This window comes from Embiotoca jacksoni, unplaced genomic scaffold, assembly GCF_022577435.1.
Source record: "Embiotoca jacksoni isolate LCO1_2020_lvr unplaced genomic scaffold, fEmbJac1.0.p SCAF_27, whole genome shotgun sequence".
In the NCBI taxonomy this organism is placed as follows: Eukaryota; Metazoa; Chordata; class Actinopteri; family Embiotocidae; genus Embiotoca; species Embiotoca jacksoni.
The window spans coordinates 4,832,693-4,976,176 of NW_027185378.1; the positions used below are offsets into that span (position 1 = coordinate 4,832,693).

At 41.3% G+C, this 143,484-nt stretch overlaps 7 protein-coding genes across 13 annotated transcripts; 3 read left to right on the forward strand and 4 right to left on the reverse strand.

Moving 5' to 3' along the window:
* Positions 1-9,918: 9,918 nt before the first annotated feature.
* On the reverse strand, positions 9,919-13,698 carry ccr6b (chemokine (C-C motif) receptor 6b). The gene is made up of 2 exons (XM_069160474.1): positions 13,631-13,698; positions 9,919-11,267 (listed from the first exon to the last, which is right to left on the reverse strand). The coding sequence occupies exon 2, from the start codon at positions 11,256-11,258 to the stop codon at positions 10,170-10,172; it is 1,089 nt and encodes a 362-aa protein (XP_069016575.1). The 5' UTR covers positions 11,259-11,267; positions 13,631-13,698; the 3' UTR covers positions 9,919-10,169.
* Positions 13,699-15,938: 2,240 nt separating this feature from the next.
* crybg1a (crystallin beta-gamma domain containing 1a) lies at positions 15,939-60,167 on the forward strand. The gene is made up of 23 exons (XM_069160456.1): positions 15,939-16,276; positions 32,901-33,042; positions 38,354-39,801; positions 40,977-42,100; positions 42,571-49,904; positions 50,986-51,024; positions 51,127-51,245; positions 51,643-51,820; positions 52,095-52,234; positions 52,691-52,817; positions 52,909-52,944; positions 53,557-53,708; positions 53,968-54,094; positions 54,233-54,378; positions 55,240-55,366; positions 55,483-55,512; positions 55,616-55,728; positions 56,029-56,161; positions 56,326-56,465; positions 57,656-57,779; positions 58,425-58,583; positions 59,260-59,422; positions 59,804-60,167. Exons 1-23 carry the CDS (start codon positions 15,939-15,941, stop codon positions 59,890-59,892), a joined length of 12,528 nt encoding a protein of 4,175 aa, XP_069016557.1. The 3' UTR covers positions 59,893-60,167.
* A 566-nt stretch (positions 60,168-60,733) lies between these two features.
* Positions 60,734-71,979, reverse strand: rtn4ip1 (reticulon 4 interacting protein 1). Of its 2 annotated transcripts, none has more exons than XM_069160900.1 (9): positions 71,475-71,979; positions 70,300-70,451; positions 69,335-69,403; positions 68,987-69,111; positions 68,577-68,625; positions 68,019-68,155; positions 67,554-67,737; positions 62,275-62,367; positions 60,734-61,828 (listed from the first exon to the last, which is right to left on the reverse strand). In XM_069160900.1, exons 1-9 carry the CDS (start codon positions 71,755-71,757, stop codon positions 61,703-61,705), a joined length of 1,218 nt encoding a protein of 405 aa, XP_069017001.1. In that variant the 5' UTR covers positions 71,758-71,979; the 3' UTR covers positions 60,734-61,702. The 2 variants fall into 2 exon arrangements, with proteins under 2 accessions (XP_069017001.1, XP_069017002.1); XM_069160901.1 differs by having other exon boundaries at positions 71,903-71,978.
* Positions 71,980-72,061: 82 nt separating this feature from the next.
* Positions 72,062-76,740, forward strand: qrsl1 (glutaminyl-tRNA amidotransferase subunit QRSL1). Its single transcript, XM_069160899.1, has 11 exons — positions 72,062-72,166; positions 73,004-73,163; positions 73,244-73,342; positions 73,435-73,531; positions 73,713-73,874; positions 73,987-74,162; positions 74,556-74,668; positions 74,984-75,176; positions 75,322-75,439; positions 75,650-75,855; positions 76,353-76,740. Exons 1-11 carry the CDS (start codon positions 72,143-72,145, stop codon positions 76,568-76,570), a joined length of 1,566 nt encoding a protein of 521 aa, XP_069017000.1. The 5' UTR covers positions 72,062-72,142; the 3' UTR covers positions 76,571-76,740.
* Positions 76,741-86,161: 9,421 nt separating this feature from the next.
* iars2 (isoleucyl-tRNA synthetase 2, mitochondrial) lies at positions 86,162-98,849 on the forward strand. Of its 2 annotated transcripts, XM_069160908.1 has the most exons (24): positions 86,162-86,546; positions 86,971-87,093; positions 87,296-87,449; positions 87,529-87,677; positions 87,885-87,934; positions 88,027-88,136; positions 88,252-88,339; positions 89,787-89,902; positions 90,042-90,211; positions 91,193-91,283; positions 91,445-91,596; positions 91,814-91,974; positions 92,470-92,572; positions 93,382-93,475; positions 94,323-94,403; positions 95,154-95,262; positions 95,360-95,462; positions 95,829-95,951; positions 96,099-96,230; positions 96,321-96,427; positions 96,525-96,670; positions 96,783-96,973; positions 97,540-97,684; positions 98,038-98,849. In XM_069160908.1, exons 1-24 carry the CDS (start codon positions 86,313-86,315, stop codon positions 98,181-98,183), a joined length of 3,078 nt encoding a protein of 1,025 aa, XP_069017009.1. In that variant the 5' UTR covers positions 86,162-86,312; the 3' UTR covers positions 98,184-98,849. The 2 variants fall into 2 exon arrangements, with proteins under 2 accessions (XP_069017009.1, XP_069017010.1); XM_069160909.1 differs by lacking the exon at positions 94,323-94,403.
* On the reverse strand, positions 98,556-115,698 carry rab3gap2 (RAB3 GTPase activating protein subunit 2 (non-catalytic)). 5 transcript variants are annotated; one of them, XM_069160903.1, is made up of 35 exons: positions 115,316-115,698; positions 114,159-114,247; positions 113,825-113,942; positions 113,650-113,731; positions 112,873-112,920; positions 112,700-112,775; positions 112,306-112,407; positions 111,861-111,960; positions 111,317-111,415; positions 110,851-110,999; positions 110,551-110,630; positions 109,980-110,072; positions 109,734-109,873; positions 108,830-109,025; positions 108,499-108,642; positions 107,531-107,613; positions 107,368-107,432; positions 106,840-106,930; positions 106,509-106,630; positions 106,146-106,356; positions 105,637-105,734; positions 105,265-105,373; positions 104,966-105,126; positions 104,273-104,447; positions 103,771-103,947; positions 103,476-103,582; positions 102,531-102,597; positions 102,222-102,292; positions 101,886-101,921; positions 101,651-101,779; positions 100,776-100,991; positions 100,508-100,597; positions 100,153-100,377; positions 99,795-99,959; positions 98,556-99,696 (listed from the first exon to the last, which is right to left on the reverse strand). In XM_069160903.1, exons 1-35 carry the CDS (start codon positions 115,422-115,424, stop codon positions 99,544-99,546), a joined length of 4,176 nt encoding a protein of 1,391 aa, XP_069017004.1. In that variant the 5' UTR covers positions 115,425-115,698; the 3' UTR covers positions 98,556-99,543. The 5 variants fall into 5 exon arrangements, with proteins under 5 accessions (XP_069017004.1, XP_069017006.1, XP_069017005.1 ...); XM_069160905.1 differs by having other exon boundaries at positions 101,705-101,779; positions 106,146-106,359; XM_069160904.1 differs by having other exon boundaries at positions 101,690-101,779; positions 106,146-106,359.
* A 6,188-nt stretch (positions 115,699-121,886) lies between these two features.
* On the reverse strand, positions 121,887-132,995 carry kcnk5a (potassium channel, subfamily K, member 5a). The gene is given in 6 exon segments (XM_069160968.1): positions 121,887-124,522; positions 124,524-124,954; positions 125,103-125,271; positions 125,359-125,525; positions 125,791-125,902; positions 132,461-132,995. Coding segments are annotated over 6 exon segments (1,599 nt in total). The 5' UTR covers positions 132,647-132,995; the 3' UTR covers positions 121,887-123,988.
* Positions 132,996-143,484: the final 10,489 nt, after the last annotated feature.

The window sequence follows — 143,484 nt, forward strand, 5'->3', positions numbered from 1 at the left end:
AGCATGTCGTCTAAAATATGATCAAAAAGTCATACTATAGCATGTCGTCTAAAATATGACAAAAAAAGTCATACTAAAGCATGTCGTCTAAAATATGACAAAAAAAGTCATACTATAGCATGTCGTCTAAAATATGATCAAAAAGTCATACTATAGCATGTCGTCTAAAATCTGATCAAAAAGTCATACTAAAGCATGTCGTCTAAAATATGACAAAAAAAGTCATACTATAGCATGTCGTCCGAAATATGACAAAAAAAGTCATACTATAGCATGTCGTCTGAAATATGATCAAAAAGTCATACTATAGCATGTCGTCTAAAATATGATCAAAAAGTCATACTATAGCATGTCGTTCTAAAATATGATCAAAAAGTCATACTATAGCATGTCGTCTAAAATATGACAAAAAAGTCATACTATAGCATGTCGTCTAAAATATGACAAAAAAAGTCATACTATAACATGTCGTCTGAAATATGATCAAAAAGTCATACTATAGCATGTCGTCTAAAATATGACAAAAAAAGTCATACTATAGCATGTCGTCTAAAATATGATCAAAAAAGTCATACTATAGTATGTCGTCTAAAATATGACCAAAAAGTCATACTATAGCATGTCGTTCTAAAATATGATCAAAAAAGTCATACTATAGTATGTCGTCTAAAATATGACCAAAAAGTCATACTATAGCATGTCGTCTAAAATCTGATCAAAAAGTCATACTAAAGCATGTCGTCTAAAATATGACAAAAAAAGTCATACTATAGCATGTCGTCTAAAATATGATCAAAAAGTCATACTATAGCATGTCGTCTGAAATATGATCAAAAAGTCATACTATAGCATGTCGTCTAAAACATGATCAAAAAGTCATACTATAGCATGTCGTCTAAAACAAGATCAAAAAGTCATACTATAGCATGTCGTCTAAAACATGACCAAAAAGTCATACTATTGCATGTCGTCTAAAATATGACCAAAAAGTCATACTATAGCATGTCGTCTAAAACATGATCAAAAAGTCATACTATAGCATGTCGTCTAAAACATGACCAAAAAGTCATACTATTGCATGTCGTCTAAAATATGACCAAAAAGTCATACTATAGCATGTCGTCTAAAACATGATCAAAAAGTCATACTATAGCATGTCGTCTAAAACATGATCAAAAAGTCATACTATAGCATGTCGTCTAAAACATGACCAAAAAGTCATACTATAGCATGTCGTCTAAAATATGACCAAAAAGTCATACTATAGCATGTCGTCTAAAATATGATCAAAAAGTCATACTATAGCATGTCGTCTAAAATATGATCAAAAAGTCATACTATAGAATGTCGTCTAAAATATGATCAAAAAGTCATACTATAGCATGTCGTCTGAAATATGACCAAAAAGTCATACTATAGCATGTCGTCTAAAATATGACCAAAAAGTCATACTATAGCATGTCGTCTGAAATATGACCAAAAAGTCATACTATAGCATGTCGTCTAAAATATGACCAAAAAGTCATACTATAGCATGTCGTCTAAAATATGATCAAAAAGTCATACTATAGCATGTCGTCTAAAATATGATCAAAAAGTCATACTATAGCATGTCGTCTAAAATATGATCAAAAAGTCATACTATAGCATTTCGTCTAAAATATGATCAAAAAGTCATACTATAGTATGTCGTCTAAAATATGACCAAAAAGTCATACTATAGCATGTCGTCTAAAATATGATCAAAAAGTCATACTATAGCATGTCGTCTAAAATATGATCAAAAAGTCATACTATAGCATGTCGTCTAAAATATGATCAAAAAGTCATACTATAGCATTTCGTCTAAAATATGATCAAAAAGTCATACTATAGCATGTCGTCTAAAATATGATCAAAAAGTCATACTATAGAATGTCGTCTAAAATATGATCAAAAAGTCATACTATAGCATGTCGTCTGAAATATGACCAAAAAGTCATACTATAGCATGTCGTCTAAAATATGACCAAAAAGTCATACTATAGCATGTCGTCTAAAATATGATCAAAAAGTCATGCTATAGAATGTCGTCTAAAATATGATCAAAAAGTCATACTATAGCATGTCGTCTGAAATATGACCAAAAAGTCATACTATAGCATGTCGTCTAAAATATGACCAAAAAGTCATACTATAGCATGTCGTCTGAAATATGATCAAAAAGTCATACTATAGCATGTCGTCTAAAACATGATCAAAAAGTCATACTATAGCATGTCGTCTAAAACATGATCAAAAAGTCATACTATAGCATGTCGTCTAAAACATGACCAAAAAGTCATACTATAGCATGTCGTCTAAAACATGACCAAAAAGTCATACTATAGCATGTCGTCTAAAATATGACCAAAAAGTCATACTATAGCATGTCGTCTAAAACATGACCAAAAAGTCATACTATAGCATGTCGTCTAAAATATGACCAAAAAGTCATACTATAGCATGTCGTCTAAAACATGATCAAAAAGTCATACTATAGCATGTCGTCTAAAACATGATCAAAAAGTCATACTATAGCATGTCGTCTAAAACATGATCAAAAAGTCATACTATAGCATGTCGTCTAAAACATGACCAAAAAGTCATACTATAGCATGTCGTCTGAAACATGACCAAAAAGTCATACTATAGCATGTCGTCTGAAATATGATCAAAAAGTCATACTATAGCATGTCGTCTAAAATATGATCAAAAAGTCATACTATAGCATGTCGTCTAAAATATGATCAAAAAGTCATACTATAGCATGTCGTCTAAAATATGATCAAAAAAGTCATACTGTAGCATGTCGTCTAAAATATGATCAAAAAGTCATACTGTAGCATGTCGTCTAAAATATGACCAAAATGTCATACTGTGGCATGTCGTCTAAAATGTGATCAAAAAGTCATACTATAGCATGTCGTCTGAAATATGAACAAAAAGTTACAACAGAACTCACTAATGAAAAAGGAACACCAATTAACCACATTTACGTAAAAACAAAAAAATATGAAGTCAAGACAATAGTTGTGCCCACTTACTTTAGTTATCACGAGGGTATAATATGCTCTTTTAAATATAGAAATTTAAACAATGACATGGCTGAATAACTTGTGAACAGCTGTAGTTTGAACTGTGTTGCTGTATTTCGTAAGAGGTGAATGGAGGGTTCACCGCATTGAGATGGAAGTCACAATGACGTGGCAGTTAGAAGTTAATAGAAGGCTTTTTAAAAGTAGCAATTTGAAGGAGAAGGGCAGGTCATTGAGTTGAGGTTGGTGTTCGAGGGTTCTTTGTGTAATTAAAATCAGCACAATTAACGGTGTTGAATTAAGGGATGAATGCTGCAGCAGGTGATGAGGGAGATGTTGGAAGCAGTGCAGAGTTGTATTCATTAGAAGTGGCAGCGAAGGAATGATAGTAGTTTGTATAGCTGTATGAGCAGTTTTAGCACAGCAAGGTTTGAATGGGGGAGGCTAATGGTAGCTGGTAGTAATATAAAATCAGAGCTTTGCAGTGTTCTTCCACCGTTATATTGTATACTTTTATTATTGTGTACTTTATATCTGTTTTCTGTAAGATTTTTCAGTATTTTGTGAGTATGTCTCTTCATATAGTTCCCCTTGCTGGTTTAATGTCTGTGCTTTCTTTTCCAGTTATCTCAGACCCTTGAACTGCATGCCTTTGGTTTACAGTTACTCTTCCTACTAACATTGTATTTTCTTGGATTTCTATGCTGTTTTGTTCTGTTTTATCTCTGCTCTCCCTTCACCCCTCTGGTCGAGGTTTCCTCCTGTTAAAGGGAAGTTATTCCTCCCCACTTTAGGATTTTTTTTTTCTTCCTGTTAAAGGAGTTTTTTTCCTTCCACTGATGGAGGTTTTCTTCCTGTTAAAAGGGAGTTTTTTTTCCTTCCACTGATGGAGGTTTTCTTCCTGTCAAAGGAGAGTTTTTTTCCTTCCACTGATGGAGGTTTTCTTCCTGTTAAAAGGGAGTTTTTTTCCTTCCACTGATGGAGGTTTTCTTCCTGTTGAAGGAGTTTTTTTCCTTCCACTGATGGAGGTTTTCTTCCTGTTAAAAGGGAGTTTTTTTTCCTTCCACTGATGGAGGTTTTCTTCCTATTAAAGGAGAGTTTTTTTCCTTCCACTGATGGAGGTTTTCTTCCTATTAAAGGAGAGTTTTTTTCCTTCCACTGATAGAGGTTTTCTTCCTATCAAAAGAGAGTTTTTTCCTTCCACTGATAGAGGTTTTCTTCCTGTTAAAGGGGAGTTGTTTTTCCTTCCACTGATGGAGGTTTTCTTCCTGTCAAAGGAGAGTTTTTTTCCCTCCCGTTTGCAAACATGGGAATCAAAGAATTGTCCGTATTCACTGCATGTTGTACTAATACAAATTTTAACTGTTCACTCAAATTGAGTCTCTCATGATTTAAAGTGCATATTATTGATCAATTGATTGCAATAGAAATTTCACCTATACGACTGTTCAAAGATTAAAAAATTATAAAATTGGTGTTAATGAAAGCATGTACTAATGTAATCCTATCTTTATAATCATCAAACACAAAAACGAAGACAAAGCTTTGCCACAAACACACTGCTGGTCCTTGATGGTTTGCTTGTCAACTGCATTTTAATGTTTTCTTAAATCCCAGAATAAAGTAGATGGAAGCAAGACATTTTGCTGCCGGGGCATCTCTTTAGGGGGCGCTCTCGAGCCGTTTGGCCGCGCCCACTCGCGACTCCACTAAAATACAAAATATTTCGCCGGGAGACATATGTGTATCCACTTTCATGAGTTTTTGAATATGATAAAGCCTCCAAAAAGGCAAATCACTTTACATAAGGATAAGAACGACCAAGAAGAACATTTTTACAAAATACAATAGGGCTTTCGGACCGATGCTCGGTGCTCGGGCCCTAAAAAGAGACCCTCATGAAAAGGCACCATAGATCTGCTTTGAGTAAATCTATCCTCAAAGGTGGACCCCTCTTAGTCAGTACAGCGCCAAAGATGGCGCACACCGCTACCTTGTTATAGCATTTCCGTAACATGCAAAACTGAAAGAGGGTTATCTAGAATGAGCCTGAGGCTAATAGGGTCTCTAAATCATCACAGTAGAATGTTCCTTTACAAGTTGTCATTTCTATGGAGATAAATGGCTGCTCGTATATCATCTCATGCCATAATTCCTGAGCAGAAGTGACTGGTTCAAATCAGCAGAGACAGCTAGTAGTATTGGATGAAATAAATGGATGAATAATATTCCCATTATCCCTCCAAAGGAATCACCAAAGTGATCCTGAGAAATTCCATCAACATTTTTATAATGCTCTCATTTCTGAAAGGTGTTAAGCATTCTTTTACTGTAGAATTATTATCAGGGATAATTTAAAGTTGCCTCAATCCATATATATATATATATATATTAACTATATGGATCATGTCACTGTCTAATCTGAAAGTTGTCACACATAGTAACAATCCCCCATTACCTCTAAAGAGCAGTTTAACGTCTTTCAGCTCATTGTTTTCTTTTATTGCAAACAACCCGCTTGCAGTGTTTTAGTTTAAGTTTCACCGCTCCCGCCAGCAAAGCTTCTAAACTGTAGCAAGCAGCCAATAAACCCGCCATGCACCACCTGCCCGGCACTAAACATCAGACAGATGAAGCTAGAAACAAGCTGGTAAACATGATGGAGAATTCAACAGCTCGCAGTCAGCAGATAACACAACTTGACTAAATGGAGACTGATGGTCACAAATGGTTGGACAGAGCGTCAGAATTATGCCTGTGCTTTTCCTGTTATGTGAACTCAAGAAGTCTGTCATGTTTGTTTATTTTCGAGATGTTTTTTTTGTTTTTGTTTTTTTTTTGTTACTGTTATGTGCAATATTTTATTTCATTTTGACCGCTGTCAAACACAGTCTAGTTGTTCCTGGGTTTCCACCAGACCCTATTACCTGCTCAAGGCTGCTCCTCCTCAGCCATTAGCCACATTCGCCCTCACTGCAAACTTATCGTTGCTTTTGCCGCAGAAGGTGCAAACCGTCTCTGCTACCATTTCATCTAACGCTGATCCAACATGACAGCCCGGTTAAGCTTATATACCCATTTACCATATCTCTGTGAACAGCGTCTGCATTTGGGTCGAGTCATCGGTTACCCGAGACATTTTTAACGCTGACATTTTTGGAGAGTGCTTTTCTTTTTGTTAAAGCCAAAACCATAAATTTCAAATACACCATCTAATATTATCAACAGCAAAAATAAATCCTGGTGAAAAATAAAAACTCGATTTAAAACTGAGGTACATATTTTTTTTTGTGCTGCTCAATTGATAATTGACCCTTCTCACGACAACATTTTGCGAATGAAACACAAGTAATCAGCTGTGGTTGCATTCCATTTATGCAGCTATTAGTATTATGCTTGGGTATTTTGCATACTGAGGAGATCCACCAGTATAACTTAATAGAATACTTGATCTTTCTATGTCAAGTCCAAGAAAAAGTCTGACAGCCTTTAACCACATATTTAGAGAGGCTGGTTTTCATTTGTCTATATCCATTTACTCACAGGACCTGGCCGGTGGTGTTTAGAGGAAGTTGACTCTTTGGGGACACTTAGTGGGCAGGTGTTTCAACAAAAGACCTGAGACACAATGAGAAAATTAGAGGGGGAGAAGAAAAGAAGCAGAAGACAGTGTGGGTGTTTGCATAACAACTTGTTTGGTCTTGTTTCTTGGTCAATACAGAAATAAAAAGCATTATATTTTACCAAATGATAGTGGAAATTAAGACAAACAAAATCCCATTTGAACCAACCTTATCACACCAGACAGGTCCTGTTCAGGCCTAGTGTCTTATGTCCAGATGTACCCAGACTGAGATGAACTACAGTTCATATCTGGCATTCAAATGTGTCTGAAAAGTGAAATATCAATTCTGCATGATTTAAATTGCATAATGTCAGCCCTGTAATAGCTAACTTGTGCGTGACCAGCTGGTTCAAGTTTAGCAATGCAACAGGAGGTCCAATGCACAAGGAACTACCAGACCAGAAAATCACGGGGTATGTGAAAGGTATACACTATAGTGTATGACATAAGGGTAGATTTTCTACCTGAGGGAGCAAAGATATGCAGGTTTGAGCAAACTACAAGGCAAACCCAGCAGAACAAGAAGGTAGAGTTATTACTTTGTGAACAAAACAGTCATGCATACCAGCCAGCTACTGGGGAAGTCATTTTAACATACAGTATGATAAATTATACGGAACATTGAGAGCCAATGGGAAAATATTTCCTCCATCAACCAAAACTCAACACGGCTTACTGAGGACATCCAGTGGATAAAAAACGTGGATGATTCTGTTCAACTACTTCCTGTTATGTAAAAGGGTGCAGTCGTTTTTCTTTTTCTTTCTCTTCTCGGGATCTGATGGCATAGGCTGTCATTTATTTATGCTGTCACAGGTTCCTTTGTTTAACAGTACTAAGGTTAGTTTTGAAAGAGCGGGCTGCATTTCGTCCGGTATGGTAGCACAAAGCTTCTCGTAGGCCCTTCTGTTGTGGTTTACCACATTGTTTGTGTCGTGCATGTGCATGGTTGTGTTTATGAAGAATAGTGAGAAAAACGTAATGGTCGCAACATTTCTATATTGTACTCCATGCAAAGCTGAAGATTTCACATTTAGGTGGATCATTAAATAGCATGTTCAAACTTCCAGTTGCTAGTATATGGCTTGTATTAAGCAAAAGGAGGTGAGTTTTGTTTATATATAGTACATTGTTTTTTTGTTTTTGTTTTTGTCATGGAAAAATACACAACATAATCCCAACCATCCTGTCTTTTGGAAAGAATTTCTATAAATTCTGCATACAAACATTTTTCTGACCAGTATCATCCATAAGAGCAGTTGGCTCAGCTCATAGTACAAAAGAGCCTCGACAGCCATGCAGCTCTGTGAGGCTGTGCTGACAACACCCGTGCTTTGAGATAAGTCAGTATGTTAGGATGTTCATGTTAGCAGGCACGAGGTTAACAGTTGTCACCATCTTTGTTTAGTGTGTTTGCGTGCTAATATTTGCTAATTTGCAAGTGTTGAAGTACAGCTGAGCCTCATGAGAGTGCCTTTAATTCTGTATGTATTTGCCATGAAAGCAAGTACTGTAGAAATCATAATTTTGACCTGATGATAATGGGATGGAAAGTGAAAGGATCAGTCATTTCAGTTTTTATTTTCATTCATCGTCAGGGCACCAAGAATATCTGTCACAAGTTTCGTGGCACCCCAAATTGTGGTTGTCAAGATTTTCATTCTTGACCGACAAAATGAATCGACAGACACACGTTTACAGAAGCTTGCGTCTCGTACCGCTGAGTAAATGAGGTCAACCTGCATTCAGGGTTTCTCTGTGACAGAACCACAGGAGCACAAAGCTGTACTAAACAGAGAGTGATTGATTATTTTATCCTCCGGCACTATTTTTGGGCAGCACTGTTAGTCTCTCACCATCTCAACAGCGTCACAATGTGCTGCCACACTTCTCTTTTTTCTGTTATCTGATCTAAAGTGTCTGAAATTCAACCTGCATGCTGATAAAGATATAAACGGGAAGTTATTATCATTAAGTTAGTTGTCTTGTTGAAACTGTTTAGTACAGGATTTAATAATTAAAAGGTCTTCTCAATATTGTAAATACAAAAAAATACAAAATATTAAAACTTTGTAAAAAAAAAAAAAATCAACAGGATATGTATGTGGTTCTTGAAAATTAGTAGAGATTAAAGTCTGGCATAGTTTGAAGTATAATTAATTTTAGATTCTTGTTTTTGCAGTTGTATTTCTATGACTCAGCATCAAGAGGCTGTTATTATTGGGATATGAGAATAAGAAGAAAGTAAGCAACTGTCTTGCAATCATACTGCAGTCTCTCAGTTATATTTTGTACAAAAACAACACAAGAGATTTATGCCATAGACCCTGTTTTGTTTTAAAGTATCATACCTCATTGACAAATATAATTGTATGAGATGATTTCTTCAAAATCAAAAAGGGAATTCAGTTTTAATTGGAGTTGGGAAATTGTGAAATTTGGGTAAGTATTTAATCTTCTATGGATTATGCTGCTAAAGTCATGTAGGGATTTCTGAATTGAATCATTGTGCCTGAGCCCCAGCTTGCCATCTCCATTGTAATAACAAAGAATAATGTGATAATAATGTCCTAGGTATGGAAATGATCTTTAACATTTGGAATCTACAACCCATTCACATACTTTATGAGATAAACATCCAACCCTCAGGTTTCTCTGTGAAAAAAAAAAAAAGATTGCTGTGGCGATGGCATGTTTTTATAAATGCCAGCTATTTACAATGTAAATCAGGATACATATAATGTAACTGAATCATAACAAGATTTTTGCCTTTAAAATGGCAGATATTCTTGTAGTGTTAAAATGTGATTTCAATTCCATCACAAGACATGTTGAATTTTGATTAAAAAAAAAAGCACTGGAGTAATTAATCAGTCAATTATGGATCTTTTCCATGTAGTTTTTCTGGTTCTATGTTTTACTGCGACTAGTTGACACATACATTTTTATTTAATTCAGCCAATAATAGCAGTTGCATACGTTTGGCCTTGTCTCTGAGACACATCTCTTGTCTTGAGACACATTCTAAATAGAATAATGGAGCGAGTGTTTGCCAGGCATGATGTATCTTACAAAAAGGTGCCACCGGCTGCATTATGGGAAATGTTGGATCCAGCATATTTGTTCTCACAGGTGTTTCATGTCATTTATTCTCAGGGATGTTTCCCATACTTTATGGAGGTGCAATATGTAATCACTAGAGTACCCATGTAATTAAAATTTTTATTTTCCTTTAAATTGTACAATGTGTTGATGCTCAGTTTTACATCATACAAATTGCATTCAGTTACAAAGTTACTGTCTACATTGCAAATAAGCTACATTTTACTTGTATTTACTATAATTTTTTTGCACAGATGCTTTCACCTCTACTCATGTATATCTACAGCAAAGAAACAGCTTTGGGTAGATGAGAGGCTGCTTAATCATTGGCATTGCGACAAACAGCAGGCTATGTCCTTTAGAAGGGTTTGCGCAGCATTGAAGTGTCATGCAGTGAACGAAGACATGTTGTTAGAGCCATCTGTGGACCTCAAGCCGGAGATGCAGATGTCAGATGTCCCACGGGATGAGCGAGCAGAGTAGATGTACTTTTTGCTGTAGCACCATAGGTCCAATATTATTTGCTGAAAGTGGCTCCTGAACTTCACGCCGACGAAGGCGTAGAGGATGGGATTGAGACAACAGTGGAGGTAGGCCACACTCCTGGAAACGGCCAGAACTCTGAGTTTAAACTTTTCAACCTCACAGCTCCTCTGCTTAAAGAGAGACATGGTGTGGTCCAGCAGAGCCACATTGTACGGAAGATGGCACACAATGAAAATCAGAACAACTGCCAAAACCACGCGGATGGCCTTGTGCCTCTGGCTGCTCTGTGCTCTCAGCAAGGTTCTCATGACGCTGGAGTAGCATAGCACCATGACAAACAAAGGCAACAGGAAGCCAATGGACATTTGAAGGCTGGGTACCAGCACTTTCATCAGCATTGCTGTTTCATTCTTGCTGAAAGACAGCTGACACGTCACGGTGACGGTCTCAGCCACCAGATCGGGCTCTTCAAAGCGCTCAGTGTAGATGAGCGTGGGCAGAGTCAGAGCTACTGCAAACACCCAGACAGCTGAGCAGATAAGACGGCTGTAGATCAAAGTGCTCGAGCGGGCCCCGAAGGTGCGTCTAGCCTGGACTATAGCAACATAGCGATCGCCACTTATGCACGCAAGCAGGAGCATCCCACTGTACAGGTTGACACTGTAGGCTGACCGTAGCATCTTGCAAGCCGCAGGACCCATCAACCAGGAGTTCTGCTCATTGTATATGATAAATGGCAGAGCCACTACAAAAATCAGGTCTGCCACAGCCACATTGAAGAGATAGACGTCTGTCATGGTCTTGGTTCTCTTGTAGAAGATGTAGGTGACTATTACGAGAGTGTTTCCAATCAGGCCGAAGACACAGATGATGGTGTGGATCCAAGTTTGGGTGATGACCTCCACTGGGCTCAGGTTGAGGCTGCAGAGGTCGTCATCTGGGTAATTTTCATCTGTACTGAAATCATAGTCTGAAGTCACAAACGCCATGTTTTGAATCTAGAGGGGAAAAGAAAAAAAAAAAAAAACAGCCATTAACACCGAACAGAAGATGTTGTCATTGAAGAAGTGGGAAATAACACTGTCTAACATTCCCAAAAGGGCCAGTAACAAATAAATAAAACTGGTGCCCAATTAAGAAGCATTACATTAGAAAGGACAGAGGTGAAAAGTCTTACGTTAGAATGTTCAATTTACACTCCTTCATACAACTCAGAATGTGGTATGTGGCACGCGTCTTACTACCACGGGTGGGTTCTCACAGCACAAACGACAATAGTCAGCTGAAGTCTGGTCTCCAAGGTGTTTTATTACACCACCAACATACAATATATACATCCCCAATTTTCTGTGTCCTTCCCTGTCTCATAGCCAACTTGCTACTCCGTGTCCTCTCTCTCGTCTGGTGTCCTGCCACTCCCTTTTATCAAGCCAGAGAGGGACAAGCAGGGATCAATTTCAGCTGCGGCCAATTAAGCCTCTCCCAGGCACCGGTCCCTGAGCCACTCCCCCAATCAGCCCCTCCTGCAGCTGACCCAAACCACGCCCCGCCACCACATGGTACTTATGTGCTTTTTGTCTGCCATTGCTCTTGACATACTAAGATTTTACACATAGAAGCAGCTTATAAAATATGATATAATATAGTGCCAGTGTGTTACTATCAAACTCTTATTAAACTACCAAGTAGTGTCTGAAGTACCTAAAAAATGTCTACACATTAGAAAATGAATGTGTTAAATAATAATATTCAATAATACAATACATTTAAAGGAATATAATACTCTGAAAATATCATTTCCGCATAGTAAGTATTTTTTTTTACATTTGATACTTTAAATGCATTTTGTTGACAACGTTTTACATATTTGATTATGCACTTTTACTTGTACAGGACATATTTTAGACAATAGAAATTCTACTTTTACTTAAGTACAAGATTTGAATACTTGTTCTGATAAAGGGTTTGAATATTTTAATTCAAAGTTTTCATTTTACATCGAACTGAACTGTTGAAATCCTTTTTTTTTATTAAGTATTCAGATCTTTCAAAGCTCAGATGGTGGAGCGGGTTGCCCATTAATCAGAAGGTTGGCGGTGCAATCCCTGGCTCCTCCTGTCCTCATGCCTAAGTGTCCTTGGGCAAGACACTGGACCCCAAGTTGCTCCCGATAGCGTACAGTTGGTGTGTGAATGTACTATTGGTGGTGAGCATTTTGTATTGCAGCTCAGCCTCATTAGTGTGTGAATGAGGGAAATTGTTCCCAATAAAGTTTGTGAATCCTGTACAGTAAACAAAGTGAGGAAAAAAAAAATAGAATAGAATTTTTACACCAGAGGAATAGCTATAGTGTCGATTGTGCAAAAGTTTCATCACAGCTTTGTGTTCGCTGTACAGAATAAAAGGTGGCGTTCTGGTACAGCGCTTCTGTGGTTGTCAATGACCCAGTTTCAGCCCCATTAGACATGCTGTACTATGTTAATGCATGCAAAGGTTAGGCTGCAGGTGGCTGCACTCCTCGCTTTGTCTGATCATAGAAACTGATATGATCCTAATCAGCAAGGATCTTCGATGTAGCACTGAGACTCAGTGCATGTATATGGTCAGTAAACATAACACATTTATTGAAGATATGAAAATCATTGAAAAAATGATCAAATGTGACTACTTCATATATCTGTCTTTGACACTGGAACATTGCACTGCTGTAATTTTTCTATTTTAACTAAATTAATATGTATATTAGTAATTAATGGGAAATTACACCGTCAACATTCACATAACACGTATAAATACATGATTTCTTGGTCTTGAAAATAACTGTGTTTCAACTTCTATAAAAACATAAGGAACAAACGTGATAAAGTAATCTCTTGTTTCAACACTTTCACTTCTCTCAAATATCTATAATGAGATAAAGTTTTGGTGTAGGACATGTCAATGAGGAAGGTAGGTTTGCACATATCTGTTGGGGAAGATAGTACAATGGGAAAGGGATATGCCTTCTCTAAAAAAATAACAACACTGAGAGCTTAAATTTGTATATTTTTTCCATATTCAAATTTTTGTAAACATTTTCCGTGTGTGTAATTTCATACAGAATTACATGTGAAACTCGACACATTAAAAATCTTTAAATATAATTAATCATTTTTGAAGTTTTGAGACTGATCATTTCATTTCAACTTTAAAATCGATCAATAAAATAATGTGTGGCTTTTATTACTGCACAACACATCCGCACCACAGAAATATTGAAATATTGCATACAGACACATCAAAATCAGTACGCAGACACAAAACTGGGGAAGAAAAACAGAAGAAGTTTAGGGTTTATATTTTCTGTTTTGAAAATACATACCTTGCAGAATGATGATTCTCACTCAGGTAAGGCTTTTGTCCTTGACGTCTTCTCCTGGGTACCAGAACTTCACCGGAGCAGCGGCTGCTTGTGACGAAGGTGTTCAGCTGTGTGAGGGTTTTGTGTGACAAATACTGTGCACATAAAAAAAAAAAAAAAAGTCAAAAGAAGAAGCTAAACCCAAAACCACATACTAACTGCAAATGTGAGTTAATTGCACCACTGATCTTCCGGCTTTTGATGTCAAACTCATCTGTCACTGCTCTCCATACATAGATCCTCCTTATCTGATGGTTCTACTAACAACAACAACACTTTGTAGCATTTGGTACGTGGGGACATTCCCACTTCATACTCGATTTGAATGTTTTTTCTAACCTTTGAAGTAATGCTTTATTTCCTGTGGTTGTCTACATTCTCGCCAGCTGCCTCTTCAGAGGTCATGTTTAAACAGAAAAGATTCATTTTGTGAGCAACTGAGTTCACAATTTGTGATAATTTTAAGAAAACTCTCATGTGACGGCCCAGAACATATTTTTCGCATCCTCAATTCAATTTGAAATGCCATTTTAGAAAGGACTGAACAAAAGTTTGCTTTCCTCACCCTCTTTTGCTTTTTGTCTTTGAACCCACACAGATCCCACACACAGAAATTGCATTTTTTTTTTTTTCTCTCATGACCTCAAGCCTATTTGTCTATATTATCATCACTTTTGATGTTTTCTGCATCTACTTGTTTTGTGTCAAGCTGGTTTGACTTTCAGGGAAAAGAATGGACAAAATTGTTACTCATTTAACAAACCAAACTACTCTTGCTTTTCTTCAACATGATAGAGCTGTTATTTTGCTGGATAATTGTTGTACTGGAATTGCTTATGATTATATAGACAGAATGCTTGATCTGCTGTTATTTTCAAGTCATCATTTGCAGGAATATAGTGGAGGGCAAAACCATCTCAACGGTTTTTATTTTGGGAAGCAAGCCGCATTTTAACCCCATACTGTATATGAATTTTTTTTTTTTTTAAATCCTATTTTCAAACTTAAGTTACGTGAATATTGGTCTTAAAAGAAAAAAACATTTATGTTCAAAGGTAAATACGTTTATTTAATTATTACAAAGATGCTTGAAGAGGATGTAGGAAACCTGAGCAGGAACCTTGATTATCATCATTTTCAACGTAGCTGCCATTTTTGAATGCCATATAGGAGAACTTCTACTGCTAAGTTCTAATTCATTCAGAGAAAAACACATATCACACCAATTAGCATGATGATTAAAGTGCCCCTGCCAGGTTTGTTGCAGTTTGTTTCGGCTGTGTTTTGTTTCGGGCTACTTCAACAAAACATTTGGTTCACTTGCTGCAATAGGTAGGTAGGTAGGTAGGTAGGTAGATAGTTACTTTATTAATCCCCAAGGGGAATTTTTTTTTTTGCTACAGCAGCATTTATAGATACAGGAAAGCAATAAAATAACAGTAAAAAAAATATTAAATATAAAAATGCACAGTATATACAGTATATACAGTACAGTATATATATTATATTTAAACAAACAACACAGACAACAGTGTTATTGTTGTGTGATGGAGTTTGCCAGAGGTGAGTTATTGTACAGTCTTACTGCAGTGGGCAGGAATGATCTCCTGTATCTGTCCTTGTGACAGCGGAGCTGGAGGAGTCTATTGGAGAACGTGCTCTGCTGTCCCTGCAGCAGGTGGTGGAGAGGGTGGTCAGGATTATCCTAATATGGATAATAGTAATACTAGACAATAACTAGTCTGTGTAGCCTTATCAGTAATTCTCCAAAATCCAACTGAAGATTTGTGCAAAGTAGCCTTTCCCGGCGTGCAAGTCCTCAGATGGAGTTCACAGTCGTCACCTCCATTTCCATTTTGTCCACTATCTTCTTGTTGACATGTTGCCCAACTCCTGTTATTGTGGTTGGGGTCATGACCTCAAACCAAGTCACTCCGTCAGGTTACACTGTTAAAAGAATATACAGGCTATATTAAATTTGATTTTGATTTTTGACGTTTACAGTCGGAAGTGTAGTTATTTCTTCTTATTTGCCGCACCTTTCTTGATAGCGCGTGTGGGCCTGTCCAAACCCTTGCAGCAACCCGCTCTGCAGGTTCGCCCGGTGAATCCCTCCTCCCCCTCCTCTTCCTCCTCCTCCTCCAGCAGCAGCAGCAGCCTGAAGTGGGAAAGCTCTCGTGTTTTTTTTTTTTTTTTTTTTTTTTTTTTTATTTTATTTTTTATTTCACTGCTCGCACTGCGTGAGCACGGACTTCCTTCACAGACCACTATGAGTAAGTCCAGCACGCTGCGAATGAAGGGCTTATTTAAGTCAAAGTCACTCGAAAAAGAAAACAAGGACTTAAAGTGGTCGGGGTCCCACGGAGATGCAGCAGCGAGCAGCCCTCGACGCAATTCGGGTTCTCCGCCTACGAGTCCCGGGTCTTTCAGACCGGGAGACAACGCTGCGTTGCCCAGTGATGTTTTACCCGTTTCCCCGAAAGAAAAGAAGGGAAAGCGGTTTCTGTCGTTCAAGCTGAAACGGAAGAAATCCAAGCGCAACAAAGAAGGAGGAGGAGAGGAGTTCTTCCCTGAGACTGATGAACTGGACAGCTTCAACAGTCGGCTGTAAGCAAGAAGTCTATTCATTATTATTTGTTTGTGTTTTAAAGTTTTAAAGTCTTGCATATTAAATATGATAAGCTTTCAGACTGAAGTATTTTATAACTACAATGCCAAAGTTAAAAAAAAAAAATTAAAAAAAGCAAACCAACACAAACTAGACCAATTCCCCAGTTAAGTGAAAGTAGTGGCCCTATTTAATAATATCAGTGTTTTATAGTGGTCTCTGTTTAACTGGATGCTGTGAGACACCAGCGTAAACAGTCTTTCTCTAATGTGAGTGAAATGATAGAGGAGCTAATGACCCCTGGAAACTCTCTTTGGGGAGGAGGTGTGTGTGTGTGGGGGGGGGGGGGTGTACTTGGTGTGACCAGACCCAAACTAACTGAAGCTAATCAGGAGGCAGGCGAAGCCCTAATAGTCCCCAGACCCTCACTTTGGAAGTTAGTGCACCAGTTTTCACCAGCTGACAGAAATGAGGTAACAACCTCAAACACTTCAAAGAGTGACTGTTTCCCCCCGCTGGCACTTTGTGATGTCTAAATGCTGTGGCTTTCACCTGAGCTAGGTTAGTCATTCTTTTGTGGGTGTAAAGATTGGGAAATGTGAAGAGAGATAAACAGGAGGCTGCAGGTGTACTGTTGCAATACAGAACCAAACATGCCGTTGTTTGTCTTCACATTATGCAGTTCACATTTCACATGACACGTTAGGCTTTCACTGTGTGGGAAGACAATGAAAGTAAATGGGGAAACGGAGGCTAATTCTTATTCTTGTTTGAAAGATAATTGGCCACAATTTACGTGGATGTCTTAAATGAAGTAAACTGAAGTAACAAATTCTCTTTGTTTTGGGGAAGCAGTTCTCGGCGGCCGTCAGTGAATGTGTACAGTGACGTAGTTGGTGGCTGGGAAAACTATAGGCTAACTCAGCTGCGTGAGTCACCAGCAAAACAGCAAAACTGTCAACAAAAAAATAGTGCAGGTGATATTTTTTATTTATTTATTTTTTTACAGTGTTTTGGCTCACTCAATTATTCAGCCTTATTTAATTGAGTCCACAAATGATGCAGAGCGCAGAGAAGAAAAGGCCAGCAGGGACCATGCATGAACTGAGCTGCCGAGAGCAAACAGCGACTGGTGGTGCCTGTACTCAAAATTACTCCCCCACCCCCCCACCCCCCCACCACACCCCCCCACCCCCAATGCCAACAGAAACGGACAAATTTTGCCGCAATGAATTTCAGATTGGGCAGTTTTTGGATGGACGCTTTCGCTGACGCTGACCTGACTGTCAGCAGACTACACTTACCATCAACACAGAACGGACAGCCATGTAGAAAATGGCAAAATTGTCCTTTTAAGTGCTGTTGGGCAAGGCACAAGCCACCTCTTCTGTCGTTCTCAGGGACCAACCATGCACGACTTTGCTTGCATCGAGCAGCTCTTTAATGGTAATGGTGGGAAAAGTGTGACACTGTAGCCATAAATATCCACATTGAATCACTGTTCCCTGGTTAAATTAAAGATTCTGAAAGAAAGTGGTTAACCTCATTTGGTCCCAGTCACGACAGTAAGATCTCCAGCTTGTTTTTTGTTTTTTTTTATCCCAGATACTTCCGCGTTCTCTTTTTATTCTCCTTTAAGCATGTTCTCTGTATTGTTCCATCCAGACTTGTTAATAGGTTGAGCGCTAATCCTCTGACTCAGTCATTATTGTCACACATTGTCAGGTTAACCTGCACTGATACACGCTTTTGTGAGGCAGTAATTGCAAAACAATTCATGCTAAAATAATAAAAAAAACAACAACCTTGCTGTGCAGGTTATGACACATTTCCCCGTTTAATCCAATTACATATACGTGTCTCCATCAAAATGATATTGTGTCAGAAATAGTATGAGTAATGAGGAATAAAGATGACACAGTGGGGACAAAACTGACAACACATGCACATGTGATACTGCACATTTGTGAGACAGATGCATGGCATTCGCATTTGTTTATTGACGAGTAAAAACATCACCTTTTAATGTTGGAATGCACAACCAACTATATGACAGACAGCTTTATCGGATGGATTGTTGTTGCCTTCTGTTGTGAGTCCCTCGGCGCATACATTTTTTTTTTATTTTTTTTTATCTCCGTTCACAGATAAAAAGGTCTTTGCTTCCCAAATATCTGCAGGGAAAATACATTTCATTACACTGGGAACTGTCTACTGCAGTATGATGTGTGTTTATATAAAACTTGCTGTGATGGATAAGGCTACGTGCAAAGGAACTCCAAAACAAGCTGACAGGCACCACACCTCTGTATAAAGTTGTCATGGCTGAAGGGCCAGGTTATTTTAGTAAGGAGGTGATTTGCAATATTGCGTTGTCCTGTCATGTACTCTATCAATGTTGTTTAAACACAGGGATAACCATGATATTTTCAGATAGTCTGTCTTGGCAGACATTTCTGTTGCACTGGATTGTAAATCTGAAAAGTACCACGAATAGTTCTGTAACAACAGATGAAAAAAAAAAGAGAGAGAAGTCTGCACGTACCCAGAGTATCGTCTCCCCTTCGCAAAGTCAGTCACCGAATGAGACTGTAAATATCGGCAGGTCAGATATGGACCCCTCTAATCTGATATCAGAAGGCTGTAGGGTGAGGGGGTTTCTGAAACTATCCAACCATTTGACATATAGTTTGGACAGAATCCATACCACCCAATTATTGTTTTATATTATTACGTGTCTGTGTAGCCGGTGGGTCAGCAGTATGATATTATACTATTCAGTCCCTCCAGGAAATCTAAAATATTCTAGTTAAATGCTTTTTATCAATGGAAGTGAACAATTTACTTTATGCTAAAATAATTTTATGCACACGTCAAGTTGTAAGAGATTTCACTTTGTTTTTTTGTGCAAATCTAGGCCTTTGTGTTGAATTGATATTAATTTAACAGCATCTTGATGTAGTCGTATTCTATATTACAGTCACAGGCTGTTCTGTAATGCTGCGTCACTATTTTTATTTTTTTTATTATTTTTTTTTTTACTTTTATCTAAATAAATAAATAAAATAAATTAGAACTAAAATATTTCTGAGATGTGTAGCGCGCTTATTATCAAAGGAAGCGATTACATACGTATTCCTTCCATTCCATTATTCTTTCTGGACTTGCAATTTTACTGATGAAAAACTCATTTAAAACTCTTGCAAATTAGATTGCAATTTTAGAGAATGTTTGACGCAAAATGAAGCTTTTCTGATCACAACAATCGCAAAAAAAACAACTCCCCAAAATTCCTGAGGGACTAACTATCGGGCAATATAAGTTTGGTCGATTTTTGACGTGCCATGTTTACTGTGAAAGCTCCCTATCTCTCTCTGAATGTGTTTGGCCATTGGAGGCAACGTTGCTAATCAAAGAGAAGGATTGGCTTTAGGGTTATATTGGATTTCTTGATGTTTTTTTGCATCACTGCAGTCCAGTGCCTCGATCTCGGGTATATATATCTAGTTATAATGTGTGTAAACAGTTGTGCTCTGAACTTGTTGGAACTTATATTATATCATGAGACGTTTAACTATCATAGTATAAAATTAAGTATACAAAAGCAGAGCATTTTATTTAGCCACTCCTCGTGTAGCCAAAACCAGGTACACATCACTTGTACTTCTCTTCTATAGGAGATCCTTTTAACCTGTTTAACCTTAATAAAAGTAGTAGAGAACAAAGCCACTGTTTGTTCTGAAGCAACTCTACTTCAAGAGTTAAGAGCTGACTAAGCACCACCCAACCAAACTAGGGGACTCGTAGCAGGGGGGATATTTTGCAGTCTCACAATTCAATTCGGAATCAATTCAAAAAAAGTTTTGATTCAGTAAAATCGGGGCACTTTATGTTGGTGTTTAGTCCAATTGACTCTTTGACACTATCGACAATTAACGGGTGGATAATCTCCTAATAGAAGGGGGAAAACACTGTTTTGCCTTGTTGAACCTTTATTTGAAACTTTTCAAACCAGTTTGTCCACACAAGAGTTGCGTGCACTGCAGTAGGCATAATGGGAACATCTGTGTAATTGCAGACACAGAACATACCCCCCCCCCTCAACCCCATTGAAAACGTAAAGACATCCATATCGAAAAATGAATGAATGAAATGAATTTAGGCTGTTGGAATACAAAATGTGTGTGTCGAGTATCAATTTGTTATTGTTCACATGCTTGGTTGGAGCTCAGCTCTGTGAACAAATGTTACTATACTTTAATTTTGTCAGTGTAGCTCTCGGAGCCAAAACGTTTGGAGACCCCCGGCTTGCAGTCATCAAGATGGGAGCCCGACGTCGTGATGAGACGTTTTTGTGAGCTGACTTGACAGTTTTTGCCACCGCAGTGTTTTAGCTGTAGTTCAGGCTTGACTGTAAACCCGCCGACGCAGCGCAGTGAATGAGTGGGTGAGCGAGAGAGCGTCGGTGTGGCTGACCCGTGTGCTGATCTGTGCGGAGCTGGGTGCAAAGTATAAACTGTACATGTGCAGGACATTATGAAACACATTTTGGTGTGATGTCGGTGTTTGCCGACTGCTTGAATGCTAAGGCGTGAAAAGCATGAAGTAAGTCGGCCTTTTCTTCGGAATCTCCCTGTAACAACATTCAAAAGGTCATTAGGAGCTGGAAAAATGACATTCATTTCACTGAAATATTCTCACCAAATTATTTAAAAACACAGCAGATGAAAGTTTACATCTCAACGAGCAGACTAGGTGCGCCTGTCACACCATTTACAGAGAATGTGGATTTGTGTCGTCACAATTTCTCCTCCGTCCCGAAGGTGAGGGTGTGGAGGTTGAACGCCAAAATGATCAAGTCAGCAACTTTTTCCACAACACCTGTGGTCTTACAGCAGTTCAGGAACGAACAAGTCAATCACCCTTCATGCAATTACTCATACCTCATTTGTTTTTTAGAATTGAGTATGAATTATAATGATGGTAACTAATGGGTGTTTGTAATGGTGCGGGTACATTGCGACACATTAATGTCTGCCTGACAATGTCTGCACTAAACATGAGAGCGTAATCTCATTAATATTGAACAGCTTTGTGATGATGAAGGCGTTGTTACCATATGATGATCGAGGAAAACAATGGACTGACAAAAGGATCCAGCGCTGGGCTGTCGAGCGGGTTTGAGAGCAAATCTGCAAACATCACGTCACGAAGGTCCCGAGACAGGTGAAGTCGGATTTAGAGGTTCAGACTGTCTTTAAAGGTGAAAGCGTTTGTATTCGTACACATAGACCGAGATGCTTTTGGCTGTTGGACCTGAGCTGTAGCTCACTGCTCTTTATGCACACCTGTTCACACTTGCTTATTAATATGCAAACATGGACGTGACAGGTCTCCATATGAGGCGACACTGCGTCGCCGACAGTCCCACAGGTAAACCATTAACGTCCTACAGTAAATATCCTTGACATTAAAACTGTGTTTACTACAATACTCAGGGGGAACAAAATAAGCTTAACCCAGAAAAAGAATGCAGTTCTCCCGCAATACCTTACATAGTTTCATATCCGCTACAGCCATTACATGATCTGGTGTTGAGGTAGATAGTATTAGCGACCTAATGCATCGAAACTTAATTGTAACTCTCCTCTTCATGTGCTGCTGTCCAGTATGTTTTAGTATTTAACACCGAATACTTTTTAAGAATTTTGTCGTGCATATTAATAATTGCACGCTCACTGTAATGACGAAAGAGCACGATTAACAAGATAGATAATTACACTGAACAGGTCTTTATATCATGTGTTGTTCCAACAAGCGGCACAAAGACACACTTCTTCCTGCATCAGCGTAGTCACTTCTTCACGTCTCAACAACTACCTCTCCTTTGGTTGAGCTCCAGTTCATCCCCTTCCTGTTTCCTTGCTGTTTTTTTTTTTTGTCTTGAGTCTCTCTGCAGGAATCCACTTAGCCTGCAGAGCTTTCGACTTGGAGCACTTTCTCACCTATCCGATGTTAAGTAATGATTGCCTGCTGATTGATTTTGCTGCTGTTGCAGTTTACAGTTGCTATTTGAATACTGACCAACCAGCAAATGCCTTAAAAACCGATTACGTCACATTCCTTAAAAAGGACTAATGGCTTTTTAAACCGGAGATTTCTCGTCATGCGTTCAACCAGCCAGCCAGAGTTACAGATTTTTATGTTCGTGATGAAGATAATTGAGTTGAAAGTATTGAATGATGCTCTCTGCTGACTGTTTTAGTTCTTCTCGAGACAGATATTGCGGAGTGATTTGGAGAAAGGGGGTGTTAATGTAAAAAAAAAAAAAAGACATGAGTGGGAAGAGCAAGACAGAAAACAAATGAATGAATTTATATGTAAAGGATGTCGCACCACGAAGCTGGTTGTGAAATATGGTGTCTTACGTTTTGAGAGAGATTTTTTTCCTGAAGCTTGAAACAGGTTTGTTGGTTGAGAGAATTGTTTTCCTTGTACAGACTCTATAAAAAAAACCCAACCTTCCCTGTTTGTCATATATTTGCATCTATGGTGTTCATTCAGTCTTGTGTAAATTAGCTGTAATACCTGATTTGTTGTGGCACATGGTTACTTGCCCATGGATCAGCCAAAAATGGAGGTCACAACCTTTGTTCTGACTCAGTAAACCAAATGTTTGTGAGGAATGTTGTTTGTGCTGCTGACACCCTCTGTTGTGATTGATGAATTCAGTTACATAAGATGCACGGATGCGATCATAGTTGACAGCTCTATCATCAGTCACATGAAAAGATTCATTCAGGCATTCAAACCAGATCTGTCATTGAATTTGTAACGTAACAAGGCCTTGGACTTGTTTCGACTTGCTTTGTGAGTGAGTGAGTGCTCTTTTTTAGTCATGCTGTGTTGTGGCCTGACATGTTGATAGTTGATCGGTAAACCCACCACTTAAGTTCAGGCTCAGCTTCTTGACTAACTTTTGGACACCTATCCGAGGGCCTCCCTGATTATTTGATTAAATTGCTATAGAATTATTTGTAGCAATTCATTATCCCCAGAGGATGAATACTAGTGATATTTTCTGATTTCATTTTCATTTTTTTTCATCGTCATCTAATCCTTGATGGATTAGTACAAACAGTGGAACAGCTATTCATGATCCTTAGGGGATGGATTCTTCTGACTGGTGCTCCCTTTACTTTAACTATATATCCCTAGCAGGTTAAAAAAATTTTTTTGGTTAAAGATCTGTGAGGAAGAAATCCACACTCGAACACTTTGAAAATCAGTCACAAAATCAGCAGGCGGACAAAGCATTTTTGGCCTCTTTTGTGGCGACGTAGGAGTTGCAGCATTGAGCACTGACGAACCCGTTCTGTGTTTGAGCAATCCAAATCAAAAATGACAAAATATGGACTAAATGCTTCTCCAAAGAGTAGCTTCTCGTAAAACATTTCAGGGAAGACTTTGCTGTCAAAGAAATCCGGTCAGGAGAACAGATTGCAAAACAGCAAAGACATTTTCAGCCAAAGGCCTTTTCTTTTTTCTTTTCTTTTTTCAGCTGAAAGTAGTTCTAGCTCTTTTGTTTGTAGTTTTGCCAGTGTGATTGCTCATGCCTTATACATGTTGAACCCACAACTGAACGCTGCACTAGAAATTGCAGCCTTTTCCTTCTGGTTAACGTCTGTGGCTTACAGTCCTTTTGGTAAATGTAGTAAAAATCCATGGTTCGTTTCTGAAGTTCGTTGCGTATATACAACTTTTAAAAGGATATTTTTTTTAATACAGGAGAGCCAGTTTTGTGAAGTACACGAAGCTTTGTCTTGCGTGAGTCTTCATGGTATGAGTACAGTTGTTGTATCAGGTGATCATAACAGGTATGGTTATAAATAAAACCACATCACCTCACCTCACCTACCTACATTGGTGTCAGTCACTACGACATCAAAGCAAATGCTCCCTTCTTACTTTGAACAACATTTAAATACTGCTGTGCTGCAAATATGAAAATGAAAATACTGTACTTAATACCTCTTCTTTTTCTGAAACTGTGCCATCTTCTCACCGGCTTATTAAATATGTCTTTTTAGGGTGTCGACGAAGAGCTTTTTTCCTGATATTTCTCAAGACTTGATGTTGCCTGTGGGTTCATGATGTTATGATCGCTACATAGACTAAAGTGATTTACGGTCTTAAAATCTGCGCACAACACCGTGCAGTGGGAAGTTATAATCATCGCGAGTGAGGATTTCAAAATTGTATTGCTGGATCAAAATCAGCACCTGAGTTGCATACGTTCTTTTGTGACGTTTGGTCTGGGGGCATTAGCAATTTCTCCATGGACATTAGTCGAGGGCACACATACAATTTGACCCTCACTGTCCGAGCCTGAAGATAGCGCGTCAGGTTCAGATAGCAACCGGATGGATTTTCTTTCATCCCACGGGGTCGGGGGTCAAGACTGTCAACGCCGAGTTCGACTGTGCCGTTCTGAGGCGTCCGGAGGACGGGGGCTTGAACTGTGATGCGATGACACTTCCCCAACGTGACAACGCGCTCACACAAAGCGCGTTGAAAATGGGCGAGTGTCTTCCCCTCAGTGTTGGGTGTTAGGGCCCTTTTGTGTATCCGTAAGGACTTCAAACACAGCCGTTCAAAACAAGGTGAGGCAGCAGCAAAAAGGCCGGTTTAACTAAAGTAAACTTGACCTGGATTTGGGCCCAAAACACATATTTGATATTGAACTTTATGCGCCTATTCATTTGACGACTTTTAAACAAAAAAGCTAATATGCAACAGCATGCAAAGGCGAACATCATTTTACATTTCACACCTCCAAGACTGTAAAACAGTAGCTTTTGGCAAGCTCAAGTTTTTCCATGGTAAAGAAAGTTCTTATTTTTGGGGATAGTGAAGTCCATCATCGTTATTATAACACGTTGAGCACAGAAGAAGAAAGAAATAAGACACAAGAAATCTCGTTGCTGCCGGGAGATCTGAAATAGAAATCTGAATTATAAGAATTACTAGGATCGAAACACAATTCAGTGTCTCAGCAGTTTAAATAACTTGTATTTTCCTGACAGAAATTGGCTTCCATACCTTTAAGAATAAGTAGAAGCCTGTATAAGACAGAACGTGAGAGAGAGAAAATGGGAGACGTCACTGTGTGATATGGGTTTCTGTCACCATGATGAGCTGCCATGTACTCGTTTAACTACACATCTTCCTCAAGGTAATCGTAACAATGAAATGCTGTCGGCATTTTTATTACTTCCACTGCACTTTCTGATCGGACAAAACGCGCAGTCGTCTCTGTGCTGCAAGTACGACAGAAGATTGGTTGCACTTTCTTCGGCAGATCCATCGTGTCGGCAGGTAAAAACTTGCCTCTAAAATGCTTTAAAAGTATTCACAAACATTTCAGTTTGGTTTCCATTGCGCACCATCGTTGCGGTTATTGTTCCAAATGGAAGTGTAGTGGCTGCAGCCTACTGGTTGTTACAGACCCGCCCTGTATCTGGCAAACACTCAGCCCTGCAGAAGTTGTTCCAGGCACTCCTTAAAGCTCACTCCTTCTTACAAACAGCAGCCGTTTTGGATTCACAGTGCAAAGCTACACTACAGCCTATTTATATATATATATATATATATATATATATATATATATATATAATTTTTTTTTATCATGAACACTGTGTTAATCTGTTGGTTTGTTTAAAATAAATAAATAAATAAATAAGTACATTACTCTGACTTTGGCATAACTCTGTGAAAAGTGGAATAAACCAGAACCACTGCAGAGTGTGAGCCTCTAGTTTTGGCAATACTTTTAGTTTAGTGACCAGATCCAAGTTTCTTATTGGGCAATGGGACCTTGGACCAGGCCCCTTACATCAGGCAGCAGTCCACACAGGCTCAATCTGTATTACGCCATCTGTTGTGAAAAGCAGTTAAATCCACTGCCTTTCTTCAGTGTTGATTTTTTATTAGATTCTTTTCTTTTTTTTTTTATATTAATATTTCTCAAATCAACAGCTTCCAGGGACTCATTAAACCCCTCATATACCAAACAGAGGGTGAGTCAGCAGTTGACTCCTTTCCATCCCTTGTTTGAGTTTATTCAGTAGCTGCTGCTGGTTTGACGAACTAACTGAAAGCAGTTTATTTTATTTTTTTGTGCCTATTTTTTCCTGAACAATGAAAGATGTCATGTTGATAGTCTTTTCTTGGCGCCCGCCTGTTGTATCAATGTGGTATTAAGTTTGTGCATGCCTGTGTAATTCATTCTTAGTTAGTAGGTAATGCAGCTTTTTTTTTACATGTATGTGACATAGATTGGGGTCTCACTTTTTTTCCGGAGAAATATCTATTGAATAAGGTCCAGTCCAGTGACGGTAATAAAGAAAAAAAGAAAAAGAAAAAAAGAAGCAGACTGTCCAGTTCATGCAACATAAAAGATTATGAACAAAACACACCAAGGGAAAAACACAAGCTGTTAACTTCAACTGACTACTATTTATTCAATTGAAAGCCAACGATAAGAGTTGTTGGAGAAGTTCCAACTCAAAACTGTTTTTAATTAGTTTGTTACCTTTGCTGGCCTCCTCCTCTCTTTTTTTTTCGGGTTGGGAGGTTGGCGGTTTGTGCATATAATGATACGGATATGTACGGATCCACATGACAGCTCCAGCTGAAGACAGCACCGCCACCGCCACCGCTCCCAGTCCTTACCGAGTACGCTCCGGTTGCGCCAGATGTCGCCGGCACAAGACGGCGGCACACAGTCCGGCGATGTTTTGGCTTCACTTCTGCGCACCAGGAGGAAGCTGCGGTGGAAACACAGTTTTTTTTTACATTTTTGACTTTTTTTTTCGCTTTCCTGCCGAGAATTAGATGAGAAGATCCAACACCGCTTAAGATGTTCTCTGATTTTTTTTTTTTTAGGTAGCTTCTTGTTGCTAACCCCATCCACAGGAGTACATATCTTAGCTTGCTGGTACAGCTGCCAGCTCTGCAGTATCCCAAACTACCTTGGGTTAATACACTGGCTACGGATGAAGTCATTTGCACAACAGAATTTCAACCAAAAAAAAGGCAAACTGTCCCTGTAATGTTTGCAGTGTAACATCATAGATACACTCCTGGGGGGGGTTTTGGTTTTTGAGCATGCGTACTTGCAACATTTCAACAGTAACGGTACCTTTACCCAGAGTGCACCATTCTTGGCCTCACAGTGACCGTGTTAACTGGCTGTTTTGAAAGGGATAAGCAAAGTTCAGCAAGCATCCAACCAATGCAGCTTTTATAGATCGAATTATTTTTTGTTACAAGTTCCACTTATATATATATATATATATTTTTTTTTTAAATCTCTTCATCCTCAGTGAAATCACATCTTTAAAAATCAAATATTTTCCCTTGGGAAATTGTTCAGTAATGACATCAGTTGCCATGGTTTTTCAAAGACATAACGGCAAACATTCCTCATTAAAATTGTGCGCTTAAAACAGTAGAGCTTTGTCTGAGGTGCAACAAAGAGAAGATTCAGGCAAGTTGGAGCCGGTCTGCGCCTGTACGTGGACAGAGTGTGAGGGAGGCAGGCTTTCCCTGGGTGATTTTGCAACTTCTCTTTAACAAGGTGAGGGGTTATTCCAAGAGTTGTTGTTGTTGTTGTTTTTTTTTAGGTAAGGATACGTCGGTTACGTTCTCTTCTCCCAATGAGTTTTCCTTGTTTTTCAGATGACGCTCGGCCTTCAGCTTCATCTCCTCGCAGATTTTTTTTTTTTTTTTTTTTTTTTGAATACACCCCAAAGGTCGTGTTAAGCTGCGTTCAGACCAAATGCGAAGCGAATTACTCCCGCCGAGCGATTGCGCACACAAAGTCAATGCGTAGACACGAAGGGCAACGAAGTTAGCGGCGGGTGACGCGAAAGGACGCGAGTACTCATCCGCGCAAGTCGTAAATATTTAAGTTGAGTGCACTCTAAAAAGAAAATGGTTGGACCTACTTAATAAAATGACTTCAATTGGTAACACACAATTGAATTAAGTTTGTTCAACTTAATTTATCAAGTTATATTAACACAATTGATTTAAGTCAGAACTACTTAAAAACTGGATTCATTTCAAATCAGCAGTTTACATTCGTGCAACTTAAATTTAAAGCGAGTCAACTTAAAATTGAAAGTTTTTCCAGCTCAAATATTTGCCTTATCCTAAAGTAAAATACAGTTCTTCAACAACCTAATAGTATACGTTCAGCTACAGTAGTTTTTGTACTACCTTTAGTGTGTTATTTTACTTTGTTCAATGTCATTAAAATACTTCTCAAACAATTATAATTTTAAGTTGGCTAGAGACAAAAAAATAGACTTGAATTTGTTAATATTAAGACTTTATTAACTTTATGGTCACAAACAAAGCAAGGCAAACAAATATGCAAATAATGCACAACACTCTATAACGTTTTGGCCCAAAAAAGTGTGGAACAAAATTTGGCCATGAGGCAAAAACTTTCCAATGGAAATCAACATATGTAACATCCATGCCATGATCAGTAATGTTAACTAGTTTTGTTGTAAAACTGATATGTAGTAAACAGACCTAACACGTAAAACCCTAATCTTAACACCACACGGTATTCTTCTTGTGAGCTTGTACCACAAACACAGCCTGTACTACAGATACTGCGTGCTATGTAATCGTTTTTTCGAACACATCAAAAGTTAAATGAAACCTTTTCCCACGAAGAGAACGAACCATGTTCTGAGGAAATAATAGCGAGTTCATTATACAAAAAAAGTTTTGCAAAATCAGTGAAAAAGCATATAACATTGTGCTTTCAGGAATATTTGTTGTGTTAATAATGTCTCTTGGATCAAACAAACGCCTGACATTTGAAAAAGGCTCAATTGTTCCATGCTTCATGAACACTACTGTGCTCCTGTAACATGGTAGTAGGCCAGTTTGTGGCCCAGAGGAGCAATGAATCAGAGTGTACCCTTACTGTGAGCTTTGAAGTCTGCCATATAGATTTTGGATTTTGGGGGACAGCTTGTGCTGCTCAAGCTGCATGGAGATTTTCTGGAGAGCCTCAAAAGTGAAACGAAGGGGTTTGGGATAAGCTAGGTTGAGTACATATATCAAACCTAGAAGCAGGGCACAAGCTGAGGCAACTGAGGTCAGTCCATTCAACACCTCCACACCCTCCATGACAATGCCAATGTCTTCAGGTGGTGGCTCTTGTATTCTTTCCCCCTCTTTCTGAATGACAAACACTCCCACGGTGAGCCGCTCAGTAAATCCAGCTCCAGAGTCCAACAGAATGACACGAACACAAAACATCCCTGGCATCACTTTGCGCTGTATATGGTAACTTTGCACTAAAAATGGCACTGGGCCTGAGTCCTCCTCTGTGATAACTCACTATTTATTCCCATTCCTCGGCTTGATCAAAACAATAAAACTATATTGCGCCACAGTGTATGAAAGGTTTTTGCTCGAGGGAGGGATGGAGGGATGGAGGGATGGATGGTTTATTAATCCCCAAGGGGAAATGTTTTCGCTACAGCAGCATTTATAGATACAGGAAAGAAATAAAATAACAGTAAAAAATATGAAATATAAAAATGCACAGTATACACAATAAAATAGAATAATTAAATTAAAACTAACTAAACAATAGTGTAACGTTTTGTTGTTGTTGTTGTTTTTTATGTAAACAACCAATAAAAACAGACAACAGTGTTATTGTTGTGTGATGGATTTTGCCAGAGGTGAGTTATCATTTTATATCTAACATAATAGATTTGGCTCACAACATATAATTTTGTTGTGTGAAAGACCTGCCTTCTTGAGAGGAACCCGACTGTTGAAAAAAAATGGCGGCTGAACTCGTGGTGGAAAATATGGGAAAAGGTGTGGACGTCATGACGTCTGTCGTACAATACGAAGAAAAACTTAACTGACGTGCTTTTACTGAAATAAGAATAGCAAGTTAAGAGTGCAGAGTGTAATACTAAGTTGATATAGTCCGCAAATGTAGACTACCATCACTAAAGCAGAAAACTGAACGACACTCATTCAAAACATTACGTTACTTCAACTACTGCTCAAATTCTCTTTTTTAGACTTTATTTAAGTAACACTACACAAATATCTGATCTTGAAAAACTGATATTTAAATACATGACACTGTAGTTTTATTGTAGGGTGTCCCTCTGATGTTCCTGTAAAGGCATGGCATTCAATTTATCTCAAACCAAACTATTGGAGGCCCCCATGGCAGGAATATGACACTTGATGCAGCAATTTTAATATTGATATGGAGTGACTTTAGAGGATGCTGTTGTCTCTTTCTCCCTCCACCTACATGTATTAGCATGATCAGACTCTGGTGTAACTCCATTCCCCGTGTTGGCCACGTTTGATTAAAAGCAAACAAGTCAATGCTCGTTTTCTTAGAAGCCTTCAGTCTTCAGTAGCATGTAATCCAACAGTCACTCGTCCCAGGAACTCTTCCTAACATCTGTTTGCTTCATTTAATTTATTAGTAAGACTTATTCAACTTGTATCCCTTTTTATTAATTATATTACCTGTTTTGTTTCATGTTATTTCACCCAAAAGAAATTGTGGTATATTAAAAAAGAAAACAATAATTTCAGGAATGACGTGTAAATAAACATAGAAATATTAGTGTGTCCATGAACAAGTCTATGATGCACTTTATATATATATGTATATATATATTCATTAGATCTTGTAAATAACATAATGGAGTGTTAATCACTCCACCAAAGAGCACTATCAAATGATCAGCCTGTTTTTATTCTCTGCATCAACAGCTCTACTACTCTGTCCATTCAAAGTGTGCAAGCATGAAGTATGCCAATGTCCACAACTTGACAATTTATTTTAACAGTATAGGATACAACACATTTCTTTGTCTTTACACCAAGCAACTAATGTGAGAAAGATGTGTGTTCATCTCCAGATTAGCATTTTCACCAGTCAGCCATTAAATCTGACAGCAAAGTCTTGGCATATTCCACAGAAATAAAGTGAATGCCATGTCACGAGGACAGATACAGGAGATCATTCCTGCCGACCGCAATAAGACTTTACAATAACTCACCTCTGGCAAAATACATCACATAACAATAACACTGTTGACTGTGTTTCTTGGTTGTTTGTACATAACATATATAGATATATACTGTACTGTATATACTGTGCATTTTATATTTTATATTTATATTTTTTACTGTTATTTTACTGCTATTTTATTGCTTTTCTATTGTTCTATTATTATCTTATTGCTTCTGTATGCAGCTGTAGCGAAAAAAATTTCCCCTCGGGGATTAATAAAGTAACTACCTAACCTCACCTAACCTAATAGCAATTCATGTCACGTGACTTGCTGCAAGTATTCTTTGAAAAATAATCACACTCTGCCCCCTTGTGGACAAATACAACATTGCATGTCCTGCTGATTGCTGGGGACAAGGTGCCTGCCTCTACAGTAAAAGGAGCAAATATCAACAATAGGCTTTTATAGTGCAATTATATATTCCCAAACAATATACTGCAACAGGCTAAAGTCTTTGTTAAATGTCCTATTCCTGGTGTAACATGCGTGCAATAGTGCTGCAAAAGGAAGTACTGACGCAAGGATATTGTACAATGCAGTTTGGGTCAATTAATGACATCACACCCAGAAGTTGTTGACTTCCTGCACTTATTATACCTGTTGGTGAGCCCTTAATAATAGTGATACGACAGTAGGAGAGCAGTGCAGAGCAAGCCTCTCTATTGTTAAAATGAACTGGAATGATGGGTGTCGCTCTAAGGCAACTGACAAATTTAAGCGGCAGAAAAAACAACAAAAAAACAACAGCTCCTTGAAATAGATGCGCCTTCCTCATGCCTCACACGTGTTCCAGAATCCTCTCTGGCACTCTAATTGCTCAGCGTATGTGGTTTGCCGCCTGGGAGTGAATGTTGTCTGTCAAGTGTCATATTTCCAGTCTCTACTTGTATGTTTTGCCAACGCAACGCCACGGTGGATTTGAAAACATTACTGCAGTTTAAGAACAATTAGTGGTGTCAGCGCCCACGTAGCAACACTAACAATGTCCCACACCATACGAGGGGGTGGGGGGGGTAAAGGTTTGAGCTATTGTTTGTGCATCACTCATGAGGAACATTGTATGTATGTGTATTGTATGTATGTATTCGCTGACTGAAGACAGCCTGTGATCTTACATGTAACTTTTTGAACAAAACCAACACTGAGCAATTTCTGTTGAAAATGGTGTGTTTCTGAACTCATTAGCATATAAATGACAACAAAAAAACAACAAAAAAACATAATTATTAAAGCTTTACCTTTAATGTGTTATTGAAAGTTAGGACACATTCAGAGAACTATTCACCTAAACTGTAGTCAAGTGAAATCAAGTTTCATGACAAGGAGTCTGATGAATATATGATACTGTAAAAACATCTGCTCTGCACGATGAGAGGAGAAACAAAGGCCAGTGACATAACATCCCCCCCACCCCCTCTTCCACCCCTCCACCCCCCCCTTTCTCTCTCCGTTTCCTGCCTCTCTCGACCAGGAGCTACGACCAGATGAGTGTTTCCACAGAGTGCAGTTTCCGGACCGAAACGGACTGGGACCCTCACTGTGAGTCCACCTCCATGATCAGCTTCGACATGGCTCAGCCACACAGCCCCACTTCACCCTCCAAAGTTTTTAAGGTGGGTTTCACTTTAATTCTTACTGTTTAGTTAACAACTTGTGCAGCACACAATCAACAGCCAATATTTCCTCCTGGTGTATAAAGTCAGATGTTAACTTAAGATGCAACAACAGTAGTTAAGTGTTTTTGCTGGTAAACGGGTATACTGACATCAGCTGATCAACATCAGCCGCCTCGTAAAATTGGCTTATTCATGCGTTTTGTTTTGGCAGACTTACAGATTTACACAAGTGTCATAGTCAGCATTTACAAAAATGTCAGGACTGACTGCCGTGCAACTCGCTCAGCAGTCAGTACTGGCATTAAAGCTTTTCTATTATCTTGCCAAGCTCACGTTCGTGTATATGTCATGCTGTGATCTAAATGTTTGGGATATTTATTAAGAGCTTCCTCAAACAGCAGAGAATTTTGTCTTGAATTATACAGTAAGGTCCAAAAGTCTGAGGCCACATTGGAAATCTGCCAAAAAAAAAAAATCAGTTTCGAACACAAGTTCTGACATGTAAGATGAAGAAATATTTCAGATTCTGCTTTATTTCTTGGTTATCAGTCAATTTAAGGCATATTAGTGGCATTGATCTTACGTTCAAAAGGGCAGATTTCCTTGAGATGTTGCCTTCCGTTGAAGCAGCGGTCAAAGGAATCTCAGGTGGATTTGATCAACTCGTCAGAAACGTGTTTCCTGTTTCCAGCAGAACATTGCTCACTAAGTAGCCTTGCGATCGTAGAAAACAGAGCTTCAGAACCAAGTGAAGGTGTCTGAAGTCAGGTTGTTATTCGAAGCAGATAGGGGCTTTCTCACCATCAAATCATGACGAGACTGACGGGTTCTGCATCCGTTGTATCCAAATCACGATCAGGCAAAGCAAAAAGTGATCACACCATCAGAAGATCAATGCATCAAACTTTGTCTGCTGAGAGATTGAAAACAAAATTCACTACAAATACAGAATTTGACAAACAGAGGACTCCAGTCAGCAAAAGTCCTGTCAAAGGATGGCTGTCTAGTTGTGTCTCAGCATCTCTAAAGCCCTTCTCAAACAAGGACAAACACTTGGAGTGAGATAAAAAAAAAATTAAAAAAAATACCAGCATTTCACAGTGACATTTTTTTTTATATTTTTCACTGATGAATGCCAGTTTAAGAGTTGTGGCTGTAACAGAATGGCGTATGTGAGGAAACAAAAGAGGAACCATGTCTCTTTGTGGAGAAGGATTAATCCTGCAACATGGACTCTTCCTCCACAGTCACCTGACCTGAAACCCAACTGAACATTTGTAGACCACTTAAAGACTTAGAAAGCCAAACATCCCTGACATCGCAAGAGGCTCTTTAGAACAATGTCATATCATGCGGGGATATAATGGGTTGTCAGGTTTCAACAAACTTGTGGAGTCCATGTAGATCGAGTGCTGTTGTCATTAAATAAAAAGAGGGCCAAAAAAAAAAATACAAAATATGATAAGAAAAACAAGATATTCTGAAATTCATTGACATCTTTTGCAGATTAAAAGTATTACTCAAATATTAAGATGATATACAGCATATACTGTATATATTACATTATTTGATACAAAATAGTTAAATATAAGAATCTTCACTCATGGTCTCAGACTTTTGAACTCCACTGTATATTGTGATTTAACATTCTTTCTATTTATAACAACTGTTATTTTTTTCAGAGATGGAATGTGACCTTGTGAATTTACTCTGAGTTACTTGTACAGAAAACTTCTACTCCACCACATGTTAGAGTAATATTGTACTTTTTAGTCCACTACGTGTGGTGAATATGGTCACTTCAGTCCGTAGTTATTGATAATAAGTGTAAGATTTTATATCAAACATATTATATCATATTATTATATCAAAAATGTATGATGACCTTATTATTGCTATAGATTAAACAATACATTTAAAAAAAAGTTGTAATCATGTCCCCCTTGACCAACAGTAAAATGCTATTTACACACTAAACCAACATTTTTACTGGAACAGACTAAAAGGTTGACACATTTTGTTTGTTGGACATAATGAATCAACAAGATTGTGCTCGTTTGAATTGTGAGGCTTTGTGCTTTCAAGCACTGTATAATTTGGCAAATTTATTAACAATGGGCCAGTGCCATCTAAAATACAGCAGAAAGCCGAATTTTTTTTTCTCAACCTGTAATTTGGTCAGTGAGTGAAAAGGGGGGGAACACATTGGCAATGAAGTAATAATGAAGAAATAAATATAAATATGAGTATGTTTATATATGATATTTGAGGTATATTTAGTTTATTTTACTTCAGTACTTTTGCTCAAGTGAAATTTTCAAAGCAGGATTTCATACATGGTGTGGCAGCATAATAATATGTGATGAAGTTGATTATTTTTATGAAGCTGATTTGGACTTTTCTAAACACATTTTCGCGGAGGTTCCATGTTTATCATCAAGGTTTTGCTAGAGTATATATGACAATGCTTTGCTTTCTTTTCCAGTTTATTCTCCAAACAGCCGCACTTCTTCGTGACAATTTCAGCCTGTTTCCTCTCTTTTCTGCCTGTAGGGGACAGTGGTAAATGTTCAGTGAAAGACCAGCTGTTAAAGTGCGCTTCTCCTTTAAGATAAGATACACATAATCCTATGGGAACTCTTTGTCCCTAGTCTACTTTCCACAAACTCAAACCTGTCAAACCTGTTCTCTGTGTTATTTGTGCCACTGGGAGCACTTGGAAAGATAAACTGGAGTTGATGTGTTTTGTATTGAGGATTTTCTTGGATTCTAGCTTGTGGGACTTAGTGTGTTTATCTATAGGAGAGATTTTTACTTGCATTAACTTTAAAAAAAAAAAAAAGGATATAAACTCATTAACTTATTGTTTACTGTTGACATGCAGTCTAAAAAAAAAATCCAGTGCCCTGTGCTATTTCACAGTAATGAAGATCAACATCATTGTTTCTGTGTGCCTTTATTATTGTCTGCGGCTGAAATCAGGAAAAAACCTGACAGATAAGGAAGTGGGTCACAACGCACACAGATATGCTGCTTTATCTCCACCTCCCTGACATTTTTCATTGCTTTGACTAAATACAAGGGTAATGCTTGGTGGAGAACTAATACAAAAGGAGCGGCTTTCCAAAGAGGGACAACCAGTAGTCATTCAAGGCTTAAACATACACTGGACACAGGATGCTTCATGGTGGATTTATGAATGAGTCATAACGACCTGGAGGTACGGTATCACAGCTTGGACAACATATTAAAGCAAGACTAAAACTAGATTGTGGGCTAGTCAGTTGGGTTTCTGTGATTCATTCTATTTAGATACGGACAGGAAAAGCCAGCCACAGACTGTCTTTACCGGCTGTTTGCTCAGTGAAAATATGTAAATGTTTGACAACACTGGTGAGTATGTTGAAAAAGGTTTTTAATTTACAGAAAAGTATCTGCTCAGAAACTACTCTGGAAATGTATTATCGTCAGCTGTCAGAACCTTTTGGATTAAAAAAAAAAATTGGACTGTATAATAGTTCACTTACTCTTACAGCTTTAAATCGTGGCACCTTTGAAGCATTTCGCTGCACAGTTCCTATCTAAAAGAGAGTTTAACCGACATAAGCTAAGCGTTCTCGAATTTATTCATAGCAGATAACAGATGTCCTATTGATAGACACAGCTTTAGAATGAGGAAGGGTTGGGTTGCCTTCACCAGGCCTGTCTACACCCTTTCAATTCGACTGGATCGGGAATTCTTTTTGCTTGTTTGCCATGTGAACCATCTTTCACAATATGCTTTTTCACACTGGAGCTGTGATGCAAATGGCCATGCCCTCAAGTCAGATTCTTTGTTCAGAGCTGGGAGCCTTAAATGTAGACACACACAAGTAGATGCAGACAGTTCTGCTGGTTTGCGCATATGAGAGGACCGAAACCTATTTTGCGTGTTGTCCACTTAAGAATTAGGCTCGTTGGATGTAGTACACTGGCTTTATTATTTAACTTTCCAAACTACCTCGGTAAAGCGTCATTATGTCTCACAGAAGCCAGAAATATTAATTAATTCCATCGGCTATTTAAAAAAGAACTCCGGAGGAATTCAACACTTTAGACTCCAGGAAGTCAAAATGGTATGCAAGTATTTTTCTTATGTTGTGGTCTGTAAATGTTATTTTTCTACTGTGGTTCTAGTTCTTGTCCTAACATGTGCTCTTTCTTTTGGGAGAAATATTTAGCCAGGGGTTACAAGGTGTGTAACATGGCAGCATGGTGTTTTTTCTTTCCTTTGTCAGGTTGTTGGCTGTGATGTTAATTTGTTAACTAGTTTTATACACTCCTGAAAATGGGGTTCATATTTGACTATGCAAGTCACTGCTGTTGTTTCTGTATCTTAATTTACTTTCAGCAGAGACTCATAGTCTCTTGAATATAAATGTTTGTGTTCATGTTCACTCTTTTACTCTTCATGTTCTTTTAATAGCTGTGATGAGTGACCCTTGAGCCGAGCAACAAAAAAATATCTGTCTAGTTAGGCTGGATTGTTTTATTATTCTGAGTATTTAGCTCGTCTGGCTTGGCTGATTTCTTTTTTCTTTTTTCTTTTTTAACAAACCTTATAATAGGCTGTAGAAATAGTAAATTAATCTAAATAAACAGTAATTTGTTGATTTTTAAAAACATTTTATACTTGACCTTTTTACGTGTGTATAAGTCAGCAAATAACTTAAAAGGATAAAGATGACCTGTTATGAAAACAGAAATATTATGAAAAGAAAGAGAAGTTCTCAGAAGAAAGCCATAATTTAGATTAAAATCTTGGTGATCCTGAGACCCAATTCATTTCATTTATTGAGACGTGATCATCTTTCCATCAGGCACATATGCTTGTTTTTCATTATTAACTGTGAACAATTGTTTTGGTATTCTACCAAGTAGTGTTCTCGATCCAAAATAAGAGGCTTTCCTCTATTTTTCTCATTTTTTTCACAATTCTTGTTTTCCAGAATGTCTTTATAATTTGTCAAAGCTAAAACAAATTTTACTAAATGAACCATGGTTTCTGAACTTTTTTTTTTTATCTCACTAGAAAGTTAAATTATATCTAGATATTTGAAAAGGTATGATGACAGCACATTTTAACAGCAGTTGCAACTCAAAGGAACTCATTTCAATGTATCTAACCTGTTGAAGAATATACCTTTCAGTTTTCATTTTCTGTTTTCTTTCTAGCAAAAACCAAAGACAAAAAAAAAAAAAAGTATGACTGTTCCATCCTCGTTGCAATATTCATGTTTTTGTTTGCTTCTCGGCTGACCTCTTTCAGAATTCGTCAGGCAAGAAGGGAGCGTTTGACCGCTTCACCAGCTTTTTCAGCTCCAAGAGAAGGAAAAGCAGCAGCAGGCTGCATTCAGATGCTTCCACCGACACGAGTTCCCCACCATCCCCCTTGTCTCCCCGTTCGTCCCGATTTCAAGAAGAAGATGGGCCAAAGACTCCGACACCTTCTCGAGAAGACAGTGAGCTGACCGGGCCACGTTTTGCGGAGGCAAAGTTCAGACCAGGGGCAGAGCTTGGTGAGACGCACAGCCAGAGCGCCTCAAGCATGGCTTCTGGGACGGCAGATGAAGCAGACCTCCCGTTTGCAGACAGTTCCAGCAGCGGCGGAGGCAGTGTGAGAGAGGTGCACGTGTGCCGGGTCAGCAAAGCCACTGGTGATGGGAATTCTGGGAACATGACTCCCAACACTGTGGGCCTTCCGTCCGCCGCTCATCCAAGCGCTGATCCGAGTTCAGAATTTGGCTTTACAGAATCAGTGATGGGGGAAGTAAGCAAGAGGCTGCAAGACAAATTAGAAGAAAACATCCCGAAGCAAACAGAGCGTTCCAGTGAGTTAAATAGAGTTAAACCAACCACCCCGATGCCACTTAAAATCACCCTTTCCAAGACAGCTGAGGCCCCAAAGTCTCTTAACTTAACCTCTATAAGTTTAGCATCAAAGACAACCCGGGTGAAAGTTGGAGACCGGGTACACAGCACTGCACTAAAAGGAATAACTTTAGGCTCCAAGTCATCAACCGCTAACATCATCACGACTCAACAGGATGGGAACTCTCCAGCTGTAGGGAAGGACAACTTCAAAGCCAGAACTGCCAGCAGCCTCTCCGGGGAAATGGCAGCAGCCGCTGCACGGAGCCCTTCGCCTGAGAGAGGGCGAGCACCGAGAGGCGAATCTCCCGTTCAATTCCACAAAGCCATATGGGTGGAAACATACCTGGGAGAAGACGTGGAAGTGGAAGGGGAGAGGGAGGGGGAGAAAGAAAGTGATGTCGTTAAACAAGGGGAGGAGGGTTTTAGAGCAGACTCCCCTCCCGTGCTCGCTATACCTGTCACGGTAATTCCGGAGGACAACTCGGCGACCCAGGGCGCCGCGCAGAGCTCTCCTTCCCCGTCAGAGATTTTGCCGTCCCGCGGCAACTTGCCAGAATCGGCCATCTCCTTGGCACCGGCTGCAGGGGAGTTCCAAACAGCCTCACCGCGGCCCAAGAAGCTCGACGCTGGCACAGACTCGAAGCAAAGTTCACTTCAGGAGAAACGCGGAACGGAAGAGTGTGGTGTGACGCGCAGGGCCGTGGCCGTGCCTTCGACGCACACGTTTTTTGCCCATAAGGTGTACATTAGCCCGGAGCCAAGTTTGGAGGGGGGTGAACTGCTGGGAGAGGAACGCAGCGGAGATTCAACTTCAAAGACCTCAAACAAAACAGAGGGGGAACCGTGAGTATCTTGTCTATTTAGATTTTCTGTGGTTGTTGTTTAGCAGTCCCTTTGATCCTGGGGAGAACCAGTGAGCAGCGGAGCTAAAAGAGAGCTAAGCTTGCATGCAACCGGAGCTCTTTTGAGTTCCCGTGTTTCATTGTACCAGAGGAGCACAATGGGCTGAAAACCTGCAGGGAGGCACTGAAATATTTATATACAGCGCATCTAATCATTCAAAAACAGCGAGCGTTTTCTATAAAGTTCTGTAAAGTTAACACATTTTATTCTTACATAAACCATGTGTTCTGCTTTTTGTTGAGTAACAATTGAAATGAAGGTCCTCTGTTCTGTGTTTGCCTTTGATGTGTCTTGAAGACCTGAATAAGTTAGTTATTAAAGAACGTAACAGGAAAGAAGCAACTGTTGCTTGCACGTTTTGTTTGACTTCAGGGTTTACGAGAATACATTTTGGAAAAGGTTTGGCATACAGTCGTTAAAGATACTGCTTTTTTTTTTTTTTTTTTTGGCGAGGTAAAGTCAAATTTACAAGGTTATACCTTTTTAAATTCTTGAGCACTCCAGGCAGAAGGGGGTCATGTCTGAAAAAATGCACAGGGACTGATTTATATTTTGAGGTGTACCACAAGGGGATTCTTTTGCCTATTTGACCGGACTGTATTTTCAAAGTTCTCCTCTGGTTCAACTTGAAGCTTTCACTTAAGACAACATCTTCTCAAGGTGATTATAGATTCAGTTTAAGGACTACTTCGACATTTTGGGAAATACTTCTACTTGTTTTCTTACTGAGAGTCAGATGGGACGACAACAAGAGTCTTACCTCTGTATGGTAAATATGTTAGTGGAGCAGCAGCTCTGGTTTCACTCAGCCCAAAGACTGGAAACAGGTGAAAACTGTTATTAAAATGTTTTTTTTTTTTTTTTTTTTTTATATAAATCAGCATCTCAAAAGCTCACTCATTAACATGTTATATCTTTGTTTAATGCCTACAGGACCAAAGTGTAAAAACAAAAATATATATTTTTGTCTAACAATGGTGTGGCACGTAGCTTGGAGTTGTATTTACACTATACACAATATATATGTATTATTCCTCATGTGGTTTCATAACTATAATTGATCCACAGGTATTAAAAGCATTTTTTTTTTGCTTCCCTCTCTCTCTTTCTGACAGACTGCCAAGCCTCCAAAACAACGATAATGCAGAATTCAAGGATACGAGCCTTGAACTATCAAAAAAAACAGATGAGACTACACACTCTGACTCAAGTACTCCTGAACCCATAGTTAAGGAAAATACAGACTCTGAGGCCTCTGATTTTGATGATACCTGTGCAGCTTCAGACATGTACAATACAAAGTCACAAGCTGCCCATTACGGGGTAAGAGGCCAAGGAAGTGACCAGCCTGCTCCCTCTAAACAAGGGGTTAAAGGTACAGCGGAGAGTAGGCATACCACAGCAAGTGGAACAAAGACCCGACCCTCTGCAGCTGGAAGCAAGGCCAAGAATGTCACAACAAAGGCAAGGGGCTCCACAGAGGCCAGAAAAATGGAAACTTCCACTGATAATCCACTACAAAGGGAACACGGCAAAGATAAAACAGTTTCTGTGTTGCCAACATTAAAAGACCAAAGCATCAGCAGTCCTTCAAGTGTAACAGGATTAAAGTCTAAAATCCCCAAACGATCAACATCAGATACTGATGTGAAATCACCAGTGACACCAGATAAAACATCAGTGTCTGACGCCGTAGGCTTAACAGATGTTTCCAAACTGCAAAAACAACCCAGAACCAAAGAATCATTGAAATCTCCAACCACTACTACCAAAACTGTCAGGAAAGGTTTTGAGGAAGCCAAAGCAGGGAAATCTGTGCCAGGAAACATTTCTCCCACAAAATCCAATTATAAAACAGGGACCAAGCTTATTAAAGAAAAGTCAGATGAGGCTGTTGACTCTGTAAAGCTGGTAAATGGTGTGGAGAAAGAGCATGAAGAGAGAAGTGTTAAAGCAGGACTCTCACCCGACAGCGAAAGCCTGGATGTCAAAAAACAGCAGCAGAACCATGCTTCCCTGGCATCAAAGAGTCAGTTGCCCATTTCATATCCAACAAGAAAGAAAAACAATGATATTACTCAAACAAGTGGGACCAAGTCTAAAAATGTTTCGTCTGGCCAGACATACTCAGACAGCCCTAAAACAGCTCAGGAGCAGAGTTCAGAGCAGCAAGAAGTATTTCCTGACGAAAGACTTGGTAGTGAGACGCCACCACCGCTCTCTGAAAGTCCCAAGAAAGGTAAGAAAGTGCGATCACAGCATGCTGTATGGGACAGTGATCAGTTAGCTGCTTCACTGTTTACACTATAATTATAACAAAATCATTTTTTGTGAAATATCAACTTTATAGACAAAGTTCAATTTGAGGTTTAAAAATAGTTTGTTTTTAAGTGATAATTTGAAATGCTGGAAACGTTTATTTTCGTCTCTTGCTGAGAGATGATGATATTGATACCACTTTCATGACTGTATGCTTAACATCACTCACAACAAATAAAGGGAAACAGCTGCTCTGGCTTGCAACAAACATAGCAGAACCCACCTACCAGCAACTCTTACCAATCATCACATTATATTTTGCACGTTTAATTGTGTAAAAATTAAAATATTCGGGCATGTAACCCCCTAAAAAAATCAAAAGGTGTAGTTATAAATCTGTACATATTAAAAAAGATAAGCTATAACATTGTGTGTATTTGATGCCAACAGGAAGCATGCCATCAACGAAAGACACCAAACACCTTTCTAAAAGAAGCATTAGCCATGAAGACAGTGACACTGGGGTCTCTCCACCTCCCACCAAGCAAGAGGGAACGGTCTCATCGAGGCTCGCCAAACAGAATGACAATGTCAAACAACACAATAAATGGCCTGCAAAGGATTCAGCTGGGGCCTCATCGTCTGTGAGCAAGCTTCCTACAAGAGGTCAGAGGAGCTTCAACACAGTAAAATCCGGGAAATCTCAACATTCCCCAAATGGAAATTCTGAGGACTCGATTCACAGCACGTTTACAGAGAAAGCTGTCCAAGCGTCTGAGAGTCCCCTAGCAGATCTAGTGAAGGGCAGTGCCAGTGATAACAGGTTTACATTCAAGTCTGAGTCTGCAGAGGAAGAGAAGCACATTTTGGAACTCACAGATAAACAGAGCAGTACTTGTGCAATCAAACTGAAAGAAAAGGGGATCAAGGAACGACAGGAGGACATAACCAGAACTCCACCTGAAGAGATGTCAAAAATGCAGCCGTTACCAAACAGTGATGTGATTATTACAGAAACCACTCAAGTCAAATTTAAAACAGTTACAGACCCTGTAGTTGGGGTATCGACTAGCAGTGAGGTTGACAGAGCAGTTCCATCTCAGTCAAAAGTCACTGATGTAAATAATACTGAGACTGATGGAGGACAACATAAGGCCAAACAAACAAAAGTTGAGGTTAAACCTGAAAATGTGTCTCACATTCAAAGTGATAACACCACACAGAAACAGAGGAAACTGTTTTCACCAGAAGTAAAAGACAAAGGCGATTTTGTGACAACCAAGCTAACAAGTAATATGAAGCTGGATTTAATCCAGGAAAAACAGATAAATTCTGCAGCTCTAGCGATGCAAGCAATACCAGCTCATGAGAATGTAATGGATATGTCAGCCAAACCTGTTGTAGGTGACAGCATTGACTGTGACACAATGACCCATTCTGATCAGGAAGGTGTTGTGCCTGAAAGTGTTTCTCCTGGAGTAATAAATATGGTAACTTGTAAAGAAGAGATTACCAATAACAGTCTTCCTGCTAAATCGGCCTCAAAAGACCAAGACGTGATTGATGGCGTTCTCACCGCTAACCTGGCCAGTACAGAGCAGCAAAAGGAGTTAAATATGGATCCAACATCCAGTGAAAATGATATATTATGCCACTCATTAAGCATGAATTTAGTGAAAGATTTTGGGGTAGAGGAGAAAAGTAAAGAGGATGTTGGCAGGAAACCAGCTGAGGCTTTGGACATTCAGAAAGAGACTGGGACTGTTTGTGGATTGCCCAAGAATGTTGAAAATCAGCTGGACAAAGAGGCTCTTTTACTGGGCGGAGAATCTGAAAGAAAGGAGAAAGACTCAAAACCAATTGAAAAGCATAATGACACAGCTGTGGAAAGCACTGATTCACAAAGCAGTTGGAAAAGGGAGCTTAAGGGCATAGCCACTGAGGATAAAGCAGAGAATGAGATCACAAGTACACTTCCTGAAACTACAGCTAGTGTGGATGATACAAAACAGCAATGTGAGATCCTTTTGAAAGAAAATGCAGAGAGTGGTAGTAAGAAAACTGAGGGAGCAGAGCAGCAAATGCAGGCATCAACAGTAAAAAGTAAACAGGAGTCCAAACTACCTCCAACCAAAGATAAGGAGGACAAAGATGACGACACAAATCTAGACCGCAAACATGCTGACGATGTAAAGGAAACACAAACTCCTGAAAAAAACGCCATAAACACAACAATTGTGGGTGTCAACAGAGATAAAGAAAAAAAGAATGTTCATATTTCAAATGAGACAACTGAATCGGAAGTTGGCAAACAAGAGGACAGGAAGGCCTTTATTGGTGGTGACTTCAGGAAGGACAATAAAACTACACAGGAACATGATTATAAATCAGCAGAGCCCAAATGTCCAAATGCTAGCCTAGATAAGGAACCTGAAACAGTAAAAGCCCCAGGGAGGATATCCCAGGTGGACACAAATCAAGAACACAAAGCTCAGAGTGCTGAAGGTACTAAAGAAGACACTCGAACAAATGATTCATCTACAAAGAGTGTGGTGAATGCTAATAGTGCAGTTGTCGTCCAGCAAGACCAGAAGTCCATAATTGTTGGAGACCAAAGTTATGATATAATAAATCCAGACAAACATTCAAATGATAAATCAGAACAGGAATCAAAGACAGGAAGAACGGAAGTTCAACAGGAAACGGCAGAGATCCATAAAATGAATACATCTGTAGAAATGACCTCTGTAAGCACAAACACCGAAGCTACCAAAGAAAAGACTGAAGCCAAGAATGCTAGTAGGGAAGTCAGCCACCAAACGTCCGCAGTCGTAGACCAAGATGAGAACATAACAAAACCAGGCCAAGACAAAACAACAAAATCGAAAAGTCCAAATCTTAATTTTAAACAGGAACCAAAAACAGTGACTGATAATCAAAAGAAGTCAACAGAGATGAAAAAAATCGATACAATTCAAGAACCTAACTCTGTAAGCACTACTACTGAGGGTACCAAAGAAAAGACTGAAATAAAGGATTCATCATTAGAAAGTTCAGTGAATAAGAAAGTCACTGCAAATGCTGGTACCAAAGTAAGCAACCAACAAGTCCAGCAGAAGTCCACAACAGTTGTAGACCAAGATCAGAACATTACAAAACCAGAGAAAACAAAATCAACAAAGTCCAAATGCCCAAAATCTGACCTAAAACAGAGACCAGAGACAGTAAGAATGGAAGCTTCAGAGGAGGCAACAGAGAGCCAAACTCAAGAAATAAAAGGTACAAGCACCAGAACTCAGAGTCCTGAGGGAGCTAAAGAGAATACTGGAACCAAAGATTCACCAGCAGAAAGTCTGGTGACAGAGACAGAAACTGCAAATGCTCATACTGAAGTCAGCAACCAACAGGTCCAGAAGTCCATAACTGTTTGCGACCAAGATGGGAACATTTCAAAACCAGAGAAAAACAAATCAGCAGAATCAAAATCTGACCTGAAACAGAGACCAGAGACAGTAAGAACAGGAGCTCCAGATGAGGCAACTGAAAGCCAAACTCAAGAACTTAAAGTTAGAAGCACCAAAACTCAGACTCCAAAGGGAACTAAGGAGAAGACTGGAACTAATGATTCATCAGTAGAGAGTCCAGTGAATGAGAAAGCAACTGTAAATGCTAATATTGAAGTTGGAATCCAGCAAGACCAGAAGTCCATCACTGTTGAGGTCCAAGATGGAGTTATCAATGAAAAGACTGAAATCAAGGATTCATCATTAAAGAGTTCAGTGAATGAGAAAGCACCAGCAAATCTTAATACTGAAGTTAGCAACCAACAGGTCCTGAAGTCCATAACAGTTGTAAACCAAGATCAGAACATTACAAAACCAGAGAAAACAAAATCAACAAAATCCAAATGTTCAAAATCTGACCTAAAACAGAGACCAGAGACAGTAAGAACAGGAGCTCCAGATGAGGCAACTGAAAGCCAAACTCAAGAACTTAAAGTTAGAAGCACCAAAACTCAGATTCCTAAAGGAGCTAAGGAGAAGACTGGAACTAATGTTTCATCAGTAGAGAGTCCAGTGAATGAGAAAGCACCAGCAAATCTTAATACTGAAGTCAGCAACCAACAGGTCCTGAAGTCCTTAACGGTTGTAAACCAAGATCAGAACATTACAAAACCAGAGAAAACAAAATCCAAATGTTCAAAATCTGACCTGAAACATAGACCGGAGACAGTAAGAATGGAAACTTCAGAGGAGGCAACAGAGAGGCAAACTCAAGAAATAAATGGTACAAGCATCAGAACTCAGAGTCCTGAGGGAGCTAAAGAGAAGACTGGAACCAAAGATTCACCAGTAAAAAGTCTGGTGACGGAGACAGCAACTGCAAATTCTAATACTGAAGTCAGCAACCAACAGGTCCAGAAGTCCATAACTGTTTGCGACCAAGATGGGAACATTTCAAAACCAGAGAAAAACAAATCAGCAGAATCAAAATCTGACCTAAAACAGAGACCAGAGACAGTAAGAACAGGAGCTCCAGATGAGGCAACTGAAAGCCAAACTCAAGAACTTAAAGTTAGAAGCACCAAAACTCAGATTCCTAAGGGAACTAAGGAGAAGACTGGAACTAATGATTCATCAGTAGAGAGTCCAGTGAATGAGAAAGCAACTGTAAATGCTAATATTGAAGTTGGAATCCAGCAAGACCAGAAGTCCATCACTGTTGAGGTCCAAGATGGAGTTATCAATGAAAAGACTGAAATCAAGGATTCATCATTAAAGAGTTCGGTGAATGAGAAAGCACCAGCAAATCTTAATACTGAAGTTAGCAACCAACAGGTCCTGAAGTCCATAACGGTGGTAAACCAAGATCAGAACATTACAAAACCAGAGAAAACAAAATCAACAAAATCCAAATGTCCAAAATCTGACCTGAAACATAGACCGGAGACAGTAAGAATGGAAACTTCAGAGGAGGCAACAGAGAGCCAAACTCAAGAAATAAAAGGTACAAGCATCAGAACTCAGAGTCCTGAGGGAGCTAAAGAGAATACTGGAACCAAAGATTCACCAGTAGAAAGTCTGGTGACAGAGACGGCAACTGCAAATTCTAATACTGAAGTCAGCAACCAACAGGTCCAGAAGTCCATAACTGTTTGCGACCAAGATGGGAACATTTCAAAACCAGAGAAAAACAAATCAGCAGAATCAAAATCTGACCTGAAACAGAGACCAGAGACAGTAAGAACAGGAGCTCCAGATGAGGCAACTGAAAGCCAAACTCAAGAACTTAAAGTTAGAAGCACCAAAACTCAGACTCCAAAGGGAACTAAGGAGAAGACTGGAACTAATGATTCATCAGTAGAGAGTCCAGTGAATGAGAAAGCAACTGTAAATGCTAATATTGAAGTTGGAATCCAGCAAGACCAGAAGTCCATCACTGTTGAGGTCCAAGATGGAGTTATCAATGAAAAGACTGAAATCAAGGATTCATCATTAAAGAGTTCAGTGAATGAGAAAGCACCAGCAAATCTTAATACTGAAGTTAGCAACCAACAGGTCCTGAAGTCCATAATGGTGGTAAACCAAGATCAGAACATTACAAAACCAGAGAAAACAAAATCAACAAAATCCAAATGTCCAAAATCTGACCTGAAACAGAGACCAGAGACAGTAAGAATGGAAACTTCAGAGGAGGCAACAGAGAGCCAAACTCAAGAAATAAAAGGTACAAGCATCAGAACTCAGAGTCCTGAGGGAGCTAAAGAGAATACTGGAACCAAAGATTCACCAGTAGAAAGTCTGGTGACAGAGACGGCAACTGCAAATTCTAATACTGAAGTCAGCAACCAACAGGTCCAGAAGTCCATAACTGTTTGCGACCAAGATGGGAACATTTCAAAACCAGAGAAAAACAAATCAGCAGAATCAAAATCTGACCTAAAACAGAGACCAGAGACAGTAAGAACAGGATCTCCAGAGAAGGAAACAGAAAGCCAAAATCAGGAACTGAAAGTTAAAAGCACCAAAACTAAGTGTTCAGAGGAAGCTAAAGAGAAGACCGGAACCAAAGATCCATCAGTAGAGAGTCTGGTGAATGAGATTGTAATTAAGAAAGCCAACTCTGAAATTAGAACCCAAAAGGACCTGAAGACATCAACTGTCAAAGATGAACTTGTGGAGAGCAAGAAACCAGAGAAAAACACTGATCAATCTCTCGTTTCCAAAGCTCCAGATGGTAACCATCCAAAGACTGTAGCAACAAAGGTTTTAGAAAAGACAACCAAAAATAAAAAATTGGCTGAAAAATCTATTGTTTCAACAGATGCAAAAGCAGTTACTGATGTGAAACAGAAACAGAAAAACCTCATTAAAGAGGTTGCTGAAGATAAATTGACAAAGGAAGTTGATCCAATGCTGAAGGCATCAAAGATCAATGCCAGGAAGGAGTCAGAACCCATGTTGGTAAAAGATGACATGAGCAAAAAAGGCAGTGCAGAGCAAAAAGAAAGGCCCACTGTTATTTTGGATAAAACACCCGTTAGAAATGATGTTCAGCAGAATGAAGACGGTAGAGAAAAAACAAAAACAGATGTGTCGGCTACAGTGGCTTCTATTAGAGGAAGTGGTTTAAAACAGGAACTACAGACCTCAAGAGAAGAAAAAAGGCCGCCAAAGCCCACATTTGATGGCAGTATGTCTCTTTCTGCTGGAGTGAAATCACCTGAAATACGCCAGATAATGACAGAATCTCCATCCAGCTGGTTAGATGTTGAACATCAACATAAACAAAGGAAGGAGCACAAAAGAAGAAAACATATGTCAGCTAGTGTGGAAGACTCTCTGGAACCAGATGACTATGATAATTTTATCAGGAGCATTAAGGAGGGTGTAATCCCCTTCTCAGTACCTCTGAAGAAGCACGTTCGTAAAAAGTACGCATCTCCACCTTTTGCCATGCCAGCCATCAAGGAGGACCATTTTGAGAGAACATTTGATCCTGAGGAATTCCAGTTCGGTTTAGGAAAAAATGGCAGAAGTTTCACGGATCTTCCACCTGCTCTGATGATTAAACAAATAGCGCTCAATAAGGAAGGTCAGACCGTGGCAAAATCTTCACAAGACAATGTCCCACCCACTCCTAGACACCAAATGAAAACCCTTGATGAGGTAGAAAGACAAGATGGAGTCAAAGAGGGGACTAAAGCTGATGCAGGAAAAGGAGGCCAAAACAATGGAGAAGAGCCTGGGAAGCGGACATCAAGACTTGAAAGGATGTCCATCCTCTCCAGCTTGCTAAGTTCCCCTCGGCACTCCAGGAAGGCCAAAGAAAGAAAGAAAGAGCTACCTCTACTTTCATCTAACCAACAACAGGACCTGCCCTCACTTGGAAAGCTTGGAGCTGTTGATTCACCTCTGCCTGGCGTCATGGCTGAGAGTGAGGGTGTTAAAAGTATGGGCCAAGACCCGTTTATGGGAGGTGGTATTGGTACAGTTAGTGAGTCAGCACTTAGCCCCACCTCTACTCCTCCCTTGCTCACGTTCTCAGAGATGCAGCTTCCTGATCATTTGGAGAAAAACTTTAAAAAGAACAAAAGGGCACCAGAGGCCTCCCTGGGCTCTACACAGATGACTACAATGACTTCTAACGGAAGTACTGCAATGGACCAGGCCTCGGTATCAGATGTACCTAACTTGGATGAAGACCTGAAGGGCTTTGCAGGACTGCATTTAACCACCAACCACAGCCAGCAGATCTCTCGAGTTTCTACTACGAAGAAAAAGGTAGGCTTTAATATTTTATATGAATGAGTTCATTTTTGTTACGGTAGATATTTACTAAAAGTCTGTAGAAGTGAGTCTAAGAGGCTGAATGGGTTTTGACTAGCGAAACATATTTGCAAAGTACTGATGGTTTCATGGTGGCATGTGCCCCAGTTTCACATCCTGTTCTTTTGTAATGTAATTTTGTTGCAACCAAGTCATGACTCACTCGCAAGTAAGGACAGGAGAACCTGCCCTCATTCTGCACAGGGAATATTTTCCAAGATAAACTCATCATGACAAGATATTTGCATCAGCAGGAAAATGAAGCAGGGCTATGCAAAAAACATGTTTAGATGCACACTACCCATCACACCTGCAGCACAAGACGTGATCATTTCACTCTCAAGGACTATGGGTAGGACAACAAAAAACAAATTGATTAAAAAGAAATCATTTGAATAAAATACAGTATATTCACTGGGTTGATGTTCAGGCAAAATGAGCAGGGAGTTCAAAATAGACAAAAGGCATGGATGGATAGTTAAAATATCTAGCAAAAGTTAATATAACAAATACATGGTTAAAATTGTTTGCTAAGTGTAATAGATACATTCGTAGGTAGGTCAAATTGAAAGACAGATGACTGAGGAACTTTTGGAATAGCTAAAAATGCTGGATAAAAAGTTGCAACATTTAAATAATGGACAAACAGTTGAAATAGTCAGCGAAAAGTAATAAATAAATGTTTGAAAGAGTTAATAAACAGTAAAGTTAACTGACAGTGGAAAAATGCACATTTTGCCACACTTTTCTAACCATTGTATGAAAAAAATTAAGGTGGCAATATGCATTTTTCTACAAAGTAATGGTGATACCATCTGTGTTTATGCCTCTGCACCAGTGACAGCCAAGGATGGAGGCATTCATTTTCGGGTTGTCCGTCCAAAGCATCATGTTCTGCATTATGAAAGTTTTAATCTCGGTGCATATCGGCCAACATAGACGCCGACATACTGACATATCTACGATAGGCCAATATACAGTATATAATAATATATTGGCGGGCTCTAATCAGAATGTCTCTCACATTTTCTCACAGATACCTGCAGTAAGAGGGTTCCACAAAAGGCCCGGAATGGTATGATTAAATGCTTGTTAAACACATTTTAATAGCATTGGGAATAGAAGTGACAATTGATGCCTTCACAGATTGCAATGACATTTCCATTTCTTGATCTAGATTGTCGTACACGAACATGCTCAGTTTGGAGGAGAGGCCTTCGAACTCCACGGTGATCTAGAAGATGCCACCGCAATGAAGCTGTCCCCTGTCATATCAGTTAAAGTCGTCCGAGGATGGTACGGGACTTCTCACTGGTCTGAGATCTCTGTAGCTGGAACATGAATACTAGTGTTTACAAGTGTCATTGTGTGGATAGATAGGGGCTGTGGAAATTACTTTTCCTTCTTCAGTTTTGTAATGTAGCTGATCATTTAAACAAATCAGGTGGCGAGATAGCTCTTCGCAGTGTCCTCTGTCAGTCTGCCTGCAATAGATTTGTTTCATTCTCATCTTCCAAAATAATTTACACCTGTCTTCTGAAAATTTGTATTCTGTCCTTCTAACTTGGAGAACATCCTCTTCCTTCTATGGAAGTGCAGCTGTGTAATTTTCCCTCTGTCTATCCATCAACTCACATTAATGAGACAACTTTTTACATTTTTGATGATGTAATGTTATTTGGTGTCACTTTAGCTGGCTCCTCTATGAAAAACCTGGATTCCAAGGGCGTATCATTGCCCTTGAGGAAGGTCCTACAGACCACATAGTGAATATGTGGGCAGAGGAGGGAATTCCAACAACAGTAGACGAGATGGGTCAGCCTGTTCCAACAGCACCTATGGTCATCGGTTCTATTCGACTGGCAGTAAGGGTAAGTTCGTTTTTATTTGATCTCATTTGTCAGTCTGCCATCCTGGATCCTGTTTATCAGTTTTAGAACATGTTCTATGTCAGTGGAGATCCTATATTTAAGTTGAACATAATAACTGTTTTGATAAGTATATCAGAAATTTCATTTCAAGCTTAGAAAAACGGAAATTCGTATATATTGGTACTGAGTATCTCAAAAGCCCAGTTATTTAATTTTAATTTAAAAATATAAAAAATCTCATACAATTGATTTTTTTTGTGTGTGTGTTTTGTAGGACTATAGCATACCCCAAGTCGACCTGTTTACAGAAGTAAACGGCTTGGGGAGGATGTCATCATACTGCGGCGACACTGTGGAGATTAGCTCCTATGGGATCCCGCAGTCCACTGGCTCCATTAAGGTCCACTCTGGAGTGTAAGTTTGGCTGACACTCAACGAATGTGCTGTATATAAATTGGGTTGTTGTATTATGGCAAGCTGTCAGTTTTTGTTGTTTTGTGCTCTGTCAGTTTTGCTGCTACTAACTAACTAGTCGTCTAAAAGCTCACAAAGATGAACAATTTCTGGAAACTTCCATGGTCTCTGGTGCAACATGTGTTTTCTTTCTGTGAAAGAATGCAAGCTGCAGGCCACAGCTTGTGGTTGTCATAGTTTTACTTGCTGCAGATTATTGCTGGTTAGCCCTAACATTTTTAGCTGGCTCTTGGTGTAGAGCGTGAAGGGGTCCTCATTAATTCCCTGCATTATGTAATATGATGTCATAGGTTATCTTTTCCAAAGTACTGTAAAGAAAAAGAAAAAAAAATCACATGTTGAAGTCAGTCACCCTGCTCACCTTTCCTTTCCCATGCTGTGTCCGTGTATCTTCAGCTGGCTGGTGTACACTGATCCAGGGTTTGAAGGATTGGTAGGAGTGCTGGAGTCGGGCGAGTATCCCTGCCCAGAGACCTGGGGCTTCCCTGAGCCCTTCATTGGCTCTCTCAGACCCCTGCGAATGGTACAGTGTATATATACTATATACAGTATGTTTATACTGTACTCCCAATTTGTCAGTTGCCTAAGTCTGACAACGTCTGTCTTTTTTTCAGGGAGCAATAAGGGTGGAGCATCCGAACGAAGTCAAGGTTTGTTCGGCATTGCATTACATCTGTTGCATATATCCGTATGAAAGTATCGCCACAGTCAAATCTCATAAATTGTTGTAAATAGGCCTCAGAGAATCTTGAGGCAAAGGATGTTTGAGAAGGGAAAGTTTGCTGTGGCTTGTGAGTGAGTTATAAGAATCATTCAAGTTTAGCCCAGGCATGTTTGTCTGAAATGATTCATTGTGTCGGTGGCTTGGCTCTAATTCACATGGGGTTGGGAAACATTGAAATTTGTCATGCATGTGTAATCCTAATGAGAACGGAAACAATGTTGGGTAAAGGTACAGTTACAGGTACAGGTCAAAGAAGGTACTTTGACCTGTACCTGTACCTCCACTAAGATGACAGTTCCTAGCCTACAGCCAGCACCTATAGCCTGTGTACCTTCTGGATAGACAGGTCTGATATACACCATGTTATGACATAGTCCACGTTGCTCTGTAATCTATGGAATGAATGGCATCCTGCCTCCGGGCAGGAGCGGACCGAAAACCACACATAGGAGCACATCATCACACACACGTTACACGCATGCTGAAGGACTGCGTTCACGACATGGATTTGAATCTTCTGTCTATTTCTCTCATGTAGGCCTTAGTGTTCGAGAAGCCCAACTTTGATGGAGAGTTTATGGAAGTGGACAGTGATGTCTACAACCTGCAAGAAGAAGAAGAAACGGACAAACCTGACGTGAACAAGAAGACATTGTCTTCAGTGGGGTCTATAAAGATACTTGGTGGTCTGTAAGTATTTGGGTGAATAGAGTTAAGGGGGTTATTATCATCATCTGAAACCAGCCATTTCTTGGTCATCTTTGGTTCTGAGGCAGCCATTAGGATTCTTAAACTGAAATAAGGTGAAAGTAAAAGTTTAAAATTAAATCCGCCATTATGTGTGGCAATCAAACGTATTATCAGATTTCAGGAGACTTGATTTATTCGATGGTTATGGCTTAAAAAAATTCTAACCCTAAATGTAATATTTCTTCTTTTGTCCATATAGCTGGGTAGGGTATCAGGAGGCCGACTTTGAAGGCCAGCAGTACATCCTAGAAGAGGGGGAATATCCTCAATGCAGCGACTGGGGAGGATCAGAGGATGGGCTCTCGTCCCTTCGGCCTCTGGTCACTGTAAGCATCACCCGAGACGTTAACTTGCAAGATCCCCGTTTGGACCTAATTGCATTGTTGGTACTGAGCACTTGAATGCTGTGGTGTATCTGCATTTATCAGTTTTAAATGATCATGCCGCGTTGTTATCTTCCCAAGGATTTCCTGTCCCCTCACCTCAAACTGTTCAGCGAGCAGAGCTTCAGCGAGCGGGGGAACAACGTGGACTTGCTGGGCCCTGTACTCAACATGGAGGACGTCGGCCACGGGGTCAAAACCCAGTCTGTCCACGTCACCGGTGGAGTGTAAGTCAAAGTGGTTCTGTTTAAAATAGAAACCAACAAAAGCAAAAAAAAACACCCAACGAAGTTCCAAATTCATAAGCAGGGAGACATTTTGACTCTGTGTTGTGCACGCCCTTACAGCTCATGGGCGTGTGCTTCTCACCTCACGTACTTGACTAAATGTTCCGTCATTGTGCACACAAACACACACACCCAGACACACAAGTGCTCACACATAACAGCCCCAGAGGGTGAATTACGAAACGGATCCATTTCTGTAACTGATACGTCAGGTTTCACAAAAGATAACACAAAAAGTTTGTCTTTAAGGCAAGAAATTACACTGATAGTATAAATAGTAGTGAATATTAAGTTACTATTAGAGACCTACTGTACATTGGATGCTTCTCTTTGATGTTTCAGCAAATGACAGCCTTGATCCAACTCTAGTACACATACAGTATTGCTTGTGAAATTATAGTAAAGTATGGAATTGTATTAAAAAAAAATTTAAAAGAACGTTCTCAATGGTTGAATTGCATGTCTTTAATCAGGGATTTACAGCAAATATTTGTTTTTAGCCAATTTCAGGTATGTGAACTTGTTTGATCTTTACACAACTCTGTTTGCTTTGCATCTGCCTTGCCGGTCATTTTACAACCTCTTAGACCTCCTCTTTTTACAATGTTGGCTTTGCACTTCAAGTCAGAGATTTAATCAGAGAACCGATCAGATCGGGTAATCTGATATGATGTGATTGGTTGACATGATATTATTTAATGTATTTGTCACACAAAAAAAAAAAAAAAAAAAAAAAGTTCTGATGACTACTGTGACTGTGTTGTTTTGGATCTCAGGATGTTGGTTTGGTGTACATTGCAGGTGGGTGGCGTTTGAACAGCCTGGATTTAGTGGAGAGCTCTACATCCTGGAGAAAGGCATGTATGCGAACCCAGAGGACTGGGGAGCACAGAACTACATGATCTCATCCATACAACCCGTCTTCCACGTAAGGAACTATTAGGATCAGTTAAACACAGATTTCCCATATGGGCTGTTCAGAAAAAAGCAGAATCGGCAATGTTCGGGCTCATGATCCTAACTGCTCCTGTCTTTGTTTTGTAGGACATGCTGATGGGAACAACCAAATTCAAGGTATCGCCTCTTCATTCAAGGCTCTATATTAAAAGGAAGTGATGGGGATATTCTGGTGTGTTCTGGCTGGGTAATTTAAGGCTGCTTGTGTGTGTGTTTGCAGGTCCAGCTGTACTCTGAACCAGACTTCCAGGGAAGGCTAGTGTCTCTGGAAGACAGCGTAGCAGCTCTGGATGAGGACTTTAGGCCTAGATCCTGTAAGGTGCTGGCTGGCAGGTAGGTGCAATTGAACAACCACCAAGCACTGCATGGAAAAGCCAACGTGGGATTAAGAGATCAGAAATTTACTAAATGGAAATATCATTGTAATGTTTTCACATTTTAGAAACTTACTGAATCACTTCAACAACATTTTGGGCTTCAAAGTTTCTCTTGACAACAAAGAACCACATTATGAATTTATATTGACTGTATTTGAATGTGAGAAAACTTAATTACAAACATTGAAGAACAATTTGAAATCAATAACGTGTGTGTGTGTGTGTGTGTGTGTGTGTGTGTGTGTGTGTGTGTCAGCTGGGTTGCGTATGAGGGAGACCAGTTTACAGAGAACATGTTTGTCCTGGAGAAAGGAGAATACCCCAACACAGAGGCCATGGGCTTCCTGTCCTCAGACTCCAACATTCGATCCATACAGACTGCAGGACATGTGAGTTATCTGTGTGTGTGTGTGTGTGTGTGTGTGTGTGTGTGTGTGTGTGTATAAATATCTTCAACACTTTGTGATATTCCCCGTGCCTTGTTCGTGATAAATGAGTAAATTTAATTCATTTTCAGTGAACATGAATCCACTTCTCTCTTCTTGTGCTTTAGGAGCTCTCTCTGCCCTCCATCATCTTGTTCACTAAAGCCAGCTGTAAAGGTCGCAGGCTGGTGTTGACAAATGAAACTGTAAACCTGCTGCAGAAAGGCATGGACGCACGCATACGCTCCCTGGTGGTGGAGGGAGGAATGTATGTAACCATCATAACACTTCAAATATTGTTTTTTTTGGTATCTTTGAAAGCTAAGTCTGTTATCCAGATATAAAAACATCAGTAGCTGCATAACTAACAACAAAGACAGTTAAAACCTGCTAATTATCCAAAGTTGTTTTACATTTCCCATACAGTAAACAATGAAAAATATAAACGAGATGTAATGCTCGTTTTAATTATATTAAGATATTTCAAATTGTGATCAACTCATTAGTACAACTAAACTTTTGGTTTTATCTAACCTCAACTCAAACTTGTGAATTATGTAAATTATTATAACATGAATTTATTTAGAGAAAATGTTATAGGTGGGATCTTTACATCTTTACTAAGATCTCAAATACAGATTTCAATAGAAAAATGTCTATTTAGCAAATATTTTAGCGAAGCACCTCCCTGTTTAACCAAACTTCTAGCCACGGTGGTCGGGTTCTATATTCCCTTAAATGATGATAGTTTTTAGAACTATACATGTTCTCACTAACCCCTTCTACCCTGAAAATCCCTGTACCGGGACCAGGCCACATCTCCTTTGGAAATGCAACACAACTGTTTTTAGCTTATGAATGCTTTGCATTCAATGAAGAGCTTGACTGCTCATTGAATGAAGAGTGATACTCTGACTAAAATGATTGTAGCATTGTTGTGCTTTATTTCTGTTGTAGCAAATTTGGTAGAGTAACAGCGGAGAATCTATAGAACAAGTTCAAACCCCTCATAATGTCACTGGCTCTTTGTTGTAGGTCTGTTATTCGCTCTTTGTTTTTAAGTTTTGATCAAGCAGAGGTTTTTGAGAAGTCACTCTGACCTTTTGATAAGGATAAGGAGACCTATTGTATTCCACAAGTGTCTCTGATCCAAACAACCTAAGGCTGCTCCTATAGGCCTTCCGGCTTTGCAGCTGTTTGTTGCCGACTAAATTTGGGATGGTTCACTTAGGTGGGATTTAAAAAAAAAAAAAAATAGCTCAAGGCTGAAGGGGTTAAGAGCAGTAAAAAAATGTCCAAGATGTGACCAGGTCAGTCAAATATGTCAAAGCAGATGAATTTTATCTTTGGAATATGATGATGTATACTGTTCAGTTTTGTTTCTGTGAAATGTGTTGCCACATTTTTAATGCAAAATTTGAACTGAATAAGAGACGAGGCTTACTATCTTCCGTCCAGGTGGGTGTTGTATGAAGGCAGTAACTACAGAGGTCAACAGCTGTTTCTCCAGCCAAGCGAAGTGGGGGATTTGTGCAAGTGTAACAGCTGGCAGCGAATCGGATCCCTCCGCCCATTACTCCAGGTATGGAAGGAGAGAATCACAAATTAGAATCCTTTAATAAAAAATAACACACACACACACACACACACACACACACACACACACACACACAACGTACCCACGCTGCGCTTTTACCTGTGTTTTTTATGTTACTCTCTCACATGGAAAAGAATAACAGAAAATAGGAACATACAGTAAGCCTTAAGTGTATTGGGACACTTGAACTTACTCACAGGTGTGTGAATGTCATTCCATTTGATAATAAAATATTGAAGCAAATGCTATTCAAAGTAGACGTATCAAGTCAGTGACCCTTTTGTAACTTCACAAAGAGTAGTTCACCACATTAGTGACGTACCCGTTCCACCTAAATTTGATATTCATTACTTCTCCAAATGCTTCATTGTTGTCATTTAAAGCTGTATGTTCAGTCTTGTTCAAGTGACAGCTTGATTTATTTATTTGAGTAGAAAACATGTTTAGTTTTAAATGTGGTTTTTTTTTTTTTTATATATATAGATCACACACTAGTTTATCGAACATTTTACAAACCTCACATTAATACATACCATCAACTTACACGAATAACTCTCATGATTTCTTGTAACATGGACATGTTCATGAAAGAAATCTAACCATGTTATTTTGCATGTTTGCCTCCAACAGAAACCGATGTATTTCCGTCTGCGGAACAGGGAGACGGGATGTGTGATGTCTCTCACAGGAGCGCTGGATGACATCAAGCTGATGAGGGTTCAGGCCGTGGAGGACACAGGAGGAGTGGAGCAGGTGTGGCTCTATCGGGACGGACAGCTCACCTGCAAGGTACAAAAAACAAAGCTCAGGGTAACCTTAAAGCAGTCTGCTCACCTACTAGCACTCATGTCTGTGAAAGGTTGCAGTTAAGTATTAGAACTTTTTTTTTTAACAAAGAAAAAAAGAGTCATAATTGGAAAACAAAGCAGCTATATACCTGAAAACAAGGGTTTGATTAAGACGATATGGAAAACAGGAAACAACATGCATTCTTTCCAACAGACTTATTTCATTCCTGTGGACATCCCCACCACAGAGTTTGTCGTTGGTTGTCTGCCAGAGCAGGATATCGTAAATGAACTTGCAATCAGATTGCAGTGCATGGTTATGGAAAGATAAGCAACGGGCCAAGAAACAAAAGAAACAAGTGATTTTTCTATTTATATCAAGTCCTTTTTTTTTTTTGTATGTATTTGTGTATTTTGCTGCAGATATGAATGAAAATTTTCTGTTACAAAATACATTAAGGGAATGGTGACAGCTTAGGCAGAGGCACAGCAAAATTAAAAACTGACTCTTGAGAACTAATTTCATAATGTTTCTTTGTAGATTATAGAACAAAATATATTTAAATATATATAAAATAAATATATATATACAATAAATTGTATTTTGTGCTGCAAAGAAAACGAATCATTACCTACATTTAGTAGAATCTCATCCACTGTGTCCCTCTTGTCCCCAGCTGGTGGAGGACTGTTGCCTGGAGACAGCAGGCAGCATGGTGATGGCGGGGAGCCGGCTTTGTGTTTCCCCAGAACGAGGCAAAGACAACCAGCTGTGGAACATCACCCCTGACGGCCTGGTGCGCTGCCAACTCAAGCCTGATCTGATACTGGAGGTCAAAGGTCAGACAGCTTTGTCTTATGAAATGCATTTGAAATTTGAAACTGCCATGTGAAGTACGTCTCCGGTTCTGGATTGAGATTCTGTCCTAATCCAACAGCTCCATCTCCTGATGTATTAAGGAATTGCAGTAGTGAAAAAGGCTTTTTGCAAAGTATATTTTACTTTAACCACAGTTTGTGCTGACAGTCTCACTGTTTGGGTTTATTAACTGCCACCATCAGAAAATAACACTTTTTTTTTATTCCATCTGCCTTCTCTATATGCACAACATTAGCTGATCTGTGCTGCTTATGGGAAAACAAATCACTTTAACAGCTAATATAAACAGTTAAACCATATTTAAATAGTAATTTGTGTGTTTTCTTGCATCTGTCTGCTAGGTGGTCATCAGTATGACAAGAACCAGGTGATCCTCAACACATCTGATGGAAGAAAACTGAGCCAGAGGTGGACCTTGGAGATTCTGTGATCTGATGAGCCTCTGCTGTGGTCCCCACAGCCCCCTGCTGCAGCTCTGTCAGGAGACTGAACCCTGACATGCAGCTCCAAGGTGGGCCCCCAACCGCAGACATGTAAACTGTAGTGTATTTTGTACTCTTTTGTTGTAGTTTGACTCTTGTTCACTCTTGTTGAGGAGGGTAACCATTGACTGGATCTGTATTAACCATTACACAAACGTTGAGTCTACGTGCACACAGCTTTGGATGAAATATGGTCATTTTTGTATTCTTTTTTTTTTTTTTTTCAGAACAAATGAGTAACGTGAAATGTGTATTTTTAGTGATTTGGATTTCAATCAGTTCATACTAAAGACTCTGTTCTTTATCGTGTTTTCATTGCCTGTAGTGAGAACTCAGCCCTGTTTCAATGCTGCACACCTTTTTTTCTTATGGTACTTTTCTCACACGGTTTCACAAACTTTTTCCTTATCTTCATGTTGGCAGATACGAATGTATAGATTGTATTGACAGCTGCAATATGAAGTTTGATGTGCCTACACGCCAAAAGATGTATGCAGATTAAGACTTTTTTTTCTTTTTGTAATTACTTTAGATTAAATTCATCTATTGTAAAGTGTTGATATCTTTTTAGGACTATAGGTTTTTACACTTCTACTGCATTGGGTTGTACATAAGCATCAAGTGTACAGATAGTTTTCATTTTGAAAACAGAACCGCAATAACAATGCTGCCCTCCGTTGATTGTAAATATAAGAAAACTGTTATACATCAACATTAAAAATGTAAAAAAAAAAAAAATGATTTAGTCTTTTTTACAAAATAAAGCAAATACAATTATTTACAAATAAAACAATTTCCTCCCATGTTTAATCTTCATCTTTCATCACATAAATTCTGCAGACTTGAACATTCATATTACAAATCTCCCGCTCTACCATGTCCCAAAAGTGTTCAACTCGATTCAGATGTGGTGACTGGGGAGCCAGTCTGAACTGAACTCAACATTTGCTTTTTGACGTGCTGTATGCTGGAGGAAGAAGCTATTAGCAGACGGTAAACTGTAGCCATAACAGTACTCAGGTAGAATGTGGCATTCACACACGTCAGTTATTGTTGCCTCCATGAATTCATGTATTCAGCCTTTGACCTTATTTCCTCGACAAAATATTTCCATCCACAGAACTGTGGCTCATTCAAATTTTCACCATGAAGAGTAAATTCGAAAGAATGTTGTGAAAATCCAGGAGATCAACAGTTTTCGTTCTACTGAAACTAGTCTGTCCGACACCAACAATCATACCACAGCCAAATTCACTGACACTGCATTTTTTTTTTTTCTTCGTTCCGATGTTTGTTGTGAACATCAACTGAAGCCTCCGAAACCTAAAGTTTATGCTGGAATGCAGCCACATGATTGGCTGGTTTGGATACGTTCATGAATAAGCAGGTCTACAGGTGTCCCTAATAAAGTGCTCAGTGAGTGTAGAAGGTAGTGGAAGTAATTAATAATGATCTGTGACCGTGTCAAACATATATGACATGAAACATATGATCACAAATTACTATAATTATCTATGATTGCTCTTTAAACAAACTGACTGGAGTTTCCTTTCAGTAGCTTATTCATGTTTCATTGATATAATATAAAATGTCAAACATTTTGAAGCCAATGACAGTGGTGCTTATGTGAACATTTTCAGAAGCCAAACAACTAATACAAGTACAAAAGCCCCACACTGGAGAATCAAAAACAGTAGCAACCTTGTTTAATGTACCTTATTTGTGCAGAAAAATCCACAGACTCTTCAAAAGTCAGTGCTATAATTCATCCCCCGCTTTGCTGATCTGGACTACAATCTTTCCTCGGGCGTGGCCTTTCTCCAACTTCTCAAAAGCTTGCGGAACCTGCGAAAAGTTGAAAGTCTCCTCCACCACGGGCCGGATCTGACAGAGAACAGATGGAGGAAAAATAAGCAGAGGTCACACAAAATGCTTCTTCCCAACTTTTTGCTCCATATTTTATTTTATTTTATTTATTTTATTTTAAACCATGTTTTTGCGTCAGCATGCTGGAGTGAGGAACACAAGATAGATGGAAGGAGAAACCCCTCAGATTAATTAAATAAAGCTACATACATTGTAATCTATCTCACTGAACCACCCATTTTTGTTCCATTGAGATATCAAATGAAATCAGTGAATAATAGCATATGTGACTCACAGTTAAAGTACTTTTGTGACATGCATTTCAGTATTTTTTTGATGTACATTTTGTATTCGAATGAACACGATAATGCAGCCAGTAATAAAACGTAATGAGAAACAGAAGTCAGTTTTTCCTTCACTCACAGTCACCGGACAGTTTAGAGGGGATTAATCTGGCTTCATACCTGTCCTGCATCCACCATGTCCCTTATTTCATCCAGCGCAGGACCACTCGGTGCAAAGAATCCCCAGCGGTAGTGAACTCCCTTCACCAGGTGCTGTGGAAGAAAACAGAAGGACAGAAAAGATTAGCAAAAGTACCGAGAGGTCTGACGAGGTATCTTAAGCTTTAAGAAAGCTGAAGGACAAAAACAAATTGATGAACAAGTAAAATGCTGTAATCTCAAGACTCAATCTCAATATTTTTAAGTGCATAACAGTGGGACTTTTGATTATGGTTAAATGGTTTAGTGTGTCTTCATGTTAAAAAAAAAAAAAAAAAAAAAAAAAAAAGGAAGTGTGCCTGGGTTCAAAGCATGACGTCTTTCCCTTAACTTTTCATTATAAACATACAATGCAGAAATACTCATTCTGTAATCTCTTTAAATCTTTACATATACAAAACTCCATTAATCGACGTAAGTCTATGTACTCCGAGATTCTCATGTGTCGTGTGACTTGTTGGAGAAGCAGTCATTTTCCCTGAAGGCTTCAACCGCTGTAAAGGATTCCCGGCAACTAATGATAAAAGAAGTATTGTTCAGTCTTTTGTTATGTTTGGGCCTTTGTGTGTCTGTGTCTATAGGGTCCATAGGGATTTTCAATAAAAAAAAAAAAAAAAGGAGTTATTTAACATGTTTCCTTGAGGCCTATTTAGAAATTAGGGAAGTTTGTCAACCAAGCAAGTAGTCTGCACTCTAGTTTTCCTTTTACTGACACTTTACACATTGTAAAGAAAACAAGAGGCTACGAGACCTGGAGGTGTACAGTAGCTTTCACTTCTTGTCTATACACCCACAAAGCACATCACCCTCCCTTTTCTTCTTACTTAGAGGTGTCGTCATGGTGCTATAAATGTGTCTTTCAGTTAACTGCGGCCATCTGGGATGTATGAGAAAACATTCATTACGTGACAACCCGTGTCACCTCCGACAACTCTTCGACACTAAAACAGCGACACGCACTTCTACAGCGTCAGTCTGAACAATCGCTCCCAGGTTGTAGGTTTGATTACAGAGACAGTGCGATGATGATGAGAGACAATGTTCTTGTGAATTAGAACGTCAGGAGTACACGTCTACCAGGCTTTCTTACACTACACTTTCTGAATCACAAGGTGAGACCATGGCAAAAAACATAAAATATAGTCAAATCAGTGTGGTGGCGGGGTGTGGTCAGCTCAGCTGCTGGGGGGAAGAGAGTGATGGAGTGGTTCGGGGAACGGTGCCGGGAGAAGGATAATTGGCGCAGCTGAACTGAATCAGGGGATTGCTTCTCTCCTTGATAAGCGAGCAGGACCTGGTGAGGAGGAGAGGAAGGCCGCGACTGGACGGACGCTCGGAGGCAGGGCAGCAGAGCGCCGGAATCGAGAGCAGCAAAGTGTGTGTGTGTGTGTGTGTGTGTGAAGAAATAAAAGCAAACGTAAAATAAACTTTGTGGCTCAGCGGGTCGTTTGTGTCTCCGAGGAACCACATTGAATTTTTGATCCAGTAGACAAAAGATCATTTAATGTTGTGAGTAATAACGCTGCACTGTTTTTTTTTTTTCTTTTGGTGGTACTACTAAATACTTGTTTCAAACAAGCCCAGACGTGCTACAATCAGTGAATCTGCTGAGAGAGTTCAGGTTGAGCGATGTAACAGGGCTCTTGAAAATGACACGATTACACTTGAGAAGACAGGGTACGAAGTAAAAGATGGTAGACGAGAGAGAGAGCACCCTGGAACCTTTCTTCATACGCTGGAAAGGAAGTGAATAAACTGAGTGCCTCGTCAACACACACATGCACGCACGCACTTCCGTGGGGCTGTCCCAGCCCGTTCTAATCCTACTGACAAACAAACTACTTTACTCTTGTCACTTGAAAGTAATGATGAAGTCAGAATTAAAACTTTTCCCCCAGCTGAGGTCATTGGTCATATTTGTTTCAAAAATAAGTTTGGTGATATTCAAGATTTTCTTAATTTTCATCTAAATCCCTGAAAATATTAAAACCTTGCATCATAAACATTTGGAAAGATGTATGTCTTCAGTGGGGATGGGTGGTGCCACAGATATGGTAGTGACGTTGGAAAGTGTTGAGAGATGGACGAATGCACTGTTTGGTCTTTTTACAGGATTGATTGACAATAAAAAAAATATATATATATTTAAGAACGGCAACCTTCTTTACAGAAAAAAAAAAAAAAAATTCCAACACCTGTGGCACTGTGGCTCTATTTCCTTTCATCACTACAGAATATGAGCCTTTGAAACTTTGAACATTTCAAAGTCACCCACAATACTTCCACTTCACATCTTGCTTCAAGTAGAGCTTATAAAGTAGTGTTATATTAAAAATTCAAATTTAAATATGGCTTTAACACACACGTGTGAGAAAGCTCACACAGTGGGTTGTGTTGTCATAAACTGAGTGGAAGATGCAATGATATGATACCCAAAAGCACATCATGCAAACTTGCTCTGCACGATGTTAACCACAGTGACCACATGGACAGGATGCTACTTCCTTGTGTATAACTGTGTCTGTGTATTCGTGTGTCTGTGCGTGTGTTTGTGGTGAATAGTGTATTAGTTTTTATGTGTCCTGATCTGCACCTTGATGAATTTTCAGGAAACATTTTTTTTTTTTTTAATCCCAGTTACACTGGCATCTGTGTTCACACTACAAACACTGTAACCATAGTGACTGGAGAGATATCACCACATCTGTGGGATTAGTAATAACGGTCTTCCTCCTTTTCATGAACGAAAATGACTCAGGCATTTTCACAGAGTTCATCTCACCGAGTTTGTGAACTGACATTTAACTGACGGTTATATTTAACCGAGTTCTCTGGCTGAGCTTTTCATCTCTGCATGTTTTTCCACCTGTTGGTTCATAAGACAAGTAGATCTTCAGGTATGAAGCCAGGTTACAGTGGAAAAATATGCACCGGGCATGGGAACTCAAGCGGGATTTCACATGATTGAGAGATTACTTCACAGGAAAGACATAAAACTGTCTAATTCACTGTGGCGTAAATTAGTTCTGTCAACATCATTGGTGCAATACTGGCCTATAACGTGACCAAAGGCGAGTTGAAAATATATATTGCATGTGCAACTGGTTTTGTTTTTTCCCAATTAATTTCCCCTGGTATTTCATCAAACTAATTGTCTTTAACTGGTGTCAAAATGTCAAATCACATAAAAAGCATTTGTATAATGTTATCTAAAAAGTGTATAGGGTCACTGGCAACTAGGTTTTTTGACCTCATGTTGGCAGACATAATGCTAAATTAAAACTGCAAGCAGTGATGTACGGGCCCTCGCACTGCGGCACACCGCCTCCCCGAAGCCGCCTCCCCGACGTGCAGTGCGCGAGGGACCGCGTATAACCGCTTAAAGTTGCTATTTTTGTCGCATTTCCTGTCTCCAACAGGGGGCGCTCTCGAGCCGTTGGGCCGCGCCCATTCGCGACTCCACTAGAATACCAAATTTTTCGCCGGGAGACATATGTGTATCCACTTTCATGAGTTTTTGAATATGATAAAGCCTCCAAAAAGGCAAATCACTTCACGTAAGAAGAAGAACAACGACGACGACGTAGAACACCTTTACGAAATACAATAGGGCTTTTGCACCGATGCTCGGGCCCTAATAAGTGTGTCTGTGGCTTATTGTCTCAGTAACATGACGATGCTGCAGCTGGTTACATGTTTACTACAGAACCATATATTCTTTTATATTTGAGGGGTTTTATTAGAACAGCTCTGCAGATGTACCCGAGGTTAGTTTTTATGCCATTAATGAATCAGATCATTTGAAAGAACTACAGCGTGGAAACTGCTGACATAGTGATTGGGAAGAATCGGAAAACGCATGGACAAAAGTCAACATATTATAGAAGGTATCTCATATAATTACTTCAACTGTCTGGACCCCTGCTCCTATTAACACAAAAGTGATTTTATAGGCCAAATTGCCAACATTAGAACCCAGAGGAACTCAGAAACGTGAACTCCTCTGGAAAATGACTAGAAAAAAGGCAGTAGGTGCCAAGACTGCTAGAACCTGCTCAAGTCTCTAAAGGTTTGTCAAAAATCAGAACTGCTTCAGCTGAAGAACTCTGAAGACCCTCATCTCTCATTATGACATACACTCACCGGCCACTTTATTAGGTACACCTGTTCCACTGCTCGTTAACACAAATATCTAATCAGCCAATCACATGGCAGCAACTCGATGCATTTTGACATGGTCAAGACGACCTGCTGAAGTTCAAACCGAGCGTTAGAATGGGGACGAAAGGTGATTTAAGTGACTTTGAACGTGGCATGGCGATTGGTGCCAGACGGGCTGGTCTGAGTATTTCAGAAACTGCTGATCTGCTGGGATTTTCACGCAAAACCATCTCTATGGTTTACAGAGAATGGTCAGAAAAAGAGAAAATATCCAGTAAAAAAAACATGAAAGCATGGATCCATCCTGCCTTGTATCAATGGTTCAGTCTGGTGGTGGTGGTGTAAAGGTGTGGGGGATATTTTCTTGGCACACTTTGGGCCCCTTAGTACCAATTGAGCGTCGTTTAAATGCCACACCCTACCTGAGTATTGTTGCTGACCGTGTCCATCCCTTTATGACCACAGTGTACCCATCTTTTGATGGCTACTTCCAACAGGATAACCCGCCATGTCACAAAGCTCAAATCATCTCAAACTGGTTTCTTGAACATGACAATGAGTTCACCGGACTCCAATCGCCTCCACAGTCACCAGATTTCAATCCAATAGAAGCTTAGGGATGTGGTGAAACGGGAGATTTGCGTCATGGATGTGCAGTCGACAAATCTGAGGCAACTGCGTGATGCCATCATGTCAATATGGAACAAAATCTCAGATTCAACAAGGTGCTGGAAACATTCCTCTATGCTACGAAGAATTAAGGCAGTCCTGAAGGCAAAAGGGGGTCAAACCCGGTACTAGCAAGGTGTACCTAATAAAGTGGTCGGTGAGTGTATATAAACTTAGGATTTGTTGTACCTCAATAGACTTTACAGGCGTACCTAATATGATAGTACTCTTACTGCATGTCCACTACAATACTAATAGGAGCAAAATAGCATACAACAGCGTTTATGCAAAATTCCCAATGTGATCACAACATGTTGCATTTCGATCAGTTCACATAAGAGGGCACAACTAGTGCAGTAAAGACATTTGTATTCAGTCGCACCGTATCCATGTCATTCTACCGGGAGTACCTTGAGGGCTTTGGTTGCCACTGTAGCAGCAGTCTGCATCATGCCGTCGGCTATACCCAGCATGTCAGTGTTCCGGAGGAAGGGCGTCACAAGGGTGACATACTTGGCGCCACTCCAAGGTTTCAGCAGATTCAGTGCCCATCGCTCCGTGTCGCCCCCGACATTATCCAGGATCAGGTTGAATCTTGAGCGTACAAGAGACACAAGCGGAGACATTTAGGTGTGGGGTGATTGGACATGAAAAATGAAAATGAGAACTTGTAGGTGTGAGAAAAAAAAAAAAAAAAAAAAAAAAAAAAAAAAAAAAAGGGTGACTGGGCAGATAACAAATTGAGAGAGAGATTAAGTCAGAGTGTGATTAAGCTCGTTAAAAAATTCACAGGCTCAGTTTCCCCACACTGACGAGCTGACTGGAGCTCCAGGGACTGGCCTGTGAGGCTTGTGAGCGTGGGATCCTCCTCTTACTTCTCCAGCGCACTGAGCGGCTCCTCGACGGGTCCTGCAGTGTAGTTCACCACATGGTCCACCCCGAGCCCCCTTACAAACCGCTCGGCATTCTGGGAGCAGGTGACGGTCACATGGGCTCCCCACGCCTTCAGCAACTGCACATAAATCAACAGTTGTTGGTTACGTCTTAAAAGTAGAAGCACTTCTTTTCAAGCGGAAGTGTCAAAAGTAACTTGTGTTGTAATCTTAGTTTCCTATGTCGTAAACAACAGATCAAAATTTTTGGGTTATCGTAAGCTGCTTAATCTTACCCAATGTTCGTGAGACGCGGAGGATGTAAATTTAAAAAGAGATCAAATGTTACGTATGTGTAATGTGAGCTGCAGTATTCAGGTCAACAAGCAAGGTGTCTGACACCCGACAGGGTTTCAGACCGCCAGACTGTTAATAACACACAGGGTTTTTTTTTCCCATCACAGTTGTTTTTTTTTTTTTTTTTTTTATACATTTAAACAATGTCACATAATATATAAAATAATGCAGCTTGACCATCATCATCCACCTTTTCCTGTATACCTGTATAGCAAATGTTCCCACTCCTCCAGATCCTCCCAGGATTAAAATCCTGTGGGGCAGATGGAAAAACACAAATGCGTAATGAATGTATCAACGATTGCGTTTTGTACACTATTTTTGCACAGAGTCTGCCTCATTAGGATTGACGTCAAAGCCACTCCGGGCTTTAGTGCGTCAAGTTCACTGCAGTGTAAAGAAGCATCGGGGCTGCTGTCAGAGAACCACAGCCCATCACCCGGAGGCTCATTAAGGAGCGGCCTAACGGGGGGCTCAAAAGGAGCCGCGAGTGGAATAATTGTCATGATCAAAGACAGGGAGGTTCTTTGGGATGGACAGGGATTAACAACAAGTGGAAATTGTGCGCGAGTGCGTTTATGTGTGCACGGCGGTATTTGTCCACGTTCCCTTACCGTTTGTTGGCACAGTTGTCCTTGCTGAGTCCGCCGGTATTAACCAGCGCTGACCAGGCAGTGGTTGCCACGTAGGGAATGGCTGCCGCCTCCGTGTGGCTCAGTGACTTTGGTTTGTGGGATACCTGAGCACGACACACATTAAAAGGTGCGGTCAGAAGTGCATCACTAAAAAACAAACCGCAACCACTAAAAAGGAAACTGATTATCCAGAACTGACGCTGATGAAAATATTACACTTCACGCGGACAAAAGAAACCGAAATACTAAGTTGAGAAATTGACACTAACAATAGTAGTTTAAAAAAAACAGCAACAGTAATACAGGTGTCCATCAGCTGGGCCATACCTCGTTGCCACTCACTACGACAAATTCAGCCAAGCTGCCCTGCTTCCATGGTGGGATAGCTGCCCACACCTGAGGGACAAAGACAGCAACACAACAGTCATTAATCCAGAAGATTACAATTTGTAAACTAATGTGTGCTGAATAAGAGCAGAATATAACTTAATGATGTGTTAAGACAGCTATTTCCATTTCTTGTCCCAGTTTGCCTTCTCTCTCTCTCTCTCTCTCTCTCTCACACACACACACACACACACACACACACACACACACACACACACACACACACACACACAGGTCACTCAGGGGTTCTTCCACAGTTGTGGGTCTGATACAGTTGAGGTAAACTAAAAAAAAAAAAAAAAAAGTTTTTTAAATCATTTGATTATATGTTTGATAACGTCTTTTATATTTATTAATGGTTCAAATCTGAGAAATCATACAGAAGGCTCAAACAGAAACCCACAGCTTGCTACAAGAACTTATTTCACCTCATTTCAGAAGACGTCAAGAGACGACATGTCGTTTTCCAAGCCAGGCTGAGATGACAGTGCATAATCCCGGGAGAAGGATCATTGTGACAAAGCATAACACTGGAGATGGGTGAGCGAGGTCATCCACAGTGCTCGGATACACTGTGTGTAACTAGGCTCAGATGGCATTACACAGTTTATTGTTAGCCGAGAAAACCTCTTTGCGCCAATGAAACTGCTACCACTGCTCCTCACCAACACCGATTAGCATCAGAAATCTGGATTTATCCGCATAGAGCAGTTGTGTTTTTAACATTGACTGATGTGTCTGACAGATTTTTGTCTAATCCGTTTTAAATTGTTTTCACTCCGCTGCCGATGCCAGATGTTGTTTACGCACCTCTGACTTTATATTGTAACACTCGTACCATGTTCATACACGACTCTGCGCTCCCGTGCACGCGCCGCTACCAGTCTGTTATTTACTTTCCGTACCTCATCTCCTTCTCTGAAGTACTTCACATCCAGGCCGCACTCCATGATGATGCCCGACACATCCCGTCCCAGAATGAGAGGGAACTCGCTGCCTGACTGTTTGATGCTCAGAGGGTCTCTCTTCATAGACAAAGTAGCTGCACCGTAGCCTCCTGACAGGGAGAGAGTTTTGGATTACAGACTTTTAAAACTACAGTAGGCTTCAGTCAAAGATGAAGAAAGAAGAGTTTCTTCCACATACTAAACTGCATGGTTGGATTAGCGGCCGCGCGGTGACTGACCGGGGGTCCCAGATCTGCATAAACTCCAGATTCACTGCATATAAATTCGTTTTTTTGGTCATTTAATTGCTCAAAATAAGGTGATTAAGTGCCTTCTCATTCAAAAATATAATTAAATATTAGAAAGGATCATTTTAACAATGGGACTTTAATCACGATTTATGTCGTGGAACATGTCTCAAGGTTATTTGATCAAAAATAACCTTTTAGTCATCCCTTTATTCCAACAAACGGACTTTAAAGGTCCTCCTCCTCATACAAAGCTCTCAATGGGCTCGGACAGAGTCACATCTCTCACTCTCCGGTTAACTGCTGCTGGTTTATTGGAGGTTCCCAGCAAACAGCTGAAAGAAAATTGGGGATTCAGCTTTTGTCAAGTTACGCTCCGAAGCTGTGGAACAAACTACCCGTCAGATATCAGGGAAGTTAGCTCAGTTAATACATTTAAAAAAAAAAAAAAAGAAAGCTCAAAACCTATCTCTTTTACATCAGCCTTTCACCAGCTACTCAAAAAGTACAATCAGTGTAGGGAAAACTAACACTTCTTCTCAGCTGCCCCTCCCACCAACAGGTAATCCACCACATCCTTTGACATCACAAATTGGTGTTAAAAAAAAAAAAAAAAAAAAAAAAAACCTCAGGGTTGTCTGGGAGGGGGATGATGCTTTGTGTGATTCACCTTTCACTTGAAATAAACATCAAACCACAAAAGTCGTCACGCCAACCGTCTTGACTGAGTATCTCGACTGGACTGGGGTTTTTTTTGTTTGTTTGTTTGTTTTTTGCTCTCCAAGAGGAAACAACTATTTAAAAAAAATGTTTTCTTATGACTGAAGTTTCCCAACACTTCTTCTGATCTCGCTTTGCGGATATAAAATCCGATCACGCACTCACCTCTCATGCCGACATCGAGTGGGTTCAGTCCCGCCGCACACACTTTCACAACAACCTCATTGGGGTAGTTGATGATGGGAAAACCAGCATTTTTTGTGAACCGTAAAACACCGTTGCTTCCGTATGCATCAATAACCCAGGCGGGCATAACAGTGCCGCGTCTGCTGGAGCTGCTGAAAAGTCTCGTCTCGGTACCGCGTCCCGAAACAGATGTTTGCACACGTGGTGGTTTATGAAGGTGAAGCAGCGACCTGCTGCACACCAGCTGTCTGACTGAAGTCATCTCCCGAGCGTCAACAAATAACAAATAAAGTAGCTCTCGGTGCGTTTAGTCCTTGACCGACTGAATGCAAATTAAAAAAACCTCTCGTTTAAAGCTCGCTATAAACATTTCCTTCTCTTTATAAACACGTAAAACCGCGTGCTACCTGCAAAATGTACAATCATTTCAGGACACCTTTCCCTCTTCTTCCGTAACACGCCTTTCCCCTCGTTAACTCGGCCGTCGGAGCTTCCACCAATCGGAGCGCGGGTTCTTTCGACAACTGTCCAATCGCAGGACGGCTTTGGTAGACGTCGTTGACCGGTCCAAACATGGCGGCTTGCTGCTGCAGAAGCACCGTGCGGAGGTTGTTCATTTGAAAGGTTGTTAAAAGGATGTGGTGAACATGCTCAGCCTGACAATAAAGGAGGTCAGTACGACTGCTCGCTTGTTGTTGTTGTTGTTGTTGTTTTATTTTTGCGGTAGTTCTTCGTGTTTGTCTGCCGCATTATTCTGCTTGTTGACATAATATATCGATTAAATTAGAAATTGTTCATCTGACAGTTAAATGGTTTAACTGGAGTTACAATCTGATCTCTTGTCAACTCGTCTTATTGCTGTGATCACTGCCGTTGTTTTTTTTATTTGACCGGATGTCATCGGAATAAAAAATGAAGGTCACCCTCAATGATTTCTCGAGTATAAATAAAGGCTGAATAAAAAATGTGCTGTAAAATATAATAATTATGCGAATGGAGTTCAAGACAAAGTAAAAAAAAATTTTTTAAAAAGAGGCAGCTCATTCATAAAGCTGCTCATGTTCGTAAAACAATCCTAAAGAAAACAATGACAGTGTCAAGAACATAGAGATTTGTTAACTTCAGTAAAATAATGACAAGACAGGGTAAAAAAAATAATAAAAAATAGGCTACAAATAGTCTTATATCTTAACCTTCAGTAAACAAGTATTAGCAGAAAGAATAAACAACAGGAAACAAATACTAGTTGTGGAGCATGATGTTCTATTTATCACACATTATCAAAATTACACAGCACAGTATTGTCCTCTGAAATGACAGAGGACACATGCTGATTCATTGCCACCCTCTCATGGACTTCTAGGTTTACTCGATTGTGTTTTATAATAATAATAATACATGATTAACTGTGACGAGTCAAAAGTTCCAAGTTCTGTTCAGACACAGTTTTTTTTTTTACATTCCACCACTCACTGTTGTTTCATCCTTTTTTTTTTTTTTTCCTCCAGGTGTCTTTGGCACTCAGGGAGGGAAGAATCTCCCCAACGGAGCTCTGTAGGAAATGTCTGAATCGTATCAAGAAAGCACGGCGTCTTAACGCTTACGTCACTGTGACGGAGGAGTCGGCACTGAAGCAGGCTCAACAGTCCGAAACTAGACTGTTGCAAGGTGTGGACACGTGAGTTTGTATTTGATTTATATCCTGTGTGGAGGTACAGGCGTTACTGTTTGATCTTGTCTTCCGTCAGGTGTCCCCAAAGGTCCTCTGGATGGAATCCCCTTCGCAGTTAAGGACAACTTCTGCACAGAGAATATCAAGACCACATGTGCCTCCAGGATGCTTAAAGGTCTGTCAGAACCGTCTCTGTGAAAAAGTTACTGTGATTTCTATTTTTTTTCCCAATTCAGTAATGTAAACCTATCATTACTTTTGCTACAGACTACACTCCGCCATACAATGCAACAGTGGTCCAGAAGCTACTTGACCAAGGGGCCATCCTAATGGGCAAGACCAATATGGACGAGTTTGCAATGGGGTAAGGTCTATGATATCAATGTGTCAGAATCCTTTGGTAAAAGCTAATCAGGTGAAAATCACAATCTGTTTATGAACTGGCTTCATAATAGGCACAAATGTGTGCAAATACAAAAACAATCTGAGAGTAGGTGTTCAGGATTATTTTTTTTTTGCCTGTGACCGTTTGTTTTATCTCCCAGTGCCGGCAGCACCGATGGAGCTTTCGGTCCGGTGAAGAACCCCTGGAGCTACGCAGCTTCCTACAGAGGGCGGACGGGGGCGGCACCGGACTCTGACTGGGTCATCACTGGGGGAAGTTCAGGTGGAAGCGCTGCAGCCGTGGCCTCACTCACCAGCTACCTGTGAGGAAACACATTGTGCTGCATCAGGATAATTATCACGTAGACATTCAGAGAGAAAGATTTGATTTAAACCACTTTATGAAAATGTGCTGTTTTGGTATTTACCTGGCAGGGCTCTGGGTTCTGACACTGGGGGTTCCACCCGTAACCCAGGAGCATTGTGTGGTGTTGTGGCCCTGAAGCCCACTTATGGTCTGCTGTCCAGACATGGACTCATCCCCTTGGTCAATTCCATGGATGTCCCTGGGATAATGACACGCAGTGTCAATGATGCAGCCATTGCTTTAGGTGGGGAACTATTTGTGACCTGTCATTACTCGGGTGTCGGTTCCTAATGCTGAACACCGGCAGACAAAAAGGAAGCCAACGTGATTGTAAACAATGCATCATTTTAAGTAGCAAAGTAGCTTTGCAAATTGTCTAATGAGAAAGAAAATGTGTTCTGCACGCTTTTCAAGTACTCCAATGCATTTCCGTGAGAGACAATGAACGTTAACATCACTTTTGTTTTGTTTGCCAGAAAATCTCCTCAAGAGAACGTTTAAACTTATCCACATAATGTCAAGAACATCTGTCATTGTGACTAAATCAGTATAGCTGTACCGCCATATCGCTGTGCATTTAACATAATGCCCTAAAATAGAAAACCTTACCTCGAGATTGTGTTGATATTTGAAATAGGTATCCTCCAAGGTCTGGATACACGAGACTCAACAACAGTTCCGGCCCCTTCAGCACTAACAGAGCTTCCTGAAGACTTTAATGTCAAGAACATCTGTGTAGGCATTCCCAAGGTGAGTTCATCTGTATAATGAAAACATTGCTGCCGTACTGAATAATATCTCAAAGGAAATAGAAAGGACGTAGTATTTGGGTCTGTGCAGATACCGTGGAAGTGTTTTAAAGTGCAATACCACTTTGGGCCACTAGGGGCTGACTCCGGTAGATAGACGGATAGACTTGATGAAAAACAATTTAAATTCCTTGTGCAGAACAAGAATTGTACTTTAAAATCATCGTTTGATATGTGAATACCTGATTAAGCGCAAATTTTTTTTTTCCCGTTTTCTAAACCTGCTTGTCTTCCCTGTACCTTGCTTGTGTATCAGGAGTATCATGCCCCGGGGCTGTCCGAGGAGACTCTAGCACAGTGGAGTCGTGTTGCAGACATGTTTGAGAGGGCAGGCGCGCGGGTGGAGACGGTGTCCCTCCCCCACACCCAGTACTCCATTGTGTGCTACCACGTCCTCTGCCACGCCGAAGTGGCATCTAACATGGCCCGTTTTGACGGCCTGGAATACGGTACAAACCAGTCTGTAGTATGTTCAATTTGCTGCCACGTCTTACCAACGTGAGGCGTGGCAGCATTTACAACACAATTATATGTGTTGCCAGCATTTTATATAATGGTGATGAAAGGTATTATTGTTGATTTTTCTTCTACCAGGCCACCGTAGCAAGATGGACAGTTCAACGGAAGCCATGTACGCTTCAACTCGACATGAGGGTTTCAACGATGTAGTAAGAGGGAGGATATTGTCCGGGAACTACTTCCTGCTGAAACAGTAAGACAGGAACAGTCATGCACTCAGTTCACTCGAACGTCAACTTGAAACCAGCATGTCACTTTATCACTTTGACCTTTTCTGTGCACTTGGTTCCCTGTTGACACCAGACTCTACAGTTGAAAGCGGATTTGAGATACAATAATTGTATCTGTTGGCAGTGTAATACTTCCAAATTAACAAAACAGTTTTTTTTTCTTTCTTCTCCAGGAACTACCAGCACTACTTTATAAAGGCCCAGCAAGTCCGCCGGCTAATAGCAGAAGATTTCAGGCATGTGTTCAGCTCAGGTGTCGATGTACTCCTGACGCCCACCACGCTTACTGATGCCGCCCGTTACCACGACTTCATTCAGGAAGACAACCAAACACGCAGCACACAGGATGACGTCTTCACCCAGCCCGCCAACATGGCAGGTACACAAAAAAAAAAAAATCCCCTCAGACGGGGCCAGTGGCAGTGCTGATGCAATGTGTAGGAAGTGTGGGAGGGTTCAAGAACTTCTTCATTATGAATGTACACACATACTGTGTACACCCACACCCAGAACTGAAAACCTTTCGCTCAAAACGATTGTAGTTATTATTGCTTATTTTCTGTCCTGCAACAAAGACACATTCAGTCATGAAGGTTAAAGTGACAATACAAGTGGAAATGAGTATTTGTGAACAAAAGCGGTTTTGTCTTTTTGACTTTGTCTTTCTCTGAAGGGAAAAACTCACGACCTAGTCTACATATCGTGATTTCACGGTCAGGATAAAGTGCATCTCGGAGATCTAAAAGGAGTTTTTTTTAGTTGCGGTTAAACTTTTTCCCACCTCCCTCTCCAAACTAACCTCCAACTAACCTTGAGATCCTAATCGTTTCCTATCTCCATGGACTTTCTTTCAACTCTCTGTTTATTCACCCCCAGGTCTCCCTGCTGTTTCGGTGCCAACGGCATTATCACGACGGGGCCTTCCCATTGGCTTGCAGCTCATAGGCCCCACACTCCAAGACAAGAAACTGCTCAGTGTTGCCCAATGGATTGAGCAGAGGGTTGGGTTTCCCTTCATCAGTGACTGTGATGACGCCAGAGAGAGCAGAAATGGCACAGGAATGTACAAAAGGGAGCAGACTTCAGCTGTATGAGGAGAAGTCTGGATACAAGGAACCAAGTGTTGTCAAAGTAACTATGATGCCTTTGCAGGACATTTTTATGGGGTAAATAAATAGTTCCTTGTTCACCGTGGTGGCCAGACTTCTTTCACTTTATTATCAGTATCAGCATTTACATTTGTAAATAAATGGAATCTACAGAATATATTACCGTGTGTGTGTGTAATGTACTTGCATTAATCTTAGAGGGGTATAAATCTTTTACTGTAAATCTGTTTACACAGCAGAGTCACATTGCCAGAACCTGCCATCCAAAGTCCGCACAGCATAAACCCTTACATTTTAGACTGAAGATTGGGGGTAACATTAGGGAAAAGATTTTGGGGCAGCTGTGGCTGAGCTGAGTGGTTTGTCTGCTAATTGAAGGGTTGACCGTCCTTTCCCCGGTCTCTCCAGTCCACTGTTCTCTCCAAGTTGCTCTCATAGCAGATGAGAACCTTGCGTGGCGGTTAAGCGCTTATTGGTGTGTGAATTTGGTGAATTTACCAAGTAACTGCAGTTTGGATTTGTAACGTAAGTCAGTTTAATGTCCAATTGGACAGTCGCTACACTTAGTACGCCTGCTAAGTTTAGCATAACACTATTGTTAAAAGAAGTACAACTCGGACAACACAAAACGTCTATTTTGGACTGCACTGTATTTAAAGGAACTGGACGCCCAGCCTTAACCTCAACAGGCACCATTAAGACAATTAAGAGCAGGATTAAGAGGTTTTGAGGTTTTAAAGGAGCCTTTATTTCAACTTTGGACACAGCCAGACTCACTCTGCTTCTACTTTTTCACTAATCACACAGCTAGCTCCTGAAATGTCAAATAATTCTCTAAGGTCTTAACACGGGTACCTGAAAAAAAAAAAAAGAAAAACTGCTTTGGCCCGTTATCTGTAGAGCTTGAAGTCACACATACTGAACTTTCGATGTTGTTATCTCTCACGCACAAACCAAGAGCAGAACACAAACAGCCCGTGCTGGGCGCCTGTTTCTTTTGACATTCTCCTTTCCGGATGTGTACATTTGTGCAATATCCCCCCTCTCGCTTCCTTTCATCCTCGCTCCATCCCTCCCACCTGCCAGGCTCTTTCCAGCGCTTCTCATTTGATTCTGATGTCCACGTGCATTATGCAAATGTCGCCCTCACAGCAAACGCTGCTCATAAACACATCACTAATGTCTCTTTTCCCCTCATAATTCTGTTGCTCCTACATTTTCACTCTAGATTATAAAACAAAAAGTGATTCTGTGGATACTGAAGAATACCCCACCTCAGAGAATAAAAAACGGTTTAGCACTTCTGAATGTAAACACCATGAAGAAGGATCTATTGTGTGTCATTCTGTATGTGTGAGCCCTGTAATGGACGGGTACCCACAAAGCCTCTTGCTCTGCAGCGCAGGTTTGGACAGCACAGATGGAGTCACTGTCCCTGAAAGTATTCTGACTTTTTTGCACACTTGATTGAATTGTGTATTTTGTTTTAGATTAACAAAGTTTCCCAATCAATCTACACTCAGTAACACATATTGTAATTTGAAAACATTCCTTTTGCTGTGGCACCCTAAATGAGTTGAGTCATGTCTAGAGCTCTACAAAAGTCCCCATGTGCCAAATTGAATGTATTGGACACACAGTACCAGTCAAAACTTTCATTACATTGAATATATATTATATTATTATAGAATAATAGAAAAGCAATAAAATAGCAGTAAAATAGCAGTAAAAAATATAAAATATAAAATATACAGTATATACAGTACAGTATATATCTATACATATTATATACAAACAACCAAGAAACACAGTCAACAGTGTTATTGTTGTGTGATGGATTTTGCCAGAGGTGAGTTATTGTACAGTCTTATTGCAGTGGGCAGGAATGATCTCCTGTATCTGTCCTCGTGACAGCGGAGCTGGAGGAGTCTTTTGGAGAACGTGCTCCGCTGTCCCTGCAGCAGGTGGTGGTTATATTCTGGTTGCCATGGTATGGCTTGACAATTTGATGACCACGCTGTCATTAACAGCTAGTCCGCATTCAGAAATACACAGGCTTTGTACACAGGCTTAGTGAATGCTACTGTATGTGAATTTACTATACTTTAGAGTTCAGGGGTCAAAAACAGAAACAGTAAAATAGGATGTTTTGAAAGGTTGAGGGTGGGGTGGAGGGTTGAGGGTAGAGTGAGGGGGTGGGTGTTCTGGTTCAGGCATGAAGTGAACCGCAACGCATTACAGATTATTGTGGTTGTGAAGGCTGAGCAAAGATCTGTGTCCGTACAATTGTTATATTTATTGTCGTTGAGATGTGTCCAAGTTCTGCTTTTGTACAGGATGTGGTGAGAGCATCTGAACTTCCTCGTCAGGATGATGCATGCTTGTATCAGGACACCAAATCTAAGTAAAGAGAAATTTGCCGCGATAATCAGCTGGTGGACGTAAGATTGCCATTAAAACATTTTGGGGGCGCAACCAGCTGATGTAAATGAAAGAGTGTTCATTTCAAACAGAGAACAAGAATGTAAAAAAATATGATGCAAGTATGGCATTTATGTCTGTTTCAATTGGACAAAGGTTACAGTCTGTCTATTGGTTAACATTTGTTTCCATTGCACTTTTCTACTGTTTCATCAAGGCTATTTGAAAAAAAACACATTTGTGATATTTCAAGATGTTTTTGAATTGTTACCATTTCCAATCAGATTTCCTTGTGCACAGATTGAGAACACAAAACAGATGGATCGTAACTCTGCTTCACTTTCCTTATACCGTAAATGCATGGTTCAGCGCACGCCCATCACATTATAACATTATTTACTTCACTGTTTCACTTCCCCCCCCCCACAGTCCTCGTAGTAAATGCATAACTGAACAACCCCCCCCCCCCCCCCCCCCGTGCAGCTGTCGGGTGGAATGAGCATCATGCTTGGAAGCCACGGGGAAGGTGAAGCGATATCTGTTTCCAGCACATGATAGCCTTTAACTTATTGATGAGAAACAAACTCTGAGCTGTTGTTTTTGTCTAGTCTGAGACATTGTGGAGTGAATAGTTAAGGTTTAAAACTTAGCTCTAAAAGCATGAAGCATTCACGTAAAAAAAAAAAACGATAGTTAATGTTACAAAAGCAGTGAGGCCATTTAGTGGCCGGTGTCAAAGCACTTGTCAGAGCCTTCAGCATCACAGTTTGGAGTGTTTGGAAATACAGATTCCTGTGTGGAAAAGAACGAGATTTGAGAGCAGGTTAAGAGGCTGTACAGCTCAGCGCTGAAAGCTGTGGAGCGTCCTTCACCTCTCACCCCCTCTCCCTCCTCTCACCCCCTCTCACCGTTCCTCTCCCCTCCTTTTCATGTGCTCTCTTGCCTCCGCCCTCCCTTACCTTTCTCCACCAGCTAACAAACACCTACACCTCAACTCGGGTTTCTCCTTACGTTCTAGGTGGATGGTAGAAAAATGTGTGGATTGACTGAGGAGGAGGAGGAGGAGGAGGAGAAGGAGGAGGTGCCTTAAGTGGTTCCACTCTGATGGTCAACCAAAGGGGAACTCTTCACTTGCTCACCTGACCGCGCTCCAGTTTCACAGCAGAATGTGTGTAGTGCTCCGTCAGGCCTCTTTAGATTTGGATTATGAAGTAGTGACAGAGGAAAAGAGAGAAAAAAAAAGATGGACACCCGTATATCCCCCCCCAAAAAAAAAACAACCCAACATGTTTATGATGTAGAAGACACAGTACCTGATGAAGAAGTGGGGACAGAGAGAGGATGAGAGTTAGGATCACGGGGCAGAGGTCCTGATCCGCATCGAGCAGATAAGATGAGCTGGACAATGCGGCCATTGTCACGCGATCAGTGTGGGATGCAATTCCCACACAGATTAAGAGTGGGTGTTGGGAGGTGGGGGCTGAAAACAGGTGAATTCCAGCAGTCTTCCACAGATAAGAGAGACCCTTTGATGGCAAAGCCCCTGCAGCAGGTGAGGGAGGAACGGCTCACCGGTCTTTCAATTACTCACTGGCTCTCAATTATTGAAGTGGTTCTTTTTAATTTGTCCAGTACTCACATCCTCTCCTTGTGTAGTGAGAAAACAATGGTTGCTGTTTGATACTTTTTACTAGTTGGTGGTTGATGTGATCTTACCTAACCCCACGGCTTCCAAACAGGGGTTGGTGTGAGAGAGTATGACTCGTCTTGAAAGATACATTTTTCTTTTACTTAATTTTTCTAAATATTTATTCCCTATCCACTAACAGAGAAGGGAAATTCACTTTTTTTTTTAATTTTTTTTTTTAAACTGCTGGATTTCTCCTTTCTTGGAAATTAAATTTTTAATGTACATGTTCTGGAGATTTCAAGTATCCACAGCACTGATGCAAACTGCAAACTGAAGGGCCATTTAGTCGTGCTTTCACTACCCTGCTTGCATTGCCATGGATTACACTTGTTTTAAAGTTCAGCAGAAACACTTTTCTTTTGCAGATGTTAAGAAAGTCTGCACAATAATACTAAAACACATGTTGGCTTACCACATTTTAGACAGTCTTCTCTACTAGGCCAAAAAAAAAAAAAAAAAAAAAAAAAAAAAAAAAAAATTCAGACAGGAGTACCTTCTGCTTTGACCTTTCCATTTCAAAAAGGTATCTAACCTATTTAAAATTAGATTTATTTTAAGATTATCAATTTATTTTGTAACGGGAAGCAGTTGAGTTTAGGTGCTTTGCAATGTGGAATAATTTGGTCTGCAAGACTGGACCAAGTGGAGACTCATCCCTCAATTTCGATGAACATCAAAGAAATACACATTTCAAAATTGTGCAGTCAGTCCTCGGTGCTCAGCACGTCGAGTTTCCTTCACTTCAACTCCGACTAAGAGACTAAACTTGAAGTGGATCTGGATAATCCCTACTGCAACCGATACAGACACTCAATCTTATTTTCTGTGTTCTCAGCTGACCTACCTTCCTCTTATACCTCTGCAGTGTAGAGGGTTTAACGGCTCAGGACGTTTTCATCTGATCAACCATAAACACAGGCTGGAGAGGGAACTGCACAACCAAACGTCTGCTTGAGAAATGCAAGTCAACTCAAATGTTACACTATGAAAGCAAAAGGTCATGACAGTTACAGGTCACAAACAATTTAAAGCTTTATTTGAACATACAAAAGTCAAGATCTAAAAGTACAATGATGTTTTTCCACAGGAATATGCCCATATTTGTGGTACAAAACTTTTCTAAACAGGTTTACAATCACTTTCAGGCCTATGAGCCCCGGTATCAAGTATTCATTTTAGGGCGCACAAGTCAAATCAAATAGTTTCACCCACCCGTTTTTCCAGACAATGGGAATTTTTATAACCCTTAAAAGGATCCCAGCAAAGAGCAGACCATAACGACCAAAACAGCAGCAGGGCGTCCTGGTATGGTGCGTAAAGCAGGGGCAGTGTGCCTCCAAATGACAATTTCCCCACTGAAGACAGAAATATTCTTTGGTGAAATCCAAAATGCGTTAGAAAGGATTTACCAATAATTGTTTTTTATCGTTACTATTATTAATTATTATTATTATTATTATTATTATTTTTAAAAATAGATCTGCTGTTTGAAAGGGGAAACGTTGCGTCCCCAATCCAGCCTTGTTGGCCACATGTCCAATGCGGATCAGTCCGGTCATTAGGACCAGTCGTGGAGGAGAGAGGCTGCCAGAGCCAGCGGCAGCAGCAGCAGCAGCGTGAAGGCGTCGGTCCTCCCGCAGCCGTTCGGCATCCGAGTTCCGGTTGTGCCGCTAGGCGTCGTCGTCATGGTCGTAGTCGCGGTCGTAGTCGTCGCGGTCATGGTTGTATTGGTCTGCGCCCGGACCACCTGCAACACAAAAGACAGCCATCACATCCTGATCTTACACGTTAATAGGAGTGCGGCTGTACCACGATTAGGCGCCATGAACTGATGTTCTACACATTTTAGGGGCGCAAGACGAGTTGCCATTCAGTGGATAGATAGTTACTTTATTAATCCCACAAAGGGAAATTTTGCCGCTACAGCAACATTATAGGTACAGGAAAGCAATAAAACAGTAAAAAAAAAAAATAATAAAAAAAAAATATATATATTAAATAAAAATACATAGTATTTACAATAAAATAGAATAAAATAAAATAGAACAATTCAAATTAAATTAAAGTAGCAGGCAGCCAGCCGCACAGCGTATTACTCGCGATATACCCCTAGTTTGTGACTAATAATGGGTTTTGAACTGGTTAACTTGGCTCAATAAGAATGTTGTGACCCATCGTGAGAACCAAATTCTCCGGTTTGAGTGGAAAGAAAATCCAAACGAAGGAAAGAAAATCCAAACGAAGGGGTTAAGAGTTACTTATTTTGTTTCAAAAGTCGCCAATGATCAAGTGTGTCGTTAAAAAGTCGAGGAGTGCGTTGTCACAACGTCCCTGCTAAAGATTCTCAGATGACAAAAGAAACCGTAGCCTGCAAATAGTATTGAGTTACAAACTACCTGCGGTTTGTGTGAAGAGGAGATAAATGGGTGTTTCTAAAACGCGCGTTAAAGCGAATCTTTCAGTCTCTTGCGCTTTTTCCTCACAGACACGCTTACGGCTCCTTAATTGAAAACGAAAAGCAACTTGCTCACCACACCCCAACAACAACAACAACAACAACAATAAACAACGTATTTTGTTTTTTTCCCACACAATGAATAGATTTTTTTTTTTTTTTTTTTTTTTTTTTTTTTTTTTAAGTTTCAATCCTGTTAAAAGTTTGAAGGAAACTGAACAAACTAACCTGTGATGAGAGAAGGAGCGCCAGCAGGAGAACTCCCAGGAAAGTGATAAACACCTTCGTCATCTTGGGTCTGTATGGTGTGAACAAGGCTCTGCCACGCTGTGCTCCGGATAATGAATAGGTGATGAAACGGGAGCTTGCAGCCGTGCGCTTTATATCGACGGTGACATCATCAACCAACCAGTACCACCTGATGTGGTCTGTCACGTTACATTCGTAGGCTGTCGGAAATATAGGGCTATTGATTAAATATCTTAAGTGCACAGGAACGACACGGCGGGATCAGGAGTTGATCTGCCCGTAGTTATGGAAAGTAACTGAATATATTTACTCAAGTACTGTACTGAAATGCAGTTTTGAGGAAGCCTACTTGTACTTTACTTGAGTATTTCATTTACTAATACTAATCTACCGCAACATTTCAAAGGGAGCTGTATCGCAGGCCTACTTTCTCCTCCACCGCATTTAGTTGACAGGCTTAATCTACTTTTAAAATGAAGATTTTAACACTGGATGATATGGCAAACTTTTAGAAATACCGTACATCGTTAGAGATTAAAGTTAAAGGGGATTTCCAACCTTGCAAAAACCTTACATCTTACAAAAAGCAGTGGGGTCACATTTTAAGAGTTGTGAACAGTTCCGTCAAATAATATGTTTTCCCTCTCAACATCTCACATGGTTTCATTAAAAAAAAAAAAAAAAAATCATCCAATACAATTGAGAAAAAAACTGAAGCCAAATTTGTGTCTGAGAACTTTTTTTTTTTCTTCTTCTTTCCTTTCACGTAATCATCGCACAACCCCTGAGATTGATCTGCACTCCCTCTATATACAACTACAAAGTAAAGTAGTTCAAACTAACTCCTTCTCCAGCAGATATTCAATTTCAATTCAACTTTATATATATATATATATATATATATATATATAATGCCAAATCACAACACGGGTTATTTCATGGCACTTAACACATTGAAGTCCTTACAGCAGGGGTCTCAAACTCGCGGCCCGCGGGCCAATTGCGGCCCGCGAGACGATATTTTGTGGCCCCCACCTTAATATGAAAGTTTAATGTTAGTGCGGCCCGCGAGTTTTCTATGAATGGCACTTTCCAGTGTTGTGTGCGGAGCTGAACGAACCGACCAATCACGGTGGGGTATTTGGCTCTCGGGGGCGGGACATCGACCGGGCTTGATGCAAGCAGAGAAACATTTCTCAATGAGTGAAAGTGACAGCAGCGTTGCCATGGAGAGTTTTCTTCCGGGCCTGGCTGGCTGCCTCATTTCTATCAGGCAAACGCGGACATCCGTCCCAGCGCGCTGCGTTCACAACACTTCCCCCCCAAAAAAGTTGTTTAAGTCGCTGCCCAGCGGGACATTATACGTATATATGTCTCTCTCTGACAAAATAAATCAAAGTGATGCGTACGCGGCGAGATAAAAGAAAGGAAATAATGTAGCCTAATGTGGTCTGCGGTCACATACCGACACCTGTCCGTCGGCAATAACAGTCCCCGATAACCCGGACCAATTATAGGGTCGCACCGTTATTTGGGGGTCATTATTTTGTTATTTGCATTGCCTCACACGATGAACACTACATCTATTTCTATATGATGTCATAAACACGGCTAAACACGACAGTGACACCAAGTGGAATTAAAATATATTCCACAGCCCCAAACATGTCTTTTTCAAAGCCTGCAGTGAAGAGAAAGGTTGGTGATGAGCACAGACAATCCCAGGGAAAGTGGGAGATGCAATATTTCTTTGTTGAGCACAGGGGCACCCCGACGTGTCTTATTTGCACAGAGAAAGTTGCGGTGCACAAGGAATACAATTTGAAACGTCATGACACAACTAGACATGCTTGAGGAGTATGCAAAATACCAGGGAGATGAGAGAGAGGAAGGGCTGCCAGGTCTCCAGCAGCAAGGAGTAGGCAAGAGAAGCCATGTTCAGAAGAACAGTTCATGTTCTTCAATGTTCCATTCATGTTCAGGACCATTCATGTTCAGAAGAACCCATTGAGGTTAAAGAACTGTTAATAAAGACGTTTAAATCTGAATACAGCAGATATAGAAGACTGAAGAAACCACACGTAGTTGCTGACGAGAGAAATCTAATTATTATTATTTTATTTATTACTGATTTATTTACTTATTAATTCTTAATTTGTTTATTTATTTTTTTCCATCTTATTTTGTGTTAAAAAAATAAAAATAAAGACATTTGAGAAGATTGGATTTTTTTTTTAACAAAGCTTTTCTTGTGGAGTACCCGATGCGGCCCAGCCTCACCCAAAGTAAATTAAGTTTGAGACCCCTGCCTTACAGCAAGACTTTACAATATTATACAGAGAAACCCAACAATGCATGTTACAACAGTAACATATAGATTACACAGGGATACTTCAGTATTAATGATGTCATAGCCTATAATCACATATCAGCCAGACGTCATTATCTATGTAATGTATGTGCATGTCAACACTTTTGAGTTGTTTTTTTTTTTACCAATTTTCTATGCAAAAAAAACCACTTCAAATGTTGGACAGCCTCTCATTATCTTCAAGCTCTTAGCTGATGCACAATTCATATTGGAATTGATGTTTGCAAGGCAGTGAAGCAACCCCCAAATATTAATATTAATTATAGATATTCACATCCTATGAGTTCGGTCACAGTACATTGCGAAGTTCAAAAATGTTGCGCTTGCGCGATTAGTTAAAATGTATGACCCCACTGGGCTTCTGTAGTTGTCCTCTCTACTATTTCTTCCGGTAGAAACACAGCACACCTGACGGGGCGGAATACAACAACACGCAAGCTGCCTGCTGTCATAACACAAAAACTAGGGGCATCGCTTCCAGTGGTATTTTTTTTTTTTTTTTTTACCTTAGCTCGGCCACGGAACTTACCTCGCCCTCTCCATGCTGCTGTGCCGGGTTCCGGCGCTGAGCCAGACGCTAGCGAGATGGGGACGGAGGTCACACCGGGGAGGCGGCCTCCTCCTCCGCGGGGCTCTCTCCTGCAGCTCCAGCCGCCGTCACGGCGTCGGTTCCGGAGAAACGCTGTACCGAGACACGGTGCTCCTTCCCCGGACTGAATTCCCAATGAAACTGACCGGACAGGAGCTTTTGGACCGAGAACTCCAGATACAAGAAGTACGTCGCAGGATAGATAGATAGATAGATAGATAGATAGATAGATAGATAGATAGATAGATAGATAGATAGGCTGACGACGCTTCACTCAAAAACTGTCAAGTTCATTTTACGTCGCTTGTTGATAGCCGCACACAAACTGCAGCAAATCATCTCATCTGCTAATATATATGTTTAAGGTTATATCTTTAATTCGGCATGCAGGTAAAACATAATTGTCCCTCATTTTCTGCAAAGAGAATTGTTTTGAGTTAGGTTTAGTGACATAAAAGATCATATCCCACACTCCAGGTGTATTTGTGTACATATTGCATTTGGGCAAGACACATCTCAGCATGATCAGCGAGCCTTTTACAGACTTCTCCATATTAATGATGTCTTCTTTTATCTTTTCAAAACACGTGAATACTCTTCACTGCTGTAGGAGTGTGGTTTTGCAGATTTGTACTCATGGCAGAGAGGGAGGAAGGCCAAGAAAGAGTTTTGCCTTCATGACGGACCCCCGTACGCCAACGGAGACCCTCACGTAGGACATGCACTCAACAAGGTGATCGGTTTGCAGTGTTCTTATCATGTCTCGGTTGTTCATTCGTTGACTTGTGAACCTTTACTGTGATTCAGTTGCTGTTGCTACGTGATGATTATTTCTGTTAACATCTTTTGTGTGTGTGTGTGTGTGTGTTGCTTTTGGACTCTGTGACAGCTCAAATAAAGTAATCTTTCTTCTGTCCGCGTCCTCTTCACTTCAGATCCTGAAAGACATCCGTACCCGTTTTGAAATGCTAAGGGGGCGGCAGGTCCACTACATCCCGGGCTGGGACTGCCACGGCCTCCCCATCGAGCTGAAGGCCCTGGGAGATCTGGGGACCAGCGGCCTCAGCCCGCTGCAGATTAGACAGAAAGGTGAGAAAACCACAGGCAGCCCGACGGAGCGCCGTTAGATCTGCGGCGGCTGTAATGTTTTGTTCCCTGTCTCGCCCAGCGCGGGAGTTTGCAGAGGGGGCGATCGCTCGTCAGAAAGCTGCTTTCCAGCGATGGGGGGTGATGGCCGATTGGGACCGGTGCTACTACACGTTTGACGGGGCCTACGAGGCTGCTCAGTTGCACGTCTTCCAGGAGATGCACAGCAAGGTGGCCACTGACGTGTTCTTGAAAAATGTCTGTCAAGATTTCCTCAATAACTATTCACCGAAATTGTAACGATCTTGTTAAGACCGAGAGGGAGTAAAGACGGAATAGGATTGAAACTGGCTTTTGACTCTGAATCTCGGCAGAATTACGTAACATTAGGTTTAACCGCAAAGTCTAATGGGATTATCCCTCCGTGTTGTTCGTCAGGGGTTCATATACGAGGACTACAAGCCTGTCTTCTGGTCGCCTTCTTCGAGGTACCGTATCAGCGTGCTTGTCGCAGAGTGTGGCTTCACCGTTATACTCTATTCTCGTAAACTGTAATAACATTGTCTGTTTCCTTTTATAGAACGGCCCTGGCAGAGGCAGAGTTGGAGTACAACCTGGAACATGTGAGCAGAGCCATTTATGCCACGTTCCCCGTCGTCACACCGCCGCCTAAGATCGCCTCGGAAGACGGTAATGCAAATACACACATACGGGTAATTAAAAATGTTTTGAAATGTGTTTTTTTGTTTGTTTTTGTGTGTGTGTTTGACCGACCGTGTGCGTGGGTAAATATGTCCCTCGGCAGGTCTGGAAGGTGTCTCTGTGTTGGTGTGGACCACCCAGCCATGGACCATTCCTGCCAACCAGGCTGTCTGCTACATGCCTAATGCCCAGTAAGAACCTGCACCGTGACATGGGTAGCTCTCCGCCGTCAGACGCTGCTCAACACTTATTGAACACATTAGTTACATATTTATTTGAGTCGGCCCGTCCTCCGCTCCTGCTCATCGGTTTAAGCTTCGTTTGTCAAAACTCCGCTGTTACTAGTCGAGCTGAAACTTAATTTACAATTTTCTTAATTAACTGACTGATTGTTTGAACTATAAAAAAAAAAAAAAAATGAAATCACAGTTCATCTTCAAATGTTTTGTTCAATAACCCAGTAAATATTTGCATTTGAGATGTTTGAACTGGAGAATATTTGACATTTCTTGCTGAACAATTTGTCATCTATCCTAATAGTTATGACATACCGATACCAATTCATTTTCCGTGTTGCCTAATTGATTACCAGACTGATCTTTTCAGACCTACTCCTTAATCATCTCCTGCTGAGTTTCATTTGCGTCATACAGTTACTGATCTTCTATACAAGTGATACTTGGCAATTTCTGTTCCCAAACACATTTGTACCGAGCTGTAACCAGGAGTTTAGAGAAAGTGGGAGAACAGCACCTCCTTTTTTTTTAATTTTCGGGCAACGAGGCAGTACGTAGATGTTAATATTTGAGAAGTAAAAATTCCAATCCAATTATATTTGTTTTTCTAACTTTCAAGGACACGTTTACAGTTTACAGGTTTTCATCTTTGTAATAATTTCCCCTGGTAGCTATAACGAGACCTCTTTCTGACGTGTTTTCCGATGCAGCTGATTGGGGGACATAATCCAGACTTAATCAAACCAAGAGGACATCTTCTAAAGATACAGTTATTTCAGTAGGATGTTACCTCTCTGCAACAACACAAATAGACAACTGGGACTCCTTTGTGAACATTAAGAACAATTACTGACAGCAAAACCTGTTTCAATGTTTACGTGGATGTCTGGCTGAAATATTGTAAAACCTAATACTTTACACAGACAGTTAGTTTTGAGAAGATCACTTCAGCGTGTTCATTCAAAAAATTGTGGCCAATATGTGTATGACCAGAACATTGCACAGTTAAAGAATAAACCCGCCCTGGTCAAATACATTATATCTCGTATGTGAATATATCTGACATTTCTGTAAGCTCACAGTGTCCTGGGCAGAAGAATCTTACAGTCTTCTTTGCGAACGGTCTGTTCGTGGTAGTTATACTGTTATTGAATGTCTACAGTAGGAATGTGTTGAAGTTAACATGCTCGTTGCAGACACAAAAAGCATTTAAGCATCTGGTTTAAGGCTCTCGTTGTAAAAATGTCCTTTTTTTTTTAATAGACTAGATGATAAAAATCGAACATTTTCAGGCACAACACAGAGCGTGTGTGTGTGTGTGTGTGTGTGTGTGTGTGACATGAACAATGTGTGGTACCGTTTTTGTATTTGGTAACCGAGTGGCTCGTGTCTGGGTTTGCAGGTACTCCGTGGTAAAGAGAGATGATAATTGTCAGCTGCTGTTGGTTGCAAGTGAGCGCACGGCCAACATGGCGGCACTGCTGGGCACGGAGCTGCAGACTGTGGGCACCTTCACAGGTGATGCTCGCACACGCACACGCACACGCACACGCACACACACACACACACACACACACACACACACACACAAACACACAAAAGAGTGTCTTCTCTGTTACAAACCATGCTGATATATTCTCCACTTTTCTCCTCCGAGGCTCCCAACTCGAAGGTGGGTTCTGCAAACATCCCACAATTCCTGACAAGCAAGTGCCGTTGCTGCCGGCCAATCACGTGACTATGGCCAAAGGAACGGGATTGGTCCACACAGCGCCAGCTCACGGCATGGACGATTACGGCGTGGCTTCACAGTTCAAACTGCCAGTGGTACGTTGTATTCTTTTATTTATTTTTATTCTATTCCGGTGACACCGATGTAGAGTTTTAAAATCTCAACAATGTACTCTAAACAGACGGGACAACAACGACGTCAACAATCGATTAAAACAATTTATGTTTCCAGCTTCTAAAATGTGTCTCCAATAATCTAAGAATAAAACCCTAATGTGACCCTGGTGTAAGTTATGGGTCATCAAAAACAATGTATAGACCATATATTTCAAAGAATACATCATATAAGGTTTGGATGGGATGTTAAATTCATATTGATCACGATACGAGTTAATATAATGCCGATAAATTTAGATAGATTCAGTTATAAATATTTTTGGCAGAATGTGGCAGACTAAATGACATGGTAAAACATGACTTATGTCCCTTTCGGCCCGTTTTGCAACGGCTCTACTCGCTTTTTCCATTTTGAGCAAAAGCTGCGGATAGCGTCCGATACGTGGTGCTTTTTGAAAAAAAAATTTTTTAATTTTTTTTATATCACCTCTGAGGTTCCAAGCGAGCTGACCCAAAAGGTGACGCGAAAACACTGCAGACGGACCACTGACTGGTCAGAGAGAATCGCCACCTTGAATTATCACTACGGGCGTGACATCCCGCACATACCCACCATTGTTAATTCGCCAAGCTTACTATATTAGCAACAGTTTATTTATTCACTGGACTCCGCTCACTTCATGACAAACCTGCGACGCCGCCTTTTGGGGGGAGGTGCAGACAGCGCTGTGTTTAATTGCTGAAGAAAGGATCCAACAAGTGTGTGTTTCACGCCGACGATGACGTCACAGTAGTTTCACCTGGCTATTCGGATCAGCTCCACTTAAAGGGGTAAAACAGAACCCAGAAACGCACATGGGGACTAAAAGCGAGTGAAGTTGAGTCGAGCAGAGTCGTACCGGCGGTGGGGAAAAAAAAGGGACACGTGTAACTGCGTGTGTGTGTTTCTTCTCCCAAAAGGAGTGCATGGTGGATGAAGATGGCAAGTACACTGAGCTGGCTGGACCGGAGCTACAGAACCTGTCTGTAATGAGTGAAGGCTCAGATAAAGGTACAGCATGAACATAACATCAACTCTTATGGACGTCTGAGAGCACCGAGTGGTTGTGGTGGTCTTTATTTATGTGTCTGTACTTTTAGTTGTTGTTTTTTTTTTCTTCCCCCTCTTTGATGCGTGTTTTCGGGGAACCTGCTCTTACCTTCCCGTGTCAGTGATTTCCATGCTGAAGGAGTGCGGGGCTCTGGTGATGGAGGAGCGCTGTGTCCACAGCTACCCGTACGACTGGAGGACAAAGCAGCCGGTGGTCATCAGGCCCAGTAAGCAGTGGTTCATCAACACGGCATCACTGAAAGACAAAGCCAAGGTAAACTCGATGGGCATATCACGGTATGTTCGGACTTTTTTGTTCCCGTTTCCTCAGAATAAACGCAGTCTGTTCCTGGTTCTCGGGCAGTCACGCATTGATCTTATCCAGCGAAGGAAACAGGATGTTTTCAATGACAGGACATGCTTTGTTTGTACAGTTTATTTGCAAGGGATAAACAGTGCGTGCGTGTGCGTGTGTGTGTGTGCGTGTCCAGGAGGCACTGCAGAAGGTGCGTGTTTTGCCGGAGTCGGCGAGGGGCAGCCTGCTGGCCATGCTGGACAGACGGACCTACTGGTGCATCTCCAGACAGCGAAGCTGGGGGGTCCCTATCCCGGTGTTCTACCACAGAGAGACCGGAGAGGCTCTCATCAACAAGTGAAGCTCGTACACACCACACACTGCAAGGCAAAACCGGCCTCACACACGTTAGATAGTAAACATTCTCACACTGGAAAAAAAAAAGCTTCTAATAGATGACCTCTCGATGGAAAATGTATCATCCGCCATCAAAACTTCTGCAACAGTCAGTTTTGTAATCTCTCATTCATTTCCCACAAACTTGATCTCATCCGTCCTGTTATCTTACTTTAGCTTTCTGTGCATATCCACAATCATAATTTAAGCACACTGGCACCGAAATTGGAACTTTGACTGCTAGGTAACACACACACACACACACACACACACACACACGCACACGCACACACACACACACAGGCTACACCAACACCAAATTAACTTCAACTCACCTGACACAGCCTGTAACTCTATTGACTGCCCTTATTGTCTTTTTGTGTTACAATAAATAAAAAAATACAAATAAATAAAATAGAAGATAGTAAACATTCTCCATGTCTCTGGCCTTTGCAGGTACACAGTGTCCCACATAGCAAAGCTCTTCAAAGAAAAGGGCAGCGACTGTTGGTGGGAGCTGCCCGCTGAGACGTTGCTGCCTCCGGAGGTGCTCAAGAAGGTGAGTAAATGCGTGTTAGTGTGAATGTGGGATTAAATGCAGACGGAGGCGTGACGCCGCCTCAGCGATACATCAGGTTGTATTTTTCCTCTTTAATTCAAATTTCATAACGTTATGAAAATATTCTAGACAATGAACTGCTGTTTACTTCCTTCCCGCTGTTTGGCAGTAATTTGAATGGAATTAAAGATGCTCACGACATTGATAATCATCTGTATGTCTGTCCTTTACGAGCCACTACAGGCACATCCTGTATGTAGAATACCAGTCAGATGTTTGGACACACCCACTCGTTCAAGGATGTTTTTCTTACTATTTTCTAACAAAACTGAAGACATCAAAACTATGAAATAACTGATTAAAAAAAAAAAAAAAAAAAAAAAAAAATATAAATATATATATATATATATATATATTTATATATAAACTAATCAAAATATGTTTCCACTTTTAGATTCCTAAAAGTAGCCAACTCATTTATTGACAATAGCTTTTCACACTTCATCACTTGGAGCTCCTCCATCAGTCAACAGAAGGAGTTTTCCAAAGTGCGCTGCACCGGGCCCGGTTCCGGTTCAGTGCTCCAAGCACTCTCGCTTGTTTACGTCCTGGAAGAAAGAGCTCTCCGAGCAAACCAGCTTGGCGACAGCTCTCGCAGTGAACCCCTCTCATAATTGTCTGCAGTCCCGCAAACTTTCCCGGTTAAAAAAAAAAAAACAAAAAAAATGAATCGGCGTAGCTTCAAACACGTTTCCTACCGTACTCCTGTGAATGTTCTTGTTTTTGTTTTGTTTGTTTGTTTCTTCCAGAGTAAAGCGGGTCCGGTGAGTGACTACGTTCGCGGGGAAGACGTCCTGGACATCTGGTTTGACAGCGGAGCGTCGTGGGCGGCCGTACTCGAAGGTACATCTGGAATTGCATCGGTTCAATCTGTTCCGTTAATGCAGATCAATGCTTCTATACAAATGTTTATTTATTTTTTTATTATTATTATTCAGTTTTCATAAGCTACAAGAAAGTCGATTGATGTTGTTCACGTTTTTTTTTAATTTATTTTATTTTTTTTAGTAATACACATCTTTCCCTCCACCGTCACTCCCCGTCAGGTTTTGGTCTCGAGAATAACAGCTCACCTCTCTCCGACCTCGAGCTTCCAAAGTGCCTTTAATTAAGTGTCCTGTAATTAGTTGTGTTGCGGAGAGCTGCTTAAAAGCTGCTTAAAAGCTGCTTAAAAGCTGCTTAAAAGCTGCCTTCACGGAGCCGATTAAGCTGCTTTGCAAAATATCATTTAGCAAAAAGCAGTCGCTGGCCCGTCACCGTCCCGGATCAGCAGACCGTGCAGCCTCAGCATGGCGCGGGACACCGGGCGAGGTGTGTCCGACTGGACGTTCAATAGGACGTCAGACAATAAACTCTTGCGGGGCATTTTTTTTTTTTTAAATTTGATTTTTTTGTTATTATTGCAAAGGCACTCTTGCCACAGATATCCACTCCAGCGGTAAACTCTTCAAATTACACATTCGACATTCAAAGTATGCCCCGTGTGGGCCAGTCCCACCGTAAAAGTGTTCCCGTCCGTTTCTCTTGTTCATTTAATAGAATATATTCTAATATTGACATTCCTCCGCAGCGTAGTCCCTCTTGTTTGTTGTTGTTGTTGTTGTTGTTGTTTTTTCGAAAAATATAACGGAATTATGCAAACGTTGTGTCACCGCTGTCTTTGTGTTTCGGTTGTGTTGTCGTTTTCCAGAGGAGACGGAGGGAGACCCCGAGGAGCCCGAGTCTCGTCTCGACTGGCTCCCGGCTCCGCTGCGCAAACCTCTGGTCACAGGTTGTTTTTAACGATTCGCCACCAGGGGGGGGACAAACAAAAAAAAACCACAGCAGCAGCTCCTGTCTTTCAAATACGTCCCGCCCCCCCCCCTCTTGTCTTTGTTCCCTCGGGCTGATGACTCCCATTGTGTTTTCTGGTTTCGTTTGGGTCTGCTTGTTCGTTGGTAATAGCTCTTCGCTGCAGCACGAGTCTCAACGTCTTGCTTTTTTTTTTTTTTATTTATTTTTTTACAACCCTCCTCCCCCTCCCTACGTTTCTCTCCTTTGCATGCAGGACCCGGAGCGCCCGGCTTCGGAGAACACCGGCTGCGGTCTCGTTTCTTTTTTCCCGATTTTCTTCTTCGCTCCGGCTTTTTCTCCGTGGATTCGTTCCGGGTGGAAACGGACTCCGCGGCCGTGTCGCCGTGGCTGCAAACACCCGTGTGTCAGAAGCTACCTGTGCAAAGTTTCTAACCCCTTTAAAGAGTTAAAACGCATTGGGGAAGAAAAACAAAACAAAAAACAACAAGGTTCTTTTCCTACGGCCGAGGCACTCTTGGTGACGGGTCGTTGCAGTTCCAAACTAACAGAGGCTGATCTCTCTCTCTCTCTCTCTCTCTCGTCTCTTGCCGGACATTTCTGTCTTCTGGAAAGACGCTCTAACTTCTTTTTTTGTTGTTGTTGTTGTTGTTGTTGCACCAAATGTTTCACGGCACTGAGTGTACAAAAACAAAACCCTGATTATCCTCTCCAACCTGGCCTCCTCCAGAGTCCGACCCCAGGGCGGACGCGTACGTGGAAGGGAAGGACCAGATCGGGGGCTGGTTCCAGTCGTCGCTGCTCACCGCTGTCGCCGTGAAGAACAGGGCGCCTTACAGGTGAGCGTCCCCTCCCGCTCGCCGCCGGTGTTTGTCCGCGGACGAGCCGACGCGGCGGGCGGGCTGGACGAATGTGCAGTAACGTGATGTGCTGCAGGTCTCTGGTGGTCCACGGCTTTGCAGTCAGCGAGAAGGGAGAAAAGATGTCCAAGTCTGTGGGCAACGTTGTGGATCCTGACGTCGTCATTAATGGAGGGAAGGTAAGGCAAAGGGAGGATGGGCGGAAATGAGGCTTCGGAGAACGTCTGCTCTTCATTTTTGTTTTGTTTTGTTATTAACCAGTTTTGGTTTTGCTCTTGAATGAAGTTGACATTTCAAATCACCGCAGTCTGCAGATTTTTAGTTTAGGACAGAGTTGAATAGAGCGAATTTGTTTTTTTTAATTTTTTTTACCCGTCAAGCCTTAAGGAACGATGCTAAATGTTTTTTAAATTTTTTTTTTTTTGATAAGATTTAAAATGGTTTCTACTGAGAGTGGACTCCCAAATAAAAAAAACTTCCACACACATCTCACACACGATCCTCCCGTCTTTGTTTTGTCCCGTGTCCCTCGTCGTCCTCGTCAGCACTCCGGCGAGCCGGCCTACGGGGCGGACGCGCTACGTTGGTGGGTGGCAGAGTCGAATGTCTTCTCCGAGGTCCAAATTGGGCCGACTGCGCTCAACTCGGCCAGAGACGGCATCAGCAAGGTACCGCTGCAGCAGGGGCAAAGCACAGTTGACCGTTTTTGATGAATTCCGCTCACCGTTTTGTCACATCCGTCCTCGTCCTCATCCCCCCCCCCCTCTCCCTCCCTCCCTCCCCCTCCCCCCCGATCCTTTGTTTTAATCTTCCAGTTGAGGAACACTCTGAAGTTCCTGCTCGGTAACCTGCGGGGCTTCGACCCCCGTGTGCAAGCCGTGGACCCCAAAGAGATGCACTACGTCGACCAGTACATGCTGCACCGGCTCCGCGAGTACGGCATCAAGGTGCGTCTTGAAGTGGAGTCACGTTTGACGTCCCAACCGTCTCTCGGCCTCCGCCCGAAACAAGTGTCCCGGTGACGTTTGTGTTTGCAGGTTACGGACGCGTACGGCGAGTTCGATGCCGGCAGGGCCATCCGTGTCCTCCAAGCCTTCGTCACCGGAGACCTCTCCAGCTTTTACTTCAGCATCATCAAGGACAGGTGAAGTCTCCCGACGCGGAAACCACGAGTTGTTAAACCGGCTTCGGTTTGTCTTTTCGCCTCCGTCCTCCTCCTGATCGCTGCCTCCTCCCGTCAGGTTGTACTGTGATCCAGAGGACTCGCTGGGCAGAAGATCATGTCAGACCGTTTTAGAAGAAATACTGGATGGGCTGACCAGATCCATCGCTCCCATCCTGCCTCATCTCGCCGAAGAGGTCTACCTCCACGCACCGGGACACGACAGTACGCGCCCGTCCGCCGTTTCTCCTTCGCCCTCGTTTCCCTTGCGACCGCGTGTTTATTCCGTTGCCTTGCCAACTAAAAAGTGTTCCATCGTCTGGACTTGTGTCGACAGAAGGGGAGACGTTGTTCCGAAGCGGCTGGATCAAAAGCAGCTCCGTGTGGCGGCGACCGGGATTGGAGGAGGCCGTGGAGGGGGCGTGTGCCATCAGAGACTCCTTCCTGTCCTCCATTCCTGGCAAAAACGCTGCTCAGTACGACCTCACCGTCGCTATCGAACCCGGCCTTATGTTTGAGCTCATGGAGGTAAGCTGAAACTGATCAACCCTCAGTAATCCACTTCAGTTTAAGGTACAGAAGGTTTGGTAAACGGTAAGGAACAGGTGAACCCCAAAAACAACCCAAAACATAAGCATTTTTGGTTGCATTGCTAATATAAAAAATAAAGCACGATAAAGGGTACAAGGCCGTATCCAAGCAGCTTGATGTTCCCGTGACAACGGTTACAAAATACTATTGACAAGTTTCAGGTCTTTTGGGACTGTAGTCAATCTGCCTGGGTGTGACTGGAAGAGGAAGATCGACCCCGGGTTGAACAGAAGGACGGTGGTAATGGGAGACACAGAACCAAGGATAAACCTCCAATTAGAATTAAGATGAATGACAAGGTCGAGGTACGTCGTACCTTCCACGAGTCCTGAATCGGAATCCAATCAAACGTCCGTGGAAAGAGCTGAAACATGCAGACTGGAGTCGGCACCCTTTGACATACGTGTAGATCAGGGACTAGGCGGGACGTTTATGTGGCTATCACTGCAAAGGAGACGGTATATTTCTAAAACCACCCCCCCTCCCCCCTTCCACCCTTCCAGTCCCTCCAGGAGGAGCCCACCTCCACCACCTCCCAGCTGGCCGAGTTGATGATGGTGGCCCGAGTCAACCTCACCAGTGAGCTGCCCCGGGACCTGCACCCGGAGGCCCTGCTGAACAACGGCACCTTTCTCATCAACTTGGAGGGTGAGGAACATCAGCTCTAAACTAAAAAAAAAAAAAGATTTGTGTGTTGATAAAAAAAATGTCGATCATCCTTGATGAGAAAAGTCGTTACCGACAGCAGTAGTAGCTGTGTGATATTGTGAAAAGACAGTGGACACGTATTATCAATATCCTATAACTTATAATATGCTGTTAATATCGGCAACCAAACTGCATCAGTATGACCTTGATAGAATTTGTGTATTCATTTGATCAGTGTTCTCAAAAAACACTTAATTACTCATTAAGAATTTGCATAAAGCTGCAGACTGCGCAACCTGTACTTCACAGCAGTGTGTGTGTGTGTGTGTGTGTGTGTGCGTGTGTCCCGTCAGGTGGTGTCATCCGCGAGGACAGCGCCTACAGTATAGCGGCGGTGCCCACCTCCACCGCCCGCTGCCCGCGGTGTCGCCGCCACACCGCCGAGTCAGCAGACTGCTTGTGCCCGCGCTGCCAGACCGTGGTTTCACAGGCTCGCTGACGGGCCCGACCGCCCCGTCGCCACGACGACCAGCGAGCGCCAATCGTCAAAACGCCGGCTCGTTTCGTTTCCACGCTTTTGGGTGAAGCCTCTGAGCGGAAACCGTCACCGTCAGCTGAAAAAAAAACCACGCAACGCCGGCTCCAAATCAAGTCTGTTAATCCACTTCAGTTTCTCTCACGGGACTCACTGGTCACTTGCAAGCAAAAACGAACCCGTTGCTCTGGTATCGGAACAGAAATGACCCCCCACGGCAGATAACGAGGAACGGGGTCGCTAAATTTGCGGTAAAGATCTGTCGTCTTACGCACTTAACTCGCTTTTCTTCAACAACGGGTGCGAAGCGTTAAAACCAAAATGTCCAAATCAACATTTAATACGTGGAAAAGTTTGTTTACGGTATATACAGTAAGGAATCAAAGACGCTGATGTGATTTCCATTTAGAGGGCCTGTGTGTGTTTTTTTTTTTTTTTTTTTTTTTATGTGTGGAAAGAAAAAGAGTTCAATACAAAATGTCACTATGTGACAGTAGAGAATTTAAACTCGGCAATGATGATGTGGGGAAGTTGTCGCATGAATACTGTTCCTTGTAAACTTTCCCAAACTATGTAAGGTATATGGAAGAACCGTCTGCGTTACGAATAAATAAATGGAGCTTTATCTTCGTCTGTGGTGCGAGCAGCTAAAAGTGTTGCATTAACTCGGCAGAACAACAACAGCTTCTGAGAAACCTTTTTTTGTTTTTTTGTTTTTTTAATTCTACTTTGGAGCCCAGTGGGAGCAGCTGGATGTAAGAGCTACAGAATTAGTGCACAGGCGCAGCTAGTACAGCACCCGTCTGCATATATATATATATATAAATAAAAAATAAGGTCCATATTTCTGTATGATACATCTCTGGTTCTGTGGGGGAGGAGGAAGGGAAAATGTCTTAACAGAGCTCCGATATGGCACGCGGGACATCTGATTCGAAAGTCAAACTAAGTGAAAACGAAGGGTGACGTTACAAAGAGAAGACATGCTCCGCTCCTCAATAACCATCTCGTGATGTAGCCTCTTGATAATGCTCTTCAACAACACAAATATTCAATAGAATTTATGTCACATGCACAAAAATATGATGGATTAAAAAAAGAAAAAAGGGTTAAAAGCCCGTCGTATCCACTCTATTGAACACTGCCCTCTACAATCAAACTGAATTTATCAATATTAACATGAGCTGAATGACAAAACTTCCTGAGGATGTTTCAAGGAGGGTCGGAAAGCTTCTTTTTTTCCTTTCTTCTTCCTCCTTGTCCCATGCTCTGAAGGGTTGTCCCTCCCGTAGTGTCCGTGAACCTTCAGCCTCTGGCAGTGAGGTCAGTCCTCGGTGGTGAGGACCTCCACGGCCTCCAGGAGGTGCAGGGCCAGGCTGTACTGGGCGTGGTTTTCTGGCAGGATTTCAATCAGACGACCCACCAGCCGGCTGGTCTGGGGCAGCGGGACCAGGGGGCACCTCAGCTCGCCGGGGTCCTGCAGCACAGAATATAGACCGCAGTTCAAAAAACAGACAGCGGAGGGGTCTTTCAGCGGGGAAACTGCGGTCGGAAGGTCGCAGGGTTTTTCCTCACCATTGCCTTCAGCCATGTGCAGAGGGTGGGGGGCAGGCGGGCCAACAGCTCCATGGCGGCCTGCGTCTGACTCTGGCTGTGGAGGAGTGAGTAGCTCAGCCTCTGACCAGTCAGCACCAAGAGCTGGGAGCCCAGCACATCCTTATCTTCCACCTCTAACATCACCTAGAGGGCAGGACAGCGGAGAGGTCATCTGCAATTTCTTTTTTTTTTTCTTTTCTTTTTTTTAACAAAAACATCACCCCGATTTAAAAAAAAAAAAAAAAAAAAAAAGAGACAAACGTTGTCGCGGTCTGGCGCCAGCAGTCTTGACGGAAACAGTTTGTGACTCTAAACTGAACGTCGTCCCTCTCCGTACCTCTTCAGCACGCGGGTCCAGGCCTTGGTTGTAGAGCTCGCAGACAATGTGCCGTCGGAGGATGTCTGGGTTGACCTGCAGCAGGGAGCCCAGCTCCAGACACAGCGAGGGCCACCAGTCGGCTTTGGGTCCGCTCGAGGGCAGAGGGGTGGACCCGGCGGCAGGGCCGGAGCTGGGAGGATCGTCTATGGCCTGCACCCAACCCGTCAGCATCCGGAGGAGGAACTGAGACAGAGTGAGGGAGGGGGAGGGAAAGGTGGTGGGGGGGGGAAATTGTGGTGTGAACAGAGATAAGGCGACTGGAAATGGAACGTCGTCATCTTCTCGTCTTCGGCATTTGAATTCAACTTCTCACCTCCTGCCGTAGTGAGACCAAGCCTGGATCCATGTCTCCGCTGGGCATCAGCTGGATGGTTGTCAGATCTCTGAAGAAAGCATTCTTACCCTACACACACACACACACACACACACACACACACACACACACATTATAACCACGGGTTCGTGTCTGTCCACGCCCAGCCACGTCCAGACCTCCCCCCTCGTGGATGAAGCTGGGTGTACATTCGCAGTCACCGCGACTACCCGCGTGGGCGCCCGTCCGTTCACGAGCGTCTCCTCACCTTGCTGTCGAACAGGCCGAGCGGCTTGACCTTGACATTGAAGGTCATCGCGGCGTGCAGCAGGGACGCCAACAGGCAGTGGTGTTGGACCAGCGGGAAGTGGACACCTCTTTGCTCCAAGGCGAGTTCGGCGATGGACGCGGGGCCCTCGGCGCCGCACCACGGCTCCTCGACGGACAGCTCCGGAGCAGGAACCTCCTCCACCGCGGAGTCCGCCTGCAGCGGAAAAGGAAGCCAACAGACCTCGTTGACTTGAGAATCGTCGCGATCGGAAGGGGAGGGCGAGCGTTTCAATGGTCTTCGCCTGGAACGCTTTAGCACCTCAGCGGTCTCAAAAGCACTTTACAGTTAGCCTCCCGTTCGTCCTGTCCCACACACACAATCACACGGCGACGGCCCTGCAGAGCTGCCATGCAAGGGCGCCCACCATCGGGAGCAACTCGGGGGGTTCGGTGTCTTGCCCGAGGACGCTTCCACGTGTTCAGGAGGATCCGGGGATCGAACCACCGACCTTATAATTAGTAGGGAACCAGCTCTACCATCAGAGCCGCAGCCGCCCCAGACGTGCTTTAGTAATGCCAGGAATATTAGTAAAAGGGATTATTCCGAATATACACGGCATTCATTTATTTTAGTATATTAGTAGCAATAGGTGTTGTTTTATCAAACTCTCTTTCACAGCGGGCAGCAAACCAACACACCTCCTGATGCATTCCCCAATAAAAAGCCCTAAAATCCAATTTCACTACGCTTATATTTCAATAAACCTATTTCATCGTTTATGTCTGCTGCGTTTCATCGTCCATGCTTTGTTCTGGGTTTTATGCGAGGCTCCGGTCATTCTCCATGCTTTGCACCGCAATCTCTGTACTTACATAGGAATTTATAAAAGACAAAGGGCACTGATTCCTAACCAATACTCCAGTCACCTCCATGAGGATCTGCAGCAGCTGGACGCAGCCGCTCAGGAAGGACGTCATGGCTTTGTCTCCCATCCCGACATCCTGCGCACAAATGCACGTGTCCTTATCGTGTCACGCTTATCTAAATCGATCGTATCAATCTGCAAAGTTACATTTTCAAACATGTTTGAATCGAAGTTGAACTTACCCTTCGGCATAAGCGATCCTTAGGTGCTTTCCCCACCTGCAAACGTCAAGGGTAGAAATGTGATATAATGCCTCACAGATTCTACGAATAGTATACGGTGTTTTTTTTTTTTTTTTTTAATTTTAAATTTTTTTTTTAGCTTGGGTGTCTACAAAGCACTTTATTCGTGTTCTTTCCTTCACGTTTACCACGCACACACCTCGCAATGCAAGGTTGCTCGCCAACCATCGAGAGCAACTTAACTTGGGGTTCGCGGCTCTACCGTCTGACCCCCCCCCACCCCCCCCCCCCTCCTTCTCCCCCCCCCCCATTGTATTCTGGATGTGCAGGATTTACCTTCTCCATGAGGAACGCCGCTGCCGAGAAACGCTTGACGATGAACGTGCTCCACATCATTGTAGAAATGCCTGTAAGAAATCAAAACAAACTCCCGATGACATCACTTCTAACTTTCACTTGAAGGAGGGGCACACTGACGGGACTACTGGTGATATAGGACTTCCTCTCTTGAGGTACCGGCCGAAAAGAATGACATCACTTTCTCCAAATCGTAGATAAGAAGAGGTTACCTTTGGATATTTAAAAACGTACACAAACATATATGCAAGCATGTAAAAAATTAAAAAAAAAAAAGAAGCCACTAACCTAGTTGAATATGAGGACTGGAGACCAGCTTCAGATGTTCCACAGCCCAGCACAAATATCGACCCTCCTGTGAAGAGAAGCAGATGTGACGTCAGATTTGAGATCAGATCTGATTGGTTCCTCGTCACCCGCGACGTTTGGACTTTGGGAAACCTGCCTTTCCTCTTTAGGGAAACGTCTTTGTGGCGGCAAGTCGTGGTAACATAATAATTAGAGTGCGGTAGGAAGATAAAAGAGGTCTTTATTTTGTACCAATAATATATATATTTATACTTTTACAGTAGAAGTCTATTCATAGTTTAACAATATACAAACACCTGAAGAAGACGACAAGCTGTTTCTTGGTATTGAACATTAAAACGTACAAATAGCCCCTTTTTGCTGCAAATCCAACAAATTGCCTCCCAAGTTATTGGGCTCTCCTTTCCAATTTGGTGGTGTTCGGCATTCCGACTTCATCCGTACCGTTAAGGCTTATTAAATGTGGTCGGTTGAACATTAGAAGCAAAGCGCCTCAAGTCGAAACGGTTGGTGGCAACTAACTCTGCGCTCGTGCGCCGTCGAACCGTAGCGAGACGAAGGGAGGAGCAGCGAGACGACCTCATCAAAGAGCACCGGTCAAACCTCGGGAGGGCGGAAACGGTGGTGGAAGTATTTCCGAAGCGCGACTACCGAATGCTGGATTTTCGGGGGGCTGAAAGCTTTGGACAACCCGCGACAAAGATATTTCACAGCTCATTGTCCACACTGACATCAGAAAACAGACGCAGAAGTTTCACTGGGAGTTTGAAATGATTTTCATGCAGAAGCGACACTTGAGAATTATGCAAAACGACCGGGGTCAGCTCAAACGGCTTTACGGTCGGGCGACCGTGCGTTGATAAGCGCGACGAGCCTCGAGTTCACATACGTGTACGTGTGGTTAATGTTGGCGTGTATGCGCACCTCTGGGTCTTTGTTCCACTGCACCACGTATTCCCAGCAGCAGTGGGCGAAGACCAGGTCGGGTGAGAGGGAGTGTGGGAAGCGCCGGCACAGCGCCACCAACAGCTCTGGGAAACGCAGAGGACGAACAGGTTACGTGAAAGGAGTGTACGGTCGCGATCGTCACACTGCTCAAGGGGGACCGCCGTACGAGTCCACGCAGGTTACCGACGGGATCGGCTGTCGGAGCTCTTTTGACGAGACAGTCAATGTGCAAGTTAAACTGCGTTCACGTCTAAAGTCTCCTCGTCCTCACCGGCCGTCCTGTCCGAGCTCTCGTCGCTCTTCTCCGTCTCATTTCTTTGCTCCTCTTCTCTCCGCTCCGGTTGGTCATCGACGTCGTTATTTTGTCTCGTGCAGAGAATTGCCTTCAGCCGCTCGGGGGCCATGTTTTGCCTGAACACCCACTTGGAGACGCTGTCGGCAATGCCGCCTTAACAGAAAGACAAAAAAAAACACAGAAAAAAAAAGAAAAATGAATGCGTTACCATCACTTACTGAAACTGAAAAAGCCAGATGTGGAGTTGTGGGCGGGAATGAATGTAGCGACAAGAGAACGAGTCAAGGAGGGAAGACGGAAAGGGAAAAAAAAAAGGAAAAAAAAGAAAAAAAAGAAAAAGCGAACTGAAGGAAGTGTGGATGTTTAGAACAAAATCACTGAAACAAATAGTAAAAGAACAAATAACAAAGTGGCACACAGAAAAGTGAAATCCAACTCGGCATGAAATCTCCCTGAGCAGGTGTCCATATTGATCTACCTGTGCCTCCCTCCAGCAGTGTTTTGATGGAGCATTGAGCAGTAGCGCCCCCTGCTGTTCCCTGAGGAGGAGGCACCAACAGCAGGGTCTGCAGCACCAGCACGTCCTCCAGCTGGTGAACACACACCACCCACTGCTCCAGCTCCAGCGACACCGCCTCCCACTCTGACTGCAACTGTCACACACACACACACACACACACACACACACACACACACACACACACGCACACGCACACAACGGCTATTATTGTGGGTAAAATGCTTGACAATATTATTTTGATTTTTTTTTTGATTTTATTTTTTTGATTTTATACACTTTATTAATCCCCGAGGGGAAATTTCTTCACTACAGCAGGGGGGCTGTCAGGGGGGAGCTGCTGCAGCTGGCCGCCACTAGCGCGGCGCCAGGTAACCTGACCTGAGGTGCACGTTTTTTGGATGATGGGAGGAAGCCGGAGAACCCGGAGAGAACCCACGCAAGCACAGGGAGAACATGAAAACTCCGCACAGAAAGGCCCAGGACCGGATTCGAACCTGGAACCTTTTTTGCTGTGAGGTGACAGTGCTAACCACTGCACCACCGTGCCGCCCTAATTTATATTTATAATATTATGAGGGAAACATACTACATGTGGTTGTAGCGTTAAGTCATATTAAAAGGGCTGTTGTCAGGTGCATTTCGCCTCTTTACCTTGCTGTCTCCCCGGCTTGTGATGCTCGCCTTAGCAGCACGATGAGCAACCAAAGCAGCCAGCAGAGCGGCGGCAGCGTTGTGAGACCCGATGCATGTACAGCGAACTTGCTGCCACCAGGGGGAGATAGATTGCGTGTCCCATGACTCCTCAACTGCACCTGAGAAGAGAGCAAGAAGTCTAATACGCTCTTTCGGTGACTTTCATTGGTTGAGACGGTTGGCAACCAAAACCAAAGCCCCTCAATCAAAGACACGCATACAAAAAGGCAAAGCACACACTGCACGAGGACACGTACCATTCATGTTGCTAAGGGCGACAAGTAGAGTGTGTAGGTTTCGAACAATTTCCGCTGGTTTCTGTAGCACCTCCTTTTCCCTTTGCATCCACACGCTCAGCAACAAAGACTTGACAGAAAGAGAAACAGGAGATTTAATACGGGGGGGGGGGGGATGATTCTGAAAACCCGACGGAAATGTGATATTTCTTATTACTATAGATTTCCGAGTACAAGATAAAAGAAACCTCATTTCTATACGACACTTATTGGTCACAGTTTATCAGCCGTCTCATTTCTTTATCTCCTTTTGACATTTTCATCCATTAATCGGAAGCAAAATGCGTCCCGATTTCAACCCATTTCATCAACCAGTCTCTTCCTCCATCTTACCAGCAGCTGCTGTGGACTGATGCCGGCCTGTTGCAGCGTGTCACACACTTTACGGAGCGGGCTTTTTCCACAAAGACAACGCCAGAACATAAAGTTTCCTGCAAAGGACACATGAGAGCAAAGTCCCTCAGCCTGGATTTCTGCAACATTCTCACTATGTGGTGCAACTAATTATTTCTGCATATGAAAAGGTTCATTTGTGTGTTTTTCCCTCAACAACCCTCCTAGTGGCTTTTTTTTTTTTTTTTTTTTTACACCTGTCCTGCTGAAAAGCAAGCACAGCTAAACGTGTCATTGATACACGTGCTCTGAAATGAGTTGCGTCTGTGTTGCTCATGTCAACATGACACCGTGTGACCAGCACACTCTTGCAAGTCAGCACTTGGCTTTGAGGTTTGACGTCACACGTGATAGGATTCATTTTTGACGCCGTCGGGGTAAAAAGTACCCGTTGGCGTGCTGGGTGAAAAACTAAAGGCGTGAATGCGCATACTTTGTGTTTGCCATACCTAGCTGGTTCCATTCAGTTTCAGACTTGCGAATCACCTTCAGCTCCCCATCCTCTGCGCATTCCATCTGGGAGAGGAAAACCTGGGGAGCCAGTGGCGAGTCAGGAGAGTCCTGAGCAAAGGAAACGCTGGGTCTCGATGTGAACTGAGCGTAGCGCTGCAAGGTGGGCCCGACGCGGGACAATTCATCCTCTATACCTTCAAGGGAGTCCTGCTGGGCGGGGAGAAAAAAGAAATTGTCAGTGCATTTGTTCATTATAATTTATGCGGAATAACAATGAGGTTATAGTAGACCACCCTGGTCTGCGTGTGTGTGTGTGTGTGTGTGTGTGTGTGTGTGTGTGTGTGTGTGTGTGCGCGCACCTTTTCAGAGTCGGCTTCAGTGTCTGCAGCGGAGTGCAGCTGATGGATGTCAGTGTAGAGCTGCAGCAGTTTCAGCTGTGAAGAGCAGAGCTGCAGTAATGCAGTGTCCACTTCTTCTGGGTCTGTAACATAAACAAAGAGGAGGAAAAAAAAACAAAAAAACTGGTGACATATTCATGATATATATAATCAATGTATGAAGCAAGAACTACCTTTCAAAAACCACCAAGCTTGAAATTTACCGAACACAAATTTTGGAAACCAGTTGCCGAAACTACAAAATCTCATCTCGAAAAATACGTTTTCGCTTATAAATAAACGTGTACTTTACCTTGTTGCTTCAACGTGTCATTTAAGGCACATGTGATGTTAGTGAGACAGGAGACAGGAGTGTTCTTATTTGCTAACAGAGACTCCAAAGCCTAAAAGCAAAATGCAGAATGGAATTAAGAGTTTTGACTGTTGGGACACACAGTTCACATATATCAGTGTGTCGCTTGATAGTATTTCATCTCGTCTCGCTTCTGTGGCAACCTTCTCTAAACCTCATGTAAATTAGATCTGCGGATTAAATTTGATGTCAAAACCAGCTTCTATCAGGAGTTTTAGCTCAGGTCGATCCCTTCATTTCTTTAAAAAAATCTTGAGATGCGATATAATTTTCCTCGCTAGAAATATTAAAAAAAAGAATGAAAAATCTTCAATATAATCGATTCCAGGCTTACGTGGCATGCAAAAAAAAAAAAGAATTCTTTCAAGTTTATTGTAATTCTGTTGTTCAGCCCTTTGGTTAACTTGTGTTGTATATAAATATGCTATTTAAATAAACTGACTTGACTTGTACTGATCTTGGTCATACCTGCATCTTAATGGCAGGGTGTTTGATCTCCAGCAGGACGCTTCTGGCTTCGCTCTCCAAAATATCTAAAAAACAACAACAAGAAGACAAAAAACAGAGTGAAATGTTACTCATCTCATAGACGCATTTCTTACATCTTCATCCAACTCTTTGTGTCCCTCACCAGGCGCCACGTCGCTGCTCTTCAGTATCGTGGCCAGCCTCTTCACCAGGTGCATATCTTTGGCGCGTTCGCTCTTCTTGTCACTGAGATGGAAAAGGACGAGAAAGATGCGAGTTGTCGTGGAATTCTAGCAGCCGTCATGTTACTATGTTACCCTTTTTAAAATAGGATAAGACGAAGAGGTTTAATGATCTTAATAAGGCTCTTGAGTTTAAGGCTTTCAGGTTTCTTTCACTAAAGAAACATACTTTGAATAAACCATAAAACAGGTCATATAGCGGAGGTGTACAATGCAAATATTACTACTACTAACGGCTGTTCCTGCATACAGGAACCACTTAAACACTTTGAGAACACGTCCGCTCGCAATCCTGGAGGTGGAGAAGACTAATTAAAGTATTCAAGGCGTTTGTTCTTAAATAACTACTTCACAACAGATCTACATCACAAATATATCTCATTAACTTCCTGCTTCTTCTCTCCAATAGTTTTTGCTTATTGTCTGTTGCCTCTCCATTCAGTTCCCTCGCTAGCGTAGTTTCTGTTCTTTCTTTTGCAGATGTCCCGGCCGTGGAGCTGCACGTCTCTGCTCTGTGATTGTCGTCTCCACCAGCAGTTCATGTCTTGTATCTCTATGCTGTCCTTTTCTCTCTCTGCTCTCCCCTCACCCCAACCGGTCGAGGCAGATGCTCCGTCCACCCCTGAGCCTGGTTCTGTCGGAGGTTTCTTCCTGTTCAGAGGGAGTTTTTCCTTCCCTCTGTTGGAGCTTTTTCTCCCTTAAAGACGAGTTTTTTTTTTTTCCCTCTTAGCTTATGTGGGAATTGTTGAATTGTTGGGTTTCTCTGTATAATGTTGTAAAGTCTTGCTGTAAGGACTTTAATGTGTTAAGTGCCATGAAATAACCCGTGTTGTGATTTGGCGCTATGTAAAGAAAATTGAATTGAATTCTCACTGTTTTGTGTACCAACCTAAGGGCCAGGTGGAAGGGGATGTTCACTGTCCTCAGTGCTCCTGTTATGGGATCCAGCAGGCACACCTGTTGGGTGTGGAGCTGCCAGCCCTGACTGGTCACGCTGTTCACACCCATCAGACGGTAGCCGGCATACAGCAACCTGGAAGAGCATGTGTCCATAAGCACGAGTGCACACAAACACCACAAGACACGTTATAGATATTTCAATGTGTACTGCTCCCGTTTGAAGATTTGTAAATATCTCACTGCCTGTGCTTGTGCGGTTTACCAAATCAAACACGTGCTCTTTTGCTTTGAAAAAAAGTGACCAGCCTCATTGTGCGTACCTGCAGTATTTGCCCACAGTGAAAGCTCCGACTCGAGGCCCCTGCTGCATCGCCCACACCTCCAGGATTCCCCTGCGGGGGGCGTAGATGACCAGGAACAGAGCATGGCGTCTGGGGAGGGAAGCGGAGGGGGAGAACTCCCGCTCACCCCGCTCCTCTGGAACCTGCAGCCAACCCAACTGGGCGTCTCGGTAACCTGGAAATGAGGTAAATTAATGATAAACATAAACAGTACACAGTATTTTTTTTTTAAATTTTTTTAAATCATTTCTTGTGTTTCTGTCTTTGGCTTCAAATCCAATCAAATTTTTCCAAGCTTTAATGGAAACTGCGAGCCTGAACCGAGTTCTGTCTATCTTCCTGTCGCTTTTAACTTTTCGTTGTGCTGGGTTTCCATGCCAACGGTAGTGATGGGTGTCATTTACATCAGCCACCAAAGCGATAGCTCTCTTCAAACAGCAGTTCAGTGTTTGTGAACAACAGATTGTGTTTTCTCCGGACATTGGACCGTCAGCGGCAGGCTCACGTGCCTCACAAGCTGTTTTATGTGTGTTCTGTGATTAATGCTGCTGCAACACTGTAATTTCCCTTTAAGGATCAATAAAGTAATAAATGAATCTATCTACTGTATGCTGTTTGTGTAGTACACACTAAACGACTTGATACAACTTGCACATAATGTTTTGTGCTCTTGGACCTGACATCAATACTTCTGGCATGTTCTAATTTTTCACTTTATTTTGAGGTAACTTTTGAGACAAAGAGAAAAGAGAGGATAGCGGATGGTTAAAAACAAAACAAAAAAAACACTCTACCTTCCAAGTATAGTCTTGTTTACAAAGATCCCCGTATAAAACTCATGTACTCCCTCGTCCATGTTCTTCCCCCTGTCCTTCCCTCTCACCTTTCCACATGCGGGTGGCGATGCCCCTGGCCAAGTCCAGCAGCGTGACTCGACCGAAGTCATCCGTCACTCCGGCCAGCGTGTTGCACGGGGACAGACATATTGTCTCGCCGTGGCGCCGAGAGTCCGGAAGACCGAATCTGGAAGAGAGAGATTTCAGGTTTAAGGACGGGAGAAGGTCATAAACAAACTTCAGGGTGCCAATATCAATAAGGTGGCGAAGGGGACGTGTATCATAACTGGTACCTGATCCCTAACGGAGTGGCAGCCTCCACCTTCGGCTTATGTTTCTGAACAGCCTCTTCTTCATTCTTGTTTTTGTTCCATCCTAACCACCCACTGAGAGTAAAGGGGGAAAAAAAAAAGAAAAGAAAAGAAAAAGTGAGCAAGACACAAATATGACGAGACTGACAGTGAAGAGATTAAAGTGCAAAACAATCTTGAGAAAGGAACGATAAAAGAAAACGACCTCCCTGTGGGTAAAGCCGGCATTGAACAGAGGACAGGCTGAAATATTGTTGAGTATTGATTGGGCTGCTTTCTGCCATTACAGCAGGAGAGGACTGTCGACAGAGCGTTCCTCAGACTGAACAACCCCGATTGTCTTTGAACAATGTACTACTCAAACTGGGCCGCATTAGTTAGCTTTGCCTCATTCCGCAAACTATTATGACCCTTTTCTCAAAAAAACAGTTTTCTTTGACTACTGGTGATCTGAATCGCTTCCGAACTATTATTCTTGCTTATACACACACACACACACACACACACACACATACACACACACACACACACACACACACACACACACACACACCTGGCAGCACTGAAGAGGGCTGACGTGAGTTTACTGGCCACAGCCAGAGCCACGTGGGACAGGAGAGGCTGGGAGCTTCCCTGAAGAGAGGGACACAACAACAACAACAACAAAAAGCTGAATTTACTGTGGAACATCTTTTCCCGTCTCGTCCCTGTAGGTCATTTATGTCGGGGGAAAAAGAAACAAACAAAAAAAACACTCAATGCTTGATATAAATGCACAATTCCGCTGCCTTCGCAGTTAATCATCCCGGAGAATAAAGATCCTGACAGCGCTACATGCGTGTCACACGCTCACCTCTACAGCGTAGTAAAAGCCCGTGTACGGCCCAGCTCCTACGGTGACATACTGGCTCATGGCGGGGGGGTTGCCCTTGACCGAAGCATGAAAGCCCCCGAGGACAGACGCGTTCTTCATTTGGTCAAACACACACAGCGTCATAACGCCTGAAAGCAGAAAGAGAGAGAGAGAGAGAGATAACAGTGAAGGAGTCACTGACTCATTCGAATGAATCACTTCTCACAGTGTGACCAATCTGCACAACATTATCGCCTCTTCTTTATTCAAATATATCCACACACAAAAAAAAAATCGCAAATATTTTGTCAGTACGTCAGACCTGCAATGAAAAAGGTTGTGATGCTTAAGAATGACTTTGTTTCCCCTCAGCCTTGTAATGTCGGGAAGACACATCCAGTCCATCATAATAGTAGTCAACCTCCAACATGAACAATTCATTATTATTTCTGAAACTGTCTCTTACCCACACTGCTGTGGTCCACAATGGTGTCCATTTCCTGCAGGCCCCACTTCTTATAGGCCAGAGGAGGAGGCTGGATCACATCGCTACCTGCGGCTGCAGCTGTGTGGAAAAAGAAGCTTTTGACGTTAGAAGCAACAACTTCCCAAAAAAAAAAAAAGAAAAAAAAAAAAAAGCACAATTTGAAGGACTGCCTTAGCCTATTAAAGGGTCCAGTTCAGGACACACAAACACACAAAAGCAACTACGAGATGCTCAGACACCACTGAAGCTTCGCTACTACCTCTGAAGGCTATAACGTGTGCATAAGTGTATGTTAGTTGTACAGTACCGGTGTGTGTCTCCTTAGTATCTGACTGCTTTGTGGCAAACTCTATCCACCCAGCCAGCAAGTGGAAAAACACATCTTCTGTTAACACACTTCACCAATACTGAAACGTTTAATACCAGAACGCATTACTGTTTTGCTCTTCCTCAAATGAACACGCATACAGATGAATCCACCGATCACACACACACACACACACACACACACAAGTAGCAATACCTCTTGCCACCTGGTTCCTGCAGGCCCGCAGAGACTGGAAGAGACTGAAGCCGTCGATCGTGACCAGAGCAGCGGGGTAGAGGATACTCAGCTCCTCGTGCTGCAGGAGGACAAAATCAATAATCATTCATTTGCCTGGGAATCATGGTGAGATTCAGTCACAAGCTTTGAAACCAACGAGTGAGTGAACCTTGAGTTTAATTTGTTTAGTTTTTTTTCTTTCCAGATATGCGTGTTCCCAGGGCACGAATTTAACTTCTCCCTCAATAAGAATCATAGATTGCGTACGGAGTCTCACAGGCGCTGTCGTGTCTGCTTTTGATCTTCTCATTTCGTTCTCAGCAGGAAAGTCAATAAGCATACATACCAACAGGTCATACTCGTACTTTTTGAACATAATTCTCATAAATCATTTTCGACAGGTGTGTCTGGGGTTGTGCGTTACCTGCTCGGTCACTCCGGGATGGCGGGGGATCTCATAAGTGCGACACTTGAGCCTCAGTACGGGGTCCTCATGCAGCAGCTGGGCCAGGAGCAGAACTCCACTCTAGAGAGACACAAATACTGTCAATAGTAAAGTTTTTACAACCGAACCGTACGGCACTGTAGAGAGGAGGCCCAACATGAGCCACATGAGCAAATAGCTGGAAGTAAAATCGATCTGCCTCGGCCAGTTGGAGGGAGAAGGAGAGCGAAAAGAACAGCGTAGAAATACATTCCGATTTATAGACAAAAATGTGATGGTTTAAATTCCCCCGACAAGCTGAAAAAGTATTGTGTCGCAGAATGCGGTAAGACTGTAGCATACAAAGAGGAAATACTATAAATTAAGGGGGTACCTCTGTATAGAAGCGGACGTGGCCAGATGTGAAGCCCACTACGACACATGTCCAGTCAGGCCGCCCTGTGGAGCTCCTAAACACACACACACACACACAAAAATGATATATTATGACGTGTATACATACACGCAAGCATTTTCGCTTTTATTTCTCACTTATGTAATTCTTACCTCTTTTGGCTGGCCAGAGGGATACAGATGGCGCTGCTCACACACTCTCTGGAGAGAAAAAAAACACACAAAGTCTGTAAGGTTAAGTGCTCACACTCGGGTATTATTTTACACTTTGTTTCTCTACTGATGAACAACAATCGCCTTTCAACTACACCTTCCTATATCCTCTGTGACGTTTTTTTTTTTTTTGGAATCGTAGAATTCAAATTTGTCTCCTGTCTTTTAGTCTTCGATTACACCGTCACTTTCCAACAGCGCTTGTTGTACATACACACAGCACTGCGCAAAAGTTTGAAACACTTCACATGTCGAAATTCTTGTCCATCACATAGTCAAATCAGGCAGGAATCGGACGGAACACAAATTCCTTCTGAACATCGTAGTGTCACTCCGGGAATACGTGAAGAGATGGAAGACACCGAGAAGGACTCAATCCACGGCAGAACTGTGGTAAGTTCTCCAAGATGCTTGAAACAACCTAAATACCAAGTAACGTTGAAAAACTGTGCAAGTGCATCTATAGGAGAAATAGTGCTGTTTTAAAAGACAAAAGGTGGTCACGTGGAATTTGTATTTGATTTAGGCTTTTTCTTTTCACTACACTTTGTATGAAGTCAACTGTTAAAGACACCCTCGGCATTATTTCGGAAACCATCCTCACGCGGGTGCTTTTAACTTTTGCACAGTGCTGCACATTGTTCACCCACGATCAACTCTTCTGTTGTCCGTTGAGCCTTTTTAATTCCTTCTCATGTCAACGTCGTTTCCTCTCACCCTTCTTCGGTGCTGAGGGTTCCAGTCCAAGACACACCCAAAGTCATCTCTTCTCTGCCGCTGTCATCCGTGCGCCACTTGGCTGCAAGAATCAACAAACGTGAACAAAAATAACTCGCCGAACTAACCGTACGAGTCCTCTGTGACAAGTGTCGCGTCTGCGTGAATGTCTAACCTGAGAGAAAAGCCGCCTTGTGTTCTCGGGCCAGCACTAGCAAGTCGGAGCAGGGCGACAGGGACACAACACAGTCCTGCAGCCAGGGTCCATTCTGCCCCGTGGCTTCCTCCCCCACCTGCAGAGCACGGGGAACAAGTCTTTACATGTGCAAATGATGTCATACACTAGAGAGAGTTGTTTGTGGCTTTTGTTTTTGTCAGGAATTCAAATCTCTTGTCTTCCAAATTTTGAAATATGTAATTCCTCCGTGTCTCAGGTGACCGTTGCTGGATATTGTGGGGTAAACGTGAGCATATTAGAATACAGAGTGAACGTCAAATAAAAGACAGACCGTTGCGCCGTGAGTGGATTCCTCCTCTTTGTTATTGCCGGCGTCCCATTCCGACTCCCAGTCGGAGCTGTCCCAAGACAGCTCATTATCTGTTGGGGGAAGAAATGACCGAACAAGAAACTCCGGTCAAAAATGTTTTTAGTTTGTGAAGTCAGGCCTGGAGAGAAGCTTGTGCAGGGGGTTAGGACAAAGTGGTCTAGCTCTCTGGCTTGGTTTCTTATGGATTATGACACTACATGTCGGGAATGACTGAGAAAATTCTACGTCAAGAAGTTCAATATGACCAGGCGCTGGCTGGCTGCTCCGATCACAGGCTGCGGTTTGAACAATAGGAGCGGCCACAGCTGCTTAAATTAACACGTGCACAGCAGGAATGCAAACGTCCGCCGAGAAAATAAATATAAAATTCACCAAGAGGGGCATGGCTGAAGAAAGTTGTGCTAGAGAGGCAAATCAAATATTCAAGAGTAGGTGGAAGACATTAAAATCCAGGACAAAACCCCGTTGACATTTATAATGCAATATACCTCGGCGCAAGTGCGTGTGGAGCAGTCAACGTCACTGTGTTGAAAAACTGAGGTGACGACACAGTCTTTGTCAGCCATTAATATGAAATGGTGACTAACGGGGAGTGTGTGTGTGTGTGTGTGTGTGTGTGTGTGTGTGTGTGTGTGTGTGTGGAGCCTGAGTGCAACGAGGTCAGGTGCCCTTCTGTGAGTATGCCCTGCTCTCTCTCTCTTTTGATGAGCATCCTGCAGTGATGCGTTCAGGGGCCTCAGGTGGGGATGACTCATAGCAAAAAAAAAAAAGGGCAGGCAGATGATTTCTCCTCCTCCTCCTCCTCCTCCGCTCTCTGTGCCCTGCTGGTGTTACAGATGGAGCTCCGTCCTTCATGCACTTTACAAAAGCCTTCAGCTGGTGAATAATACCGAAAACTAAAGTAATGAAGGTGAATAATGTTGACAGTACGTGAACCATCAAACTCACTGCAACAGTAAGGCCACCAGAAACTGCGACTATCTTGCAAACAACTTCTGAACTACTCTTGCAAATTGCTGTTAAATACTTTATATACTTATATCCTGAAGTTAGTTGTCTGTTGTTTTATTGCGTGGCGGACCGGACTGCTGTGACGTCATGCTGGTTGTGTCGTTTACCTGTTTGATTCTTCTCTTCGACCGACTCGGTTTTCTGGCTCGGGAACAAGAAGTCACGGACCGTTTTGAGCTCTTGGAGCCTACAAAACTCCAACAAGCTGCAGGACATCCCGTCCCCCGTCCCCGTCCCCCCCTCCCTGTCCTCCCGAAGAAGACAAGGGATGAGCCAGTTAGCCTTTCCTGCTAACAAGTCCAGTCGCGGTAGATCCGACGCCGCTTCGCAGTTTCGGTCCGTTTCTGAGTCGTGCTGTCGTGTTAACTTTTATGACAGCCTGTCCACAATCTTAAACTGTCCCCTGAAGAAATATTAAGAACAATTTGGGACGCTCATTTTCTCCCGAAATGGTGCAGCTCCCACCCCTAGTCCTGATAATGTTGATGTCACTTTATCGTTAGCAAAATAACACTCGTCTGTTTCCGGGTTAGAGCTGCGTCGAAATTTCAAAATAAAAGCAGAATAAGAGCATGCAGTCTACGAGTACGAGGCTTTTTTTTTTTTTAAAAATTTACAAATGACAATTCAAATATTATGACAGAATAATGAAGGTATTTTTGTAGTTGGTCTATAAATTTGATATTTGAACTGAAATGTACTTCCTTGGTATTTGAAAACATGTATTGGTATGTTTATTTCCCTAGAGGGCGCTAGAGAAATATGTTTCAGGTTGTTTGCTGGATCTTGAGCTTTCTTCCTCCTCCCGGCTCTTACGTTATGTTTTCGTTTCACTAATGCGTAACTTTAATTTACTGTGCTCACACCAGAAACATTATGGTGCATTTTCTCGTTGTAGTCTGTGCAGGTTTCCAAAGGCACGTCTGCACGTGTCATATCCAAACTCAGTGAAGTAGTACACTAAATTCAGATAAATGTTAAGATTTAAAAAAAAAAAAAAAATACACTCTACAATCAAAAATATATATATTTTTTTTTTTAAAAAAGGTGCATACATCTCAATGTAACCTTATGTTGCTTTTATTGTTGTTTTTTTTTGTCTTTTTTGAATCTACGCTCATATGTTGCATCTCATCTTTCTTCTTTAAGGGACTTGACTGTGAACATCAGAGAAAATGGAATGGTGCTTTTTTTTTTATTATTATTATTGTAGGGATGTAATCTCATAAATGCTTTATAGAGGTGCCAAAAGTTTGATCAGTATTTGTGGTGATAAAAGAGTAAAGGGACAAAGAAGTGTAAGCTACACCAGCAGCAGAAAAGGATTATAAGAGATTTTCAAGGTCATCCTTCTGTTAAATTATACATTAAGCCGGTTATGTTGTTGCCTTTCATTAGTCATCCATTATAGCGCGTTACTATATGGAGTAAAATGGTCATGTAAATGTTTTGAGTGTCAAAACTGACCTCACAGAGCATCATGTTGGTGTGGTCTTGTTTGGTCAAAGTTCAAAGCTACTACTTTCCTTCCCGAGAACATAATACACGGTTGGCTGTAAGTTGCATTGTCAACAATACTCTGTGTCTTTCTTTCCCATCCTTTCTTACATGCTCTTTAAAAAGCACTGGGCAATCTGCCAGTGGACCTCTTGCGTCTTCATTAACAATCCCAGCTCGCTCTCACGTCTAAAACACACACATACATACACAAATGTACAGAAGAGTGCACACACACACATGAACACACAAAGCAAACGCACATCTGGGGGGTGCCCAAAAGTTTCCGGTCCGGAAGGCCGGACATAGAAACTCAGGAAACAATTGGGTGTCAGAGAGGTCCTTGGGCTCATTGCATTTTCCTGTCCTGGGCCACTACATATTGAACTGTTGTTGCCTTTGCTGTTTTACAGGCACCAGAAACAACTCTCCATCTGGTTCCCCTTCTTCCTTTGTTGACAAAAAAGTGAGCTGGCATCGTCCTGTCTCAGGATGGACGTGCTGTTGATACATAAAGGGAGATGGCATTGATGTATTCATACACACTGAGACTTTGGGATTGTTTTGCAGTTTTTTAGACAGAGATGTGTAACTTCACATGATACCAGTTACACTTATATTGTGGAATTTAAATAAATCAAATTAAATAGATGTCTTTTTATAGCATATAAGACACAATGGAAAATGGTCTAAATGTGATTTGGTTTACTCTCGGCGGTCACTTGAAGTGCCTACCAGTCTTGAACAGCGCCTTGCTGTAATCGCTTCACGAGTTCATTCTACCTCTAGGAAACACAAACTTTGAAGGAAGTAGCGCAGTGTGAAAGACAGAGGTAGCCATGCTGGCTGCTTTCATGCCTCCTTGCATAACTGCATAATCTGACACTCCAAATGAATAGTACATAGACAGAAGACCACACAGTTTGAAAACCCTGCAGGTCACTGGGAGTGCAATATTAGGCCTTTTAGCTTACATGGAAGAAAGAGATAAACGATTTCATGTGATAAATTAGGATAAGGCAAACAAAAAAAAGTCGACATATTTTTGACTTGTCACATCAAATTGAAAGATAATATGTTAGCTTTGGCTCATCTTTGTTGTTTCTATAATGCCATTCAACAAGGCTGTGTCAAATTTCAGCAACTCATCACACCAATGGTTAATTTTCCACTGTTTTTGTTACATCTGGTGGAAGTCACATCACTTTTCCAGTCTCACATGTAGCATTGTTTATTTGTCCTAAAAATTGTTTAGAAATTAATGCTGCCAAGAAGGCTACGTTAGAGGCCCACGGCTGCATATAATTTAAACGAAAGGAAACTTCCCCTAACTCAATATTGTGAGTCGTTGAAAATGAATACATTGAATGAAGATAATTCTACTTTTGTGCATGACCTACTTTTTGATATGCATCTTACAGAAATGTGTTTCTTTCATTTTACCTATTGCAATCACCATCTCCATATGTGCATGTTTGATTTTTAGTACATGTTGTAGTTCTATGTGATCTTATGAACAGCTGCAGTGAACATGGTAATTTAGATCCAAAGGTTAAACAGCACTCTTTTATGACAAATAAAGTCTGTTCTTTAAAACTCTGCAATTGAACTTTCTGGGTGTTCAATGACAATATACAAGCCATTTCTGTTTCTGCTAAATTATGCCATAAAGTTTACTGTGTTAATGTGTGGTTTCACTGCGAGTTTTCACATACTATCAGCAGTTTAGGAGTCAACAAACTGAAAGGAGGCAGATTGTCTATGAAGAGCATACAACTTTGACCCGGATCTAATCTCACTGCTAAAATCCCCCAACCATACAAAATCCTCACTGCTGACCGTGTAGTAAAATGTGAGCAGTATAAGTGCCGTAAAAATGAAGACATGAGACCTTCTGATCCTCCTTCACCTGAGGTTATTGCAAAATGAGCATGAGGCCATGCACAGTCTCAAAACAAGTAAACATACTGTTGCTCTCTTTTTGAACTGACCAAAAGACAACACTGGCTTTGAATTTTCTCTTTGAGTCCCAACACAGAGAGTGACTGAGACAAGTCTGAGACCAAATTCCAATTCTTATTGTCCTAAGGCATTTTAAAAATTATAGATATTTTGATTACTACAATTTGTAGTCAATGTGCTTTTGATGTTGAGTCTTCCAACCCCCTTACCCACATTTGCACTGAGACTAGTTGAAAACTCTTTAATTTCTTGGAGCTGTAATGCAATTTTTCATTTGAGCAGCTTTCTGTGGCTGCACAGTTGGACACGATGTAATTTTACATTTCCTAAAAGGTCAGAATATTTTGCTGATAACACTTGGTGAGTTATTTTCTTGCGTTTCCAGGCTAGTCCTGCACAGTGCTGCGGTTTAGTCCCAATAAATGTTCAAACTTTAATTTGATTGTTGTAAATTCTGATGTGAATCTTTGGAGCTGTGATAATTGAGGTTTTTTTGCCACTTGAGGACAATAGAAACACATTGGAAGAAAAACAGAATAATTATTATACATTTGCAATTGTGTTCAAGTCTGGTATTCATTGTCTCCTCTTTCCATTTTTGGTCCCAACCAACTTCTGAATGAGATATATGACCTTTAGCATCTGAATGTTCCAATAGCTAGGTCCTAACTTTTTTCTAACTATTGTTGCTCAGCAGTTATTTTCCAGTGAACAGCCATTAAAGTCTGCAGTCAAAAATAACACAATGTGAGTTGGGGTAAATTAGGATTGTTGCAGTTGGACATCTAATCCACAAACTGAAACTAACTATAAATCTTTGTAAAGTCAAGGGAAGCTGCAGACTCAGCTCTACAGGTTGACATTGCCAAATTGTTTTTACATGTCTTTCAATACACTGTTAAATGAATATAAATTAAATGTAAATCATTTTTGAAATTACTTGAATGTAGATACATTCAAATTGCAGTAACCGGTTCAAATCGGGACAAGGATCTTTGTAGCATTTCTTTCATTTATGGTCATCTTTCCACTCTGGTTGTAAAACAAAAAGCACACAAAAAAAAAAAAAAAAAAAAAAAAATCCTAAAAATACTTAAGAAAAACAATCTGTTAATCTGTTTAAACAGGAAAGGTTTCAGTATCCACAGTAATTGCTCCGTACATGCTGGATCACACTTCAGAGCGAGGAAATGTTAAACAGGGTTGATTTATGTGTTGCATGGAATCCCACAGTAACAGGAGACATTCTGGTTTCCACCAGACTCAGCACATTTTCACACTGAGCTGTCAATTGTTTGGTTCAGTAACTGTCGGCAGTAATCATCATGAGGTAACATAAATAAGGGTGAAGGTTCTCTAACACCAGCGAAACATTCATGGCGGAAATGCAACGAAATATGTTTCCACTGCAGGTTTTAATGAGTGAATTTTCTTCGCAGACTATGAAACTGAGAAGGTAGCAATAACATCATATAAGTATTTCAGATGGCAATTGAAATATAAGTGGGTTATTGTCCAATTTCGCCTATTTAACAGGTCTCTAAGGTGAATTCTTTACTCAGAAGATTTTTTTTTTCTGCTCAATCCCTTCAGCCAATGGTGTTCATTTTCAGCTTGTGCCAAAAATAACTGACTATTATGCAGATGCTAATCTGAGGACTCCTTGAGCAGATCAGAAAATGTCAAGAGCCCGGCTCCATCAGCTCCACTCTTATTAGAACTCATTGAAATTCTATAACAAACTGTTGAGGGAACTTTCAAAGAAGCCCAGATGATGTGCTGAAGATCACTGTGCTTATGGTCTCTCTCTCTCTTCCTCGCTATTAATTGATATTCCCTTCAATTGTTAATACTACGTTTGCAAGTCTGCTTTTTGACCGTTTGCAGTGTGAGTTTTTCCTTCCCTCTGTTGGAGGTTTTTCTCCCTTCTCCAAAGATTAGTTTTTGCCTCCTGGTTTATATGTGGGAAGTGTTGAATTGTTGGGTTTCTCTATATATTGCTGTTCTAAGAAATATGTTCTGCTGCAAGGACTTCAATGTGTTAAGTGCCATGAAATAACCTGTGTTGTGATTTGGCGCTATATAAATAAAATGTGATTGAATTGAACTGATTCACTTGTCTGACTTCATGACCTTGAATTGTGTGTGCATAATGAGCAAGGCCAGGTGACATTATAGCATGCTTAATGCACAATGCAAATCTTAAACCAGAACCTGCCGACACTGAATAACCACTAAGGTCAAATTCAAATTCTGTAACACATACATATACACATTTTAGTAAAAGAAAATAAAACAAAGATGCATGTTGGGTAAAAACAACAGGTTGTTTTAGGTACATTTAGTGCCTCAATTAGGCAAATATCTGGTCCTACCTTTCCCAGAGATTTTTTAACCAGATAGCAACACTACTATGGTCGGAATTTGTTTACTGCTTTTACTGATAAGGCAATAAAAAGGAACCGCCAGGAAATTGTGAAGACAGCTTTTCTGTAATATCAACAGCATCTAATGATGAATAGTGTAGAGCAGATCTGTAGAAACAATAATGGAAGTACCAGCGGTGGCTCAAATACTATTTGCTATTCAAGTCATTTAGTCATTCATCTTGGTTGACTGAGGAAAGATGCACAGTCCAATAAGAAGCCACAAATCCCATAATATTAACTTCCTAATGATGGTCTATCCTAGACTATTTAGTTTACAGTAGATTGTAATCTATAGCTGTTTTTGTTGCTCCTTAGCATCTTTTACTAAACAAAATGTAATTGTCTTTGTGTCGTTTCCACCATTCGTATTCTGACACTAATTATTAATTGTGGGAGCTGCAGTCAACAGGCAGCAGGAGCTCTTTTGTACACAGTTAAGATGCTTTGCATTGACAAAACGTGGGGGAACACTGAGGGGGGAGCATTCCTGTTCGGTAAATATAATTCTTCCAATTTTGCAAATGTTTCTGACATCCACTGAGAAGAGCTAAAACACGAGGATTAGATCCAAGTGAGGAGCCATCTGAGCCAAATGAGAGTATTTGTTGCCATCCTCAGAGCCACTCTGGCTAAAAGAAATGGCAAGTCCAAGCTACAGTGCCATTCTTCAAACATTTGCTCCAAAGCCACAGAAAAAAAAATGACAGCACTGAGAAACTTTCATGTGTAAAATGTTCAGAGGCACCTCTTTAATACAATAGTGAAATAATCACACAAAATAAAGTTGTATTTAATGTTTATTTTACAGGATATATACAGTTTTGTTTGGAAATCATATACAAACTTTTACAAACATGAATAATTTAATCATAAAAAAAGACATTTAAAACTATACAAAACAACTATACTGGAGTTTTTACACAATGGAGCGACATTAAGAGGAAAACAATGGACAATGGTTTAAACTCATCTAACCTGTTCTTAGTCAATTTTCTAAAAACACACTTGAAATTCAACCCACACAAGTACCATGGCTGCATAACAATGCTGCACGAATGCATCCAGGGAACCCAGTGGAAATGGGACAGATTGTTCAAGTACTCTAAAAAGGTGGCCTTGTGATGAAATACAAAAGAGGAAGAAAAAAAAACAAAGAAAAAAAAATCAAACCACCATTGAAAAGATACCATTTCAGAGTCACATCGTATTGTATATGCTCTGCCTTGCAATGGATTTAAGGTTATTCACATAACACCAGTCATGTGTAAAGCAGAATTAAGAATCTGAATGGGCATTTTGTGTTCACCAAAAAAAAAAAAAAAAAAAAAGACCATACAAAAACTGGACAACATTAAAAGTATAATATTCAAAGTTACTGAATTTGAATGAGACAATTGGTTGAAATTCAAAGTAGATCTTGCTATGTGATACTGTATCACTGCCATTTTTACCATTCAAAGTAACACTGTTTTCAAGTTTTTGTGCGCAAGTTAATGTGTGCAAAAGGCAGTGGGTTAGCAGTATTTCAAACACAAGCTTAAAGAGCTTTGGACATCACAAGATTACAGCTTTGTGTTCATATCAAACAAATGGGGAAACAGTACTGGACAGTTAAAAGCACCAATACCACCGACTGGGTCTCATGACTGAAAAATACATCAAGAGTATTGATCTGCAACAAGTTATCTTTGGAGGCCTGTCATAAGCGGTACTTCAGCCATTCACGCCGAGCTGGGCCGAGCCGAGCCGAGCCCCCACTCCCCCCCCGCCCGTTGGCAAACACGAGTAGCAAGGCCGTGTCCTGAGCACAGCCGTGTTTGTGGCTGCTGATGGGCTTTCAGCCAATATTTACATGGCAAACACAATCAAGTGAAATGGCGCTAAAGAGACAGAGAGTAAGAATGTTGTTGCTGTGAAAAAGGTTCTTTCTCATTACGCACCGACATCGCAAAGGGCCGAAGTCATCAATCTGACAACTGGGACGCAGTCAGCAGCAAAACAGAACTGTAAGAAATGTGTTCACAAAACCAGTTTGAGTGTATTGCGGAGAGGTGTCTGCTGTATGTCACAATACATACAGCAATCCAAAAAAAAAAAAAATGTTTGGAACAGATCTGCACAAAAACAAACAAAAAAATTTGACTCAGTTCAGAGTGACAGTTACGTTTACTCTCCGGAGGTCTAAAGACTCAGATGTTGAATAAGCATCACAGAGGATCTCTATCGCAGTCACAATTTTGTTGCTTAAAAAGGCAAAATAAATGGTGATTTAAGACAAGTTAACCAAATGACAAAAAGAATCCCCTTCATTTCTTTAAGACACATGTTTGGCTCAGGTTTTAAAAAGGACAATCTGCGCTGAAATGGACTTTGATCTGTCCTCATTTGGTGAAATCGTGCAATTGCAGACGCATAAACCCATGTAGCCGTTATATAAATGCTACCATGTCCTTCACTTTAATAAATATTATTAAAAACACCAATATGGTGAATATAAATAGACACATCTATGGGGAATTAAATATGTTTCCCCATAGAATTTCTGAGTAGAAAAAAAAAGTATCACTCAGACAATAGTTCTTTGTTTGGACATTACAAAAAAAAATGGGGCATATTAGTTTTTCAAACCGTATAAAAATAGCGACAAATTGAGCAGTATTCAGGGTTACATGTGATGCTCTGCAAGTCTATAAACAGCAAGATGAAGGTAATTTGATCAAGAGTTTATAGGAAGCACAAGTCTAAAAATGAGGGATGTTTTTTTAACAGAGCATTGATCTGAAATTTGATCTTGGCTCAGTATCGGACCCTCAACGTGCGTTGGGACTTTTCATGTCCTTTTAAATGGTTCACATTACAATTCGTATACTCTCCAATTGCAACTTCAATTTCTCAAGATTCTGTATTGTCCTCTTTTGCATATTCCTCTACAAGTTTCTCATAGGAGTGGGTGTGTTCTGAATCATCACTAGTGAAAACCGACCCTTCAGATTCAGAACTCTGCTCATCCTTGGAGTTCATTTCCATGTTTTCATCGCATGTAGTAATGGATAGTTTTGTTTTAGAAGAATCATCATCATCATTACCATCCTCCTCTTCCTCCTCTAACTCCTCCAGGTTATTGCTGAGAAAGTTTTCTTCGTCAATAAAAGTAATGTTTGCATTTTGGAATGTTAGAGGATGGTACTCTTTAGAGTCCCATTTCCTTCGACAACCTGCTCCACAATCCACCGCTCCTCCGTCCTCGACGTCGATGTCCTTGTCAAGTTGGTTCTCATACATTTGGTCCTGGTCGGGTTCTAGATCACCTTCTACATGGTCTTCTGTTAGCAGTAAACCATTGTCCGAGCCCAGGAGGTAATTCTTGGACTTTGAAAAAGCAACAGTGACGCGGTCGCTGAAACTGTAGCGTCTCTTTTGGCGGGGGTGAGCGGTCCAGGCTCAGGATGGTGTGGCCATTAAACATGGGAGCGTCATTGCAACTCTTGGAGCGAGCAATGTCTTTGGACTTACTGATGGTGTTGCCGTTGCCGCAACTGGTTCTGCTGTCTTTTTTGGTGCCAATCTGCTTTATCAAGTCATTGTAGCCTTCTTGCTTCTTGGACAAGAAGCTGAAAATGTTGACATCGTTAGGAGTGGGTGGCGAACGAAGGGCAGCTTTGTGAGACTCCTTGTAGTGCCGGAGCTCATCTAGAGACAGCTTGCGCAGCTTGCGGCGTTTCTTCAGTGCCTTGTGGGCTTCAACCACCATCCGCACTTTCCAGTTGAAGAACAAAGAAAGCCAGGCCAACCCCAGATAAATCCACACTTCCACAAAGTAACGATACAGAGTTGGATATTCTTTAGTGGGTTCCACACCTGCAGGGACAAAGAAAATTGTAAGTAATTTGAATCCGAAGTTCTGCACCGGATTAAGATACTTAAGTGTTGAAAATGTGATATGTTCTAGGAAATCACATTATCTGGCTTAAGTTTATAAACTAAAAGAATTTATTTCTCAGCTTACCTGCTACCAAATCCCCGAAACCAATTGTGGTTAAGGTGACAAATGAGAAGTACAAGCCTTCAATATATGTCCAACCCTCCTGAGACATAAACACAAAAGGTGGCAGGACTAAATGGACCAGCACACCCCACAGGAGAAAAATCGCTGTGCAGGTAAATTGAGCTTTTCTCTGCAAAAGAAAAAGAAAGAAAGAATTACTTCAGGTTAACAAAATGTTGCAGGTACTTTTAACATACAACATTTTTTTTTGGCTTACCAGTGAAAATCCTTTCTTGGTTAAATACTGGCCCAGGTGCTTGGCTCTGCCACCAAAGAACTTCCCTAGCTCACTGATCCAGGTGAGACATAAAGGCACACCAAACAGCCCATAGAAGATGCAAAACACGCGACCTTCCGAAGTTTTCGGGGCGATGTTCCCATATCCTTTAGAAATTGAAAATAGAAACAAAGTATTAAGTTTAAGTAGCATAGTTGAAACAATTTTAGTCCACAAGACCTGTCACTTTGACTTGGAGATATTGGGTAACTAAAAAAAAAAAAATCATGCCAACTGACAGCTAAGTGCTTATTTTTCCCACTGCAGTAACAGACTTAATTTCAATTTCCCTTTACATAAAAAAAGAAAAAAGAAAAAAAAGTGTTTTTCTCATCTTAAAACTAGATCTCCTAAACCTCTAAAAGCACTTACCGATAGTAGTGATAACTGTGGCGGCAAAGATGACAGCATTTGGCCAGTTCCAGTTGTTGAATGTCTTGCTGCCAGTTATGGTGACCCCTTGGCCTGCAGCATCTGACACCGCCTGAGAAAAACATTATGTAAAAACTGTAAATATAAAAAAAAAGGCTGGAGTTCACTTTAATGACAAATATAGAGCAACAGTTATAAAAGAGTCAAATGAGCCAAGCACAAGGAGTACAGCAAGTATTCATGTGCAAGCTTAATTTTTTTCCACCACATCCTTCCTGTGAGATGGTATCTTCGGTAGCACTGATGAGCTGAAATGACACTCAGGCACCCTGGAGAGTCGCCTTTAACCTGATGGCTTTATGGTTCCAACCATTGCTTACTTTGATAGAGAAACAGGAAGGCAAGTGCTACAACCCCAAAGAACTATTACATAATCATATGATGAGGCATTGGATTAAATAAGACAGGTTGTTCTAAAATGGTTTCTCTGCGTTATGCTTGCTTTTCTTTTCCCGAGATCCAAAGTTTCACTGAATATGAACAATACCAGAAGAAAACTAAACTGCTTGACCACCTTGAGCATGACATGCATCATTTCACTATTGTAACGACGTTTTGAAATCCAAAGGAGGGGACAGAAAATGCTTAATCAATCATTTCCAACCATACGTGTCCTTGAGCAGCCACAAATAAACAATTCCCCCTCTTGGGAATTAGCAAACACCCGGCCATGTGTGCCGGGACAATGCGTTAGCCCACACTCTTTTCTCCCAGTGTGCTTCCAGGGGAGGGTGGGGGGGGAGGGCAAATGTGCAGGCTTTGGCAAAATTCACATAAGCCCCAAAGTACTGGAAGATGCTTGGTTCTTTAATAATAATAGGTCTGTGACAGGTCTGCTCTGTAATTACCAGAACAAGGGGAAGGCCATTCTTTTGTCTTCTGAAACAACACAGCTCCTCAGTTGGACTGTTTGGCTGCAGGATGACAGCAGTGATGACCAAGTTTGTGTTCAATCCATGACTAGAAATTAAAGAGGGAAAAAAAACCTCAATCGTGTGCCGTTTGCTTACGCACTTCTGCCGGCCCATACGACAGCATCTACGATGACTGCTTACATTTTTTATGCATGGGGTAAACTACCTAATGACCATGTTCAGGCTAAAAATCCTATTTGGATTAAACTGATGACAGGAACCTTTTACACCCAACAAGTACATAATTGAGGACCGGGGGTAAACAGTGAACACCTGGGAGATATAGCAGTCTATCAGCAAAAATCTGAAATGTCTGGCTCTATTTACCCTCCAACAGTGTAAAACCAGTTACCTCTGACACACACGCACACGCACACACCTTATTAGTATGATGTGTTTTTTTGGCCTTATAATAAATCTGGTTTTGTACAAAGAATGAAAACACTTCCTTGGAAAAAAGGCTTCTCTGGTAGCTTGGGCAATACTGACGGAAAGTGATGAGCCGTTTATGATAACACAGCTGCAAAGTTACATAACTTTGACGTAGATATTTCAAATCATATTATTTCTATTTGAGGTTTCTTTGCTCTGTGGGACACAGATGTTTAAATACGTACCGGGTTTGTGGTGTCTGTGTGTATTCAGCCCTGCACCTTATTCTAGCCTAATAAGGGTGATCTGAACACGTTCACAGTCTGTCTGCCAGACGAAAACAGCTGAAGTTTGACACGTCCAAAACCGCTGATTCACGGGAATACAATGAAGGCACAGTGCAAGTTTGAGCAGCGCACCTTCAGTGCAAGCTTCCCCAATACACGACCATTCAAACACATGTTCATGCAAATCTGTAAATATCTTCTCTTCAACTCTCATCTACACAAGCTGGACAAGTGGTAACCAGGGAAAACATGGTCTCCATAGAGTCACCGGACACACTCGGCAATGCAAATGGTCCTTAAAAAGGATAAAAGGTCAGTCACTGGTGAACTTATGGTCGCCTCAGGTCACAAATGACCCTAAGAACAGGGTGAACAGCACAAGCACTGGTGAAGAAAGATAAAAGACAATTATTAGCAAAGTGAGCCCAAACCGGCTCATGAGGAAGTTGTTAAACTGGCTTTGTCACGTGCCTGACCACTGGACATAACTGAATTTGAAACAACTACCAACATGGATGTACTCTTACTATAACGTTTATGGAATAACTGGACTGGATGAAATGAATATGATCCGTCTGTAAACTCATAGTTAGTTCTGGAAAATATTTTTTTTTGTTGAAAAAAACAAAACAACTCCACTTTTTGTCATAAATCTGTCCAAAAATGATTGTAAGCAAACTGGCATTTTGTAAAGTGGCACACCCAGAGCCTGATGAATCAAATAAAGAGGGAAAATAACAGAAGTGTTATGATGAACTTCACCACACTGCATTATTGGAGCACTATAATATTTATGGAATCAACAAATCCTTGCTTTTACAAAAGTGAACACCCTATTAAGTGCTATAGCAGCAGGAGTAAGGATACTTTTTTTTTTTTTTTTTCCTCCTGCACCCAAGTCTGCTGTTGTATCGAACCATCCACCCGCCCACTTCCTCCGAACAAGGAAAAACACATCATATAGACATCATTAGATTGTTGGCATGTATACCACTGTTTGCCTTGTGTTAAAATGAAGCTGTGGGCAGTAATAAGCTGCTGGCATTCTATGCAAGCAGTATATTACGTGGCTGTTGTTTTTTGGAGGCCGGGACTCTCTATTTCCTCTGAAACAAACTTGTTATAGTAATCATTTATGGGGAAACACACACCCACTGTTAAGCGACGAACAATCTTTGCCTCTTAAATACAATTACGATATGGTGCCATAAAAAAAGCATCCTAACTACAGCACACATCACACATATTCCCACAGTCAAACAGAGTCCATGTCACAGTACTCATAAAAAAAATTCCTTTACTTTTGTAGAACTGAATATCATTGCCAAACTGCAGGTTTTATGAGTCTGCCACACTCTGATAACTAAAAGAACAGTAAAAACCACAATGACAAACTAACTGTTATCAGACAGCTGGCAGCGGAGCATGCTGCTCCAGTTCCTCAGTATTTTTCCACTTCCACCACAATATGGGAACAGCTGCTCAAGTGCAGGATTGACCGAGTTACAAACAATGAAGTCACTCCAGCTCTTCCATGTCGTTATGTATTGATTTCTGATACTGAGCCTGACGGGGTGCTAACAGTGCATCTGTGCAAACAATACTGATATTTGACTGTCTGCACCGGTCCAAAAAAAAAAAAAAAAAAAAAAAAATCAAAAATCAAACACAAAGTAAGGAAACAAACTCTGCAAGAGATTGAAAACCGGACAAGTTGGGGGGATGCCGACTGTGCGATTTTTTTGCAACGCACAAAACATATTTTCACAAATTAACATGAATAAAAGAAACTGATGTCATCAAGAAAAAGTCCAGACAAATTTGAGCACAGCTTTTTGGTGGATTTGATGAATACATAAAAGGAGCAAGCAGTAAAAGTAAAAGAAGTGTTACATCCTACATCTGTTGAGCAGCGACTATTACACCATTAACAGTGTGAGTGGTTGCGTTTAACTAGGCTCTTAATACTGCATTAAAATGAGACCGGCTTTATTGAAAAACACATATTGGCATTGTTCTTTATTCTCTCATTTCTTTTTGAGTTGATTAACTTTTAGGTGATTTAAACTCGGGGGGGGGAACTGGATTGGGTTGTTGCAGGTTAACAGCTCACCAGGCTAATCTGCAGAAGGCTGCTGAACGGTTGCAACCTGTCTACGCTACCGACTTCTACGTTAACTCGCCAACGTATCGACAACACACGGTACATGTAGCCATCCCAGTTAGCTGTAAAATCAAATTATAATTAGATTTGCCTTAACCCTCGTCATTTCTGCCTTACATGACTTCGGTGTGATTCATCCCCCCCCCCCTTCATTACACTTTCTAAAGGGGAAGAAACACTCTTGTCTATTTCAAGGAAGCGATCCCCAGACAGAAACTCGGGCACATGACAAAGTTAGCCGTCCCCCTTAAACAGCGTGCTGCTTCATTCATTTCTGCTATTAAATTCTGCCTGAGAGGCATGTTTCACTTCAAACATGTGACAGCGGTCTGTTGTGCTGCGCTTGCATGCGTCTCACTTGGCCACGCAAACGTGATCTTTAAAGTCGCGCTCAATGCGGACCACCGGAGCGCCTTTCGTGAGAGTGAAATCAAATGACCCCGATGTTGCTCCTCTGAAATTTTTTACAAGCGGCACTGAGGAAAGGCAACTTTAGAGACTGCATTACAGATCGAGCCATTACAAGTGACACGTGACTTTAAAAGCTAAATTCCGTTTCAAATCATAATAACCGTTACTGCATTTTATGACACGCAGCATGTTGTGGTATATGCGTACCTTGAACACGTCTAACAATATGTCATGCGATGGAAAAGTGAATGTATTATAGACTTTTACATGTTAAATACTCTTTTAAAAGGCAAATTATAAAGACAACTGCTCACATTAAATTGTCTAAGTAGTTCATTCAAAATAGAATTTACAATTTGCAATACCCATTTTTATAAGTAATTGATACATTGGCTTGTTGTGGCGCCGCAATGGCTCAACACTCACAAGGAGCTGTGAAAACACACACTATTTTTTTTATAATGAATATACACAGTGCATACATAAATTCAAGTATTGGTAGTATGCGCCTCGCTGTAAAGCTGCCTGTTCCTGCAGTGCTTCTGGACAACACAGCGGTCACACTTCAGGCGACAACTAGGGTCGCTCAGTGTTGAATGTTTATTTGCAGGAGATAATGTCCACCCCCCCACCCCCCCTCTACTGAACTTTTACAACAGCTTCTCAAAAGCCAACATTGATGGGCCATAAAAATCAAATCTGTAAACTGTGACCACTTCAAGGGTCCTAAAGTTAATAGTAAACTCCATGTTAAGACAAAGACAAACTTTTACAAGAGTGTCGCCTTCTCTTGTTAAGACTGCTTATATATATTTTAATTGTTAACAAGCTGAGCAAAGTTTCCATAATGGAAAAGTAATAGAACCTCAGCTGCTAACACAAATGAGGTTGATAAAAGGCAACTTAAGGGCCATGTGTTGTAAATTTATCAGCTCCAACGCGTTTGCAGCAGGTGTTTCGGCAAACTGCAACAGAGGGAAAAAGAGCTACGAGTCTGTCCTAGTAATGCAACTGTGTAGCTGGAAAAAGATGTCAAACATGCAACGTTATCGGCAAAGATCTTTTGAAAGTGCATTGAAACCCGACAGATGGTATTATGTTGCCTTTGTCCCCCAGAGAGGCCACAGAAGCAGGACATGTTTCAGTTACAGTTGAGTGGCCTCTAAGAGTCCCATAAAAAAAACCAACAACAACTAAATACTAAAAAAATATATTGTCGCTTTCTCAGTTTACCACGGCAACTGCCAAAGTGACATTTCCAAAACCTCTCAACCATCCTTCCCCCAACTCCATTCAGATTAAGCCATTGCGAGTATTTGACTGTTACAGAGGTTGCCATGAACGGGGGAGGTTCATTGGTCCCCCAAACACAAAAGGGAGAAGCAGAAGGAAGCGGAAAGGGGGATGGGGGAGATAATAAATCTCCCTAATACTGGGCCCAAAAAGGGGGCACAGGTTCAGACATGTTTCTGGTCACACTTGCAAGTGCAAAATGCAAAATTAAAAAAAAAAAAAAAAAATGCAATAATACCTGATATCTTGTCTCGACAGATGTGAACCATCGCCGGTGTTTTTAGTGCAGGGGATTCTTCCGACATGTTATGTTGCAAAAAGCTTCTTTTCAGCGCACTTCCTATAGTGAAAGATTTGTCCCCCCCCCCTCCCTCCCTCCCTCCACCACCACCACGTTAAAATCATGCAGGGTATCCATCTCAGACAAATGGAAATAATTAAGGTCACAAAAGTGCTAACATTCCAGGTAAGTGAACAAACAACATGTCATGGGGTCAAACACAGGGAAAAAAAAAAAAAATCACAGCAGGGTTGAATCAATGTTGACAGTGAAGTAACAAGGAGGTCAATGGCACCCGCTTTAGTACTGGTTGAAAAACTGCCACATTGACAAGAAATTGGCAGAGGAACACCATGTACTTCAGCTTTTTAAGGGTTGAAGTTGCAACCCCCCCCCCCCCCCGTAGCTACCACAATCACTGCTCCAGACACAATGTCAGGTTTCCATCAGAAAAAACAAACTGTAGCTACAATAAAATAGTTATCAGCACGAGTCATGGACATTAGGACCCCGCCAAAGATACAATAAATTACACAGGCATGCACTCACGAATTGCCTTGCATGCCAATTGGCGTGGCTTTGGGGCCGGTGGCTCCAGCAGTGGGTGTGTTGACCCGCACAAAGATGAACCGCGGACTGACAACGTCTCATCCTGCAGGAGTTTTTTTTTTAAAGTTTGGTGAAAGCCAGCCGAGGTTTATTATTAAACCCTAATGTGTCAGCCCTGCAGAAAAAAAACCTGCAGCACCATATTAAACACAGGTCAGGTGATTCACCTCGAAATCACTGTGATGCGGACTGAAATAGCCGACGCAGGCAATGCGGTGAGTGGGATCCATTTCCTGGAATTCAAAAGGGAAAAATTGTCAATTTAACGACGTGTCCATACCTCTAATATTCTGTCCAAATCACCTTTCGACAGACAAGGGTAGTCCGCAAGTATTTTATCCTTCTCTGCACTATACTTCTTTGCAGCACGCTTCCAATTGGGCTCCTCCAGGACTTGAAAAATTGCTGCCCCAATGGACAGGTAAAAAATAATGGCAGAAGTCAGCAAGGGGCCTTTATCTACCATACTTATGAACAATGACTCAACGTGCGGTGCGCGGGACAAGAGGGGGGCGGGGGGGGGGACGAGAGAGAGAGAGAGAGAGAGAGAAAGGAAAGGGGTGGATAACAACAATACCCGAAGTTATGCGGGGCTCATTCTCAGAAAATCTTTTAAGGCTTACAAAAAAAATGTTTCTTCTTTCCGTGCGAGGGCTGAGGGGAGAAAACAAAACAAAACAAAACAAAAAGAAGAAGAAGAGTGAGACGCGCAGCTGCCGGCAGCATCGGACCCGCGACCTAATAGTGCAAAAAGCAGTTCGGGAAAGTTTGGGGGGGCGAAACGCGCGTCGGACCGCAGCCGCAGTAGGTGATCGCTCTCCACGTGCGCGGCCAGTGAAACAAACTGCCTTATCGAATTGGGTGGACGAGAGAAGAGGAGAAACGGGGAACCGCCCAGAAAGTCAAGCAGAAGGAGGCACCAACTCAGACATTTGTTGATTTCTCTCGCTACCCTCCCCTCTTTTCTTCTTTTTTTTTTTAACTACAGGTGCACAGGCTGCCAAGACACTTACACGCACTCAGAAGTCGGTTCAAAACTTTAAAAAAGTGTCCCAAACAAAACAAGGTGTTCAGAGGTTGTTTTTTTTTGTTTGTTTGTTTTTTACATCTCACTTAAAACTCCTATAATTTGAACAAAATTCCAAAACTTGATGGAGGTTAACTGGAACCGTTTTCACCCTCAGAAAATAGCTCTACATGCAAAAGTTGTAACGCAAATATTTTAGTCGTTGGTTGATCTTAAAACCACGTCTTTATCTCAAGGAGGACTCAAGTTCTGGAATTAGGAATGCAAATGAGATTTCCATTCAAGACAGTTATGTGAATTGAACATAATCAAAAAGCACGTATTGACTAAATGCACAAATTATTTCCCTCTATTTATTTTGTGATGCAATACAATTGTGCAGGTATGAAGTTTGTGCAACAAAAAAAAAACCCAACCTTTTATTGACCAATGCGTTCCAGCCTTAAAACTGCAGCCTGATATGAGTTTTAATAGATTTTTCATGATGTTGTCCTCAGAAGCAAAAAGGGGCATACTTTACAGGATAAGTCCTATTTATATACGAAGTCACCTGCTTGCAAAGCCACAAAGAGATTTCAGGATAGCGGAATTCCACCACAGACAGTAAAAGACTGCCATATGTGCTGTAAATTAGGAGTTGTCTTTCAGCTAATTCTCCTGAACCTGTTTGACATGTCAAGAACCAGGTGTTGCCTAAATATGGCCTGAGGGTGGTCGGAAAGGTAGCGTCCATCGACACGCAACAATATCGCAAATGATAAAGTGAAATTCAAATGTTGATTAGTTGGAGGAGAACGTGCACCTAAATGTATGTCAATGTCCAGACGTCAACTGCTCAAATGTTTGCTCAAGTGACGTGCTTTCTTTGTCGATAGGCTACTGTGAGGAGCAAAGATCAAACAAAGGAACACATAATATTGATTCGTGTTTAAACAGCAGAACGTCAGACAGAGATTGCATGGTGTATTGTCGTTATGGACAACCAAGAGTAAAGAGGTACACTGCGTGTAATTTGCAATAGACTGACGTAGAAGGTGCTTGAAAAGGAAACTTCATATATTGTTCATACTTCTGAAATAATTACTGTTACAAGACCTCGATGCGCCTGTGGCCTTTAAGCGTAATTGGTGACTGAGTGAGAGTTTGGCATGCAGAACTATAAGATATTGCAACAGGATCATTCATTGCCCTTGGCTTTTCTCTCAGTGTGTGTGTGTGTGTGTGTGTGTGTGTGTCTTGTTTCATGCACCAGCAAGTACAAGTATCGTATAAACCCAGTTCATTTTTAGACAGTTACACTGACACATACACTCACTCTCTTCCTTCAGCGAAAAGACAAACTTACTTTAAGCCCTTACAGTATTTCAAGTTTATGGTCTCGACAAAACAAAAAGCAGACTGAATCAAACTTTTTCTTCTGCACGATTACTTGAAAGTTATTGGCAAATCTCTCTGCACCGCACAGTATGCGTAACAGTGTAAAAGTCAGGGTTATGATCACAGCGACACACGGTGACTGGCGCATCTACAGCTCCGTGCAGGCTTTGGTAGCGCAAGTGTTAACCAGTTTAACATCTGATCGGCATTAGAGATGTTATAGGATTGTGAAGAATAGCTTGTTCTCTTGGATATTTCATTGCGAGAAACACCGTGTCAAGGAACACCATTGACATATTGTGTTTTTAGGAGTTAGAAGTAGCCTGCATTAACATGCCAGCACAGTTGAACTAATTATACACAAAACGTCCCTCATTAAAATATTTATTTTAGCCTCAAAACAGTAATTTTGTTTGCCCAGGACAAAATCCTCCTTTAAGGTCTGCCGGCTCTGCTGGCTCTTTGGACTGTCCCGTCATCTCCTCAACAATTCGAGCGAGTAAAGATCATCAGTGCCTTCGACATCCAGCCTGTTTATTACCAGGCCCAAATTCACAGCGTGGAGAGTTCTGGCCACGCTCAATTGAGGAGTGTTTCTAGTCGTTGAATCCTAATAGGCATAGACCTCGGGTTAATTTTTAAACTACTGTAGCAGCATTTAACCAGTCTGCATTCACCACGAAACTCACACCTGAATTAAGCATTACTCTCCTTTGATACTTTCTAGTGTTGCTGCAACTGTCTTCATCGCTCATAGCTCTATCGTCTCCACCATTGTTGGAACTCGTGTTGAAATTGTACATCTTGTCCATTCATTCCCTTATTATAGTGTTTGCTACGTAGAACACTTACTCGGATATAACGGCAGATAGCTGATGATACGTGTCAGACACTATTTGGATATCCCGCTGTGACGTTATGCGCGTAACTTCGATTATCATCTCTGTTGCATAAACAAACGTGAAAATATCTGCAATACATCAGAAGGCCATAGACACCGACATTGTAATTGACATCGCTCTTCACAATGCTGAAATACAACTTTTAACATTTAAAGCAGTGCTTGCTCTGCCACTGTTTGGTATAGCTCCCGTAAACATATTTTAGTTTTTTAGCCTAAAAATCAATCAAAACACATTTCCTGCAGCATGCCTGACGTGGGAGTCAAAATGGAAGAAAAGCTCATATTTTGTGTGTTTGAATTCAATGAATTGTACAACACAAGTTTGTCTTTATGTTAAGTCTTCAGGATGACTCTGCTCTATCGCCTTTTGTCTGAAAGGGCCATATCACTAATTCATAAACACATTTTACCCCACTTGCTTAACTTGCGCAAAAAACCAATGTGTAAAAAATGAAAAGCGTGAAAAGGCCAGGAAGCAAACAAGGATATTTCTCATAATGTGTAACTACTCCATTCAATTTTAAAACATCACATGCTTATTTTAACCCCTAGCATGAAATGTAACATAAACAGTTAAAATGCTCACATGGAGTTATGCAAATGTTGCACTTTTTAAAACAGCTGACTCAGCTGAGTGCTGGCTTTAGTGGCACTGACAGGCAGGTCTGCCAGTGACAAAGATCAGAGATGAACAGTGAGGCAGCTCAGTGTGTTGAACAAGTTTCTCTCATACACAGATTCTTACATAACGACCAGTGTTCCTTTGCAATTCCCGAAGAAGACTTGAAACTTGACTTTCTTATCAAGATGAAACTGTCTTTCTTTCAAGAACATTGCAAAATCACTATTTCGGTGAAAATAAAATCATTTCATCGTGCTTGTAATTCAGGAACAACAAAAACATTCCATTATCAGTCACATGGTGCTTTGTCATGTGAATTAGATGCACATCGCTTAACCCCTAAAAGAGTATCAGTTGTGGGGTTTCCCATGCTGCAATAAAAGTGGGAAGCGATGCAACCCGCTGATTTTGACGTCAGAACTGTCTTTCCATAAATTTTAAAGAGATGTATTAAATGTTAAATTTTGCTCTATTGGTCCCTTAGGGCTGTCATTATATGCAGTTCAAACATACAGATGTTCACAGATACTGCATAGTATACTACAGAGCTGATGAAGGCCATTGTGGTGGTATCCGACTAAAAGTCCTTTGGGACACAGGCGGACTTCCGCATCTTCCAGCTGTCCAGATAAGACAACCGGAAAATTCACATCAGATAACCCAATGTCCACTGTGCATGTTTCAACACATATTTCAATTGGTGCCCAAAAGTCTCAAAATAGGGAATAATCTTTAGAGATAGTTGAAAGACTGTAGTTTCCACTATTCTAATCTTGAAATAGTGCTGCTTGTGTTTACAGACAAATAGTAGTTTTACAGTTGAACATAGATGTCGCAATGCTTCTTATCCAAACCAAAGTCATTGTCGGTTTCTTTCCTGGCAGTTCAGGCTTTTTTTTTTTTTTTTTTTTTTTTTTTTTTTGCGTGACTGCCTTCTTTGTCACATGTAGATTTTTATCCAAAAGCAGGACGCTGTCATCTCTTTATTTCTCATAAATAGTCATATGAGACAAGATTGTGGTGAATTCTAACCAGCAGGAAAGCATGTGAAAGTCAAGCTGTAGAGGCCAAGCAGGAGCGGATTGTAAAATATACTTTTAAAGACTGACATCACAAACAAACAAAAAAAAACCTGCTTTGGGTGTTTAATGTTTGTTCATTAAAAATACTATTCTCCATTCTCGGAATGGAAAGGAGGGAAACAACAATTAAATTCCTGGTAAAAGCTGGGTGTATCATCTTCAAGGTTTATTTGCATGAAAGCAGTGATTGAACAAAGAATTTCTTGTCCACATCAGAGAAAAAAAAAATGTGTCAATGATTTTTGGACAGTAAAATCATGTCACGTGAATTCAAGGAAATTTGGCATGCTGTGTATTATTCCACGTTGAAAACTAAAAAATAGCTACAGGTCTTTTCTCCTACTATTTTCACATCTCACACATGAATGTCAACATTGAGTTGTTTTGATAGGAGAAACCAAATCAGACTCTTGCAGTTGTTGTTTGCGTCATGTCTGCAGTGTTTCTGGGACAAGGGAAATTCAAGTTTGATTATCAAACTCTTTCTCAGTCAGGTTACTCAAGTTCAACATGTTGGCAAGCTTCTGCCCTGCTCAACTGTCCTCAAGTGAGACAGCTAAATCAGCGCAGATCAATAACTGTCACTGACCTCTGACCTTACCACAGGTGGCAGCAGAGTTACACAATGCCAATACTGACAATGAACAACTGATTTTATTGTAAAGTTGAGAAGAATCTTCTGATTTTGTGATAATAAATTGAATGAATGTTCTCGCAATCACTGAGATGTTGAACAGTTTACAGTATGCTCTTCCTGTTTGTTAAGTAATATTGTATGCCAGTCCTTTTTTTTTTTTTTTTTTAAAGGGTTATTTATAGTGAGTGTAGGTGTGTACAGTGATTTGACCATGTGAAAAGACTGAAGAACCACCTCCTAGTCCCATTGTTTTGTGTTTGTGTTGTGTTTTTTTTCCCCGAGCTTCTTGAAGGGAAGGAAACCTGCACAATCAGCCAGCTAATTTGCTTAAGGTCGGAATGTCTTTCTCTGAGTGACCATCTTCATGTGTTCCCAAACATGAAAGTCTGAGGACTGAAAGACAGAAGCTCACGCACATGTGTACAATTTGAGCACATACTGACAATTTGTTGTAGGCCGACAGGAAATTGGTATATTATGCACCGAAAATACAAAAGCAGAAACTGACATGTTGCTGTACAGTATATAGAATAGTATATTTGATGTATAGCCTATTCTATTTTTCCCGTCTTACTTGTATTGAAACTTTCTACATCTTATTGTAAAACTAACAATTACTGTTAGTTAATAAATCCTGTGTTGCTGATTAGGCATTTTTGAAAATGCTGGAGGGAGTTGAAACAGTTTGTTGATAGTACATTGAGTTGAATGCAAAATTTCAGACAGCCTAAAGGCAAGGTGTTGTACTCACAGTTTCTGTGAGGTGCTGCACTTTAGAGACCAGAACCAGTTTGTTCGCCAAGCAAATAATGAGTTCTGTAAAAAGATACCACGCTTAAAAAAAACTAAAACTTTATAAACTCACTTTGTTAATACTAACTTAGCTAAATAAAGTGTTTTTGTGGTTCACTTCTGAAGTTGAAAACATACAGGTGATACCATCAGGGTTATCATAGTTTTGGTTCATAATGGGCAGCCGTTATTACAAACTGAAAGGACAGACATGCAGACAGGACAGCGACATGGAACTCTGACAATCTGTATCATCACAACAAAGCTTGAGCTTTGGGAGGGAGTGTCCAATTGATTTTGGACCTTGATCCATAGCGGTGACAAACGCTCTTGGTCTCTTCTTGGTAGATTTCTTTATCTTCTGTGCAAATAGTCCTCCACTCTATCTTCACCCATCCCTCCTGCTGCTCAATGATATGGAAAGTCCCTGCAGAAAGTTGTTAGGATTACTTCCTTAAGTATGAGACGTGTGAACTCGAAATCTGTCTTTTTGAGACCATTGGTGTTGCACTGCAGTTACAAAACAGAAATGCTAATGTCAGTGATAATTTCGCTTACGATATGTCTATTTTGGATTTAGATGTACTGTGTGTCGCATGTCACAATACTCTAAATTCAAACCCTCATATTTGTACATTCTGGTCAGTGGTTGAAAAGAGTTGTGATTACATCTCAGAACATGGAATGCAGACTTTGTACTTTCCTATAACAATGCAATAGAAAAGTAATTTTACAAAAGGGCTTTCCAGGGAAATCAGACATAGATAAGGTGCTTCTCTTGAGTATGCTTTTCAAGCATCAATATTGACCTATTTTTTTTTTCTTTTTTAATGATTATGTCAGTGGCATGACAAGTCTCTTCATGCTCCTTTCTGTTAGTTATTTTAAAATTAGGAAGCCTATATATAGCCTAACGTTGTCAGCATTCCCTCCAAAAGGCTGGTTTGGGAAGGTTGAAACAGGCGAGCCCAGCTGCTGACTTAACGCCACAGGTTGTTTATGTTGCTGCTCTTTTCTCATGTACAGGCTTGTCTGTGCTATAGAGAGGGTATAAGCCAGAGAGGAAATGCAGTGGGATGAGCGAAGGCATGCAATTGGCTGGGACTATCTACAATATCTAACTTCATGGTACATCAGTGCCTTAACTAGATCAACTGTTCCTGAAACAAAGATTAGTGTTCCCAGTGTATGAAAGGTGCACAAGTCCCAGGACAAGCTTGTAAAATCAAAGCAGACATAACTGCATATCAGGGTTCAGAGTTTACTTTTATTATCGGGAAACATTATCACAAGATTCCATTATGTGTGTCATTAAATAGCAATATCACATTACTCTGAAAATAAACAACACCCTGACTTTAATTTTAAGTTATATATCTTTTAAGTGAAGGACTATTTACTTCTTGATAGATCAATAAACCATTTCTGACCAAATTAATTTATGAAATGCTCTTAAAACCTCCCTGTATAATGCTAAAAATCTATTTTGTGGGCATCAATAACTGCCATATACAGGTTACAAAAGCTGATACAAAGCTTTCATTGAACAGTTCACATAACCATAAGTTACAGCACCCATTTTATTACAGGCCCATATGACATCAGTCACAAGTTTACAAGCTTAGAACTGTAATTCTGGACATCAGTACAAATCTTTGCCCTTTACTCTGTAATGTGCATGAATATGTGAGCCAGCAGCCGGAGGAACACACCCTTTAAGGAGAACCTCTATCTTGTCTTTATGTCTTTATGTGTTTTAGTCACACTGTAATCTATTGATTTGCAGACAGGTTTTGAAAAACAAAACAAAACAAAAAGCTCTATTACATAAGGATGTGACTAGGGCCCGAAAGATGACATGTGACTTGAGTTTATTGAGGGTAACCGGGGAGAAACTATCTGTACAGTTTTTAAGTTTACAGTGTTAGTTCCGAAACGCTTCAGGACACAAAATCTTCTGTCAACAATTAGCTGCTCTCTAGTCGATTTAATTGAGTTAACATTCACCAGCAATCCCAGTAAAAGAGTTTGCAAGTGTTATAAACCTACGCTAATAAAACGTTTTTAATCAATCATATGGGTTTATGATTGTTTCTGGTAACCAGGGTGGCGATAAAACAAAATTTTCCTTCAGTATACGACATTTTACATTTGCGTGAAACTCATACTATTGTGCTGTCAGGTTTTCCTTGCATGCTTTGACATTTCAACGTGTTTTGATTTAAGAATGTCAGTGCAACACTCAGCCAGTACTCCACCATGGGGTTTCGCGCTCTGCTGATCAACTTGCAATGCCTTGGGTTTGGCTCTGTGTGACTCAAGAGTTATGATAAAAAGCTTTTTGCAGCTCCTTGAATACCCAACTTGTTCCTTTTAAAGATTTAGGTTTCAGAGAATTTTTTTTATCAAAGCATTAATCTGTTTGTTTAACAAGGAAGAAGGACCTGAAATTGTTGAGCCCAGTTATCGAGAAAAACATGTTTAGACTCAAGAGCTATGCAGCGTGACATACCTCAGCTGTGTGGACGGTCAACAAGAATACACCCACTCGTGTGGAGTCGAGGATCTCTGAGTAACTGTTCATGATAGCTCAGTAACACGTAACTTACAACAGTATGTGTACTTTGGAAACTTTGGAAACCTTTGGAAGTCTGAAAACTCTCTATCGAATGCATGAACCTATTTTGGAGATTATTAATGCAGAAGCTCTTAGTCTCATCATATATTACTAGTGCTTTTTGTGTACTTGCATCTAATTGCGGTTGTACTACGGATTTCACACTCAGTTTTCACTGATTTGTAATCTAGTGAGTCAGACACAGACATGCAAACATGCACACGGGTTGACTTGGACAAAGACCAGCTCGAACAGAGGCACTAAACACACAGGCTTTGACAAAAGTCATTTCTCTGTGTTCACACCGCGAGGCCCTAAAGTGAGTGACACTGAATCTTTGTAGTTGTCTGAGTTATCAGGGAGCGTGTAAACAGAACACCGTTACAGCTCAGTCAACCTAGAAAAATGTTGGCAATTTATGATTATTGCTTAATACCGTAGGTCAATTCAAGGTCAGCACATGCTCTGTAATCTACCAATTATAGTTTTTTTTGTGTGTGTGCCACGAACATGTCAGTGTTCTTTAAAGTGGTGGTAACCACCATGGAATCATTTTCTCTCTATCTCTTTATTGAATGGCATCCTCAGATTCAATTATTTATATGTCATAAAGAGTAACCTCCAAAGATTATGTCCATTCTGTTGTTTCTTTTCTTGATTTTTTTTTTTTTTTTTGCTAAATTGTCTAAAATGTCTGAAAATTGTATATTATGAAATATGAAAACATATTGTGATGACATTTTAATTGAGGAGCTGGAACCAGATCATCTTTCTGCTTGAAAACTGACTTGAACGATTCATTGCGCAATAATTTCTTTAACGCATAAATGCAAAATGAATGAAATTCATCATCACAGCACAACACTTGCTAAACAGCAGCATGTTAGCATTCAGTGAGGATGTTATCACCCAACACCACTGTACCTAAATACAACCACACAGAGCCACCAGAATGGCTATAGAGTGTGGCCATGTGTCCCAGACCATCTCCAAATGAAGCTCCAGCAGATCGGAATGCGTCCTGGGTGCGTGCACACCTGCACTTATCATGCCAGGATACATCAGATTGGATTTTATTGCCAGGTGTGCATGGGGTCAAAGACGGGGGTCAGCAGCGGGTAAAAGAAAGCGACCCCCTCCACTCGCACACAGTTGCTGAGACCCGGTTCTCACTATATGCTTAAATCGTTAGTCCAGAGTACACCATTCCTGATTTCGGTACCCGATCCTATTTATCGAATCACTTACATGCGAGTCATCTTCTGCCTGCAGTACGCCTGCGCTGCCTGCGCAGCTCCCAGGCGGACAAAAATAGAGCCCATTGTGTTTTGCCTAACCACTTGTGGTTTGTCCAGCCGGTATGTGCACCGTCAGGGTCATTCAGTTCGATGACTTTTGTGTTTTGTTGAGGTTTGGTACAGTTCGACTGCAGTTCAATTTGTAGTATTTTGAGTTTAGTTCTCTTTTCTTCATTTCTTGTGTTAAAAAAAAAAAATACACCTTTTGAATATTCGAACCCGTGACCTCCGACCTGCTCGGGCCCTGACGGAATCACAAATTGAAATCTATTTACATGGTTTGTTCAAATCAAATTGAACCCAGTTGTAGAGTATGATTAAAAAAAATCTTAAATTAAATAACAAAGTATATTGTATGCGCTCCAAACAAGATATAAAAGTGGTACCAATGGGTTCCCTTGCAGAATACTACACATTTTCAGTATGCTGTACGGTTTTGACCTCGTCATTTACACATCCAGACATGTTTTTTTGCTCAACTGTAGTTAATAAGTACTCGGGGAGGTGAACTTTCACAGTGTTTTGGGCAGATCACCGTGTCCTTGAGTTATTATCTGTCTGCTCTGCTCTGTTGTTACTAGTATGAGTGTGACTTTGCTGCTTGGCCCTTTGTTTTTGTTTGGTGAGCAAATGGCCTTTTCTTTAAGCAAGGCACACTGACGTCAGGTCGAGTCAAAAACACAGGCGAGCAGAGGGGTGGCGACCTCCATTAGACAAACACATGCGGGCAGACACAAATCTGTGTTGTCAGTGACTCAGCACATAAACTTAAGCAGGTTGTAAATTGCGTGGTGGAATAGTTAGGAATATTGCAAGTGAAGTGAAATAGACTTTTCAACAAAAGCCATCTCTACTGTTTGGCCATCAGCTAATGTGCCCTCCTCTCTGGCTTCTTCTTCTTGAGCAGCACATGCGTTCTGCATTCTGAGATGAGGGGGAGGGGGTTGA

Excerpts from the sequence above, each read along its gene's own strand:
- ccr6b (XM_069160474.1), bottom strand. The coding sequence starts at position 11,258 with ATGGCGTTTGTGACTTCAGACTATGATTTCAGTACAGATGAAAATTAC.
- crybg1a (XM_069160456.1), top strand. The coding sequence starts at position 15,939 with ATGAGTAAGTCCAGCACGCTGCGAATGAAGGGCTTATTTAAGTCAAAG. Across the intron at positions 16,277-32,900 it reads GACAGCTTCAACAGTCGGCT|GAGCTACGACCAGATGAGTG; the intron begins GTAAGCAAGAAG and ends TCTCTCGACCAG. Across the intron at positions 57,780-58,424 it reads CCCTCCGCCCATTACTCCAG|AAACCGATGTATTTCCGTCT; the intron begins GTATGGAAGGAG and ends TGCCTCCAACAG.
- rtn4ip1 (XM_069160900.1), bottom strand. The coding sequence starts at position 71,757 with ATGACTTCAGTCAGACAGCTGGTGTGCAGCAGGTCGCTGCTTCACCTT. Across the intron at positions 68,626-68,986 it reads GACAACTGTGCCAACAAACG|GATTTTAATCCTGGGAGGAT; the intron begins GTAAGGGAACGT and ends TCTGCCCCACAG. Across the intron at positions 67,738-68,018 it reads CCGCTCAGTGCGCTGGAGAA|ATTCAACCTGATCCTGGATA; the intron begins GTAAGAGGAGGA and ends TGTACGCTCAAG.
- qrsl1 (XM_069160899.1), top strand. The coding sequence starts at position 72,143 with ATGCTCAGCCTGACAATAAAGGAG. Across the intron at positions 73,343-73,434 it reads TGCCTCCAGGATGCTTAAAG|ACTACACTCCGCCATACAAT; the intron begins GTCTGTCAGAAC and ends CTTTTGCTACAG. Across the intron at positions 74,163-74,555 it reads TGATGCAGCCATTGCTTTAG|GTATCCTCCAAGGTCTGGAT; the intron begins GTGGGGAACTAT and ends TATTTGAAATAG.
- iars2 (XM_069160908.1), top strand. The coding sequence starts at position 86,313 with ATGCTGCTGTGCCGGGTTCCGGCGCTGAGCCAGACGCTAGCGAGATGG. Across the intron at positions 86,547-86,970 it reads GAGAACTCCAGATACAAGAA|GAGTGTGGTTTTGCAGATTT; the intron begins GTACGTCGCAGG and ends TCACTGCTGTAG. Across the intron at positions 96,428-96,524 it reads TTCAGCATCATCAAGGACAG|GTTGTACTGTGATCCAGAGG; the intron begins GTGAAGTCTCCC and ends TCCTCCCGTCAG.
- rab3gap2 (XM_069160902.1), bottom strand. The coding sequence starts at position 115,424 with ATGTCCTGCAGCTTGTTGGAGTTTTGTAGGCTCCAAGAGCTCAAAACG. Across the intron at positions 112,776-112,872 it reads CCTCTGGCCAGCCAAAAGAG|GAGCTCCACAGGGCGGCCTG; the intron begins GTAAGAATTACA and ends GTGTGTGTTTAG. Across the intron at positions 99,697-99,794 it reads GCACATGGCTGAAGGCAATG|GACCCCGGCGAGCTGAGGTG; the intron begins GTGAGGAAAAAC and ends TCTGTGCTGCAG.